This window comes from Neovison vison, chromosome 6 (genome assembly GCF_020171115.1).
Source record: "Neovison vison isolate M4711 chromosome 6, ASM_NN_V1, whole genome shotgun sequence".
Lineage (NCBI taxonomy): Eukaryota > Metazoa > Chordata > Mammalia > Carnivora > Mustelidae > Neogale > Neogale vison.
Genome location: NC_058096.1, coordinates 92,493,940 through 92,638,118, shown reverse-complemented (window position 1 = coordinate 92,638,118; position 144,179 = coordinate 92,493,940). Strand labels below are relative to the sequence as shown.

Genomic DNA, 144,179 nt, shown 5'->3' with positions numbered 1-144,179 from the left:
CCGCTCACAGTCTCTTGCTTATATTTCCTCTCTCACTGCCCCTCTGTCAAATAAATAAATAAAATCTTTATGTAAAAAATCTTCTTAAAAAAATGAACTAATCAGCCAATATTGATACATTCTTATTAACTAAAGCCCATAGTTTTTTCAGATTTCTTAATTTTTGCTTAATACCTTTTCACTGCTCAAGGATCCCATCCAGGATATCCACATTACATAGATTTGTCAAATCTCCTAAGGCTCTTCTTTGCTGCGACAGTTTTTTGGACTTCCCCAGGGAAACCTTTTCAGAAATTTTCAACAGGAAGGTAACTTTTCTAAGAATCACCCAGGGGCACCTGGGTAGCGCATGGGAAATGGTTAAGCACCTACCTTCGGCTCAGGTCATGATCTCCAGGTTCTGGAGCCCATGGCTGGCTCCCAGCTCAAGGGAGAGTCTGCTTCTTCCTTGCCTCTTCCCCTACTTGTGCTCTCTCTGTCGTCTCTCTCTCTCTCTCTCAAATGAATAAATAGAATCTTTTTTAAAAAGTCACCTAATACATGTAGTTTCTTTTTATTTTGTTGACTGTATCATAATTCTAATGGAGAAAACCAGATAAGAAGTTCACATGGTACATCAGATTGCCGTTTATTACCCTACAGACTCATTCCCTAAAACACATGAGGGCAAAAAGAACTGGTGCATTGAAACTTACTTCCAGACATGTCTCTTCCAGGCACAGACTTGGCCCTTCCTTCCACTCTCCACTTCCACACTCAAGGTCACCACACGTGGTTGGACAAGCCTGTTTGCTGCACAGAGGCACCCAGACAAAGGAGAGGATCAAATCTAAACCCCACTATTCTTCTAAACTATCAACCCAACCCATGCCTTGCCCTTCCTGAGGAAATGCTTTGGTCTAGAAGTTTGGGGTTTCTAAGTATAGTAGGTTCTACCACCTGTTGTCTCTTGAATTGACCTGTTTTTTAAATTGTCCAGAAAAACTCCAGTGGTCAAGTCAGTATCTTTTCATCTCCTACCCAAACTCCTAAAATAGCCTTCTTTTTAATTTTTTTTAATTTTTAATTAACATATAATGTATTATTAGCCCCAGGGGTACAGGTCTGAGACTAAAATAACCTTCTGATTGCAATGCCTTTATACAAATTCTTTAGCATAACAGATAAAATCTTTACTATCTGATCTCAGTTTACCCTACTGGTCCTATCTGCCTTTGCTATTCAACATGCTGGCTGTGATTTAGCCTCACAGGGGTATTTGAACATAACCAGCTCTCCCATGCTTCTAGAAAATAAAGACAAAAGAAGCCCTAGGAAGATCTAGAGAATATGACGTCAAAGGGACCTATGAACCACTTCCTAGATAAAACCAAGGCAAGCATCAAGACACTGGCACAAAAATGAATGTTCGATGTGCCTAATCATATATGGCAGTCCATGTCCTTCCAGGAACAGCATGATGTCTGGGAAGGCAACGGAATAGCTGAGAGAGAGGCAGACATGAAGAAATCCTGTGCATGGAAATAAGAGCAGATTCAGCAGTGACTTGTGGGAGCCAAAGTCCAAAAAACTGACAGAAACAAAATCATGTCAGCATATGACTGGGGAAGAACAACAACTGGGAACGCCGGATAGGGATGGCTCTTACCAGCTAAACCCTAGAGCTCAGACCTAACCAAGGCACGCGGCGCAGGGGCACTAAAGTGACTGAGATCAAGTCTTCATCACCAAACGAAACGGAGGTTTAATGTAGATAGTAATTATGTTATAGGAAAGTAAGGTTAGAATTCTTGGATATCTCGGTTTATAGTCTCAACTAAAAATAATTCTTAACTAACCTAGAACTTATTAATGTTCTCCGCGTGTAGCAAGTTCTCAGTGAGTGTTTATTACTAGAGTAAATAAAACTCATAATAATTATTTTAAGCCATCCCCAAGTTCTTAAATTCTTTCAACTTTTTCCCCAAAATGCTCCAGTTACCCACTAGGTGGCGTCCATTATCTGGAGATCCTTACTTCCTGGATTGTTAACAGGATGTTTCTTCCCTGCTGGACGCAGGGTTCCCTGTTTGCAGCTGGCAGAGATGTTTCAGAGTACCTTACTAGAGACTTAAACTTTTTCTTTTAATGCAAAACTGCTTGGATTTCCCCCTATAATATTTCCTAGGCCGTCTCTGTAACTGCTGAGAAAAAAACTGAAGAATCTAACTACAGCTCATGTAAATACGAGAGCAGCTGTGGAAAACACGTCCATTTCGCTATCTTAAACGTGTTCTTTGGACACAGACTTTGCAGCATTGTCCCCCCCCCCCTTCTGCACATATATCTCAGGCCCATCTCATTTTTATGTCCCCCACCCCTCTTTCTCCATGAGAAGTAATACTCTATTTTAACTTAAATATATTTGTTAAAGCTTTCTATTTAAAACTGTCTGAATTTTGGACAAGAACATGAGAAAACAGCTATGAGAAATGCCAAAACAGCTTAGGAAAACTTACTGAGAAAACAAGCTTCTCAAAAAGTAACTTTAAATTTTTGAACATTGACAGTTTCACCCTCTGAAAAATAAAGAAAAATCTCAGTTACTTGAAGGTAAATAAGTGAGGGACTAGAAAGAGGTGTGAAAGACCCTGGAAAAGGAAGAGTGAAAAACGAAAGCTTAAATATGTTTAATTTTCCTGACCTGGACTTGGGAGAACACTAAATCGTCATCCACAAGCTTTGGGGAATTGTGTTGTTTTGCGGGGGGAGGGTGCATCTTGTCCTCTTTCTGGGCTACTTTAGTACAGTGAGGCACCAGCCCAGGCAGATTTATTATCACCCACAGATTCCAGGATGGGAAGGCTGTGCCTTGCTGACTCCCAGCCATCTCACCAGACCAGCACTCACTCCCCAGCTACAAGACAACCTAGCGTGTACCTCCACCTCCCGGGGAGCCGTAATTCCGTAAGTCCAAAGCTTGCCTCTACCACCACCACCACTGCCCCCTTGTAGGCCTTAATGGGACAATGACATCACCATCCATTCAAGACAGACATGGGAATTCCCCTCCAGTCTGCCCTCTCCCAGCCTCCTGATTCATCAATCACGTGGTCCCGTCATTTGGATCTACTCTGCAATTTCCTGTTTCCGTCCTTTCCACTCAGTTCCTAATATCCTTCTCTTGGTTTAGTCCTGGTCAGCTCTACTCGGAGTAATGCTGCGAACTCTTAGCACATTTCCCTGCCTTGCCATGCGCCTCAGCTCCTCACTCACCATGCCCAGATTGGTCTTTCCCCAACACAAGTGTGACCATGCAACTAACTCCTGTTTAAACCCTGTTCTGTCTCTAGAATACAAGTCCAAACTCACTGGAAAGCCCTTCCTCCTCATATGGGCAGCCCTCGCCTCCTGTAATATCATCCACCACTCCTGCTGACCTGAACCCTGCATTCCAATCTTCTAAACCACTGACGTCCACAAAGGGATCCTCCTCCTCCATGCCCCATGCTTTAATTAGTTCTCAGGCTACATCCCTTCCCTGCAATGTCCTTCTATCTCCTCCCTCATTCATCTAGAAAACTCATCATTCTTCAAGACCCAGATCATCCCCCAAATGGATCTTTTCTCTGTCCTATCTTGGTACCTTGTATATAAATCTATCAGAGGGGCATTGTCCTTTAATGCCAATTAAAGGCATGAGTTCCCTTTACAACAAGGTTCCCTAACACCAGGGATTGCTCCTTAGTTTTGTGTTCTTCAGTGACAAGCCCTGTGCTTAGCCCTACTGAGTACTCAGCATACCTTGAACAATGAATCAATGAAGAGGCAGGATATTAATGATCAAAAATTACTGACTGCATAATGAGATAAGCACTTTGGTAACCTTTATAAACATCATCTCATTTAATTCGGTAGCTCGATGAAGTAACTTCTATAATTATTCTGGTTGGCAGATGATAAGTTTCAGGAAGTCAAGAAATACATGCAAAAACAATATATGCAAAAGCGGGGCTCAGAGTCTTTGTTTAGTTTGCTTCGCCAGTGCTGAATCTCTTCACTCAAATCTATGCTGTTTCCCCAAAAACTGAATATGAGGAAATACTATTCTGACTTTCAAAACATTTTCTTTAAGAAAGGTCATGGATTCTGTAAGCTAATCCCTTGAGAGCTTGAATGATTCCAGAAAAAGGGCAAGGGTGACTTATAAGCCGGGTGTGTGAACACTTAGTGAGGGAGTCTCACTGACACCCCTGGGCATTGCCAGGAAGCAGCATGGTTTCTCTAGGAATAAGGAGTTCCCAACAAGCTTCCTTCCTCTCTGGGAGACAGCATGATGTGAACTTCAATCAGGGAACTGATTGTAGGTGTAGGTATGTGGGTGTGTGTGTGACTCCCCAGCATCCTCCCGGGCCCTGTCCCGCTACAGAGCAGCCATGCCATGTTGGGTGTTGATGGCATGTCCTGGGCGTTCAGGGCTGAGGACCGTTAGGTATAAATGAGTGTTTCTCCAAGCGGTCTGTACAGCTACCATCTGCACACTTGATAACGATCAATTTCTTGCAGCACCCGCCCATCTCAGTTGGAAGAACATATGACTCTTGACCTTGGGATCAGGAGTTCGAGCCACATGTTGGGTGTAGAGATCCCTTGAATAAATGAAACTAAAAAAAAAAAAAAATCTTTATTTCGGTGCTCAGAGATTCTAAATCAGTAGGTCTAGGTGTCCAGGAATCTTCTCCCAGGGGAATCAATACAGGTAGGCCAGAGTCACACTCCAGAACTTCAGAAACATGTCTGAAAACCAAACTTAAGAACCCATCCCCTTGTTGGGAGCTGCGGTTTAAGCCTGTCAGAATCAGATTTTATCCTGGTAATGGTTCCTGGTAAGTGCCAGGGTGACCAGTTGTCCATGCTTGCTCAGGATTTTCTTGGTTTCTTGGTTTTGGTGCTGAAATTGCACATCCCAGGATACCCCTCATTTCCAAGCAAATCAGGGTTATTGGTCATGTTAGAGGCTATCTAGGAGGTTGTCCCAAACTGAAAAAAACAGTCTTCTGTTCACACTTTCTTCCCTTCTCACCCCTGCTCTGGACACAAACAAGGCAGCATGTTGTCCCTACTGCTGTTGGCAGCCATCTTACAACCACAAGGGAAGCTGGCCCGAAGACAACACATGGGAGAAGGTAGAACAAATACAAACAGCAGAATAGAGCCATGGTCCTAGTTGTACATGCCTGGGGCCCTCCCTACCTCTGTGCACTAATAAATGTCCTTATTGTTTACTCCAGGTTGATTTAGAGTTCCACCCTTGCATGCAAAAACATTCTAACCGATGCAGTTTGGCAAAACAGGGTGTTGGGAAGAAATATGACAAAGCCTCTTTCAGACAAAATGAAGATGTGGATTAAGAAATAGGACAGTAGAGTAAATCTGTCACTTTTGAATGTGCCTAAGAAATTCTTCTGGGTTCTGTCTTATTGAAAGTTATGGGGAAGGAAAATCTGAACTCAGATGTGTAGGAAAATCTGAACTAAGATGTAAAGTATTCTAGGAAAGCTGGCATAATGACCTAAATGTAATAAGATGAAATTTAATAACCATAAATGTAAAGCTCTACTTTTAGGCCCAAAACAGTAATTAATTTCACAAGTGCAAGATGGCGGAAACATTGCTTAAGAGCAGCACGTGTGAAAGATTTAGGGATTTTGGTTGACTATAAACTCAATATAAGCCAACGGTGTGATGTGGTTGCCAAAAATGTTAATACTATTGTAGGCTGCCTTACTAGAAGTGTAACAAAGATCTCCCTCGGGCCACGTGAGCCATAATAACCTTTTACAAAACAGGACTTTTCTACTTTTACAACCACCTGTGTTCTCCTGTTTAGCCCATGGGAATTCTACATAACCTCCCCACCAACTCTTTCTGAGAATCCTTTGGAGTCTTATTGTGAGCTTGTCCCTTTACTTTCTTTTTAGAAACTATCTCAACCATGGATTAAGCTAGCTGTCTGCCTTTTTTTTTTCCATTCCATATTCAAGTTACCAAACACTGATAAATGATAGCACTACAAACTCACCATCATTATCCGAAGCTACGGCCCTCCATACTATTCAACAATCTTTCATTATCCCAAGACAGGACTCTGTCCTCTTCCCCATTTACTTTTACTCCTCTTCTTAAGATCCACACTTCATTTCTCTCTGTAGACCTAACCTCTTTTTTCATGAAAATGTAATCTGAATTAACATAGCCCTTGCCTTCATCTCCCTCAGGAGCTCAGCCTCTTGATTTTCTGGACACCCTCAGGAAGTTTCCACCTCAAACTGAGAGATATGTGGAGGCCAACAAACATCTCCAATGGGGCATCCTCAGAGGACCTCCTTGTTTTTCATGAATCCCTTTGGTCCCAAGACCTCTGTCATTGCAGAACAAAAAACCAAAATGCCAGGGTCTGCTAGGTGACAGGTAGAACTGTGTTCCATCCAACACTATTACCTAATGCCAGCTGGTGCCTCCACATGTCAAGAAAAACAGATCCTTCAGCTTTTGCTTGTGGAGTCCTTCAAAGGGGCTGGAAATTAATGTGTCTTCTCTTTTTTATCAAACCTACCTTCATCACCCCAATCCCACACTCACCCTGAACAACCAAAACCTTCTTCTTCATCATTTCACCAAACGATAAAGCTTTCCTGGAAACTGGCATACAAAGCTCACCACACCACAGGGTCTGTTTCTCAAACTATGCATTGTGCCTAGGCATGCCTCAGCCTAGTCAGAAGCACAACCTAGGCCCAAGACAAATCTCTTCTACATGGAAAACTAGAGGTCAATGAATAAGAAGTCAAATTCCAACTGAGCACATCTGAGCTTCTCCTGCCTGCTCTCCCAAGCCCTCAGAAGTGTTCTATCTCTATTTTCACCACTGCTCTGTGCCTGACACCTCACACCTGTTCAGAGCCCATTTCTCTCCAGAATCTTCATTCTCTTGTGGGGAGGGAGGGATTTTTCCCATTGTATATATATATACTTGCCAAACCTCTAAGAAATAATAAAACAAGAAAAAATATTTTCAATCTCTTGACCCAGTGGCATAAACTAATAAAAATGTGCCCTGGAGTAGAATCTGATGTAAATCCTCCTCCATAAATAAGCTCACATCTCTCTTTCTCCTTTGAGTATTAAAAGTAGAATTGACTAAGCAACAGCAGTCTTTTTTTTTTTTTTTTTTAAAGTTTAATGTGAGGAATGTAGTAAAGTGAACAGATAGAAGCCAGCGGCATAGTTTCCACCCTCTCCCTCTCCCTCTACAGTATCAGGGTGGAACTACAACAGAAGAGAATGCAGGGTCAGTTTCCTGAGCCTGAGTGCTTTGGGACTGCAGCACATGGTGGGCTCTGAGTTGGCTGAGACTGACCAGCCCCCTTCTATCTGTTCCAGTGGGGCTTCGCATGGACAGACCTTTGTCCTCTTCAGTTCCAGCTCTCCGTCCTCCCCAGAATGGCCACACCTCCCCAGCAAGTCCCAGATTCACGTTGGCTCTACTGTCACTTTGTTTTGCCAATGTTGCCACAATATGGCCCTCATTAGCTTCCCTATGCCTCCACATCTTCTCTCTTCAGCCAATTTCACATTTCAACTCTTGCCCTCATTTATAAGAACCTCTGTCACTGAGGTCCCCAATGACGACCTTGTTGCAAATTTCACTAACGTTCTCCAATCCCTTTCTTACTTGAATTCTCTACAATATCTGTTGCTGGTTTCTATTGATCTTTTCTTGAATGTTTTCTTCCTTGCCTCCCATGAAATCACTGGTTTTAGTTGTTATTTCTGTCCCCAGGTCATTCAGTCTCAGTGTCCCTAGTTGTCATCTCTTATCTTCTCAAGTATTAGTGTTCCCCAAGATTCTGGTCTTTTTCCTCTCTTCTTTCTCCTTGCCCCACTTTTGAGAAATTGCATCCCCTCACATGGGGTGTCCAACTAGCCTGTACAGACTACCAACTTCCAAAGTCATACCTTTAGCGCCCATCTCTCTTCTGAGTTCCTAGCCAATCCCCTCCCCCAAATATATGTTAGATATCCAGTAAGAGACTTAAAACCCAACATGTTCAAAATTGAACCCCAAATCACACTCCTCCATGCCAACCCCAGGCCTTCTTCCCCTGTGATCTTTACCTCTGTTAATGATGCTATGTTCACACACCTGGGGGCATCAGGAACTTCTCCCATTCCCTTATTCTCTCACATTTCTTCTATGGGTTAAAACCCTATCCCTTCTCTAGAGGCCCAGTGTCTACTGATTTAGTTCAGATTTTTATTGTCCCAGTGATGGCAACATCGCTCTAAAAGGTCTCTTTCACCTGGGTCCCATGTCCCATCCCTCCCCACTGCCTGTCTTTTCTCCTCATTATTACCAGATAACTGTTTTTTCTAATGATATGATCATCCCATTCCCTTGCTTTAATCTTCTTCAGTAGTGCCTTCTGAGAGACTTCATGACAAGTGCCGAATTCTTTACCAAGAACTAAGGCCATTATTATTTGCTCCTGTTTTACCAGCCTCTTACCAGCACTCTCCAACTCAGTCCTCATGTGGTAACCACAGGAGTCACAGTCTCAATCTTGTGAGAATATTCTGCAGCACATAAGACTAAGTATATCAACAAATAGCAGACAGCAATGCCTTTCTTCCCTTAAAAACCATCAGTTTAGTTCCAAACATCATTGCCCATTGTGTACCTGTAGGTTTCTCCCCACACTAGATTGTATGGTCCCTAAAGGCAATAGTGGAATTTTGTTCATATTTTTATCTCTAATGCTTAGCATGGTGCCTGGCCAATTACATCGTTCAATAAATGCTATGGAAGCAAAAACCAAACAGAGAGGGGTGGGAATGAGAAAAAATAAAAGGAAAAGGTGCAAGAGAAAGAAAGAGAAAAGAAAAAGAAACAGAATGAAAATTAAGAAAAGAAAGAAAAGGAAGAGGGGAGGGAGGAACAGAAGTGGGAGGGGAAGAAAGGAGGAAAGATGGAAGGAAGAAGGAAGGAAGGACGGACGGACTGTCCTTAATGGCACTATTTTACAATCTTTTCAAACCACATTCTGCTCTTGGCCTGTCTCAGTGTGTCTGACAAACACATGCAGCACCCAAAGCTTACCACATAATTTTTTAATTAAAAAACCTAATAAAAGAATTTTTATTTGAGACAAGGAAAGAATATTTGTCCTAAAGCATGAGAGAATCTTGTTGGAGAGCAAGCATCTAAGCAACTGCAAACAGCTGAGGATTTTTTGAAGAGAAGGAGAAATGTTAGGAATTGAACAGAATTATTAACTTGGTGTCTCATTAATATTTAACCCTAGGTATATCTTTAGAAAACAGAAAAGAGAATATTAAAGTTCCACTGTCCTCTAATTGGATATTCTAAGTATCCTCAACTCTCAATGTAGACAAAATCAGGAGCCTGGAGTAATAATAACTCTTCCAAGATTAAATAACATTAAATCCCGGTCTTCCTGTTTTCTAATATATAACTGACACCAAGTGCTAGCCCCCTCCCTTCATCTGAAGTGCTCGACCTCTCTCCCAACAAATATGTGAGACCTAGGATGTCCTGGATAACAGTCCCATCAGGTGAGGCTGGACATGGGGAAAGGGGTTTGTGCTAAGGTATCCAGGAACCCCCTCCCCCGCATTGCTAAAAACACTGTCATAACAGGCCCACAGCTCATGCAAAGATCAGAGGGACTGCCCAGGACAAATTCATGGGCTAAGGTGAAAAGCCTTGGAATCGAGACAAAGTGTACTCTCTTTTCCAATAGCAGTCATATAATTTGGGAGCCCATGAGCTGATGTTGAGAGGGAAAATATTACATTTTTGACCTTTAAAGCCTTGGCCAGAAATGCATATTTTCAAGGGATTTGATTTCCTGTGTTCCTTATCTCTAGTCTCTGAGGAAGAAATAGAAAGATGAAATTTCATGAATGGCTCCATGGGCTGTAGTCAGTGTGATGGAAGATGGCTTCAGATTTCATGTCCAAAAGTGAGTGACCGAAGTGGAGGAGGCAAAATGTTGTCAGGAGCCAGGCTGTCTTCCCTGGCTGGCTAGGATTTGGGACTTGACCCTGCAGGAAACAAGAAACCATTCATTGAAAGGTTTTAAGTTCAAAAGTGAAACAAGATCTGGTTTTAGGAAGGAGATGTGGGGGATGCTTGGGTGGCTTAGTTGGTTAAGCATCTACCGTCAGTTTGGGTGATGATCCCGGGGTCCTGGGATGGAGTCCGGCATCAGTCTCCTTGCTCAGTGGGAAGCCTGCTTCTCCCTCTGCCTCTTGCTCCCCCCCCGCTCGTACCTCATCTTGCACTCTCTCTCTCTCTGACAAATAAATAAATAAAATCTTTAAAAAAGAAAAAGGAAGGAGATTTGGGCAGCAGGTAGAAGAGAGAAAATAAAGACCTGGTGAACAGTTGGGACATTTTGGCAAAAATCCAGAGTAGACACAAGACTCCAAATTTAGGCAGCAGGAAGGAAGGGTTTGGTGGTGAAAAGATCAATGAGAGAAAAGAAGAAACTAAGTAAGAGGAATGGTACTGGTGGTCGGAGACCTTTCCTCCCTAGTTCACCTGACTCCAACGAGGTGGTCTAAATTCACTAGCTGCTCCCCAACCTAACAAGCATGCAGGGTAGGACATCTTTAATGTGCTCTACACATCCAACCATTTAAAGGAGAACTTCTCACCAGTGTTGTCTCTCAGCAGCATCTACGGAGCTTTTCAGTGTTAATGCCTCATGGGCACCACGCCACACTCTTCTTGCTGTCAATTCTGTTGGGTACTCTCGGGCAACAAAACCGCTGCTTTCAAATGAAATCACACCATTCAGCAGATGCTCCAGACATTAAAAAGATAAACTTTCCTTAACTCTTCAGAGGCCTCACCACACCATGAATTTCTTATTTCTTTTATTTATTTTTGTTACTATTTTTTAAGATTTTATTTATTTATTTGACAGAGAGAGAGAGAGAGACAGCAAGAGAGGGAACACAGCAGACGGAGTGTGAGAGGGTGAAGGAGGCTTCCTGCAGAGCAGGGAACCCGATGCGGGGCTCAATCCCAGGACACTGGGATGATGACCTGAGCTGAAGGCAGACACATAATGACTGAGCCACCCAGGTACCCCCACACCCTGCTTTTTTAAAAAATGTCCAACATAAAAATGAGCAAGCAACCTATTTTCCTGTCCAAATATTTGAAATGTAATTCTTGTTTTATGACTATTTATAGTGTTCCACTGACTGCTTATGACATGTTTTCTTTGGGATATAATTAAAAGAAGAATTAGCAAAAAGTAATGAAAAACATAAATTTGTCATATTAATAAAATGATTTCAGATAAAATAATATCCTTGTTCAGTCACCCTCCCACCTGATGTCCATCAGAATTACATCTGAATACTGATGTAATACTGATGTAATACTGAATACTCACATTTTGGGGTCTCCCAACATTCTTAGTAAAATTAGAGAAGGAGCTAGAAACTGAATTGTACTTAGCTTCCCCAGGGATTTCATGTAGGTAGCCCAGGAGCCATGCTTTGGGAAACACTCTTTTGTACTTGGTTATTAGTGTATCCAATAAAATATCTCTGACTTTTGCCTCATCTACCAGGATTTTTTCATTCCTTCTTCACTGAATTTAGTTTGGAAATCATGGTCACCAAAACTGTAAAGGAAAATCTTTGGTCGTTTTATTTACTTTGGGGAGAAAATTATGACCTCAAACACTGTGGGTAGAGCTGCAGACTATTAAATTCCAGGAGGTCTTCTGCCCCAGTTGCTTTTGTATAGCTAACTACCCTGATAGGGACTGGCCCTCCCCACCCATGGCCCCCCTCGCATGAAGGGATTTGCAGAAAGAGTACTCCATGCTTACAGAGGTTACAAGAACATGGCATTTTCCATCAGATTTAGTGCAGGTTCTAACAGACAAAAAGATGAGATTAGTGAAAAGAGTGGCTCTCAAGTCTGGGGCAGAAAGCTGGGCTGGGAACCAGAAGAAACCGTCAGAAGATACAGACAGTTAAGAAGGAAACCAGGCAGGCGCAAGAGAACTGGAATGGTCTTGAGTGGACACTAGGATCACCTGCAGGACACAAACATCAACAACAGCAACAACAAAATGATACTAGTGCACAGGTCCCAGGTGAACTATACCAGTAACTCTGGAAGTGAACCCAAGGACCGGCATTCTAAAAGTTCTCCAGGTGATTCTACGCGGAGCCAACGTTGAGAGCTTCTCCTCTAAATACCTCCTTTCTCTGAACAGCTTGTTGCCCTGACTCATGACATTCATACCCTAATTGCAAATGCAAATTATCAAATTCCAGTACCTTTGTTCAGACCTTATTGATCTTTCTAGATACGGCTCCGATATTACATTTGTAATAATGTCTTTCCTGATCCCCACTGAACCTCTTTCATCCTGTATGCTCCGATTCCCTGCACATAAATGGTTTCATCACAGCCCCTGTAAACTCCATGCACTTACCTGTCTCCTTCACGGGGATCCCCAAGGGCATGATTTATATGCCTTCATATCCACATCCCACTTGGCATATTGTCTGGAAAGAACAGACTCTCAATAAAAGTTTATTGAATTCTTAAGGACCCAATAAATATTTATTTATTCTTAAATACATATTTAACCACTATATAATTCATTTCTGCATTTATAAAAAATAAGATTGAACTATATTGTCTCTAAACCTTAATCCCTTTGAGATCCAAAATTCTGTGATTTTTTTTTCTCTTCGTATCACATAAAATATACACGTATGATTCCAGAAACAATGCTTTAGGTCTGTATTTCCAGAGGTAATAGGCACTCTACCTACCTGGGATCTTGTTAAAATGTAACTTATAATTGGACAGGTCTGTGATGAGGCCTGAACTTCTGTACTTTTAATAAGCTCCCGGGTAATGTTGTTGTATCTGGTCGAGGAAGAGACTGCGGAGCATGATCTTAGGGGATGGAGGCAGAATCCTAGCCTTCCCTGAGTTCACATCATACGCCATAAGGCAGATAAGGTACTCTTTAGCACCAGACTGCCTGGGTCAGATCCTGTCGCTGACACTTCTATTAAGACAATGAGTCATCTTAACATATTTGTGCCTCTACTTCCTCAACAGTAACAGAGGGGTAACGATAGGGATTTTCGTGAAATTAACAAGTTAATTTGTGTGCAATCCTTAAATGGTGTTCCACATATAATAAGCACAATACATATTAACACGATACATATATACACTCCTTCTCAGTTGATTTATTTGAGCAGTGACCGGTTCTATTTGTCAGAAGCACTGATTTTTCTTTTTAAATCTTGAAAACAGTAAAGGGAGGATATTTTTCCTTCTTTAGTCTGAAAAGCAAATACTGGATCCATAGACCAAGAAAACATCAGAAGAGAGAAAAAAATTCAGCTTGTCACTCTCCAGTCCTATCATTCTCTGCTTTTTCATCCCAGTGCTGCCCTGTTGCAACATTGAAAATACCTAATGTTACCAAGTCAGAAAGAGTAAATTGCAAGGATTAAAACCCACAATAAAAAGAAACTCTGGCCAGAGTATACAAATTGACAGTGCAGCATAAATATCAGCACAAAATCACACTATTCTTTTAATAATAAGATTCACAGCTTATTTCCTGACATTAAGATACCAGTTCTTTGGCAAACTAATTGTTTTTCACTGAGGTGTATCAAAGTCTTGGGATATAGTCAGAATGCAAGGAAGATCACCCTAATCTGAAATAGTTTCATAGCAAGCACTGGGCTCAGGTTCAAAGAAGGAGGAAGAGAAGCAACAGAGAATAGAAAGAAAACAACAAAAACAAACAAACAAAATGTGACATTATTAGGAGCCTTGTTTACCTTAAATAGGAGAAGGAGACAGGCACCTGGCTGGCTCAGTAGGAAGAGCATGGAACTCTTGATCTTGGGGGTCATGAGTTCAAGCCCCACAATGGGTGTAGAGATTACTTAAATAAACTATTATTTTAACAAAAAAGAAGAAAGGGAGGAGGAGGAAAAAAAAAGAAAGAGGTTAAAAGAAATCATTTTTGAGTCCTTACTATGTGCCAATGGCTTCAAATATATTGGGATCGTAAACACCCCATAACACTCTCTTTGGAAGGGGTTTTGAACCTCACTACAGTTGAGGAACCCCAAAGGGGTGCCGTACTCGCCAGACCCAGGCTTGGCAGAGCTGGGAACTGCATCTCCTGCCAGCGTACACGGTGTAACTCGTTAGTCCCACCCCCTGAAACAAACTTCCAGAGAACCTCCAGATCCGAGCTTTCTCTCAGGTCGTATAATAAATAACAAGCCAGGACAATGAATATATAAAACAGCTGAAGTTGTGCCAAAGACTCATTTCACCTTTTCACAGTTTTCATTGAGAGAGTAAATCCTGGGATGCAAACCAGTTAGTTGGGCTTGTTACTCGTCCTGCAGGCTCGATTCCAGCCAGCGGCTCTACGGTCTGCCGCCTCCCTTCTTTTGTTTTAAGGCATATTTGGAGAAGAATGCCTGTCCTGCTGGATGATATGAAGTGCAAAACTCACCAATAGCTTGGATTCTGCCCCTGGCTTCTTCTGGACTAAACTCGAGGTTGCTTGGGTTGCCGGCACTGCTTTGATTAGTGGGGAAAATGAGTTCAGGGGCTTGAAAGATGGCTGATTCAACAGTCAGAGTTTAGTTAACCTAAAGTTCAACCTATTTACTTACTCATGTCTAAGCAAAACAGAAGAGAAAACCCGGCCTGTTGGTTTAATCTCTATCTCATTATGCTGTGAGGCCCTCTTCATGTCCCGATTTATGTAATTCACTGCTTACATTACCTACTTTTAATGCTGAACCTAACATGTTCTCTCAGTTTGGCTACAATGAAAAAAAAATTTTTTTATCCCTAGTTACAATTTTTAGAAAGTGTATTTTTCACACTTGGAAAAGTCCCACTATTTCTTATTCAGTTATAAATTCCTGTATTAGAAGAAAGAAAATCACTAAGAATGATACTCTTAAGGGGAACAAATAACTTGACAATGTTTCATCATTTTGGGTTTTCCTAAAGAGAAAACTTTTTATTTGAACTTTAGGCTTTCCACAGAATATATGAATAAGAAAAAACTAAAAGTCATATTCTTTAATTAGTATGACAAGAATTTTCAAAATACTGTAAAGAAGTCTGTGAAATGGAAAATGACTGCACATTTCAGGTTTGTTTGTGGTTTAGTTTTTTTTAACATAGTCTAGCAATAAGGTATTCTGATAAATAGGTTATTGTCTATATTATATATAGATTAAATACTTCCAAGGAATTAGAATTTTCTGGACAGTCAAGTGCCTTGGAAAATATAATTTAATCTTCCTTTGATAAATCAGAAGATATGTTAAAATCTTATACATTTTCAGGTTCACCATAATAAATACCAGTTAATCCAACGTAACTTGTTACTGCCAAAACACAAATGTCATTTTTAAGAGCAATGCCAGATGAATAGAGTGACCAATAAACCATATTTCATTGTAATACATAACATTTAGGAAGATAGGTCTACTGTTTGTATTTTTATTTAAGTATTTTATTGAGGAATAACTATGTTAATGTTTGTGAACCTCCACACTCCACAGCTAATCAAAACGCAATTGCATAGGATCTCTTTGCCCCCTGCATACAATCATCACAAAAGTGGGGTTTGGCATGACAAATATTGCCTCATTGGAATCCCATGTGACATTAAGAGCCAAACAGGAGGGGTGCCTGGGTGGCTCAGTGGGTTAAAGCCTTTGCCTTTGGCTCAGGTCATGATCCCAGGGTCCTGGGATTGAGCCCCAGATCAGGCTCTCTGCTCAGGAGGGAGCCTGCTTTCTCCCCTCTCTCTCTGCCTGCCTCTCTGCCTACTTGTGATCTCTGTCTGTCAAATAAATAAATAAAATCTTTAAAAAAAAAAAAAAAGAGAGCCAAACAGGAACAGTGTTTCAAGTATACAAAAGCAAATCTGAGAATTTAATATTTTCTCATAAACTGATTCTCAATCTAAGTAGAGGAAACTTCACATTCAACATAAAATTGGTAAGGAATTAACCAATCATTCCATATAAACTGGAAACAAAAAACATAAACTTTTAAAACTATTTGAAGCCATTTTGAGTCTCGAGAGAAATGTGTTTCTGCAATATTATGAAAGAAAGCTTAACTTTCTCACTTGAAGGATTATGGAGGATTTATCTGGTAACGAATACTGCTATATCGACTACAAATTACAGCTGTTTTTTTAAGTGGACTGCATTGATGCAATTGGTAGCATTCATTAAGTGCATTAAACATCCAAAAAGCTTTAAAACAGAAATATTGACTGAACCATGTGCATTCATTATGTTGATAATAAAAACAGGTATATTCTTAACATTTCAGGCATAGAGCGATTTCTAAAATGTTAAATTCCTTTGTAATTAAAAAAAAATAATTGGATGGGAAACTGATTTGAGGGTGGAGAATAATAAGGGCCGTCTGCCCATGAACTAGGGAAAAACTCAAAAACCCACAACTTTCGGGCCATCTGGCTGGCTCAGGCAGTAGAGTATGGGACTCTTGATCTCAGGGTCCTGAGTTCAAGCCCCACATTGGGCATAGAGATTATTTAAACACACACACACACACACACATCACACAAAAACACCTTTTTAATTGTAGAACAATGATGACAAAAATCAAAATTGCCACAAAATTGTGGAAGAACTTCATGAAACTAGGTTCCTGGGAAGTAGTTTTGTAACTCTGCTTTCAGCAAGTCTTCATAATTTACTTATGTTATTTGTGTACTAGTTATAGACAATTCTCCCTATTGTCACATAAGCTACATATTTCTACCAGAGTTTCTCAAAGCCCGCCTTCAAAATATACTTTTGCTAAAATATGTTTATAATTTCAAAAACATGTTCTAAGAGAATCACAATGATTATATATAATCAACTTGAAGATTGGTTAATCAAAAGTTAAAAACAAAACTTATGAGTATTACCATTTTTCTTTTTTTTGCTCTTCATTTTATTTTTGAATAGGTAATTCATTTACGTAGTATGAAATTCAGAAGCTGGTAACGTTTTACAAACTTCTATATATTACTGAGACACAGGACTATGCTCCAAGCAAGTCCTAAAAATAGCAAACATCCATCAATATCATGTCTTGTCTCTTCCACATCTTGTTAAAATATTTCAGTCCTCTAGTTTTAACTGTGTGTGTAGCTTCGGTATTTTGAGGCATAGCTTTAACCAATATGCAGAATGTCATTATGACATACTTTACAAACTCTGTAGCATTTAAATTTATATTTATAGACTTATGCCATCTCTATTCTAATGTGTCATCGTTTCTAGGCACCAAAATGATGACTAAAATAGGTTGCTTCTGGGGCGCCTGGGTGGCTCAGTGGGTTAAGCCGCTGCCTTCGGCTCAGGTCATGATCTCAGGGTCCTGGGATCGAGTCCCGCATAGGGCTCTCTGCTCAGCAGGGAGCCTGCTTCCCTCTCTCTCTCTCTCTGCCTGCCTCTCTGTCTACTTGTGATCTCTGTCTGTCAAATAAATAAATAAAATCTTTAAAAAAAAAAAGATTAAAAAAAAAATAGGTTGCTTCTCCCTCTCATTTGGAGAACATGGGTAAGGAGTGTGACAGGCATTAGTCGGTGGTGATTTATTGAGAAAAGTGTGATAATATCGAGGAACATGCCCAGTTTTAAATTCTTATGCTAAAAATATGTGTCTTTAAAATCTTATAAACAAAAGCCTTACTTTGAGGAAATAAAGACAAATTTAGAAAGCACTAAATCTAGCATATAGTCTAAACCCACCTTGTTACAGATGAGGAGATTAGGTTCAGAGAAAGGAAGAGGCTTGCTCAGTTTCCCAGAACTAATGGATCTGAGACCAGAACCTAGTGTCTGTACTCCCAATCCTGATCTCATTTTGCTATGACAGTTACCTCATTTCGGGCCCCTGGGTGGCTCAGTTGATTGGGCGACTGCCTTCGGCTCACGTCATGATCCTGGAGTCTCAGGATCAAGTCCCGCATCAGGCTCCCTGCTCAGCGGGGAAGTCTGCTTCTCCCATTCCCTCCCCCATCTCATGCTCTCTCTCTCTCTCTCTCTCTCTCATTCTCTCTCTCTCTCTCTCTCAAATAAATAAAAATCTTAAAAAAATAAAAAGTGGTAATTCCCATACCTTAGGAACTGACAATCTAGTTTTCTATTCATGAAACATAATTAACTTTTCAAACTAGCATATGCCAAATACTGAACAAATCAACAAAGGTGATAAAGCCTGTACTACCTATTATTGTGGGCTTCAGTCATGTTGCTATCGAGCATTTGAAGTGTGGCTAGTCTGAATTGGGATATGCTATAACTATAAATACACCTTGGATTCAAAGGCTTCGGAATGGAAAAAAAAGGGACTGTAGAAACAACTCATTGATCATTTTAATATTTCATCTTTAAATGACAGTTTGGGTATGTTGGGTAAAATAAAATCTAAAATTCTTTTCATCTATTTCCTTTTCCTTTTATAATATGGCTACTACATTTTTTTTTAATTAGGCTCTATGCCCAGCATGAAACCCAGTGTGGGGTTTGAACTCATGGCCCTGAGATCAAGACTTGAGCTGAAATCAAGAGTTGGATGCTCAACTGACTGAGACACCCGGACTCCCCTGACAACTACAATTTTTTAAAATTAGAGATGTGGTTTATATTTGTGACACGTATCATATTTCTATTTGATAACTACTATAGATTTCAAAGAAAGTATTCTTTACAGATAATGCTCTGGTAATTCTGATGGACAATAAAATAAGAAAAAAAATGTGTTCAGTGAAGAGAGTTAGAGAGGACATTCAGAGACTGTGTTAACTAAAACCAAAAGATACCACTACTGGAAGGGTTTGCATACAGGAATGAGTGATCAAACTCCGACAGAAAACAAGCATCATGCATAGAGGTTATTACAAAACATCATCATCAGGGATAAAATAGAAATAGAAGCACGATGCTCCATGGTTATCTACACCCCTCCTATAGCTCACAGACCTGCTCCCATTAAGTTGCAACCAAGGAAGAAAGTAAGGTACTAGCCAAATAATTCTAAAGTTATTAATAATTATAAATATGACAAATAAAGGACATTAAGGAGCCCATAACTGGGAAAAACTCATCTAGCTCACAAATGAAATTCCAAATGAGATCTGAAGGTAATATAGGACAAGAGGGAATAGGGGAAAGAAGCATGTTCTAGGTAAAAAGAACAGCCTGTGCAAAGGCCCTCAGACAGGAGTAAGTTGAAAAAGAACTTTGAGACACTCCCTAGGAACCTAAAGCCTGAGCATGTCTCCTGAACAATACACAGGGCTTTATTTAGAACCTGATGAAGTAAAAAATAATGATGATGTACCCTATGTCTATCAGGGAATTCCTGAGAATGACTAAAAAGTTAGGGGCTGAAGTCTGACAATGCATCCGGATCCCGTCTGAATGAGTTTTCTGGAAGTCTTTTCGATCTCATAATCTTGGGAGATGGGACAGAGATCAAAACTTCCTCATCCCCTCCGTAACAATAGGAATTTAAGAGCCGACATCGGAGGGAGAGTGGTCAGTCCCACCTGATCTATGTCTGAGAAGTCAGACGAGCCATAGCATCGTCTTCTATCATGAGCTGTTCCTCCATTAATTCTCTTGATGTTAAGATAAACAAAACAAACCTGAAGGACAGCTAGTTCTAGACCTCAGAAAGCCACCTACTAAATATGAACAGGAAGCCTAAGAATAGAACAATGGACAAATAAAGCAGCTATGTCAAAGTCTAAAGTTTTCCAAACTTCTAATTAATTAAATGTGACCCAAAAAGTCATGGCAATGCTACCACAATTAGCTATTTGTAATTCGTGTCTCCTATGCTCCCCCACATCAATGGAAAAAATCTCTGACAGCTACAAGTGGGGTCATAGCAAAAAACAGTTTCTATTTTTAAAGCCCTGCTTCCAATTATGCAGGCACACTTGGAATTTTTTTCTCCACGATTTATATATTGGTTGTTGCTTCGTTACTTAGCCAGCATTGTGTGATTCTCACGGAGCGTGGCTGTATCTAAGAGAGAAAGGTCAGCAAACTTTGTAAAGCAAATTTTGTACCAGCATGGATCGAGGCTCTCTGGTTGTTTTTCTGGCCAACTGCAGAATTCTACAGATGTTGGAAATGGAGTCATCATGAAATCAAAGTTCCCAGTAAAATTCTCTTTTTATGATGCCAAATCGATAAGATGCAGTCAGTTAATACTGATTCCCAAAGCAATGAATCAATGGAATATTTTGAAGTTATATATTTAATTCCTTGTTCAGTAGTATTGTGACTTTATCAAAATATTGCATAATCACTCAATTAGCTTACTATTCTGGGTCCAAAACTCCTGGGACACTCTCCAACGTAATTTTCTCTCCCATCAAGACAGTTTATTACTATTAGGTTATGTAAGCTAACAGCCTGTGTGATTACTGAAACAAATGTTTTCTTCATAAAATTTTAAATCTGGCAATATTTAACTTTAAAAAAGAAAAAAGCTTTCTTTTTTTTTAATAAAGACCATAGTCCAGCATAGCCACAAACGCAACACAGTTAACAATGACAATAGTGACAAACTTGTGTTGCACATGATTCAAGACCCTCCTACTCAAAAGCCTTTCTCTCATTCTTTATCAATAAAATTCCATTTTTTGTTTGTTTTTGGCTTGGCAATGAGCCTGAAAGTACACACCTTCTTAGACTCTCTGGCATCTGGGGGAAACCAGGTGACGAGGTTCCAGACAAGAGAATATAGGCTGAAATTTTTCACGTAGTTTCTTGGAAAGCTATTGTTTTCCTGAGTGTTAGAAAGAATGAGAGAGTGAGAGAAAGAAACAAAGAATGAGAGAGACAGGGAAGATGGAAGGAAGGAAAGAAGAAAGGGAGGAAGGAAGGAAGGAAGGGAAAGGGAGAGAGGGGTCCCTGGTTGGTTCAGTCAATGGAGCCTGTGACTCTTGATCTCTGGGTTCTAGTTTCAAGCCCCATGTTGAGTGCAGACATTCCCTAAAAGATAAAATCTTGGGACGCCTGGGTGGCTCAGTTGGTTGAGCAGCTGCCTTCGGCTCGGGTCATGGTCCCAGCGTCCTGGGATCGAGTCCTGCATTGGGCTCCTTGCTCGGCGGGGAGCCTGCTTCTCCCTCTGCCTCTGCCTGCCTCTCTGTCTGCCTGTGCTCGCTCTCTCTCCCTCTCTCTCTGACAAATAAATAAATAAAATCTTTTAAAAAAATAAAAAAATAAAATCTTAAAAAAGAAAAAAAAGGAAAGGAAGGAAGGGAAGGGAAGGAAGGAAGGAAGGAAGGAAGGGAAGGGAAGGAAGGAAGGAAGGAAAGGAGAGGAAGAAGGAAGGAAGGAAGGACGGACGAGAGAAAGAAAAAAACCAACTTCCCCTTCCTGTCTGAGTTCAGAAGTGGTGGCTGGTTGTGAAAGCAGCCATTCTGCAGCATTGAGGTGAAAACCTCCTACTGCAGAAGGTGGGGCAGGAAACCAGATAATCTGGGTCCTTAGGATTCCTTTTGAGCAGCTGTGCATCCTCCTCCCAGATTTCTTATTATGTGAGTAAAAAGCAACCCTTTGTGTTCAAAGAAGAGTTGGCCAGGATCTGTGACATGTGGCTGAAAGTACTCCTAATTGATAAACCACTCTCTGAGTCCAGGGCCGCTGTGCCACACGAGTGCAGGGGTCGTCATTTGCTTGTATCCTGCACAACCACGGGGCCCTACAGCTGCCAGATATGAAGCGAGTTCTGGAGATCCAAATATCTGCAAAGTATGGATTCTGTGTATCAGGAGGGTTCAACCTAATGAGACAAATTGGTAGACAGACAGTTCCAGAGTAATGTTATCCGTGAAGCTAGGGTTTCATAAAGGATGCATCCTAGAATGGCACTCAAGCTAAAAAATGTTCTGCTGTCATGTAAGTTTGGGAAACTTATTCTATTTTCAAATGCATTTCAGCATATTAAAGACTCCAAGGAGCCTTGTAAGAAAAAGACTACTAACTTCCTTTGACCTACTGTGCCTTAAAACTAATAATTAAACCTTTTTTCTCTCCCTAGGCAGTACCTCTTAATAGCCTTCAGACTAGTGTTCAAAAAACACACTTGAGGAAATGCTGTACTAAATGATTTAACAAAGTTATAACCTTAGTACTGGGGCAAATGTTACCCGTGGAAATAATTCAGCTTACTTAAATTATTTATATATGAGTCTCTTAAAAAAAAAAAAAAAAAGACACACATGTCTGTATGGTTTGAATTAGGTCCGCCTAAAAGATATGTAGATGTCCTAATAATAAAGCCTGTGCATGTGCCCTCATTTGGAAATAGGATCTTATTCAGAGATGTAATTAAGATGTAAATTAAGAGAAGGTCATACTAGATTAGGGTGAACTCTTAAACCAAATCCCTAGTGTCCTTATAAGGAGAACAAAGGATACATAGACAAAAAAGGCAGAAAGCCATGAGAAGACAGATAGAGACTGCAGGGCTGCCTTGGCAAAGAAGGAATACCAAGGATGGCCGGCGACCACTATGAGCTCGGAGAAGCCCATAGGGCAGATTTTGCCCTGAATCCAAGAAAGAATCAACCCTGCTGACACCTTGGTTTTTGACTTACAGTCTCCAGAACTCTGAGAGAAAAAAAACAAAAAAAAAACAAAAAAAACTCAACTTTGGTTTTTTGTTTGTTTTTTTCCTTAAGCTTCCTAGTTTGTGGTAATTTGTTATCTGAATCCAAGGAAACTAGCATGCCATCATGCTTCCTACTGGGCTTCCTTCAAGTCTGTTTGTACTTGAAATTTTTCTTCGTACTTTGTCTCTAGCCTAGCAGCTGTGGAATGGAAAAGAAGGGCTCCACATCCAGAAGAGTTTATGCCCTGACTCAGCCTATTTTTAACTCTTTTTAATTTCGGCAGGTCGCTGAGATGTCCTGAGTCTCAATCTCTCACCTATAAAATAAGGACAGAAACTTGTATTCATTCATCAAGCCATCTCTTTGACGAGGCCCAATTGGCCAGTAACTGTGTGCCAAGTACTATGCAAGGCACAGGGACAGATAGCCCATAAGCCATTACTAAATCCTGCAAAGGAGAGGCAGGTGTTAAGAGAAGGCGTAACCTGACTGCATAAGCTTCTGTTGGAGGTGGTGAGAAGTATGTGAATGTACCTTAAGTTCTGTACCTGAAAACACAGACAAAGGTATTATTATAAGTAGGACCAGAGGGATTAATGAGAAAGAATGTCCTTGTTCCCTCTGGTCCAACTGGTAAATATTTGGTAAAAATAAATGAATAAAAGCTCTGCTGGGGTTTCAGAGGACTGCCAAGAGAAACTGTTGGAGGATCCTAAGAGGGAATAGGGAGCTCTAAGACATTTAAGCATTTATTGATCACTTATTCAAAAGCAGATTCTGTCATGCTTCTCTCGGAGCTTAGCCAAAACTCACCTATCATGTATTATAATTAAGTGAGATGGTTGGTAATTATTCCTTTTTTTTTCTCCAAAGGAGGTAAAATGGATATTTGTGTTGACTTATCAACTGGTTCATTTAAGAAATATCAATATATCAGGGGCCCTTGGTGGCTCAGTCAGTTAAGTGACCAACTGATTTCACCCCAGGTTATGATCTCAGGTCTGGGGATCCAGCCCCACATCGGGCTCCACGCTCAGCACAGAGAGTCTCCCTGTCCCTCTCCCTCTGCTTTTCCTCCTCTCTCTCTCAAAAAAATAAATACAATCTTTTTTTTTATAAAGGAAATATCAATATATCAATAACAGAAAGGTAAAGTAGCTATTGGTGTTACACCGGCAAAATGAGTAATAGAACAAGAGAATAAGTTGTCTCAAATATCTCTGAAATCACACAGCTGAATATTTGAAAGTTCAAGCCACTGGTATCTGCATGATGAGATACAAAAAATCCTCCTCTATAAACCTCAGAGGTCATCAACTAATTCCTCTGGAACCACCCAGCCATTTGAAAGACCCCTTCCTTGGCATTCAGAAGACTTGACTTTTCCAGTCTCAAAATGTAAGCAGCCAAGAGTTTTCCATGAAAGGGTAAGCACTTTCCTAGGAAAACTTTACAAAGTGACATAATAGAACCCTCTTCTTTCAGAAACCAATCATGCACTATATGTTAAACCACTCTATATTGAAATTCCCCACACAAAGTTTTATTCTGTAAAAGAACTAAACTGGAGTACAGAAAGGGTTAGAGATGAAGCTCTGGATATGTGCAACGAGAGCTCATTCTCCTGGCCCAAGCCAGGCTTCCCAGTTTCATGGGTCAATAACTTACACTCTCACTTTTTCTTCTCAAAAGCTAAAACAGAACAAAACAAAACAAACAAACAAAAAAACCATAGGAATAAATACAGAAATAATGATAATATGTGTTTTTATAAACAAATATAAAAAAACACATTTCCTTGCTCACTTCAAAAAAAAAAAAAAAAAACCAAAATCGGGTTTGGGGGGTGCCTGAGTGGCTCAGTCAGTTAAGTGTCTGCCTTCCACTCAGGTCACCATCCCATGGGTCCTGGGATCCAGCCCTGCCTGGGGCTCATTGCTTAGCAGGAAGCCTGCTTCTCCCTCTGCCCCTCACCCGGGCTTGTGCACACACACGTGTGCACTCGCTCTCTCTCTCTCTCTTTCTCTCTCTCTCTCGGTGTCAAATAAATAAATAAAATCTCCTAAAAGATATAAAAAAGGATTTGGGGCTACTTTTAAAAATACTGTTATTTTTAAGTATATTAAGTTTTAATATCACATATTAAGGTTTTAATACCACAACTAACATTCTCATGGCATAAATTTCATTTAAAAAACTCTTAAGTTGTATTTCTTAAGTCCATTCAAGATTCAAAGAAAAGTAATCATAGCTCCAAACCTTGCCAGCAGTAATTCAAAATAAACTACCGAATCAGCAAAAAGAGATTAATTTCATGCACTCTGAGGCAATTCTGGCAAACAAGGTTCATATGTTTAATGAGCATCAAAAAATTATGGGGCAAAGATAGTGGCATGAATAATATTTGAGTTATAATTATATTTACCTAAGTCAAGTCAATTATACTCTTTAGTTGTTCTAAGGTCATCTATATTTCTGAAGCTTTTCTGCTGCCATATCCTCATCTCTAGATTCTTTTCTTGAATACCTTCAAGGCAGCTCTCATAGGGTTAACTAGTCCAGCTGAAATTAAAGTGGGCTAATGTGTTTTGAATATGGGAAAGATATGATTGAACAATAAGAGACTATTTTAGGAGCGCGTGGGTGGCTCAGTAGGTTAAACATCTACCTTTGGCTCATGACATGATCCCAGATGCTGGGATCAATCCCTACATCTGGCTCCTTGCTCTAGGGAGCCCGCCTCCTCCTCTGCCTGCTGCTCCCCCTGCTTGTGCTAACTGGCTCGCTTGCTCTCTCAAATAAATAAATAAAATGTTTAAAAATAAATAAATAAATAAGAGACAATTTGAGGGCCAATCCATTCTACTTAGAGATGGAGAGGTATGGAAGAGAATATGGACATTTGGAATCATGAGGAATCACGACAGGATTTAGAAGGATCTAGGGACACACATACACATCATTCAGCTAAGAAGAGATGTAAATATGATGTCTGATCATTTATTTCAAACCTACAATTTCAAATATAAAATGTTAGTGCTGAAAAGGGCAGAGAAGGTTACCACATTTTTCTCATATTTTGCAGTCATCTCCATCATTTGGGGGCGCTATAACAAACTACCATAAATGGAGTGGCTTAAACAGCAAATGTATCTTAGTCCTAGAAGCTGGGATGTCCGAGAGCAAGGTGCTGGCAGATTCATTCCTGATGAGGGCCCACACCTGGTTTGTAGATGGCCATCTCCCGTATCCTCCACGGCAGAAAGAGAGGCCTCTCATGTATCTTCTTCTACTAAGGGCACCAATGCTACCGATTCAGGTCCCCACTCCTAAGACATCATTTAACCTCCTCATCAGCCTTATCTCTAAATACATCCATGGGGTGGGGGCATGGGCACACACATTCAGTTCCTAACAATAGGTATTTAACCAAGGACAGGAGAGGCAAAACTGCTTATTCAGGGTCAGGGAGTGTGCAGACGCCGTTGGAGATGGGCAAGCCAAAACCTGAAGAGCCCAAGGTTAGGACAGGAGCCTAATGGTGGGTAAGCACAGAGAGGAAACTGAGCTGGAAAGACTGAGCCCCCAGGGAACCTCCCCCCTCCCTTTCCTTCTCTCCCCTTGTGAACCAAGGCCTGTCCCTCAGCAAGTCACAGTCCCTTCCTTCCACTCCACAGGGCTCTTATGGACATCCCCAGGGGTCGTGTTTGCTTTTTCACTGGCAACCAGCATGTCAGCTAACAGCAAATCCCAGCAATCCTTCACTCATCTGTGTACATCAACAACTACAAAGACATGCTCATTTTATTTCTTTGATTGCATGGTGAAGAGACTTTTCACTCAGTTTTTCCTCCCCTCCTGTACATTAAAATTCCACATTCTTCAAGGGGAAATGTAATTGAAAAATGTAGATGAGGGGCGCCTGGGTGGCTCGGGTGGTTAAGCATCTGCCTTTAGCTCAATCATGATCCCAGGGTCCTGGAAACCAGTACAGAATCAGGCTCTCTGTTCAGCGGGGAGACTGCACTCTCTCCCACTGCCGCTCTCTCTGTTCATTCTCTCTCTCTCAAATAAATAAAATCTTAGAAAAGGAAAGAAAGAAAATGTAGATAAAATAAATTTTTGATTTTAAGGCCACAATTAAGGTTTTTTCTATCCACTATCCATCTTTTTTTATTTTTTTAAAGGAAGGAATTTTTGACCTTCATATCATTAATATAATAAAATAAAGACACAGGGACAGCGTGTGCTCTTGCTCCCTGGTCTGCGAAGAGCCTTGTCCTCTTGTTCTCCTGAGGCTGGCGCTTTGAAGAGAATAAAGTAGTTCTGGAGTTTTCTCCTCCTTCCCCAGAGTCATTATTATCTGAAGAGCAAAGAAAATACAGCTGAATGTTGCTTCACCCCAGCACTTCTCAATCTTGCGTGCCTGTTTCATCTTGCGGTAGTGATGGCATCCTTCCCGGCTATGGGGAGAATCAGCTTTTACCTGGAGTGCTTAAGCAAAGAGTAATTATTAATACTCTCAGAGGAGTCCATAGGAATGAAAAGAAGTAAACAAAAGGAAGAAGCCCTTTAGGCATGCTCACAACAATAAAGCCACTATTCCCTGTAAGGGCCGCCCAAGGAAACGGCCTGCTGGCTCAGGTCCCTCCCACTCCTGACCACCCCCCCCCCCACCCTCAACTCCACAAGTGTCGCACCTTCTACAGCTTTTTTCACAGTCCCAGTTTCCCCTGGAGTGAACTAGCCTGTCTCTGGTCACTCACACAGAAGATTAGAATCAGTACTATAGGGTACGTCATTTACTAAACTGTAATCAAATATGATGGCTCCCTGGAGATGATCAAATGTGAAACTGGTTGAGATTTTCCGTTTGCAATGTAAACTCAGTACAGAATTGCCTATCTGGTGGTTTGTATCTGGTCACTCACCAAGAAGCTATTTTTTCCTCAGGTCTCAATTATTCTTTCCACATAAAATTTTTTATTTTGACACATTTTAAGTGGAAATCCTTCTAAAGTGAATAACAAGTTTTTCGTGACTCCACCAGTAGGGCAAACAAAATATAATTTAATTCGTTACCAATCTCAGGATTATTAGAGTGTATCCTGGTTTGTGGATCAGGACTTTTCCTCACCGAAGAGCTGCCCTGCCTCTCCGCCTCTCCTGAGTGAATTGTGGCAAGCCCAGCAGCTACTAGGTAGAAAGGACTCCTGAGTCAAAGGCCGTTGGTTGTCAGATTTTTGGCCTTAGGACCTTCAGCTGGGGTCCCGACATAATATGTTCTCAGACGTTCTGGGAAAGAGTTCTATCCAACTCCTCAGGAGCAAAGACTTGGCATGCGCCTGTAGCTACACTCAGAATTACAGATGGGGCTCTCTCGTGATTCTGTGGGAAGTTTGCTACTTAACTTGGCTTGTGCTGCACAGTGTGTCATTTTCTGTCCACAACTTGGTGAAAGAGAACTTTTCTGAGCTCCTCTCCAAGCAAACGTGTGCAATGCAAAGCAAGCTTTGTGTAACTTGATAAAGGACAAAGGAGTAAGATTATCCATTCTCCAAAAATACCTTGAGCAATACAACCCAAAGAATAATATCTTCAAGCCTATGCCTGTTTCAAGTAGATATAATCATCACCACACTTGAATTAAGTGGATAATAGAAGCTTCTAAACATCCTGTTTTAAAGTCTTAAAAAAGAATTCAAACTCAGTCATAGTGATGACTGTTGTATAATTTGGGCAAAGAGTTAATCTTTGAAGACAACAGATACCATAAATAATTAAAATATCTAGAAGAGAGATACTAACTAAACCCATTCACTTACTTGGATATAGTTTGCTAGAAGGATGTTTTGTTGCCAGATGTTGATAATGATATTTAAGAAAACATTATGAACAAAAAGAGATTTACAAAGGTTACAGTTCATACCATCAAACCCTCCTTTGTCAACTTCCTGCATTGCAGATGGACTTCACTTTTCTTTTTTGAATACTAGGTATATTTTACAACACTTTGATTCTGTTCAAAATTCCGTCCAGGATTCTGGCTCTTCCTTTTTCCTAATGAAGCCCATATTCATTGTCTTAGCATTTTTGACTCTTTGACTCTTTGACCCCAATTTGTCTTTCCAGTTTAGTTTCTAATCCTCCTTATACAAACCTATACTCTCACATTATTAGACATTTCATCATTCCTTAAGAAAACCCTGCACTGATCTTGTACTATTTCTAATGTCATCTTCTCTGTGAAGCCTCTGTGATCCCTCCAACTAAGAGATTGGTCCTTTATCTGCACTTCTGTAGTCCTTTGTACTTCCCATGTGGCATCCGTCACATACGGTGTTGTATTGTTATCTGTGTCCATCTTATCTCTCTTACTACATTGTAAAGTACCTTAAAAGCAGAATGGGAGTTAATTTCTCCCAGGACTATCACTCACAATACCTAACATGGTGTTTTACATATACAAAATGCAAGATGATCAAGTGATATTCCCTGTGTATGCAGCAGGTCACTTTTAGTGGCAAAATAACAGAAACCTAATGCACACAGGCTTAGTTTCTAAAAGAGGAATGTACTGACTCATATAAATGGCCAATCCAAGGGATGCAGCTGACTTCATGTATAAAAGGATTGAGGGGCTCAAAGAATGTCATTACTGTTATCTCTCCTCAACTCTCTGCTTTTTTCTATATCTCTTTGTCTTCATTTTTCAAGGAGATATTTTCCACATGGTTTTCAAGAAAGGCACATACAACCTCAGGTCACAAACCCCAGGGAAGAGAACTATTGGCTCTTCTTGGGTTTCAAAAAGTTATACCAGATATAGAATGAAAGCATAGTTTTTAAAGGAACTCAAAGGCAAATGATAAGAAAGCATGCTGGACAGTAAAAAAACTATAAAATTACATTAAAAAATTACAAATCAACTTGCTAAGAGTCTTACAGAGTAATGTAAAGGTTAGCCTTACCATTTTTAAATTTTAGTGGAAATATCAAATCAGCAAGCATATATTATACAACTGTGTATTATGCTCAATAGACACATATGATATAAAAGCCAAACTCAACCACTGAAGAAATGTAGTCTAGTTGGTGGCTAAAAAAATTTGATGCATGACAAATAAATGAATATAAGACATGGTATTAGCCAAATGTTAAAAATTGCAGCACCAGTGGCACCTGGGTGGCTCAGTTGGTTAAACATCTACTTTTGGCTCAGGTCATGATCTCAAGGACCGAGGATCAAGCCCAGCATGCAGCTCTCTGCTCAGAAGGGAGTCTGCTTCTCCCTCACTTTCTCCCTCTGTGTTCTCTCTCTCTCACTCAAATAAATAAATAAAATCTTTTTAAAAAATTGCAGCACAGATGATAATTTTAATAATAACTCAGAGGGGCACCTGGGTGGCTCAGTCGGTTAATTTCCAACTTTGGTTTTGGCTCAGGTCATGATTCTGGGGTTGTGAGATTGAGCCCCTCATGGGGCTCTTCACTGAGTGCGGAGTTGGCTTGAAGATTCTCTCCTTCTATCCCTCCCCCAACTCAAGCACCCACTCTCTCGATCTCTCAAATAAATAAAGTCTTAATGGTAATAATAATAATAGCAACTCTGGAAAGACAGGGCGATTGTTGAATAGAATGCTCTTTGAAGGTTTTACAGAGGTTGGGAAAACTGTTTTGTTCAGTGAAAGATGGATTGTTTTTGAATTGTTGGAAGAGGGTAGGAAGAAATTAGGGTGGAAGGAAAGAAAATTAAATGGTCCAGAGGTAGGCATTCTATTTGTGGAGTCATAATTGTAGACAACAACTCAGATGGAAAATTTGTGTCTAGAATGAGGTGAAATGGTTATAGTGAAGTTAATTTAAAGCAGACTTTGTATAGTGGGACTCTGAGTTTGAATTTGACCTAGTTCTAATTTCCACTATATGCAGGTTCGAAGAAGAGCTTAGAGGGAAATCCAGCTACAGGTCATAATAAAATTGGAGTTTCAGTTTTTGGAATAATATTTCTACTGTGAAATAGGGATCAACATTTCCATTTATGCGGGTTGTGAGCTGCACAGCACTAGTGGGCACCAATCACATTGCAGTCTCTTGGGGTTGTGCAGTGCACAACACTTATAACTGTGTATGGCTATTAAAAATAAACCCACAAGCCCAAGATTGAGTTATTTGACCCCAGAACAGCTAATGAGGACTTAACTGCAATTTCAGCATCTCCAGGAGTAGAATTTTAAGCCAGTCAATTTAGAATTTTGTGGTCAGCACCAATGAGGTAATTCTGTTACCTGGGCCCTCTCTATCCCCCAAAGGAAGATGAGGTAATGCACCTAATAAATCCCCCTGCCCTTCCCTGTAAGGGAAGGTGACCTTTCCTAGAACACTTGCTTCTTTTCTTTTGCTAATAACTTATTGTCCCACCCTCTTTCCTATAAAAACCTTCCATTTTGTACAATTCCCCTGAGTTCCTCTACTTGCTAGGTGGAATGCCTTCTGATAAAAGAATCAATTAATAAAGTCAATTAGATCTTTAATTTTCTCCATTGAATTTTTTTTTTTTTAACTTGGCCAGTCTGGATGACTTTCAAGAAACAAAAGAATATATCAGTTCGACATGGGTGGAACACAGGTAGGTGTTTAGTAGAACTTAAAGAGAAGGAAAAGTGGGGACTAGATTATGGATTGCCTCAAATTCCAGACTAAGAAATATGGACTTTGTTCTATTATTAATGCAGAGGAGGGATTGGGGAAGCCATTGAAGGATTTTGGATGGAATAGTGTTTTAGGTGAATTAAATTTAGGCTACAGGTTGGGGATATATACAAGGAGCAGAAATTAGCAAATAGTGAACAATTAAAAGGTCATTCATGTAGTGCAAAGAAAGTGGACCATGAGATAGAAACCAAAGGAGATATTTGGGAGGTGTTTTGGTTTGGTTTGGTTTGGTTTGGCTTTTAAAGAAAAAGAAGGAAAGGCAAGAAAGAGGGATTTTATAAATCTTTTATGAAAGAAATATGTGCCCTGGAACCTATTATTATTCTTTAAGTAGAGAATGAAGGATAAAAATTACATTTCTTTCAGATCACTCCCAGTGACTTTACTGCTGGCAGTTGTATAGGTTTTTAAAGTAATTTCAGATATATTATTCCATATGGATATAGATACTTCTTGAAATCATAAAATTAAACAATGTCCTAAGCTTATATAAAAAAATCACATCTAAAATATAGAAATTGTGATTCATAACCTACAATAGAGTGCAATGTAGAATTTTAGTGACAACTCTGTTTATTTGGACCAGAAAAGAATGAATGGGCAGTGGCACCAACATGTCAAAAATCAGACTTTTCAAGTGTTTCGGATCCCATTATTTTTCTGGATCCCATTCTTCTTCAGGGACCTTGTTCCCTATCTTTCCTCTTCCCATCACTGAATTTGCTTTTAGCATTTTAGAAAAACATTCTTTAAACATCCTGGGTTATCTCCTCGCTGTCCATCAGTCCATGCTGCAGGCAGAGCAAGGGTACATTTCATGTCTCTGTCTCCTTCCCACTCAGTCACTTCTCGGTCCATCCCACCTCTGCAACTTTGCTCTCTAAAGATAACACAAACCTCCTATTTGTTATTTCTGTTGGACAGTTTTCAGTATTTACCATCTTTGACCTCGCTACAGTAGATAATAGTTTTCCTTTCCATCATTCTTGAAATGGGTTCCTGGTCCCATTCTGTCTGAACTATGTTGCCTCTACACCCTTGACTTTGTCCTATCCCTTCATGTTAGTAATCCTCCAGGGTTCCATCCTTCACACACTACTCTTTCTCATTATACCCACTTTATCTGGGGAATTTCATTCACTCCTTCTAAAGCATATACACTGAGAGCTGTCAATTCTATATCTCTAATCCAGATCTAAAGTCATGTATTTACAACTGGATGTTCCATACACGCTCCACACAACATGCCCAGCACTGAACTTCTTACTAGTACCTCAGATCCATTCTTCCTTCCTTATTCTCTTCCAAATGTATGGAACCACCATTTATGCAAGGAACTATGGTAAAAAACAGCTATCCTTGATTATTTTCTTCTCCAACCTCCATGTGATTGTTAATTTTAGGTGCCAACATGATTGGGCCACAGGGTCCACAGATATTTGATTGAACATTTCTGGTCGTGTCTATGAGGGTGCTTCTGGATGAGAATAACATATAAATTGGTAGATGTAATAAAACATATTGCCCTCCTACTCCCCTTATCTAATACATGAAAGGCCTGAATAGAATAAAAGGCTGAATAAGAAAGAGGTCTTACTTTTTGCCTTAAGGTCTTCAACTTGAAACATCAGTCTTCTACCTTTGGACTCAAAGTTGGGTTGAGACATATATCAGCTGCTCTCCTGGTTCACAGGCCTTTGAACTTCAATTGGAAAATTGCCCTCAGCTCTTCTGGGTCTCCAGCTTGCTGACCACAGATCTTGAATTTCTCAGTCTCCCTAAGCACATGAGACAATTCTTTGTGGTACAACTCTTTCTATAGAAAAGTGTGTGAATACACACACACACACACACACACACACACACACACACATACACACACACACACTTTTGGTTTTCTTTCTCTGGAGAACCCTGACCAGTTCAGATTTTGGTACCAAGAGTGGATCTAGAGGACCACAATTTTAAGGATGAGTTTTCTGAATTAGTTTTGAGGTTTCTGAAATTGGCTCTCTAATCTCATTAGATTGGTAGATGGTAATTACCCTATTTCCAATAGTGAAGAGAGCACTGATAGTCCCCAACAAGATCTGGAATCAGAGATATGCAAAATATCTTCATTAGATATTCTAATCAACCACTTAAAAGAAGTAAGGAACTTGGTGACTACAATTGTGATACTTTCAGACATTTTGGAAATCTAATGAATCTAATGAGGCTGGTTGGTTGATCATGTTGCTGGAAAGTGATGAAAGAAAGGATGAGCTCAGGGAACTGAATTTTCAGTTCAAGTGTCACATAAATGACCTAAACACTTCTGTGTGTGCCCTAAAGGTGACCCTTATCTCCTGCAGCCTCAGGGCTGAGATTCTTGAAAATCAAACACAATTTCATCCTGCAGTTGGCTGAATTACAGCACTAGTTGCACTCCCAGCTCCACAGGGTGTCCACTGTTCAAATGAGGGCATTGATTGGGAAAGAATAGAATCTTGCCAATTGGAATGGGGACCTGTAAGAAGAGCCTGATGAGGCTGGGGACATTGAGCCTCTAAATTCTGGCCAGTCTTCTTTCCCAGTGGAAGTGGACTCCTTACTCCCAGTAGTATTGGCTTCTCCAATTCCCCCTACTTCCCTTTGGAGGGAGTTAATTGTGCATTGCCCAAGGAAACTGTAATGCTATGCAATACAAAGCTGATTTTCCTTAGGACCCACATCTACTGCTCCTCTTTACTTCTAGATATGTAACTAGACTCAAATTCCAGAAGGTCCCAAGGCTGAGATACAAAGCATGACCTATGAGGAGGTGTGCTACACTCAGAATTATGTGAGTTTTCTAATTTATATAGACTAAAATATGGAAAATATGTATGAGAATGAATAATGAGGGTGTGGGATAATGATGGAAGAAGCAGAGTTGGATCTGGCTGATATTATCAATATGGGCTTACTAAGCGGAGATCCTGGATTTAAAATTGTAGCTGAGGGAGTTGGGAAGGGTTTAACAGTTTTAGTTGATTGGGTAAAACAAGGACCAAAATGGCCTACCATGAGGAAACTAGAAACACTTGACATACCTTGCTTAAACGTAGAGGGAGGGATTCGAACTCTTATGAAGTTTGGAATGCAAATTTGTCAAATAGTGGATTTTTCAGTTAAGACTTACCTACTCTGAGAGTCCAGGTGATATACCAGAGTCCAGAAGACACCTTTCACCACAACTCAGAAAAAAAATTGTGAATAGTGCCCTAGCATCCTTAAAGAGCTCTTCTGTAATCACTCTTCTTTGTAGGCCAGTCTTTACAGTGGGGACTACAGTCACTGAATCAGGAAACCTAAATGCAGTGGGAGTAATTAGTGGGTTAGTGGGTTAGCAAGAGCCAAGTGGCAGCACTCAACCTTCAAAGGCAATGGGCATGGTTACCATAATGGATAGCTGTCAAGCGGTAATCAGAATAGTCTGAGTTGCACAAAACTATGGCATTGGATGGTTCACCATGGTGTTCCAAAAAATGGGATAGGTAGGAAGTCTGCTAAATTCTCACTTGATCTAGCACAACAGAAAAGTTTTAGATCAAGTAGCAAAAGTCTAATCTGAATCATAAAAATGGGTCATGGCTTCTCAGCCAATTCCTGCACTTGATCAGTTTTTAGACCTAGACCCCTTGCGTAGAGAAGACACTGAGCCCCCTCGAGACAGAGTCCCTGTACACCACCAAAAATTTATATCTTTCTCCAAGCCTTCACCCAAAGGACCTCCAGGCTTTTACCAGGGAAACTGTGCATTGAGAAAATAATGAAAACTTTTAGAGACTATGAGACACTGACTCTGAACTGACACACTAATTCTAGAAAACCTGAAATATTACTGTGATTCACCAGTTGGAGGAGAGGTTTAGGGAGGTCATGTACTCTGGGGACTTTACCTCAGTTCCCTCTTACAGTGGGTCCGTGGGTCCTTAAACCCATCTGGTGGTTGTTTTTCCAGTTCTGGGATGCATAATTGGAATAGCTATAATTACCAGCAGGCAGACTCCCCACACTGGCTCCTTGACCTGTGGTGTAAGGATTATTATGGTGGGAAAGGCCAAGTGGGAGCCTCTGGAACTGCCTCTAACTAGGAAAATAGTAAACAAAAGCAATATTGCATTCATGAAGGGATTACAGAGATTGTGCCAATATCAAGGATATAGGTATGGCAACCCCATGACATTTCCATTCAACTCACCTATTGGGTCTATGCTGAAGACAGATGGATATTAGAGCATAATGGTTGATTTTGTAACCTTTAACCAGGTGGTGACTAACTGCAGCTGTTATACCAGCTAAGGGTTCAAACTGCTTTGAGCAAATTAACACATCCCCTGATATCAGATATGCAGCTGTTGATTTGCAAATGATTTTTCTCCATATCTGTTAGTAGGAACAAGCAGAAGCTACCCGTCATGAACTGGATATTATCTGACCCACCAAGTCGTAAGGTTAGCATGTAAAACAGCTCTCCACCAACAAAGAGAAATGGTACGTATGTGGTGTGCTTTAAAATGTACTGAGGCTCATTTATATCTCAGAATATGGTCCACTTTGGTAAATGGTCCATAAGCACTTAAAAAGAACGTGATTCTGTTGTTGAGTGGAATGTTCTCTACATGTCAATTAGGTCTTGTTGGTTCATAATGTTGCTCAGGTCTTTCATATGTTTACAGATTTTCTGGCTACCAGGAGAAAAGTATTGAAGGCTCCAACTGTAGTTGTAGATTGGTCTATTTCTCCTTGTTCCATTAGTTTTTGCTTCATGTTTTTAGAAGGTCTACTATTAGGCACATAGTCATTTTGGATTTTTAGGTCTTCTTGATAAATGAACCCCTTTTCATTACGAAATTATCATCTTTCTTCTTGATCATATTTTTTCTCTGAAATTGACTTTCTCTAAAAAATTAGAAAGTAAAATAAAATCTCCTTTCTCTATTATTAACATAGCCACTCCATCTTTATTTTGATTAACATTCTCACGGTCTATATTTTCCCTTTTTGGGATTTTTAACACTTTTTTTTAAATTTTGAAGCAATTTTAGACTAACAGAAAAATTGCAAAAATTGTTCTCGTGTACCCTTAACCAACTTTCCCTAACACAGAATATCTCTTCAGTCTCCCGGGGTCGTCTCCTGTTGGGGACACGGCTGCACTTGCCTGGGTTCTTCCTTCTCTGTGTGGCAGCTTTCTGGCCAGACAGTAGTTAGAGCAGCCATGCCTCTTTTGTTTCCTCTCTCTCTAGAAGCACTCTTTCTGGATGCCTTATGGCTGAGCCATTGTGTCATATATTTTTGTTCAGTTTTTTAGTTACCTCAGGCTCTGGTGTAAATCTGGACCCCTTATATAGTATTTTGTACCCTATTTTTGTTTTTTCATTTAGCATTCATCCTATCATGGTACAAATACCATGATACAAATACCACTTTAGTTACAAATACCACTTTTGTTACTGCCCCAAGCATATAGGCTGGGAAACTTGCCATTTTCCTTCCCCTGGACTTCTGGTGTGTCTCACTGCCATGGTAGCTAGTACCTGGGCCTCTGGCTGCTGTGGCCACTTGGCTGTTACACAGAGGACAGAGAAATTTCTGGGACTTGACACCCTTCAACCAAGCCCTGAATTAATGACTCCATGGAGCAGTAATATGAATATGGCAGCTCTCTTGCTCTGAGTATGATCTACACTTTTTCCAGAGCTCTTCTGAGTGCGCAAAAAAGTTCCTTTGGGATTGCTCATTTGCCATCTTTCCTGCTATCCTGATTTTTCATGAGAATGCTTCCTAATAACCTTCATCCACGTGAAAGCTTTCTTCAGGGTCTCTTTCTGAGGATTCCAAGCTAAACAACTAGCTTTAATGTCTGCTTACTTCTTCTTTTAGAGATTCTGGACCCAATTCCATCATGGGACTGTGTTCTTCCCACCCACGACACCAAGCAATTCTTGGACGCCAGCAGGCAGTCTGAAAATTCAGCTCAAGTCCAGTCCTATCTAGGGGAGCCTGGGTGGCTCAGTCATTTGGGTGTCTGCCTCGGCTCAGGTCATGATCCCAGAGTCCTGAGATCCAGTGCCACAACGGGTTCCTTGCTCAGCGGGGAGCCTGCTTCTCTCTCTGCCTGCCGCTCCCTATGCTTGTGTGCTCTATCTCTCTGACAAACAAATTAAATCTTTAAAAAATATTTTTTAAGCCAATCTTAATGTAAAATTTTTAAAAAAACATTGCTATTGTCACTTGTTATGAGATTATTAGTATTGGTTTCATTTCTTTGATTACTAAGATTGAATACTTCTCACATATTTGCTGGCTGTTCATCTGCTTATGAACTATCCGTTTATGAACACTTTATGAACTATTATCTGTTTATGAACTTTGCAACTTTTTATTATCTTTGTTTTAACAATATACATACAATTATATAAAGTTGTTAGATCTATGTAATTTATGCAGTCTATTTAATCTATGCAAATATTCTCTATGTGTCTGCTTTTAAACTTTTTAGTATTGTTTGAACTATGACTATTTTGAATTTCAAGTTAATCCAATGTATTTATTTCTTTTCATTTGTTTCTCCTAAGGCTTCCCTACTTAGAAATTTCACTACATTTAAAATCAGATAAATTTCGTTCTAACTTTTTCCCCAGATTTTTTTCTTTCTTTTCTATCTCGCTATCTTGTAAATTCCCATTATTTATTTTGGTCTTTGTCAGGGAACAAAAATAGATTTCATCGAGTGTTGTTTATTCACTCACTCAATTAAATTGTGTTCAGTGTTTATTAGGTACTAGATAGAGTGCTAGAGACCTTGTTGATAAAGGCAGATATTGAGAGGGACACTGAAGTCACATCTGAAGTTGATGCAGGCTGGCTGGGTCCGAGGACCCAGAGAGGTACCACAAGACCAGTCAAGAGGGTCCTTGGCTTCTCACACGCAGGACAGAAATCAGACGTGAGCTGAGAGGAAGTGAGAGCAGAATTTATTTAACATATAGAGTGAGTGTAGAGACAGAGCATCTGAGAACCTCGGAAAGGAATGAAGAGTGAATTTTGTCTTTGCTTGGGGCCTGGGATTTTTATTGATGGTTGTGTTCCAATGCACAGTGTCTTCTCAGGCATCTAGAAACTAAGATGAGGGTCTAGATGCTCTCCATAAGTCACTTATGCCCTGCAGCCAATTGTCTTGATGAGTCTGAGGTCTCAGGAAACATTCATGATGACCCAACCTAGTCACCCCTTAGATGTGCTGGAAGACTGCAAAAAAAAAAAAAAAAAAAAAAGAAGACGACGAAGATGAAGATGAAGAAGAAGAAAAAAAGAAAGAAAAAAGAAAAAAGAATAGAAAGGAAAGAAAAAAAAAGAAAAATCATTAAATCCTTGACTTTTACAAAGAGGACACACACCATCTGTTTGGTTTTTTTTTCTTTATATTAAAGATTCTATTTATTTGTCAGAGAGAGGGAGAGCATGCGCCAGCAAGGGGAGCTGCAGGCAGAGGGAGAAGCAGGCTCCCCTCTGAGCAAGGAGCCCAATGTAGGACTGGATCCCAGGTCTCTGGGATCATGACCTGAGCTGAAGGCAGATGCTTAACTGGCTGAGCCACCTAGATGTCTCACACTCTTTTTTATAAGGTACATGTAATGTAAGGGTGAAGGTCCTAGCAAGAAAAGGAGCAAAAACAGTTTTTCATGGGGTTGCTTTAGTTTTCCCTGTCCCAAAGTCACTCAGTGAAACAGTTCACTTAATTCATTGCTGTTAGTGGAAGAGAGAGAGTGGGAAGATGTGTGTGAAATGGCTGCCCCAAGCGAGGTAGTCTACCCTCCTGTTCCATGGTGTGATACCAGCTCACTCTTTATAGAAAAACAGATCTTAGGATCAGGGATATGTTCAACAATGTTAAAACCAACATATGAGTAGAAAGCATCATTATCCTGAAGAGAATAGATTTTCATGAGTTATTGAAAATATCCACCTTTTCCCCCTCTTTATCTAAATTACTTAAAAGTAGCAGTATACAACAAATCATTTTTCTTTAAGCATTTTAACATGATTGCAATAATATCATTTGTGCAATTTCACATTCTCCTTTTTGCATTTAATGTTATGAAACATTTGTAAAAGTCATAAACTGCTTAGTAAGCATATCTAACAGTTATACACAAAATCTTTATATACATAAAATTTATTTATTTATTTTTTTAAATTTTAAATTTAAATTTAATTTAAAATTAAAATTTAAATTTATTTTTTTTAAATTTATTTATTTTTTAAAAAAAGATTTTTATTTATTTATTTGACAGAGATCACAAGTAGGCAGAGAGGCAGGCAGAGAGAGAGGAGAAAGCAGGCTCCCTGCAGAATAGAGAGCCTCATGTGGGGCTCAATCCCAGGACCCTGGGATCATGACCTGAGCTGAAGGCAGAGACTTTAGCCCACTGAGCTACCCAGGCACCCACATAAAAGGTTTTAAATGGGCCAATTACTGTTACTCAAAGCAGAGTCTGTTTCTCTTCTTAAATAAATACATACCGTTTTACAGATTCTCTATTTGGGATATTATCATACAATCGTGTCCATTTTGGAGGGTGTGCACATTTAATCAGAGTGAATTAATACAAGTACACACAACCTTAGGCCTCTCAAACAAATTTCTTTTTCAGTTAGCCAGGTAGTCTTTTCAATTTTCTTCCTCTTAGTGACTCTTAAGACCATTCATTCCATAATTTATTGAGCCTCTAAAATGGAAAATGAACTATAATAGAACATTGCCTTAAGAAGTAACATTCCAGACATTCCAGTGTATTTAATGTGGCCCTTCAAATCTTTAACCTGTCCCTCTCCACGAGCTCCTTGAAGAAATTCTTGTGTGTGCTAATCCAAAAATAAACCCCCCACAGCAAACTTTCCCTCAACCTCATCGCCTTTTCAAGCTCCACTCAATCTATCTTCCTTTGCAGGCAAATTATCAAAAGCAGAGTTAACCCTACTACTGCGCTTCCTTTACTTGTCTGTCGCCCATTTATTCCCCAGCGCACTGTAATCTTCCACTCCACCCCAGTCAGATCCTTCCAGGCCTCCTTGTAGGCTTTATCTCAACTTCCTTTGAGTTCTATCAACAAAGCTCAAAGTTCTCTTAATACTTTCGGTTTCCCTGTTCCTTCTCTTACACACCTTTTCATTATCACCAGTTCCTCCTTTTTTACCTCACTAGTCATTTCTGTGTATGGTAGAATCCCTTAACTCCGCTGAACCAACTCACTGGATGATGGGAGGCTCTCCCCTCTGTCAGTCAGTCCCTTCCCTGTGCACTTCAGGGCTGAGGACTCCTGGCACTTAAACTAATCTCCGCTTGGCTTGTGTCTGCCTACCGAACTGAATGCCTCACAGAAACCAGTGGGTTGTTATAAAAGCCGCTTATGCAATTGCATTTGCTATTTTAATTATGTAATTTAATCAACTGTTATGTAAACTAATGAAATAGGAGAGTGAAAAAAAATAAGAGTTGTTTCTATGAAAATTGAGATAAGTGATTTGGAAAAGCTCCATAATGGCTGGTATCTGAAAGAAAAATTGTGGTCAACTTAGGTGAAAAAACCAAGAAAAGCTCCTCAATCTAGACATATTTGCATTGAATGACCTTACCATATAAATATCCTGAAGATCTTGCCCCACTCAGTGAAGCAGAGACTGGAATCTGAACATGTTCTTTGGCTTCAGCGGCTAAGCTGAGTTCCCACCAACAACAGATCCGCACACAAAACAAAGGCTTTGCCCTGCACCAAAAGAGAATGGAAGCAAAGTGACGTTTCTTTGTTTTGAGGGGTCTATGCATCACTTTTCTTTTTCCCAGCTTGAACTGCCTCTGCTGATTAACCGATCCCATTGCTTGGTCTAACAGGAAATCATGGTTATATCATGAGGCCTCTTTTTCTCTTGCTTTGTTCTCTCCTTGAGTAATTTAATTTCCAGCCAGAGTTTTGATTTGGCCTTTAAATCAACAAGTACCAAATCCACAAGCTCTTCACTGGAAGGGTCCATGGTTCATTCATCATTATATCCTCCACCTTCCATTTCGCTCCCCGCATTAGGCCTCGCACACAATAACTACTTGAGAAAATTGTTGACATAGAAAGCACAATGAAAACCTTAGTCCGTAAATTATAACCGAGGAATTAGAAATCTAGCTTGAATAAGTGGATTACAAAAGTCCCTTGGTTTAAGGTCATAATTCATCCCTTCTCAACTATTAAAGAAGTTCAATTAATAATATGATTGGAAAATTATCATTTTAAACTGGGTAGCTGATTTATTTTTATTTATTTTTAAAGATTTTATTTATTTATTTGACAGACAGAGATCACAAGCAGGCAGAGAGGCAGGCAGAGAGAGAGGGGGAAGCAGGCTTCCTCCTGAGCAGAGAGCCTGATGCGGGGCTCGATCCCAGGACCCTGAGATCATGACCTGAGCCGAAGGCAGTGGCTTAACCCACTGAGCCACCCAGGCGCCCTGATTTTTTTTTTTTAATCAACTGTTAGTTTTCCAGAAAAGTATAAATAAATTTAGGTCGACAATGACAAGTATCACTACAAATTCAATTTTATCTAAATGAAATCCAAAGTTTGTCTTCTCTCTTGAATCCTAAGGGCTCATTCTCTCTGAAATGAGGCAGCACAGATAGGATCATCCCTTGCATTTTACAGATGAGAGAATTAAGGTCCTAACTGTTCCTGACTTACTGTTGACTTCATAGATAGTTCGTAACTTAAACGGGATTTGTTTCCTCACAGTAGGCATCTTGAGTCACCTTTTGAATGTTCCTGAAGCCCTTCACAATTGGGCAAGAGAATCAGGAACAAAGAAGCAAAAAGTGAAATTCTCTGTCCTTTATTATGACTCATCTGCTTACCAGCCTATCTAGGATTATGCCATTAGGGTTCAGTCCTTTGGCTTAACCTATTTTCTCACAAAATTCTTGAGAACAATAATAAGCTAATAATTCATTTGTTAATATCTTCCTGTTAATTAATGGATCTAATTTGCTTTCCTTGGAATAACTGATTACTTGTAGGACAGTAATAGATGTTTTGAGGAAGATTATATTAGATTTTTGTCCTTTGTCTTCAAGAAGGGAAAGACAGTGTGTGTATATGGGTGGGTGATAGGGAGTGAAGGGCAAAGTCCTAGACAAGGATCCTGGGAAACAAAAGATTCCTAGGATGTTGGATGCCAAGATTTAAAGAGCTGCACTAGAGAACAGAATGAGAAGGAGCAGAGCGAGGGAAGACATGTGTTTTTATTTCTTAGTTTTAACATGAGTAGAACTTAATGCTGAGGTAACTTGACTCTTAGGATCTTTTCTTTTTTTTTGAAAGTTTGGTCTATTTTATCTCTAAGTAAAACCATTAATAGTCCCTTTGTTTTGACTCAAAATATTCCTGAAACTAGAGCATAAAAAACATTTATGGAGCAGATTATGATTCCCTTAGGAATAGTTCTGAAATTGAATGTTGAATTTCTGACCAAGGATTTAGCATTGGATACATCATAAGTACGATCAGCCATGTCCCATGACAATTAAGAAATTACTACATGTATCTATCATATAATACTAAAATTCTAATACCGATTCTATAAAATGGTCATGAATAAACCAAGCATGTCTTTTATACAAAGCAATCAACAAACTAGACATTTTGGGGGGGGAACATTAAAAATGTCATATTTCATTGGCTACTGATCTCCCACAGTCTATTTGTCTGAACTCTCTGAAGACAGTGAGCTAGTGAAAAGCTGCCTGAATGAGCCAATGAATGAGCCAATGGAAGATTTTGGGAAGTCTGCCTCACCTGAGTCTCACATACGGTCCTTTCCCATATATTCTAATATTCTATGAAACTAACTCTTTCCTAAAAGTGATATGTTAGCTATAATAAACATTAAGCAACAAATTCAAAGTATTTCTTATGCCACCTTAGAATCTGGAAGAGTTTATGGTATGCTAGACTGTCCTGCTTTAGAAAGATGTTAAAGACATTTGAAATAATAGTTCTTATTTCTTTAGTCTAGCTACACATCTACAGATTTAGGGCCTCCTAAATATTTTTCATTTTTTAATTATGAAACAATTTTCATACTTTGTTAATCTGCTAACAATTACCACCAGGTCATTAGCAAAATTTTGTGGAAAATGAGTTTCAAAACACCTCTTACAGAGTCCTCAAGAAAACAGAATACCTTAACTGTAGCTTTCTTTATTTCCCAAAACAGTACATGTAAGTGGCAAGCAGGAAGCCATGTGTTAATTAGGTGATAGCAAATGGGTGAAGTGGCAAAAAGGCAGAGATGGTAAGTATAGTTTTCTACAGAGGAAAAATGATAGTTGATTTCTGCAAAATTTACATGAAAAGGTTGAAGCTGTGCTTTATTAATACTGAAACACCACTTACAATTTTATTTTTTAATTGCTATATAGTTGACATATAACACATTAGTTTCAGGTATATGACATAATGATTCAATTTAAATATTTATTGCAAAATGATCACCACAATAATTCTAATTAGCATCCATCACCACACAATTACAATTTTTTTTTAAAATTATTTAATATTCATCACCTTTTCTTAGGTAGATGTCTCTTGCAAACTGTTGATTTCAATTTGTAGTAAAGAGATTTAATTCAAAAATTTCACAGACAATGGAAACTACTTAGTCTAGGATGGGTCATCTATTTTTACAAATTATACACCTGCTGTATCCCTCAACTGTATATTTCTTGCTTTTCCCTATTTTAAAAATGAACAAATTTTATTGAAATGACAAATTTAGTAAAACTAGAAAGAATGCTAAGATTTCCAAATATTACCTTAGTCCTTCTCAAATGTAAGGCCTTGAATCTTGAAGTTAATTTCTTCCTCCCTTAGAAATAAAATATTAAACTGGTGAAATACCTCAGGATATATAACTTTTAAAATTATATATAGTTAAAAATATAGCATGTAGAAATGTAATTATATAATACCATTTTAAAAATGATAAATAAAAATAAAATAGAACTAGCAACAGACCTCACAAGACCATTAGAAATAGCTCATCTGTTACAAGTTCTACCCAAAGGCAATGTTATGTAAATTCAATTTATAGACCCTGGATAGTTTCCCCATGTTGGCCTCTCAAAGGCTTTATACTGATATTTTTAAGAAACTAGCAGCATACTTCACCTTGGAAAAGTAATTTTATAAAGACACTGCCATTAGTGATTTTATATACTTCTACATACCCTTCCTGAATTTGAAATAATGGGTAAGTCCAGGTAATAATTTTTGTCCTCTTACAAATTTTATGACTAAAATATTGAGTTGTGTTTTATGGCCTACATTTATTATATTCTGTAGAGTTAGCCAGCAGCTTTAGGCAAAGAATACCTTTGGAGTCTGAAATCAGATGCAAAGGAATCAGGGGTTTCAAATGAGTAATCATGTATTCCAGAAGCATAAGAATGTTCCAAAGATTCTGAAATACAACTAAATACTGCATACTGTGTAATGTGTGAGTAATAATTTCCCAATCCTCTGTACAATTTCTTTCTTCCTTTCTCTGTCTCTTTCCCTTCCTCCTTCCCTTTGTTTTCAGTTAAGATAATTTTGTCTCCTAGTATGGGCCAGGATTATTGCTATAAAACTTCATTTCCTCCAGAATAGTTTTGGTAGTATTTCTGGAGGAAGAGTTTATTTAGCAAATCATACTCTGATAATGGTAAGGACTTTTCATAAGGAATTTTAACAAGGTGGCAGGAATTACCCAGTCTCAATTTTTAAGAGTAAAACTGAAAGAGGGAAATTTAAACAGTGATAGATTGAGTAACAATGAAGACTATGTAGTATCTGTACGACAGAAGAAAATTCTAAAACTTCCTTAAATAATTTTCTTTTTAAACCAGATTCTCATTTTAACGGACCAGACACAGTTTGTTAATATCATTTGTTAAAAAAGAATGAGAACTTGGCTTCCACAGGAGAACAGCAGGATTCTAACCTAGATCCCCTTCTGCTGAACTCCTACATTTCTGCATGTTGTGGGTCCTAGAGCTATCACAGTCCCTTCAATAAACTTTGGTTTCTTTACCAAACTGTGAGGCTGATACTTAATCTGGGTATGATAAGTGAGATAGTGTTAATTGTAAATGAAAGCATTTGAACAATATAATTACTGTTATAACTTATTATTTATTAGGGAAAAGTAGATGCCTGGCAAACTTAGGTTTCATGGTAATATAAATGTCATTAGGCTAGCATTTGTAATGAGGGTTATTTTATGGTTTTAGCATTTCAGAGTCTACCTAAAAAAGTTCTGCACCAGGGACCGACCATCTTTATGTTTAATGTGGCTACGCAGATCTACCCTCATTTTGAGCACTCGTCTATCATTGGTAGTGATAACTAAAGTCTGATTAGAGTATCATAAAAACTATGCAGCATGAAATAAATTCCATGACACTTCTGAGGCATTTGTGAAATAATTTACTTTCTTAGAAGTTAGGTCAAGAGCAGAAACAAAATTATCATTCACGCCTAACCTGTATTCCCCCTCCTCAAGTACATAAAAAGAACAAAAGCACTGTTTTCTTTGAATTTGATTTTCTTTGAAGAGGTTTGTGATTATTACGTTTTACATAGGGAACCTTTGTTAGCCTTCAAAATGTAATTTAGCAAAAGTATGCACTTTTGCAACCAATCAAGCAAATACATATGACAAAATGTATGCATACTTATTTCAGCCTCTGAGATTTGTTTTCAAATTACTCTGTTTGGAGCCCGGGGAAGAGTATGAGATCATTCATTTCCCGTCTGCCAAAGGCAAGCTGATTTCCCCAACCCACATGGACAGTTGAGCAGTAAGTCTATCGTGTTAGCGTGCCTGAGTCTCCCGACTCGTGTCCTGCCATCCGTACACAGGCATTCATGCTAGCACGCGGATGGGGCAAGAGTCCACTGGCAAGACTTCTCCCGTGCGGCTACGCAGATTATGGGGACCGTATAGCCATCCCGTGTATCTGCTGCACCTGCCCACGGGCTGGGGAAAGAAAGAAAGGGTATTCGGTAGAGTCTAAGCAGCGGCTTCCACCCATTCTCTCCCTCTTACATACACGGTACTCTCTCCCCACGTGCATTCCGAGGGCTAGATCACACACATTCACTTGCACTCTCACACACGTGCGCACCATACCTCGCCCAGCCGCAAGCCTGGACACGTCGCCCGGGCACCCCAACCTCCCCGCCCCAGGCTCGGCGGGCTCTCCCCACCCACCCGCGCTCCACGTGGGCGCACCCCGGCGCCAGGCGGCAGCGCTGCCCACGGAGCCCCTCGCGGGCCCTCGCGGTGGGAGGGAAGGCGCGGCCCCGGGGTCGGACGGACAAAGCGGGCGTCCAATCGAGCCCCGCACTGCCTCCCCGAAGGGAGGGAGCGGCGGCTCTGACGGGCCCAATGAGCGGGGAGCCCGAGTGGGACTTCCTCCCGGAATCCCGTTGGCCAGAATAGCGGGGCCGTGGGTGACACGTAAGTTGGGTGGGAGGCGGCGGCGGCCGAGGTTCGGCAGCCCCGTCAGTGACACCGGCCCGCCGTCCCCCACACCCGGCCGGGCCAGCCGGTCCCCGCCCATCCACTACCCCGGCCGGCCGCGCGCGGAGGCGCCGCCTGGAGTCGGGTCTCTTTGTTGGGCGCGCACCCCCTCCTTTTGGTGGCAACAAAGTCGCGCAGTGGGAGCCGCCGCGAGGGGGCGGGGAGCGGCCGGGGCGGGACTCCGAGCGCCGCCGGGGGCAGCCGAGCCAAAAAGTGGGGAGGAGGAAAAGAGGCAGACGGCGTCTGGGGACCGGCGCGGGCACAGCCCGCTCGGAAGTATGCGGAGGGCCCCCTCCCGGGTCCGGGCACTCGCGGAGAGCCAGCCTCGCAAAAGTTTGCCTGCCGCTGCCCAGGCGGCGTCGATGGCTGCGCGCCCCGCGGCGCGCGGGGGCTGAGCGGGCGCCACTTCCCCTCGGGCCCCGCTTTTGTGTCTCGCGTCTCCTCCTCATGCTGCGTCCGGCCACCTCTTGCGGCGGCCGCTGCTGAGGCGCTCGCTCCGGCGGAGGGGAGGAAGGGACGGCGGCGGCGGGGGCGGCCGCGGCGCGGGGTCCAGGCGGGACTATGGGAAACGGGATGTGCTCCCGAAAGCAAAAGCGGATTTTCCAGACGCTGCTGCTGCTGACCGTGGTGTTCGGCTTTCTCTACGGCGCGATGCTCTACTACGAGCTGCAAACGCAGCTGCGGAAAGCCGAGGCGGTGGCGCTCAAGTACCAGCAGCACCAGGAGTCCCTTTCCGCCCAGTTACAAGGTACGGTTAACGGGACGCGCGCGGCCGGTGGCCAACTTCGCCCCGCGCCTGCCGCCCCGACTGGAAAAGTGGCTTTGGTGAAACGTTAGCGCATCGGGTGCCACCTCTGACCATCGCGGACATCAGAGGCGAGCCCTGCTGGGCCGCCGGGTCCCCGAAGTGTCAAGGAAGATGACATCTCCACCTCCCACTTCCTCCGGCGGTTACGTTTGAAATTGGTGGCACCGGCCGCGGGTCCCGCGGGGCGTTGGATGGGCCGGCGCGCACTGAGCCTTTTACCCCAGCACTTGTCAGTGGCCCAGCTCCAGTCTGCGCGGGCCGAACAGTAGCCCTTCCTCGGTTTCTGCCAACCCATCTCGGAGGGCATGGTCTCGGTTGCTGTGTATTCGCTGTGCAGTTGACTTTGTCAGTAACATAAGAAATGGAGAGTTTGGCAGTGATTTCTTAAACCTTGCTGGGTTTTTTTTTCCCCCAAGAGAAATTTAGCCGTGACCTAGCTGCCCAAACTAATGACCCATTAGTTTCTGTTAACTTAATAGGATGACTTTAACGATGTTGGGAGTGTTGGGAAAGTCCACACTGCTACTGTTCACCATCCTGCTGGTATGGTTTGTTTTTTTTTTGGGGGGGGGTACAAAAAAAAGTCTATCTTCCTGAGTAACTTTTAGTTTGTCATAGAGGTGGGAGTGTGTGTGTGTTGTGTACTTTACAGTCAGCCTTGGGAAGCCCAAGAGAAGAAACACAGTTTTTCATTCTATCAGATACAGTGAACACAACTTGAGCCAGGCCTGCAGAAAGATTTAAAGTTCCTATCCTTCTATTTTAGAATCTCGTTTAATGTAAATTTCAGAAACATAAATGATGCATGACTGCAAAGTAAGCACCGTGTGGTCTTAAGAGCATAGTCACCCTATACATATTTTTGAAAGCTTTTACTTGTGTCTAGTTTTCAACACTCATGCAGTCCTCTCCCCAACCAAAAATAAAAAAATAATACTAGAAAGCTGTGAGTAGTGAAATGTTGACAGTCTTTGCTGATAATGCAAATATAGCTTATTTCATATTACTGGGAAGATACAAGCTGGATGGATGTTTGTGTCAGTGTATGTGTATACAAATAGAAAACAGATGCCTTTTCGTTGCTTCAGCTATTTTGAGTGTTTTCTAGTAAAAAAAAAAAAAAAAAAAAAAAGAGAGAAAATGACATGCTGCTGATTGCTTGGTCTTATTTTCTCTTCCCAACTTAGAAGAAAGGGAAGTATTTTTAGCTTACTGAAGCTGCATAGCCACAGGCAGTGAAAATATGTGAACTGGGTTTATTTCTAAAGGAAAACCTGTTTTGATACAGACCTGGGTTAAGAACATTTTTCTTTAAACTTGTTGAAATTTACCCATGGCTTATCGTTGTTATTCAAATTCTGGATATTTATGTATTTATCTATTTACGTAGAAGGCATTAGTGGTTTCCCTATGAAGTTCAGTACAGTTAGACAAAAGGAAAATTTTGTCATCTAATACTGCAAGGGCAGGACTGGATTTTCACACATGTGGCTAGAAGGGGCATGTATGGTGGATTATGTGAGGTTGGTGCCTTAGTGTCTTAGTTTAGGGGAGGCATGCAAACAGACACTGTCAAGTTTACCAATACATCCTCAGCACTGCACAGTGCCTGACACTCATGAGGGAATCAATATATATTTATTCACTCAACAAATGAGCTGTTATCCTGAACTGTGGTGAGAAAATAAATCCTGCAGGCTATTGTCTGCTTTCTCAGGTTTCCCTTTCCTGTCTCTGCTTTTTGAAACAAAACAAAACAAAGTAACAAAATATTTTGCCCAAGAAGAGCTTCTGTCTCAGCAGCCAATGTTGGAACTGTTTGACTGAGGCCCTGATTTCTGAGTCACCGCCTGTATTTGCAGTATGCTTTCTTTCTTTCTTTCAAATTTAATTTTTTCCCAGTGTTCCAATATTTGTGGTATTTCATTTTGAAAATCAATCTCAATTTCTTTTCTCCTTTGGTTTGCCGCCTTTTGGTGGTGATGGTGGGGGGAGAGTGGTGGTAAGTGACAATACAAGGCCTTTAAAATCTTCAACATTTGTTTTGTTGCAGATGAAAAAATGTAGCTAGTTCAAGTGGTTGCTAGTTCAAGGCCTTAATGTCAGTTTCTTAAAGTATTTTGCCATTTCCTCTTGAGTTGTGGTGCTGCAACAATTATAACATGGTTATGCATGAAGAATTATTTCCTAAGCAGGCTGCAGTTTCTTCTTATTTTTTAATGGATTGATGATTGACTTCTGTAGCATTTATTTTGGATTTCACATCTGCATGCCATTTAATGAGGATTTTTCTGACAGTATGCTGCTTTTGCTTCCCTTTCCAATGACAAATGACATTTTACTCAGCAGCACTGTGTTGTACCACCTGCATAGATTTGTTTTGAAGGCATTAGGCTCTCCATTCTTAGGACTTGTTTAGTTAAGTGAGATCTCTTGACCTGGCTTGGATTAAAATCAGAGTTAATTATGAGTGGCCTTCTTTAGAAAAAAAAATACATGTGACTCTTGAAATGTTTACATTTTGGCCCTGTAATCTGAAGGTATACATTTGTTAAGTGAGCATTTTTAGGTCAACTTCAGTTTAAGGATGGGTTGTACTCCAGAGATTATTTTGAAAGTAGGTTATGTCTAACTCCAAGTGCCTTTTGCAGTAGACCTGTGCCATAAATAGGAGATAGTGAGGGGTGACCTGGGGAAAGTTCCAAGACTAAGCAGCCCCCTTTCCAGGAAAAACAAATGTCTATGTCTGCCAGGCAATATATCTGTTTACTTCTCTATCTCCCACTTCTGCCACATGGAAATTACACTGAGCAGTGGGGCAGAGGTTATATATTGGTGGCAGAGTCAGTAGTTACAATCTTTGACCAGCACAGTGTTTCTTAATCTCTTAAATTTTTTAAAAACTGCTTTCAGGTGGGCCATACCCCACTCCTTGTGTCATACACAGTGTTTCTTAGCTCCCACTGCCCATTAGAATCAGTGGGCAGCTCCCAAACCAAATTAGTCACCATCTGGGGGGGTGAAACCCACATGGTGCCCTCCCCAGGTGATTACAACATGCAGCCAAGGTTGAAAAGTGCAACCCTGTAATCTTAAAACTGAGCCACTTGACACATTTACTTTACTTGGCTGCAAAGACATCTGAGGGTTTTGTTGTTGCCTTTCCCCTAGCATGTGATTCAAATTCTAGCCCTGCAACTTTCTGTGTGAACTTGGCCCTCATTTTTCTTCTTTTTAAGATGGAGATTAGAATGATCTATTTCACAGGGATAACGGGAGGGTAAAATAATGAATGTGTAGAAGCTCCTAGCACATCCCTGGCACATAGTAGGTACTGCTCCTTAAAGATGATTTGTTACTATCATCATGGTCCCTGTGTGAGGTAAGGTATTTCACAACTTTCTCTTCCCACGTTTATTATGGGTAAACGTTTTAAAATTGACAAGATTTGTTTTTATAATTAGCTACCTCCTTTTATTTTACCTGATTGGACATCAAATGAAATGGGTAAATGGACATAAATCCAGATACTTTCCTCCAGAGAAGGGACCTTCAGTGACAATTTAAACTTAAAAAATTAAAGTAGGGTTACTGATTAACTCTCTTTGTCATACCAGATAAGAAGAGGGTGTATCTCCTAGTGGTAGGCAATAACCTTGTGTAACAGGATCTGGAATAGAGATGGAACTATTTACATTTTTTAAAAGTAGGGGCGAATAGCCCCTCATTTCTGAAACATTTTTGCAGTGCTTTTCGTCTTCCCAGTGATGGCCAGAAACCATTAAGAAAAGGTTTATTTAATGTTTCCTGTGCTCCTGTTCCAGATCAATATCCTAGAACTATTTAAAGTAAAAAAAAAAAAAAAAAGGTGGGGGGCCCTGGGTGGTTCAGTGGGTTAAGCATCTGCCTTTGGCTCAGGTCATGATCCCAGGATCCTGGGATAAGATTACCCCTTTGGCTTTGAGCTCTTTGCTCCGCAGGGAATCTGTTTCTCCTTTTGCCCCTCCCCCTGCCCATAAGCTTATGTTCTCTTAAAAATTTTTTTTAAAAAGTTTGTTGCTTCTAAGGCTCATACTGTTATTTAAGTTAGTTGGCCCTTACATTGTGTTTTCCTAACACAGGATGGCACACTAGCCTGAGCATGAACATATCACATTGGAACTGGTGGCTTCTTTGTTTTCAGCCTCCCCTGAATCTGCTTAAAAAAGAATAAAAGTCTCCTTCAGCTCAGGGCCAGGCTTTCTTTCATCTCCAGCGCCTGGTGCCTGGCATATAGTCAGTGCTCAGTAGAGAGTAGGTCTATACCTCTGTGGTATAGAGTTTTCTGTCTGCTTATGAATGTACTTCGTACAGTGGGCGGGGAAATGCGGTGGATCCAGGCTGAGGAGTCAGAGCACTTAGGTTTCAAGGCTTTCTGTCTTTTTTTTTTTTTTAAAACCAGCTGTATGATCTTGGGCAAGTCACTTCTCTGGGACCCACTTTTATCGTAGGTTATAATCAGAATAATAATGCTTATAATAGGTTGTCATGAGGATGAAACATGTTAGCTGGCATACAGTGCTTAGAAGTATAAGGCTTACATTTTGGACTGTACAACAGAGTACACAGAACTCAGTGAGTTCACAGAACTCAGTGATTTTAGATCCATGAGCAATGGCTGTGTGTGGTATTAGGTATTCTCATTTTCAAGTGCAAAATTAGGCCTTATAGACATCAATGAGATACGGTTCATTAGATGAACACTTTCATTTAAAAAACAGAACAGAATTTAAGTTCGATAGTTTTATTTGTATATAAATCCCTTGCCCTAAAATGCATTCCTTGAATAAAAGATAAAAGCTTCTAGGTACTTTGTGAAAATCTGACTCATTTAAGCATTCTGTTAAATATATATGATTTGCACATATTTGTATGATTCTACATATTGTGTCTCCCTTAGTCATTCCAGTAAATTGGAATGTGCCCATATTGGTTGATCATATAAGAGAATTTCTCATTATTTGTGAGCCTTTGGTTTAAGTCCCAGATAAATTGGAAGCTTTACTTTGACTTTATTATCTTCTGCCTTTCTAAGGAGAGTTTCTTATAGGGCTGGGGCACCCGACAGGTTTCAGGGACTTAAGGAATGGGTGACTTGGAGTTGGAGAACTGATATGCAACAGGTTGGAGAGAAACTAAAAGAGGGAAGAGAGGAACAGGGGACTGCTACCATTTTATGACTTTTCACAACATTGAGGAATATACTTGCTCACATGTTTATGTCTCAAAAAAGAGAAACAGGGACTAGCGAAGGGAGATTGGTTTTGGCATCAAATACTGTTTGAATACAGCTCTGGTGTTCACGGGTGGAGACCTTGAACAGGCAAGTAATACCTCCGGGCTTGAGTTTCTTTATGTTGAACTGGGGATAACAATGTCTATTTTGCACACTTGTGTAGATTATAAATAATACACCCAAAATGACAAGCATGGATCTTGGAACACATTACTGCATTTATTAAGTGACCAGGATTTTTGGGTTAGCATTGGGCTGCTTTTTATTTTGCTCACTGTTTACTGCATCTAGAAGGTACTAGTGTTATTAGTTGTGGCCTAAATGTGACTCTTTTCAGAGCTAAGTCCCTAACTTGGCTGAAACTTTCATCTAAGACATTCTCACTCTGTCTTTTCTACTGTATTGACCCTTTCTTTTCTTTCTTTCTATTTTTTTTTAAAAGAAAGAAAAGGCCTGCATACACTTAAGTGGTATCAACTAAGAGTTGCTGTTTTTCATTTTGACAAATAAGTGTTTCTATTTTGTTATTGACGACAAAATGTTTTTGCTACTTTTGCCAGTCAGTGCTTTGTGGAGTTTGTAGCTTTGGAAGTAAAAGTTATATATAATACTTTATTATAAGAGAATAGTGGCAAGCTGTTTTTCCTTTCAAGCCACTGTTAGTGAATGTATTTTGATAGAATTTTGAAAATTTATTTGAAGAAACTAAATTATTTTAAATACATAACATTTGTTGAATGTCTGCCAGGTTCAGGGACCCTGTTAAGCACGTTACGTGCATTTTTTTCTTCTAACAGTGACATAAGCTTGTTAATGTGAGTGAAAGATCTGAGACTCAGAGGGGTTAATTAACTTGCTAATGTCAAGGTCAGATCTAATGAAACCGAGCTTAGAACCCTAAAGTAACTTCCCAGCTGTGTTCTTTCCACAGCACTCCATTGCCCTCAAAATTATTTTAGCGTGTCTCAGGACAATATTGACGGTTCTGAGAAAGTAGGTTAGGTGGATTGTATGAAGAGTCAAGATAAAATTTAGAATCATAAGTAACAGGGTGATTATTTGATGAGGCATGTCCAGTGTGTAAGACATTTGCTGCTGTTAAAAAAGGTAATTTTGGTTGATACGGAGTTGATTTTAGGTGGTACGTAGATGCTGCATTAAATAACATTGAATCATATCTAATAAGAACCTTAAGCCCTTTTGAATTCACTTCCAGAGTTTTCTTGACAAGTAGAAACTCTCAGTTTGATGTTAGAATCTCTCTCTTAGCTATAGTTACTCATTTGTTTTCTCGCAGAGAACTGAATAAGGGCAACCAACAGTTTGACAGTTAGAATTTAATCATTGTTGTTTATTGCATTTGAAACTAACAGTCACTATATCCATGAATACCATGTAAGTTACATTTTCCATTTACAAGGTAGTAGTGTACAGAGGTTTTTTAGAAGTTTATTTTAGGGAAAAAAAAGAAATTTGGCAACTCACAGTACCTGTACAGTTCAAGTGTGAGTACCTGCATGTCTGTAGTTCATGAATGCATTAACTGATTGAATCTGCTACAGACAATGAATTTTACAGTTGAAGAAACAGTCCTGAAGCGGAATCATTTACCATGTATCTCAAGTCCACATATCCTGACTTCCAATACAACATAGCATTCCTCTACTGTGCTCTGCTGTCCCTGGAGATCAGCACCCTCTTCTCAGTTCCAGCAGAAACTATTGCTATTTTTAAACAATGCTTTGTATTTTTGAATGGCATATTTGTGTTCTTGTTTTTATTGGCCAGTGAGTGCTTATTCAGGGGACATGCCAGTCATTGCCCTTCACTAATAAACCTCACTAAATAGGCTTTAGCCTGGAGGGATGTAGGCATGAAATAAATTGCTCTTTAAAATAGTATGACATTTAAAAAAATATTGCCTTAACTATTTTTTCATATATAAAATGTCACACTATGATAGATTGTGAATAGAAAAGTAAAAGATGGGCTGTCATTCTGAAAGATAAGGTATCACATTTGAATGACAGTTTCCTTTCTGTTGAGAGTGCATTTAAGAAAAATATATAATCATTTTAGAAGAGTCGAACATTTCCCATTTCACGTATCATTTAAACCCCTTCTTTAAGTGTAATTTTTGTTATAAACAACAACAAAAATTCTGAAATCAGGATATTTTAAGAGAGCTTTGACATTGCTTGTATGATCTCAATAATAGTGATGATGTTGTATAATAGATACTGTGAGCAGATTAAAATTGGGCAGCTGTTAATTACTAATTTACTTAACTTGGTTAGTGTAGGATAGTTTATTAAGTTTTACATTAGTGAGATTTAATCTATAATCTCTCAATCTATTAACACACATTGATTTTAAAAAGGATTTCATATCCTTTTTTAAAGGTTTGATGCTATAAAACATGTTAATTTGCACTGATGTCAAGCATCGCTTTCATGAGAAGATGAAAAATAGCTTGTCTTCACTATGTAGGTGAGCATCAGCTCTAAATCCAGAAGTCATCTAAGTTTGATCGGGGTGTGGGTGAGGCTTCTTGGGTATAGTTCCTCAAGTATAGTTCCTTGTCATCTGTGAAACTAGAGTCAAGATACTGACCTCAAAACAACCAATGTACAGCAATGAAGCCGACATAAGATACCTACATGTTCTTGTTCAAAAAAGGGTAAAATACATAGTATGTAGGAGTCACTGGTCCATAGCTGTTCTGAAATCCAGCTAGGCAGAAATTCCTTGACTAGGTTTCCAGACCTGGGGATAATTCTCCCATGTCTCTTGATTCTTCTCCTTGGGCTATTGGCTCCACTCTCTGAGTCATTTTTCCTTTTTTCATGAAAGGTAGCATGTGTTTTGCAGCTGAGTTTTCTCAGCCGGCTTCCTGATAATAGAATTAGGGGTATGTATGGCCTTTTTTCATTTATTACAGTCTCTGGTCCTTTCATTTTCTAAACTGGAAGGGTTTCTGCTCATAAAATCCTCTCAAAACTTTTGTCAGTCTCCTGTGAAACTTGGGGATTTAGTCTATTAGACAAAAAGCACACCCACATATTTCTCGGAGATAAATTCTTCTCTGACTGGGGCTTCTGCTGAGATAAGGGATAGGGAGTGACCTTTCACTTTCCAAAAGCCTTTTGATAGGATCTCTGTGTCATACCCTTATGTTTTTAGGAGACCTATGGTCTGACTGAATAGCTCTTTAAGAGGCCATATTTTGGGGACCCCTGGGTGGGTCAGTTGGTTATACCTCTGACTCTTAATTTCACGTAGGTCCTGATCTCAGGGTACTGAAATCAAGCCCTGTGTCAGGCTCCCTGCTGGGTGTGGAGTCTGCTTGGAATTCTCTCTCTCCCTTTGTCCCTCCTTCCAACCCCGCTTGCACATGTGTGTGTTCTCTCTCTCAATAAAAGGGGGGGAGTGGGCAACATTTATAAGGTCTTAACAAGGATTTCTGAACAACATCTTTTGTCTCATCTTTAGACTGAGCACTCTCTGATAATTTTCTGGAATTGATCTTTGCATGGAAGCTGTTTCCTAACTTAGCATTGTTTGCTGTCTAGAGACGCTGAGAATTTTCAAAACTATCAAGTCCTTCCTCCTTTTTGTTTAGCAGTCCTTCCCTCAGTTTATCTTCTCACAGTTTACTATAATCAGCAGGAAGAAACCAGGTAGCATCTTCAGCACTTTGCTGGAAGATCTCAGCTGAATTACCCAGTTCATTCAGCACTTTTTTTTTTTTTTTTTTAACTTCTCATGTAACTCCAAGTGACTGCAGGTCATGTAACTGTACATAAATGTGGGTATTGTTAAACATTTTGCCACTACATAATTTCCAGTTTCCAAAAAAATTTCCTCATTTTTATTTATGCCCTTCCTAGCAATCTCTTCGAAGTCCAAAACTCTGTGAACAATATGTTTCAGGCGCTTTGCACATTGACTCACACTCTTCTTCTTCTTCTTTTTTTAAAGATATTATTTATTTATTTGACAGCACAGCAGAGGGAGCAGCAGGCAGAGGGAGAGGGAGAAGCAGGCTCGCAGAGCAGGGAACCTGATGTAGGGCTCGATCCCAGGACCCTGGGATCATGACCTGTGCAGAAGGCAGATGCTTAACAACTGAGGCACCCAGGTGCCCTGACTCACACTCTTCTGAAGGCCCATTACACGGTTCCAAAGCCCTTCACCTTTCAGATTTTTGCGATGGCAGCACCCTACTCCAAAATCTGTATTGGTTATCCTATTGCATAGCAGATTATCCCCAAACAACAAATGTTATCTTACAGTCACTTTGAGAAAGGAATCTGGGCTTAGCTGGGTGATTTATTTTTCACGATCTCTCATGATGTTGTAGTCAGGCTGCTGAACAGGGTAGTACTAATCTGAAAACTTGCCTGGGATTGAATGATCTGCTTCAGAATTCACTGATGTGCTTGTTGGCAGCCTCAGAAGATCTGCTTTTAATCTCACTCATCTGGGCCTTTCCCTAGGATTTTCTACAGTTCTACCATGGAACTTAAAAAATGATAGCTGGCTTCCCTCCGGGCAAGAGATCCAAGGGAGAGCTAAAGAGAGAGTGTGCAAGAACCTAAGATGAAAGTGAAAGTATTTTAATAACCTCAGTTTTGAAAGTGATACCCCATCACTTCTGCCATGTTGTGTTCATTAGAATTGAATCCCTAAGTTCAGTTGATCCTTAAGGGAAGGGGTTTATGAGAGCATGAATAACAGAAGGTGGGGGCATTGGAGTCATCTTAGTAGCTGCCTACCACAAAGTGGTAGGTAATAATGTCATTACTGTCATTGTTGGCAGTATTATTACCAAGGTCGTCATAAACTCACATTCATTGCACTTGCTCTGTAGCAGGCACTGTTCTGAATTATTTTCTTTGATGACCCAACATAATACTTTTGTTATAAAATGCGTTACTACATATTTTAATGTGATTTATTATTTCATTTGAGATATATTAGCAAGAAATGGCATTTGAAATCGTGGCACTTTAGAGAGAAATTATCTGGTATTTAAACCATTTGTTCTCTAAGGATTGAAATTAAGAGTGTCAGGTAATTCTCTGAAATATAAACCCAACTAGTAAGCTGCCAAAGGAAATCCCACAGCAGACAGCATATGTCCTTGAGGAGTTTCAAAATCCATTGGCAATATGTGAAAAGTTCTCACTCATACAGTTGACTGTGTTTCTTTGGCAAATACATAGGAATGCAGTGCACGGTGTTTGTTCATATAATATTTTTACTTCTGATTGTTCCTTCTGATTTTATAGACTGCAGTCCTTGGTAAACACCTTATTTGATGGTCACAAGATAAATTTTGAGGGGAATGAGTTTTACTGGTCTTAGAAAGATAATATCTTTGATTTAAAGAAAGAACATTAATTGCATCCCTGGTGATTTCAACTTGTTCATTGGTCTCTTTGAAAATCAAGTTTAAAACATTGCAATGAAAGAGTACACTTTCATGATATTAATAAAAATAGATTATAAGAGAATATTATGAAAAAGTCATTAAATGTTTTCTAAACAATTATTATTCCAAATTCATAGTATGGCCTCACTCTTCTTAACTCTTCTTAACTATGACCTCACTATTCATATTTTAGTAATTAGAAATACGAGATCAGTATTTCTCACAACCCTGAGATCAAGACCTGAGCTATGATCAAGAGTCAGACGATTAAGCAACCGAGCCAGCCAGATGCCCCAAATTCTATTTTCCATTTGACTTCTGTTATACCTTCCTAAGTGAATTTCTATAAGAGATAGGATTGGGAAGTGGATAAAGAATATCTTGTTAAAATGTGTTTGAGGCCATATTCCACTCAAGAATCAGGCAGTGAACTTGTCAGTGAAAAGTTGCTGTTGAATTTCTGTGAAATTCTGTGAATTGCTTCCTTCTGTGAAGGAGGGTGATTCTCTTCTGCTCCACTGCTACCTGTGTGGGTGCCAGATTGCTGCCATGAATCTCACTAATACTCTGGGTTGCTGTGGACATCTTTTCCTTTGTGATATTCACATGGATACCATTTAGTCCTTTGTGAAACGTTGTCGTTTTACAGGATTTCTTTTCCTTTAGTGCCCACCGTTCTTGGTCATGCCACTTTGAAGAATGAGGAGGTAGACCAGACAGAGTGGTGGGCACCAAAGCTAAGTTTGAGTGATAGTATGATGCTCCCAAAAAGGGAAGGAACCCAAGAGGGTTGCCACTGGAATTTCTAAGTCTAGCAGGTTTTTGTTGTTGTTTTAAGATTTTATTTATTTGAGAGAGAATGAGTGAGAGAACACAAGCAGGGGCAGAGGGAGAGAGGGAGAAGCTGGCTTTCCACTTTCCACTGAGCAGGGAGCCTGATGCTGGGGTGGATTGGGATCATGACCCGTGCCAAAGGCAGATGTTTAACTGAACCACCTAGGTATCCCAGTCTTGGGGCTTTTATAGGCTTGTTGTCGGGCTGTTTTAATCTGATTAACCCTCCAGGATCCTGTTACCAATGAGGTTTTTATCATTTATCTGTCACATGGGAAAGGGTGGATTTCTTCTTCCAGGGTGTTGTAAAATCCTTTTAAGCATGGTTTCCTTTTAGAGTTGTGGTGGGGCTGGGAAGGGCCTTGTTCCTACCTGCCTTTCTTCCATCTGTCCTCGTTAGTCTTCGTTCTATGTCCCCAAAACCGAAATATTAAAAAAAAAAAATTCTCTACATGTTCTACAGTGTAATGTTATCATGTACAGTGTGGTTCTTAGGGAGACTTAATAGGCTGCATAGTTTTTTTCCTCATATATCTTTTGCTCTCTCGGTTGATTATTATTCATTTGGATTAAGGTGAAGGATGTACTGTGTTGTTAAACTGTCTAAGGAAGCAATGGCTCCTAATCCAGTTAGCTAGAATGGTGCTTTTGTGAGTGATTATCAGACTCCTTTAGACCCCAAGAAGTCTTCATCTGAGGGTCCCATGGTAGCAGTACTTTGAGTAGAGGGTGAGTCTTTAAAGAAAGGCTACTTTGTTTTATTGTAGACCTCCAGCTGTTCTCAAAACTGCCTCCTACCCAGCAACAACTAATTCCTAAGGCCATATTGCGCGTCTCATCTGTGACCCTCTCTTCTTTAAGGATGGCATTTTCTACTTGAGATCCATGGGGGTCCATGAACTTCCTGAAAATATATGTCAGTTCCATATATGTGTCTTTTTCCAAGACGGAACCCATAGCTTTTTATCACATTCTCAAAGCATCAGTGACCTAAAAAAGGTTATGGCTTAGGGCAAATTCCTTCTTGTGAGGTCTTTTTAAGTCCATCTTGGAATTTGACCTCCCTTGGTTCTACCCCATGAATCCTCTAGAAAGTGGCTGAATTTGTAATGGGGTAGTCAGTGCTCAGTGCTATTTCCCAAAAGCCCTAACCCACTCCACCCCTTTCAAATTTGAGATTTCTAATTAGGGACTTAAATGGCACTTTATAAATTGCATTCCTAGAATCCACTAGTAATTGCTTAGTAAATAATAAAAAAACACCTTGTAATTACATGAGAAACTTATACCTTCCAAATTTATATTCATGGTATCATTTGGTCCTGGAAGGTAAGATACAGAGAAAAGCAATATGCTATATCATTACAATTTTAAATTTAAGGAAACAGAAGTCACACAGCATGACAGTGACACAGTTGGGATTGATATTCATATTGTTTGAATCCTAACTCAGGGATCTTAGTTATCCTCCGTTTCCAAGGTCCCCTCACCCTGGAAATAAAATGAGGTTTTAACAATATTCACAAAACAGAGTTTCTGACTTCACCTCCTCAGAGGGAACTCTTATCCTTTTTAGATTCTGGCAAGCAGTGAAGAATATTCCCAGATGGTGACTCACCTGGACTTGAGAGCTGGTCTCCTTGGAGTCCACCTGTGACCGTAAATGAACCAAGGAGAGTCTGTCCACCTGATACACAGCAAGCCCGTACAGACGGACTCAGGGCTTCTGCAGTGAAGAAAGGTGTTTATTGGTGTGGCCCCACCCAGGAGAATGGGCAGCTAAGGCTCAAAAGCCTGGAACTCCCTAATTGCTTGTGTGTGAGGGTTTTTGAGGACAAAATTGGGGACAGAGGTCTTCTGAGAAGGTGGATGTTGTTGAGTGAAGGCCCATGGGGTCATGGTAGCAGATGTTACTTGATAACTTATGGCCCCACTTCATGTGGTTCCCCCATGATCTGTTCCATCTCTGGAGACTTGGACTCTGAAAAATACCTTTGTTCTATATGTGAAAGCTTTCATTAGTGCTGATTAATTACATATCCTACAGGTAGGTTCCTTTGAATGATAAGCAAGCATTCCTATCCCTGGAGCCTAGGCCTGTGTGTTTCTTGGTTGTCAGGTCCTTCCTGGGGGTGATATGACCCCCAGTGCTTATGCTTACCTCTGAACTGATAAAGTCTAGCTCCACTCCCTGCCCCTACTTCCCTTTTTGTCCACAGAAGGTACGACTGTCTGCCCAACCTGCTGCTTCCTGCTTCATCACTGCAGCTTTCTGCTGTCTGGCCAGTTTACCTTTTTCCGGTTTGGATCCTACATGCCCTGGAGGATCCAAGCAGGTTCCATAGGGACTGGGCCCCAAGGTGAGAAGAATGATACTCACTGTGATAAACTTGGCTTCATTAGAACCCTTTCCAACCATCTCTGGTACATTGTCCTTGATCCAAAATTAGAGTGTTAGGGGATCCCTTACCTTAATAATAATAATAATAATAGTAGTAACAATAATAATAATTATAAAGTAATTCCTTTTTTAGACTCCTCTGAATCTTGGGCTGTAGACAGAGCTTAAGCTCACACTGGGATCCTGCTGACTTTTACCAAAGGCTGTCACCTCCTGATAGCATCTGTAGCTTCACCTTGACTTCACAGGGGGGCTTTGAATCTCACCACTCAACTGATTCTCCAGCTGTGCTTTTTAGCTTCCAGATGTAGAAGTCAAATCACTGCTAAATAAATCATAGATTAGTAGGGCAGGAAGGAATGTTTATAGAACCCAGGTTGCAAAGAGTAGCATATGGATATGTTTTGGTTTAGCCCACACAGCACTCTGAAAAATTTCACGGTAGTTGTCTACATGAAAAAAGAAAGATATTTTATGTAAACATCCAGATTTCTGACTTTATTTTAAAAGTCCAAAGATTCTTGGACACTGGTCTGCATTCCTGCATGGTGAGTGGCACACATCTTGATTGGGTCATGTGGGCTTCAGTTGGCAGAAATTCTCCCTGGGATTTCTATATCTTAAATAATAACTTTTTAGTTTATCAAGGAAGAAAGTGAAACTTCAAGAGATGGAAAGACTGACACCTGTGCTGTCCAACATGGTAGCCCCTGGTCACAGGTGGCAGAAGCATTAAAATGCAGCTGGTATGACTGAGAAACTGAATTCCAAATTTTAACTAAAATTTGTTCAGAAGTTAAAAGTTCAGAAGTTAAAACTAAAGCATAGTTGGGGTGCCTGGGTGACTCAGTTGGTTAAGCATTGGGCTCTTGATTTCTGCTCAGATCCTGATTATCTCAGTCCTGAGATCAAACGCTGGGTCAGGCTCTACTCTCAGTGTGGAATCAGCCTGAGATTCTGTCTCCTCTGCCTGTCCTCCCTCCCCTGCTTTTGTTTGCTCACGCGCACTCGCTCTCGCTCTGAATAATTTTTAAGAAAATCACAAAACTAAAGCACTGTGAACTATTTTTCTGGAGAACACTGCTTTGTTCTGGTGGCACTACGTTTTGGTGACGTGCTGTGTTGCATTAGATATCATTGGTATATTGCAGTGCACATACACTTCTTTTTAAACTGTGGCTACTAGAAATTTAAAAGTCACAAATGTAATTCACAGTGTGCTTCTGTTGGACAGTGCTGATCTGACTGAGTTCACGTAGCTTGCTGGTGGCAGGGCTGGAATTTGTCAGCAGATATCCACAGCTCTAACCATATTTTTTCTCCATTACTAAGGTAGTGTCCATTTTTTTTTCTAATTCTCAAAACCTTTTTTCATTATAATATATTCTCTCACAAATTTCTATGGGAATTTGTTTTTCCTAATTTTTACATGGTATATAATACAGAAGTAATTTTATTATTTATATATTTATTAAATACTTTATTTGAAAGAGAGAGAGCATGAGAAAGAGAGCATGAGCCTGGGTGGAGAGAGAGGCAGAGGCAGAGGGAGAAGCAGACATGGAGCAACGAGTCCATATGGGACTGAATCCCAGGACCTTGGGATCATGACCTTAGCCAAAGGCAAATGCTTAACTGACTGAGCCACCCAGGTACTCCAGAGGTGATTTTATATAAAAGAAAATTTAGCTCTGTATATTCTCAGCAATTTAATAATAAGCCAACTTTAAATTAAATTAATATAATATATAGGCTATTTTAAATTTTTTTTCTCATTGTTAGTGACACTGACATTTTCTCTGAATTATTTGTGTTAGAAAGCATTTTTAAAAATACGTCTAAAGTAACATTGTATTTAATTTTGGTACAGATGTATATTAAAAAGTAGTCTAAATTAGTTACCTATTTTAACTTTAAAAGTAGGCAAAATTACTTTTAGAGGTTTATCTTTTCTTATATCCAACATGGTAAGAAAGAATCAAATGGTTTGCACATAAAACATTGGACATATAAATAACTCAGTTAAATCTAACACTTTTTTTGACATTTTATTGAACTGTGAATTGTAACTTACATACATAAAAGTGCACAGATTGTAAGCGTGTAGCTTCACAATCATGTTTGTGTCACCAGCGACCAGATCAAAACACATAGCTGTATCAGCAGCCTGTGGTTTTGTCGAGGCCCTTCAAGTTGACAACTGCCCCTCCCTCTGTGGGTAATCACCATGGATTAATTTGCCTATTTTTTTACTGTGCAACATGAACGAAATCAAACAATATATACTCTTTTTTTTTAAAAGATATTATTTATTTATTTGACAGATAGCTCACAAGTATATACTCAAACAGTATATACTCTTGTGTCTGGCTTCTTTTATTTAACATGGCTTGGGAGATTCTCCAAGCTGTTACATGTAGTTACAGATGGTTCATTTCTGTTAGTATGCCATTAGAATTTATTCATTCCTCCACTGATGAACATTTGGGTAGTATCAATTCCGGCTGCTAGGAGTGTTCTGGTTCTTTTGCCTTTTTTAGGACTGTCAGCTTCTTGATGTGCGTGCTGACTATTTTGAATAAGATATGCCACTTAAGGACTATTTTGAGCGTATTTGTAAAATCATTACTGCTGCCCCTCTACTAGTGCTGATTTAATATTCTTATGCATTTTGTCTACAAGTGCTGGCCTCTTATCAGTACACACTTAAAACTATGACCCAAGTAAGAGCTACTATAACTTAATATTCAAGACACAAGCAGTGGTACATTGTTCCGCCAAGTATACACTGCCCATGGGACTGCCTGGAATTGGTTTATCGTTTCTTGTGTTAACCATCATTCATGCTCATTTGGTACCTTTTTCTCCCCATTTGTATTCTGTAAAAGGTCATTTAAATGTAATTAATTTTTTTTTAAAGTAGAAATTATAACAGGCCCAGTTACTGTCTTATGCCAAATTAATTTACTGAAACACAGCGGCAGTCGCACTACTTTGGAAACACTGCCTTTCACTGGAGAGGTCCAGAGTATAACCAAGCATTCCGGAGGGAGTTAACTCAGATATCTGGTGCGTTATTGAACTAGCCTTAAGATTCTGTCTAAGCTAAAATTTTGTGATTTTTAAATCCCGAGATGCTAGCTTAAGTGAGTAATAATGAAAATAAGAATTACCTGTAGTGACTCCTCCTTATCCACTTATTAACACACAGTTTTCACAGTATAGCTTTGCTTTATTACATAGAAGTGGCAGAAAGGGCAATGACATTCTTGGAATTGATCCATGAAAATCGTGTTACTTTTACAGTGTGATAACTGAACTTGTGTTAGGTTATACTTTATCTTCGCTCAAATTATGACAAAAAATTAATAACATAGCCATGTAAACAAAAATCTATCCCATTTTTTAAAACAACAGATTTCTAAATCCTGTAGGAATAGGAAAATATACTCTCTTAATCTAAGAAGTAACAGATGATTGATTCCATCCTAGTTTCAGGAAGGCCCCGAAAGTGTTAGTCCTCAAAAGTAATAAAATTGCACATCTCAAAAACTTCTTCAAGACTTTGGGACGCCTGGGTGGCTCAGTTGGTTAAGCAGCTGCCTTCGGCTCAGGTCATGATCCCAGGGTCCTAGGATCGAGTCCCACGTGGGGCTCCTTGCTCGGCAGGGAGCCTGCTTCTCCCTCTGCCTCTGCCTGCCTCTTTGTCTGTCTGTGCTCGCTTGCTCTCTTTCCCTCTGTCTCTGACAAATAAATAAATAAAATCTTTAAAAAAAAAAAAAAAGACTTTGCTAATTCATACTGGCTTCTCCCAGCATGAGTTAGTTCACACGTGAGGTTTTGATGAGAAGCTATTCAGAAACTGCTCAAACAAAACAAAACAAGAACTAGGCAGAAAACTTTTACAGTATATCAGACATTCAAGGAGGTGCTTTATGTTCAATTCACTTGGAGGACTGCTTGTAAATTATAGAAACATCCGAGGTTCCAAAATTACAACTTGGATGTCTTAAAGTACAGTTTATTTCATATATTATAGTTTATTTCTGGAAATTACACTTCAGTTATAGAACAAATGTCTTTCTGTGATGATCTTTTTCTTAAAAAATTCCTGTATTTAAAAAAAAATCTGATTTTCTGAAATGGAAGATAGCTCGAAAAAAATGACTATTCGTTTAGAGTAGGTCAATCGAGAAGGTCTCGTTCAATGCAGCTGATGTTACGTGAGTTGCCATATAAAGATACTGAGAGTCAGGACACTGGTTTTCGTTTTGTACTGATTTCAAAATCTCAGTGTCTTAGAACAACAAACATACTCATGTTCAAGTTCTGCAATTTGGCTGTGGTTTGGCCATTGGCGACTGGGCTTGGCTGGGCCTGACTTGCCTGAACCTAGGCCTGGGCAACAGGTTTTTGGTTTGTTTCAAGTAGACTCTGAATGTCTCCTTTCTACAACCAGCTGAAAGGATTCCATCTACCTGGGGGTTCCCTTCTCAGTGCATTACAGGAGCACAAGACGGTGAGTGTTAACATACAATGCCTCTTAAAGCTTGGGTTAGGCACTGGCCGGCTGTCAGTTTTGTCTACTTCACATTGGCCAGATAAGTCACATGGTCAATCCCAGCGTGGGTGGTTTGGGATGCAGAAGAATCCTCTCCCTGTGGCAGAAAGCAGTAAGTGCATAGGAGGGTGTGGCTGCAAAGCCAGAGTAAGGGATGATGGATTTAGGCTAATGACTCCATCTACCCCATCCATCAATTTCCAAAATTGATACAAAGTGAGATAAAGGAAGAAAGCTGCTTTTATTTGAAGAATCATTTTTGCAGTGATTTGTTGTAGACTTTTTAAAAGAGTAACATTAAAGGGATATGTTTATAACGAATAAGCACTTAGCAGAAATTCTAAAAATGCAGTAAGTAACTATGTTCTTTAAGCAGCAAACTTTTCCTGAAGCACCTAATGTCCACAGGCTTTCTTGGGAGATATAAATTGGATTATACAGGTACTTCCATCAAGAGATAGAATGTAAATGAAGTATCCAGTAAAGTTAAAGCCTTTTCTATTGGATTTTTATGACTCTGCTCTTTCATTGACATAGAGTAAGTAGAGCTTCTCTACCAAAGCATTTCAACATTTAATATAATGATTTTAGCAGCAAAAGCAGGGATGATAAAACATTGAATTATTTTTATATACTAATTTATGTGGGTTTAAAAACTAAAGCAATTTAGAACATGAGCCCATGAATAGGATTGGGCATTTTAATTCGTTTCATACACTTCTTAAGAACATATATGTAATACTTAAAAAAAAATTTTTTTTTGTTGCATAGTCACTGAGATTCTTTTGTTAAAAAAAAAGAAAAATATTAAGTTAGTATTTATTTAAAGGTTCTAGAACTCACTATGGTAATTATATATGTTTATACCCAAGGCCTTGGGAAAAAAGTATGGAAAATTCATGCATACAGATGTTCTTTTTATCTGTCTGCCTGTCTTTTAAAGAACTTACCTGGTTTTAAACATTTCTTTTAAAAAGTTGCATATTCATGAGGTTCCTGGGTGGCTTAGTCAGTTGTGTCCAATTCCTGCTTCTGGCTTAGGTGGTGATCTCAGGGTCGAGATCAAGCCCTGAGCACTGTGAAGAGCTGTGGGGAGCCCTGTGTCAGGCTCTGTGCTGGGCATCGATCCTGCCTAAGATTCTCTCTCTCCCTTTGCCCCTCCCCCTGCTCTGCTGGCATATGAGCGCTCCAGCTCTCTCTTAAAAAAAAAAAAAAAAAGTTGCACATTCTTTCCATTTAGTGTGAGATTGTGTGTGTGTATATGATTGTATATGTATGTGTGTGCAATTATTATATTGGCCTCTTCAGTAAGCTAATCCTAATAGAAATTTGTTTAGCTTTTAACTTTTTAAAGCTTGATTTTTCATGTCTCAGCTTAAGCATATCAGAACTCTGTACTAAGAAAGGTAAGCTGAAGGTTGGTCCCTAGGTACACAAATGTGGCCTTGATTTGGAAATGGATATTTCCTGTGAGTTGTCCTGACATGCTTTTTGTGTGCATAATAGAAGAAGCAGTAAGAAAAGGCAAGGTTTTTTCTGACAAGTTCATTTATGTACTTTTTGTGAACATCGCCCGCTCAGAAAATTTGCAGAGTAGGAACATGTAGATTCTTGTTAAGCTCTAATAAGTGAAGCTCTTAAGTTCTATGAAACCATTGAATAGTCTCCAAGTTACTAATGTAAGTATTCTCTAACTTAAATACTTTTCGTCATTAACTTTGTTCCTTTGGAACTACATTGATGTGGAAGGAAAATCAGGCTTTATTTTTGGTCTTCATCATCTCTGTTATTACTTTTTTCTTTTTAACCTCACTAGTTGATTGCTTAAACAACATTTTTTTTAACGGTCTGGTTGGTACCAATCAGAATAGACCCTGAAAAGAACATTTCGATTGACTGCTTTATTCTTTCCATTCCTCACTGAATTTTAACTCCCAAGAGATTAGCTTTTAACTACCCCACCTAAAATTATTTCTTGAATTTTCAGTTGTATTTCAAGTGGGTCATATCTCATTTTCCGTCTTTTTGGAGTTATTCTGTTTTATCCATGTCACTCAAAAAACCAGAACCTATTGGCATAGTGTAATCTACATGGAGAAGTTTTTCATATAGTTGTGCGGACTCTTCTTTCAACATATGTATCCTACATTTTGGGCTCCTGGGTGTCTCAGTCAGTTGAGTGTCCATCTCATGGTTTCAGCTCAGGTCATGATCTCAGGGGTTGTGGGTTCGAGCCCAGCATCGGGCTCTGTGCTCAGTGTGGAGTCAGCTTCAGATTCTCTCTCTTCCTCTGCCCCTCCCTCCTTGTGCTCTCTCTCTCTAAAATGAATAAATAAAATCTTTATGTATATATCCTGAATTTTACCAATCTAGAGTATTTCTAGCATCCTAATCTGACCACCATGTCTTGACTGGACTAGTTGTAGTAGGCTTCCACCTGGTTTTCTTTCCCCACCCTTATGTCCCACATAGTGGTCCAGGAGTTTGCAAAGGTTATTCTTTATAAAATATAAATTAGGTATCTTATGGCCATATCATTTTTTAAAATCATCTCATCTTATCCTATATGCTTTAGGCAAGATAGCAATAGTAATTATAACTTTAAAAATCAAATTTGCTGGGTGCCTGGGTGGCTCAGTTACTGAAGCGTCTGGCTTCAGCTCAGGTTATGATCCCTGGGTCCTGGGATCAAGTTCTGCATCAGGCTCCCTGATCAGTGGAAAAGCCTACTTCTCTCTCTCTCTCTTCTGCAACCCCCCACCCCCCGCTTGTGTGCTTGCTCACTCTCTCTGTCAAATAAATAAATACAATCTTAAAAAAATAAAAAAATATATATAAATTAGGTAATGCTATCTTCCATTTCTCTTTAGAGGAAAATTCACATCTTCTTTTACTACTTTATTGTACTTTAGTAATAAAATTCCAGTCACATGGGCCTTTTAGCTGTTTCAGGTGACACTGCAAGCTCACATTCTAATTCTCTGAGTCCTTATATTTGCTGTTTTCTCTGTCTGGATCATTCTTCCCTGAGATCTCCTCCTCACTAACTCCTTTTTAATCAGGCCCCAGCTCAGATTTCAACTACTAGAAGGGTAGCTGTATTATCTGTTGCTACATGACAAATTACCCCCAAATTTAGCACCTTCAAGCAACAAACATACAAATATTAACGATTTCACACAGTTCGCCGAGGCCGTGAATGCAGGACCTGCTTTGCTGGATGGTTCTGGCTCAGAGTCTCTCATGAGCCTGTGACTAGGCTGTTGGCTGGGCTTCAGTCATCTAAGAATCAGCTAGGGGAGGATCTCCTTCCAGGCTCACTCTCGTGGTTGTTGGTAGGTCTCAGTTTCTCCCTATGGAATACCCTTCTGTAGGGAATACCCTTGCACAGGATTGCCTGAGGGATCTTGTGACCCAGCAGCCGGCATCTCACAGGGTGAGGGATCTAAGAGAGGAAGAGCCCAACATGGAAGCCGTGCCCTTTCCTAGCCTAATCTTGGAAGCGCGAGAACACGGCTTGTGCTGGATGCTCTTAGTCACACAGACCGACCCACGACAGTGTTAGAAGGGAGTACACATGGTTTGAGTACCAGGAGGTGGGGAATCACAGGGAACAGTCTGAAAGGCCAGCAACTACTGCAGCCCTGACACCCATTGAGATTTCACTGGTTACTTTCAAGAAGTCTGCACCTTTCTTTCATATTTCTTGCCTCTGAGCAATCTATAGAAGTAGTAACTACATCTCCTCCTTGATTTAAGGTAGTACCCCATATAAGCAGAAAAATGGTAATAGTTCTGCCCAAGTACTCTATCCCATGTTCCTCCGTGATTTTCATATTTATCCTGATGACTATCTGAAATGTTGTATCTCTGAGTTGTCTGTCTTCCTCTGTGAGATCATAGGACCTTGAATTCAGAAAACTGGTATTTCATGTCTGCTGTTTTAATCTTTGAGCTTAGAACAGTGTCTGAAATGTAATATTTGATACATGAAAAATAGTTTTGCCTTTTCAAGCCCTCATAAGTTTTTGGTTTTTTTTTTTTAAGATTTTATTTCTTTATTTGAGAGTGGAAGAGTGAGAGAATGAGCACAAGTGGGGGGAGGGGCAGAAGGATAAGCAGTCTCCCCACTGAACATGGAGCCTGATGTGGGACTTGGTCCCAGGACCTGATCTGAAGTCCGATGCTGAACTGACTGTTCCCCCAGAAGTCCCTGAAGCTCTAGAAGTTGTATGTTAACCATTTTACATGGAATTATTTTTACATGCCTCCTTATATTATAAAATTGAGTATATTGTGCATAAATTTACTTAGTTTAATATTTGCTGTGTTTACTTATGTAGAAGACACTGTGCTAGAAATTCTGAAGTTACAAACACAAGTAGACATGGTCCCTGCCCCTACAAGAGTCACATTAGGAAGGAAGGGCAGACTGTGGTGTGGGTCATATACAGAGGAGAGGGAAGAGTTCTAGGGCCCTGGGAACACAACTTGGAGGAGGCTACAGAGTGGAGTGCCCTCTACAGATCTCAGGGTCAGTACAGTTATTTTACATTGTAATACTGTGGTCCTTTTAGCACGTTCAGAAGGTAGGAAGCAAAGAGACCATATGTTTTAAACAGCAGCAACAATGACAGATCGGGAAAATGGAATACCTAGAAATGGTAGATTTATTTAGTTAAATATTTGTAACAGTCCTCTTGCGGAAATGACTAAATGTTTATGGAATTTTGTTTCATTGTCTGTGGCCGTATGTAGAGCAGTGTGCCAGTGCATCTGGTCGCTCAGGGCCAGGGTGTCTGTGGAATTTTTTCTCTGGGTAATGATTATTTTGACAGTGTTCTTTGCTCTTAGCATGTTCCATTTGTCCTTCTGTCTCCCTCTCCTTAAAGTTGCTCCACCTCATTGCTGTGGATTTGAAAGCCCAGTGACCAAACTTGGTAGAATTATATAGAAGAAGAATAAATAAGGGTCTTAAAGTTTTCTCGTCAAGTAAGTTTTCAGATGGTGTTATTTTTAGTTTAACCATTTGCAGCCCACTTTTACATCTTTCTAGTACTCACCTGAGTGCCACGTCCCCTTATAGACAGGAGGTTATTTTACCTAAGGTTTTTATTAAACTTTTTGTCTCATGCAATATATCAGAATTGGCTTTAAAGTCAGGCTGAATCATAGGTCTGCCAGATTTTAGTTTATGTCCTTAAAAGAGTGTTGGATCTTTCTGAGTCTCATTTAAAAAAAAAGAAAGAAAAAAAAAAGAGAGAGAGAGAGAGAAATAAAAAGAAAAAAAGTCAGATCTTCCTCAGAGGGTGAGTGAGAAGAGTAAAAGAATAGGGCCAGGCCCAGGAATGTGACCTGGCAGTCAGTTTCGTGTTTTCCTCCTTTGCCAGTTACTTCCCAGCAGGTTGAATGGGCTTCGTGCTTGTCACCTAGTGCCTGGTGACAGAGACCTTGGTAAGCAGCTCCATAATGCATGATCCTTTTGACAGGGATGTCCTGGCTTATCTCTGGCAGTGTAGGGCTGGCCCGGAAGACCAGGCCTGCAGGTAGATGCCTTTGTTTCCTAAGATTGGCAGCGTAAGTCAGAGTGACAAGGTTGAGTTTCACTACAGAGTGGTACCAGTGATTTGGCCGTATAGAAAATACAGGCCAAGACTGGCCATAAATGTAAACACACTCTTTAGGTATCCAGCAGAGATTTGATGCCCACAAGCAGGTTTGACTGCGGTGTCATTTTCATTCCCTGTCCTAGGTTTGTAGCAGTGGAACCCAGAGGCAGCTTAGCCTTTGAGAAGGATAAGACTGTGGAAGTTTCATGGGAGAATGAATCACTCCTTGTACCTACTCAAAGTTAACAAAGCTTTCAAGAGCAAGGAATTTTTTAATTAAAGTGAGTTCTACAATATCCTTGTAGTTACTTACATTTTTCTACTCCCTCGCATGTTTTCTCAGCTTACCCACCCTTGTGACTCATACAGTAGCAAAACCAGTGAAATCAGCATTCTCTTCTAGTCATCAAGCAAAAGTGGGTCATCTCCCTGGCCTACTGGATTGTCGGGTATGCCTCAGAGAATCTTCTCTGGGCCTCTCCTTGGTTCCACGTTTCCTTGCTTTCCACTGGGACTGGCTCCCACTGACCGTCATCATGACCAGCTCCTTCACTTCCAGATTGCTCTTGCCTGAGTGTTGCATGTCTTGTATTCACTTACCTCCATGCCCTGAGAAAACTGCTAAGATTTAGCTTTTTTCTTGTTGTAAATTCAGCTGAAGTTCACTGAGTACCTGTTAGGTGCCACACACTGAATTAGGTCCTGATACCTACATTATGGATTAGCAGGATGAGGTTATGTGTCCCGAATGACAAAGGTGATAAATGGTAGAAGGAATCTGAATGCAAATCTGCTGACTCCAAATGCAGGTTTACTTCTGCTTGAGCACAAGCCCCCTTTCCTCCAGGCCAGTGTTGAGAAACACTGATGATGGGAGCTGGAAGCCTTCATTAGGTTGTGCTTCAGTCTGTACCACTGGCCATCCCCTCTTCTCCAACTTGGGTGACGGCTGTGAGCAGCCGGTGTCAGATATCCAGGAGCTAGGTCTGTAGAATGAGGAGAAAGATAACTTCACCACTGATTAAAAAATAATAATAATAAAGATTGGTATTAAAAGTAGATTTATATAGCAGCAATGGCCACGATCGCCAAACTATGGAAAGAACCAAGATGCCCTTCAACGGACGAATGGATAAGGACGATGTGGTCCATATACACTATGGAGTATTATGCCTCCATCAGAAAGGATGAATACCCAACTTTTGTAGCAACATGGACGGGACTGGAAGAGATTATGCTGAGTGAAATAAGTCAAGCAGAGAGAGTCAGTTATCATATGGTTTCACTTAATGGTTTCACTTATTTGTGGGGCATAACAAATAGCATGGAGGACAAGGGTCATTAGAGAGGAGTAGGGAATTGGGGTAAATTGGAAGGGGAGGTGAACCATGAGAGACTATGGACTCTGAAAAACAATCTGAGGGGTTTGAAGTGGCGGGGGGGGGTGGGAGGTTGGGGTACCAGGTGGTGGGTATTATAGAGGGCATGGCTTGCATGGAGCACTGGGTGTGGTGAAAAAATAATGAATACTGTTTTTCTGAAAATAAATAAATTGAAAAAAAAATAGATTTAGTAATTCAAGATAGAAAACCTCCTCTCACTAAGGAGAGTAAACTTACCAGATGTAAAGAAGTTGGGAGAACACCTTGGCTTCAGTTTATTTAGAATATGGATTTAATTTTTAATTAGGAAAGTAGAAAGGTACACTGAGTAAGCATTCCAAATTTTAAAGCTATATGCCTCTGTCTAGACTGGTCACAGAGATTGTTTTTTCTTGTTCTTTTTTTTTGACTTCTTACATAACCTTAATGAAAGTGGTTTCTGTGAGTGGAAAAACAGATAGTTATTGATTAGTTGTATTACTGGAGGGCAGTATTAAAAATAATATATTTTGGGTTTCATAATGTGATTTTAGAGTTTCCTTAGAATCTGTATTTGGTGACATGGAACATTACATCGGAGACTTTAATGAAGCCACAGTGTGAACACCCAACTCAGGAAGATGAGGAAACTGTACACTTCCCCAATATTTGGAATGAATGTAAACCTGGGTGGAAATTTGGACTCCATAATTAAATACTTGGATGACCTTTGGCAAGTTACCTAGCCACTTAGCCTGTTTTATTTACATGTTCAAATAAGAGCTACACTTGACTGCTTTCTGGAGTTAGGGGTCTGATGAAGACATCTGTCTTGTGCCTAGTACATGGTAGACATAGTGCAAAAGTCCACCATTTTGATAAGTTGATAAATTACAGTTACTAGAAAAACAAAGTGTTTGCCTTACTAATGGTGAATTGGTAATTTCATCTTGAAGGAAAGGATTCATAGTTCAAAATTTGCTACATTATATCAAAGGTTTTATATAATACTAACTGAGAAAGTGAAAATAGAGCTGGCCTAAAGCTCTGACACGCCCCCCCCTTTTTTAAAAAGATTTTATTTATTTTATTTGACAGAGAGAGATGACAAGCAGGCAGAGAGGCAGGCAGAGAGAGAGGAGGAAGCAGGCTACCTGCTGAGCAGAGAGCCCAATGTGGGGCTAGATCCCAGGACCCTGAGATCATGATCTGAGCCAAAGGCAGCGGCTTAACCCACTGAGCCACCCAGGCGCGCCTAAAACATGATGTTTTTAACAGGCATTTTTATTTTTCTCAGGATGTGTATTTTGGAATGATCTTTGAAGGGCTTCCATTTCAATCGTTAATTCATTTTACTCAGAGACTTTGAACATCAAAGCAGCAAAACTCAATTAAGTGAAATATTCAGGAAATAGAATATTCTGGTGAATTTAGTTGTCAATGTTAAATAAGAAACTTATTACGTTCTCCACTTATATGGTTTCTAGTCTCTGTATTTCAATCATTCTATTCAATTTGAGTTTATACTGAAAGGACTGTGCCAAATTTGTTTGCTTGTTTGTTTTTCTGGACAAAGGAAGGGAAATCAAACAAAATCATTTTTGCTTAAATTATATTACTGAAAAGCATTCCAAAATGCTTTTTTTGGAAAAGTTTAGTGCTTTACTGCTTTACTTCAGTGGTAAGAAACATCAGTTTTCTTCCAGTGCCAGAAATGTAGGTTAGATATAAAGAAGATTCAACTTAAACCAGCTTAGCAATGAACTGACTTATCAATGGATTTTGAGCTTTCCTTTTCTTCTGGAATGCGAGTGCAAAAAAAAAAGAAAGAGAGAGAGAGAGAAAGAAAAGAAAGAAAGAAAAAGAAAGAAAGAAAGAAAGAAAGAAAGAAAGAAATCCACTCAGTTAAGTTATGGTGAAGTGAGCATCAGCATAATTAACTGGTAGGATTTCAACTTGGAAGAATAGCTTATGTTTGTGTAGGTATTTGGAAAGTGCAGAAAATTTTTAAGAGGCAGAAGAAAGAAGTCATTGATAATCTCAACAACCAGAGCGATCTTGATACACTGCAGTGTTTAGTTGGTTTTGGTTTATTTGTTTTGTTTTGTTTTTAGATTTTATTTATTTACTTGAGAGAGAGAGAGCAATAGAGAGAGAGGACATGAGAACAGCGGAAGGGGCAGAAGGAGAAAGAAAAGCAGACTCTCTCTTGAGAGGGAAAAACAGACTCCCTCTCGAGCCTGATCCTGGGATCATGACCTGAGTCAAAGGCACGTACTTAACAGACTGAGCCACCCACGCACTCCCAGTATTTAGGCTTTATAGAATCAAAGGTAAATGGATATACAGTTTTTTTTTTTTTTAAACAAGTTTAAGTTCTTTTAAGTCAGCTTAAATTGGCGTTTTGCTTTATGTATTCTTATTTCTGAGTTTTAGAGAAATTGTAAGAAAACATGGATGAAAAGAGCAGAAATAAAGCTCTCCTTTTCATGATTTAAACAAACAAACAAACAAACAAACAAACAAAACTTTCCTTAGTCAACACTGCTGTATTTTAGTGGGTATACAGAAAAAGATAAATTACTTTCAAAAATTTTTTGTTCTGGGGCAGCTGAGCAGCTCAGTCGGTTAAGTGCGGGGCTCTCCGTTTCAGCTCAGGTGGTGATCTCAGGATCATGAAATCAAGCCCTGGATCAGCTCTGAGCTCAGCAGGGAGCCTGCTTGAGATTCTCTGTCTCCCTCTTCCTCTTCCCTCCTGCTCATGCGCACTCTCAAATAAATAAATAAATGTAAAAAAAAAAAAAAGGTTTTTTGTTTTACAGAAAGTGGTATGTAAGAAGTAAATCACATGTGCCTTTCAGAATTTAGTACAAAAAAAAGGTTCTAAAAAATAGTAGCATTCAGAACCCAAATTTTGAGTTTGTTTTTCTGGGGTTTTTTTTGTTCGTGTTTTGTTTTTGCCTTATGTTCTTCCTCAGTGTGTTGAATGAGTACTTTCATCATAGCAGTATTTTTTTTGGCTTACTTCCAAGTGTTTTTTTTTAATGATAGTTGGAAATGTAAGCTTAACAGGAAAATGAATCCATGAATTATCAATATATCTTAAGAGATTAATTCCTGATCTTTGGCTTTGTGAGGAAAATTTTGTGAAAGTTATTCTATAATTCTGTAATGCAGTATTATCAGATATGTATTTTCACCAGATACATATATATATATATATATATACATGATATTTTATAAACTGATTAGATTTAGAATAGAAATTAAGCTCATGGCATCCTTTATTTCTTAGTTCTATAGTTAAGAAATTATAAAATTCTTTTTGTATATTCCTAGTGAAATAGCAGGCCAGAAAATAATATGCTCTGTAAGATTTCATCTGTATTCTTTTCAGATTCATGGAACTCTGGAAGACAAGATGATAGAAATACTCACTTTATGCACCTTAGATAAATATCATGTATATTTCCATATTGATATTATAGAATTGTCCTTTCTGCCTTAAAGGGACCCCCCCCCCACATACCCAGTCCTGGCCCTTTTGTTATTTCTCAGATGGCTGTGTTGTATTCTCTGTTGCATTTAGTATGGGGATGATTTACTGAATTCTGTTAATACCTTGGAAACTATGTTTCAGATCTGAGGTTGTTTGGTTTTGGTTTTGCTGTGTCACTGTGAGAATGTGTGTGTGTGTGTGTGTGTGTGTGTGTTTGGCAGCCTTGGAGGAAAATGTAATAACTATTATATTTTTTGTTTGCCTACGTATACTACATATATATATATATATATATATATATATATATATATATTTAGGTAACAGCTTAATGTGTATTCCTAGGTTTATTGCTTTGGATCAAGGGTTAGAATTCTTAATTAATAAATTTGTGGTGCCAAAGGGATAGACTACTTGTAAGTACTGTAGTTCTTACCCTGCCATTGAGTAATAAAGCAGGCACACAGTTACCCTCATTGAAAGTAGCCCTCAGAAGTGGGTTCTTTAAAATGGTAAGCAAAAAATTTACCTAGTGTGTTAACAGAATTCTAAAGCAAAGATGAGAGAACCAAGCATGACTATTAAGTACAAATTGTCCTCATTTTTCTATGGTGATTCATACTCAGCAGTAATTACAATTTTTTTTTCTTTTATCTGTATACTTCTATTTGTACAGCTTGATGGGGGGCTATGTTGTATAAATGATTTTAAGGTAAATTTATAAATAATAGTCCCTTTTCTTTCTCACAGTCTCTTGAATAACACCCACAGAATTACCACAGTAAGTGGATTCTTTTTCTAATGAAGTAACTCTTAAGGAATTCAGAATAATGGAAGAAGACTATACTAAATCACCAAAAAGTTTAGTGCTTTTTAAGTAAATGCATTTTTAAATATTGTGAATGTAAGATGAACTAATGGCTAAAGAAAGGTCACTGTAACTTCTAATGAATAGATGGAAGTAATTTCTAATTAGCACATTGTTCCCTCACAAATTACATGTGAATTGGAAGTAAAAGCTATGTATATAAACTGTAAAGGACTATAAAAACATAATTTATTATGATTGCTGTGCAAGTAGGTTTTATTAAGGGACCTTTTCCCCCCTGAATATACGAACCCTCATCTACCAATATTTTTAACCTCTTAGTAACAGGTTTATTCACAGGATGATAAAGAATAGAACTGAGATCTTCAGTGAAATAACTGCTCTTCCTGAGTAGTTCTGATTTACACTTTGTCAATGGAGAAATAACATAAAAATCAAAGGCAAAGTGTCTAGTATGCTAATGAATCTTATATTAAGGGCTGTGGTTATAATTAGTTTTGTTCTCTGATGCTTGAAAAAAACTATGCAGCATAATAATAAATGTCAGTTACTTAAGTCCAAATTATTATAAATATTGAATTGGATGAATCTGGAACTAGTGAGGTTATTCTGTGCCTGAACTTCCTGTTTCCACCTACCTCCCAATTACTTGCAGCTGTCAAAATAATTTTAATCATTTTCAGATATTTTGTAAAAGAAAAGAGCCTTAAGCCCTTCAGCCAAAAAGGTGTTGCCCCTTGTCTTCTCATCTTCCTTTGTAGCCCTGCTGGGTCTCTCTGTTGTAGTCTGGCCAGCATTCTTTCTGAACATTACCATTATGCTCTAAGATCTTAAACATTTATCCAGGTCATTCCACAATTCTGATTCCATGTCCTTGCCTGCTCAACTACATCAGGGAATCGGAATCTTAGAGCTAGGAGAGGCCTTAGTAATCAGTTGGTAAGCCCTCTCATTTTACCAATGATGGAACATATGACATTAAATAAATACTTCTCAGATTAAAAATTAAACTGAAATCTCTGGACTTCTAGCCTTTGACCCCTTCCCCCATCACACGTTGCTTGCAGATACATGTAAGTAGGCATGAGCAGAGGAACACCTAACACTTGCATTCTCCCAGCGCTGGGTCCAGGCTGTCAACCAGATATGCCTGGTTATGTCCCAGTGTGTAAGAATTATTACGGGGATTTAAAAAACATTATTATGGGGAGAGCACATTGAAGCATATAATGGGCAGGGGGAAAAGGAGCAAGCACACTTTGGGATTAGAGTAGCATTTGTACTTTGCGGCTTTTATTATTCATTCAGTGTCAGAAAAGGGTGACATGTTTGTATTTTTTACAGCCAAACCTGTAGAAAAGGAGAGCCCCACTAGAGGACACCTTAAGTATGGTACAGGGGCTTAGCTTATATATGCGTTTTCAACTTTTTTGAAAATCATGGGAGACAAATCTGCAATCGTATTCTTCTGTCAAGAGTTTTTTCCTGAAAAAAATCAGAGCCTTTCTCAACATACTGCTAAACTGGGTCCTTTCTCACTTGTGTTTAATGCATTGAAAATATGCATTACCAGTTTGAAATGATTTATGTATTGTCATTGTCACCACTCTTGTAGTAATTACTGCAAATACACATGGTTAGAATTTTAGCACTGGAAGGATCTTGGCCACTCAGCTGTTCAACTGCATTTTATTGCTGAGGAAACAGACGTAGAAAGGTGAAACTTCTTGGTTGTGAGCAAAGAACTGGTTAGTGTCAGACAGCATGGCTCTCAGGAATCTTGGCTCAGGCCAGTGGTATTTTCCCTAAATTATTTGAAAAATCCTCTTTAAATTATCTCTTGTCTCCATCTAATTCTGTTTGTCAGCCTGTCTCCTTTTTCTTTGTTGCTTTTTTCTTTCAGTAGAATTCACCTCAGTCCTACTTAAGTTATTTTCAATGGATTTAATCTGAATTCTGACTATGGAATGAGGTTGAGAAGAAAAATCGGAAGTCTGACTCTAATTAGAATGCTGATACCATCAAAGATTTTTTCTTTTTTTTCTTTCAGCATCCATTCCTGCTCCTTTGTACAGATCAGGGCTGTTTATTGATTTTTCTGTGCTTTCAAAAGTCCCTATGTACTTTGTTAATTTAAACAATATAGTTTTATTGTCTCTACCTTTGATAGAGAAACTTTAGAAGTTGCCAGTGTGGGGCGCCTGGGTGGCTCAGTGGGTTGAGCCTCTGCCTTTGGCTCGGGTCATGGTCCCAGGTCCTGGGATCGAGCCCCACATCGGGCTCTCTGCTCCGCGGAGAGCCTGTTTACTACTCTCTCTCTCTGCCTGCCTCTCTGCCCACTTGTGATCTCTATCTGTCAAATAAATAAATAAATAAATATTTAAAAAAAGAAAAAGAAGTTGCGGGTGAATTCCCATGCTTCTTTTGGTGCAAGTTGGCTGTATCAAATTTGAAGTGTCTTAAAAGAGGATCCTTGGAAGTCCACCATGATATGTAACCATTAAGGATTTACATACATACATTTTATGGAACAGTTGATACGCAGAGTCTGTTATTAACATCACGTGCAGACTTTGACCCTGGCATTCATTTGCTTGCATTAGTCCAGTCACTTAATAAACATTTAGCAGTACCCATTTAGTACCAGACCCAGGCTAGTGTGCAAATAGTGAAGAGACCAACTTTCTCATAAGTCATCCACAGCATTATCTGAGTGGCAAACCTGTATATAAAATGCTAATAAGACTATGGGCAGAGCTCTGCCTAGGGCCCTGTGGGAGGGAGAAGGGCGTCCACACTGCTCAGGGAGGCCTCCAGGGGTCCCAGGGAAGGCAGATACTCAAAGAAGGTTGGGTGTCATGTCATGTGTGATCTTATGTACGTGACCCAGGCCCGTATAAGGGAAGTATTCCAAGGACTGCTCACTGGAATATGCTTTCACAAAACCCTCTAGATCCTTCTTGCATCACACCATCATCAAAAATCTCTCACCATCACCCTCAAGCCCACAGCTCCAGGTACATAGTGTGCCCTTTCTTAAAGGATGAAGAAAGGATAACACTTTTGTATTTGACCTTTGAGGGTCTCACCCAGTGGTCCCAGACTTCTTGTTTAAGGAATTCTACATTATATGCCATGATCATTGACTAAAAGGTAACCCCCTGCCCTGAGCTGGACAGTGTCCAACATCTCCGTGCAGGAGATACATCTGATTAGAGCCACATGTGTTCTTCTTAAACCATTAGGAAGGTATTCATTTTCTGTAGCAGAAAGTATAAAGAATATACTTAACTATATTTTATCCCAACGGAAGGCTTAAAAATGAATGGCCTCAAGTGCAAAGAGAATTGAGGCTATAAGTAAGAATTCCAGTGAAACTGGTGAAGTAACTTTTAGACATTCTGTGCTGACTTTATTCCCACAGTCTCTCATTTTATTTTATTATTATTTTTTTAAGTTCCCTTCAGTTGTAACCATAAGTATTCAGGCAGTTTGGTGACGTAGGACGAAGATATGTCAGGAAGAGTACGAATGGCTGTGGGGAATAGGCTGAGGGTCACCTCAGAGGGTCCTTATGTTGGTCTTAGTCCTGGAAGAGGTGGTGAAGGGACCCTTCCCAGCAAGGATCTTCTTGCTGCCAGCAACACAATTGTTTCTTAGATTACTCTTTAAGTTTCTCTGTGCTATCTGGATATCCCTGTCAAACATTAAACATGTCCTACAGGGAACACATGATTTGCCCCACCCCAGGTGTCCTTGATCCTGGATCCGTCTTTCACACGGTAGCCTAGGTCAAAAATATTTGTACCATCCTTGGATCCACTCTCATGGTGCACTTTGAATCAGTCACTCGGGCATTTTGATTTGATTTTCTTAAATGTATTTGGTTTCTGGGCATTCTTCTCCCTGAGTTAATGATTATTGCATATGCTTGAATATTATAATGCAAGGTTCCCTTCATCCTGAAAAATTACTCCTCAGAAAAAGAGGGAGACTTGTATTGGAGGCAACACAAAGTCTCTGCTATTTCTGGGTGCTTTCCCAACTCCTTTATTTTAAACAGCAGAGTTACTGTGTGAGGAAGACACATTAGCCCAAAATGACCTCGTTTGATGTGGTTAGATATTTATGGAAGGCACCTGACCAAAAAAAGTTGTTTTTGTTTTTGTTTTTTTAAGGATGAAATAGCACTTAGAGTAGTGTATTTATTCCCAGGAATGTGTCCTCCAATTGCAAATGCAGAATGTTTTTATAGACTAGCCTTTTTACCACTGGCCCTCCAAAGGAACCCCAGTACGTTCGAGTTAGTGATACACGAAGCATGAATATACATACACCTACAGGACAAATGAAACTGGCAGCTCTCCTGATTTTTACCAGATGTCTGCAGCTTAGGACATTAACACTGATAGCCTCAGACAGAGATTTCGCAAATGCTGCATTTCCAGTGAAGATGGGTACACTTCGGAAAACTCAGAGGACAAAAATTCTGACTTGTGGTACTGTAGACACGGTCGTCAGACACACTGGTAAAGGGTTTGAGTCATGGTGTTTGGAGAGAAGTGGGTTGAAAAAAAAGTGACATATCTAAATGTCTTTTATATTTCACTATGACTTGAACTGAAAACGACAAATATCCTTAACTTTATAAACAAGTATACATTCGGAACGGTAGAGGAGTCCTAAGTGTAGAGCTCAGTGGATTTTTCACAAAGCAGACAGTGTATCCAGCAGTCAGACCAAGAACCGGAGCATTTCCCTCACCCAAAAATGCTGCCTCTTGTTCTCTCCCCGTCACTGGCTGCCCGCCTCCTACTGCCATATGCAAGCTGTGAACAGCATCCCATCTCTGGCGCCACAGCTTCGCTTTGCTTGTGTTTGAACTGCTCATAAGTAGAATTATTTAGTAAGTACCACTTTGCTGTCTGGCTTCTTTCCTCAGCCTTAGGTCTGTGAAATTCATCTGTGTTCTTACAGTTTGTTCACATGGCTGAGCGATACTCAATTTCTTTGAACAACTGCAGCCCATTCGTTCTCCTACGGTAGATGACTGTGTTATTTCCAGTTTGGGACTATTGTTTCCAGTATTGAGACTTGCTCTTAAGACTCTCTTTTGTGACTTCTGGTAACTAAATTAATATATTTGGTTGGGTACATGCCTAGGCGTGGGATTTATTGGTCCCAAGGTCTGCGTTCGTCAGCTCTGGTGGGCACTGCCAAACAGTTTTCTAAAATGGTTGCACTGACTCACACATCCATCAGCAATTCCTGCCAACCTTTGGTATTGTCTGTCTTTTAAAATTTTAGCCATTTTGAGGGGAGAATGGTAGTATCACATTATGATTTTAATTTGATTTCCCTGATGATGAATTTAGTTGATCACTTTTTCATGCATTTAATCACTGTTAGAATATCTTTAAGTGTCTGTTCATCTTCTTTTTCACTTCCTACTCCTGGCTTTAAAATTTTGTATATTCCAGTTGGGAAAGCAATCAACTCTTTAAAATTGGATTGTCTTGTTGGCATAACTGGAGATCATCTTAAATTGGGGCAATATGGAATTTTAACCTTCATGTTCCTTTATTTTAGGTCGTTGCAATGACCTCCTGACTAATCCATCAACCTCTACACTCTCTTTGATTCTCTGTCTTATGCACCACCCATAAATCTTATTTTCTGGCAACCATGCTGATCTGACCAAGTCAGTTGCATCCCTGTCTGACTCTTTCTCTCCCCACCACCCTGCTCACTTTCCTATCATCCCTTTGCTTAACAGTGTTTCCAGAACTCTCTATAAAAGCACATGGTGGGTGGGGAGCAGGTGGGTGCACACTTGCTAAATATTCAGATTCTCAGGTATCTTCCCTGGAAATTCTGATTCAGTAGATGCAGGTTGGGCCCCCATCTGTGCTATTAACGAAGTTAACTCTTACTCAGTTTGAGTAATAGAATAAACAGAATTGTTTTTAAGATTTTATTTATTTGAGAGAGAGAGAAAGCACAAGCCAGGGTAACAGCAGATGGAGAAGATGAAGCAGGCACTCTACTGAGCAGGGAGCCCCGTGTGGGACTCAATCCTAGGACCCTGGGATCATGACCTGAGCCGAAGTCAGAGGCTTAACCAGCTGAGCCACCTAGGCCTAGGTGCCCCCAGATTTTTTGGTTTTGCCTCAGTGCTCTTGCATGTTCTTTCTCCACTGTCTGTATTTTTCTGTGTTGTTTCCTCCATCATCATCTCTCAGCATCCACACAAGATGTTACCTATAGGAGTCTGTCTTGATTCCTGCAGGCTGAGCAGATGACTCGGTCATCACAGAATTATTTATTCCAGATCTTCCTCACAAACCTATTCCACTGGTAGCCTTCCCCATCTCAGCTGATAAACATGCACTGGTTTTATCCTCAGTATAAATGCAGAATCTCCTGTAGCCTGCACCTTGGTCCTATTCTCCTGTACCTCATTCCTGGATTACTGTAGAAACTTGCTAATAACTGCTCACATCTTACACCTCTGCAGGCAGAGTGATCATTACTTTAAGATCTAAGTCATCACTCTGTATTCCTGCTCAAACCCTCCAAAAGGTTTTGGAGTAAAAGCTAGAGTCTTCACTAGGTTTCTGAGGCCCATCCCAATTTGTGGGAAGGTGGCCCTTCCCTACCTTCACCCTCTGATCTTCCAGCTCACTCTATCTCAGCTACACTGACTTCCCTGCTTTTCTTAGAACATTCCAAGTATACTTTCCCCGTAGAGCTTTTGCATTGCCCACTCCTTATATCTGGAACATTCTCCCTAGATGTTGGTAGTAGTAACTCTTGCACTTTTTTCAAGTCTTGGCTCAGATGTCTTCTCCTCAGTGAGTCCTGCCTTGAATAACCAATTTAGAAATGTGACGCATCCTTCCCATACCTCCAGTCTCTTTTACCCTGTCCCCCTGCGCCCTTCTGATACTTGTTAGCTCCCACTCATTTATGTATCTGCCAGAATATGAGCTCCCCAAAGGCTTTTTTTTTTTTTTAACTGTTGTGCTCATAACGTATTCCCAAATATCAGAACCAGTGCCTGGCACCTAGTAAGTGTTCACTGAATACTTGTTTGATTTGTTGAATGAAGCCTTTAGGATATAATACATATGTACCCTTAGATAATATCTCTGTATAAGCCAGATTTTTATGAAACCTTTTCCAGGATATATTGCATGTTTTCACATCTTGAGGTGGAAACATGACAAAGGGCGTTTGGATGAAGATGGGGTTGCTTGTGTCCTGCTGTGTTCATTTGAAAGAGAAGTCACTTGTGGCCTGGCTCATCCTGCCCTTCTTTGGTTACGTTCTGTGATGCAGGTTTATACAAAGTGGACACCTCTTAGTGGTTGGTACTTGAGAACTTGAAGTGGTTTGTTTCCTCTTTGGTGGAAGTGTCCGTGGACACAGGTTCCCATGGTGAAATCAGATCACTTAGGAAAAGGAAATCTCTTTTCTGGTTGGTTCAGGCACATCGGTTTTGAAAAGTATATGCATAAATGCACAGTCCTTTATAAAACCAATGTGCTTTTGCACATTTTGCATATAGCCCATCTGAAGGTCATTCTTTTACATCCTTGCATCAGTTTGGGGTGACCAGAAGCCTCTCTCCCTCTTTCTCTTTCTCTCATGCATTATTTCTTAAAACACCACGATGCTGTTTGCAAACTCTGACTGCTCGATAAGAAGAATATTACTGTACAGGGTCTATTAAATAATTTTGCTTCTATTAACTATGAGTCCTTAAGTTTATAATATATATGCATATGTGTATGTAATTTACATATATAATTTTTGCTTTGTAGAGTACAGCATTTTCATGGGACAGGAGGACATTTTTCTTCTGCTTTTATAAAAAGAGTCTGTTTAAAAATCTGCTGGCTCAGCGAGTCATTATGTCAGCTCACCTAGCCTTTGGTGAGCTCTGATTGTCTTCTTACTATTTTACCTGACTTTGCCTCTTCTCACAGCCCAAATTTATTTATTATAAACTTTTTATAAGAGTCAGTCCTACACTTTTGTGTTTTCCAAGGTGCCTGGAACATTGCTGGGCTATAATATAAGTCTGAGGGGCTAAGAGAAGAATCCTTTCATGAGAAGTGAATAGATTTCATCTAATAATAAGAATGATTATTAGTAGCTCACCACTTGAAAGAAGACTCGTATAAAGAAATATATCTTAAGTCAGCTAATGTAATACTTATTTGAAAAAGCCGGCTCTCCGAGAGTGTCGTGAGGGAAAGCCTGGGGTATAGTTTTATCCAAAATAGAAAAGGCAGTTAAGCACCATTCAAATCACGGTTAAAATTTCCATTTAAACAACTTCATAAACTGTATGCATTAGCAAACTTAAAAATAGACACTTGTGTGAGCTATTAGAGGAACTTTATTGTGCAGCCAAAAAAAGGAAAAACTTTAATTGCCATGCAGTAGAAAAATACCTAATCAGACTGTCCTTTTTTCTCTCAGCATCCTGAAAGCATCTATATTCCAGGGCTATGATTTAACTAATGCTAATCTTATGAGCCTGCACATCAACAGATAAATTTATATTTAATCTCTATTCTGTTACTTCTCTCTTCTCTGCGATATGCAAACCCTAATGAGCCAACAAATGTGGAAATTTAGTTTAAAAGTGCCCGGACATAAAGGATGACAGACAAATGAGCCAAAGTATGAAATACCTTCTAAATGTACTCATTCATTTAACGGCTATGGAATACCACTAGATATTAGGAACTGGGGTATTGAGACGGAAATAGTAATGAAGGTTTGGGATATAGGCGAGGAATATTAAGGAGCTAGCCAATCCCAGACTTCAAGGCACATATAATTCATTCATTCATTCAATTATTCATTTATTACCTATCGAATGTCTGCAATCTAATGTGCCAGAGATACAGGAGTGAAAGAAGGCAAACTGGAAATTCTTGCCCTGACTAAACTTATATTCTAGTGGCATAGAAAGGCAATAAATAAGACAAACAAGTTAAAAATATATATATATATAAAATATATATTAGAGTATTATATAATACATATATAATATATAAAAATATATATAAGTATATAAAATATAATACATATAAAATATATAAAATATACATATATGTTAGAGTGTTACATGCTAAGGAGAAAAATTAAGTAGGAATGGAGACCAAAAGTATTGAGGATGGGGACAAGGTTGCAATTTTCACTGGGTTGTCCAGGGAAGGACTTGGTGAAGAGGCATTTTTTTAGTAAAGATCTGCAGGAGATGAGGGAGTCAGTCATGCAGGTACCTGGAGAGGCAGCAGCAGAGGCCCCAGCAAGAGGCAGTACAAGGTGCCGAGGTGAGAGGGTTCCTGGCCCGTTCAAGGAAGGACAGGCCGGAGCAGGACAAACAGTCGGGTAAAGCCTTGAGGGCGGTTGGGTTTCACTCAGAGCGTGATAGGAAGCCACTGCATGGTTTTGTCCCCCGGACCTGGAATGTGAATATGTAATTTAGTAAAGGGAGCTAACCATAGGAAAAGGTTAATTCATAATTGAATTCAGCTATAAATTGTCAATCAGACTGGAAAGGTTAAATTGTACTGGAAGACGTAAAATTAGGATGAGTGAGAAGTAAAAGTTGGATACAACTGTGAGAGGTCATAGCAGAGTTAGGAAGATGGTGCAGGAGTCAGAGAGACTTTGTTGAAGGAGCTGGGCTGAGACCGAGATGCTGACTACAGCCTTAGGGTGCCCTTGCCTCCCCTGGGGTCTGGAGGGAGGATCCAGGGAGATCCTCAAAATGTCACCACGATTGTGCTTTTACTTAGTTGTTTTATGTGGGTCATTTTCCAAGGAGATCTCCTCTGTTCTTTCTCAGACTCCTTATGAGGTAAAATTATGAAGGAAGGAAAGGTAATTGGGAAACTGTATCTATGATGTTGTCTTTGTATTAATTACCAAGTTCTTGTTTTATGGTAGAGGGGGTGGCTGTCCTCCACCCCACAGCTGGGGAGTTAGAACCACAACAGAAAACTGTTCTTAAGACCATAATAAATATCTGCTATTTTAGGCCTAAAAACAAAGACAAAACAAATCTTTGAAAGTATTCTGTTCTGGGAACTAAAGTGATTTCAATATATCTTCCTTTTTGTCATCCCTTTTGCTATTCTACTTAATCTTTAACCACAGGGGCACCTGGGTGGGTCAGTCAGTTAAGTGGATGAGTCTTGATTTTCTGATCAATATGATCATGATCTTGGTGTTGTGAGATCAAGCCCCACGTCCAGCCCCTCATTCAGCACGAAGTCTGAGTTTCCCTCTCCCTTTCCCTCTTCCCTTCATTCTCTCTGTCTCTGTCTCTCTCTCTCTCAGATAAATAAATAAAACCTTAAAAAAAAAGACCTTCAACCACAATTGTCAAAAGCACAGATTTGTTCATTTTAATCTTTATAATCTGTAAAGTGATAACGGTACTTGCAATTCTCAATGTTTTCACAAGTTGAATTGTGTGACTTTCATACAATTGTTTGTTTTTTTATAAAGTTAAAACCTTATGTTATTGTCAAGACTGAAAGCAAAATTTTATGGGCTGTTGCTTCTGCCGAAGAAACATTGCCCTCCCTTGGTTTAAGGTGTTAAAACACTTAGCAGTGTTTTCTGTCTAATTTTGGAGTGTTGTTTTTTAATTCTGCATTGGAGCAGTCTGCCCTGTCATGGATATGTATTTTGCCCATAAGTGGATGTATACAGCTAATTTCTTTTGTGACTTTCAGAGGAAGTCAGAGTTAAAATGGAAAATTGCTGTAGGAAGTTGGCATGATTTTAAACTCTGGAGTGCTTGAAGGAGGAGTAAAACCTCTTTCCATTTTCCACTGCATGGAAAATATTAAACTCCTTTTCAGAAAGCAGGGGAGATGATGAGTATTATGCATTCTCATCTTTTTCTCATGGGTTCTTGTGATTCAAATCCTATCTCCATTGCAGTGTTATTCTGCATTTAAAATCTTGAATGCCAAGATTAAATCATTATTTCTGTCCTTATTTTTCCTTAAACTTGTCTGGTGCTTTGAGAATATTCATTATGTACCTTTTTTGTTGTAGAGGTTCTAGCAGTATTAGTTCATCTTGACTGATGCCCTTGACTTCAGAGTATAAATAGAAAAATAGAGATAGGTGACAAGGATTGATTAGCGATCTTCCTTCTAAGTGAAACAGTAAACCTATCTAGATAAATCACTAGCTCAAAAGCCTGGAGAATGCATGGTAAAAGAATTAAGGGTTGTGTGGGTGTATGTATGTGTGTATTTAGTTGATAGGGAAATTTTCTAGAAGAGCTATAGGGATACAAAAATTCTATCTGGTCCGTTTTACTGTCTTTCAGTTTTTATTTAAAAAAAAAAAGGCTTATGAGTGTCGGAGCTGTGGGACTGATTATTTACTTCTTTTTTTTTTCTTTTTTTTTTTTTTAAGGAAAATTTATTTTAAGTAAAAGGGAAGCGGATTAATGTTTTATTACTTTTTCGAGTCCCCTACCCTCTCTCCATATATAACTGTGTGTGTGTCTGTGTGTATCCATCTATCTATCTATAATATATATAATTACTTCATTATTATTAGGCTTTAATTGTAGAGTTGAAAGGGCTCTGGGAATCCTCTGATTCCTTCTCTGACAATTTTAAGCCACCACAGATAGGAGAAAACAATATTTTCGGACTTTCGTGCATTTACTCCGTGCCAGCACTTGGCACATATTAACTCATTTAACCCTGACATCCATCCAGAGAGAAAGATACTGTCATTATTCCCACATACTATGTCAAGAGACTGAGGTACAGAGACGTTCAGCAGCGTACCCCATACGGAATAGATCTGGAATTTGAATCCAGACGCCAGAGTCTGTGCTCTCAAGCATTGTTACTGCCTGCCTCTTTCCCTCTCCCTTTCTTTCTTGAATTTGCAATTCCAAGGGTGAATGTTCACTCTCACCTTCCCTGATGTGGTGTCCTCAGCTTATCTTCTAAGGCTCCTTTTGGCTTCATTTTCCTTTTTCTGTACTTGAGGAAGGAACGGCACTTCTCCCACTTCCCGCCTCTGTCAGTCCCTGCCACTCCCTTTTCTCACCTCCCCCTTGCTCATGTTCTTCCACCCTGAAACTCCATTCCTGCATTCTTCAGTTATTTTACGTCAGGACCAGGAACTGGTGCTATAATAATGGCTTGATCATTTCTGAGGAAGAGAACATTCATAGTACAGTTACCTCATGGTGTGTATGTATAACCTCTATTCCCGTTTACCACATCTTTTTTCACTGCCTTTGCAAAACCAGATTCTTCATGCCTTAGATCTTGCTATTAGTGATGCCTTCTTATTCATCTGTGACTATCTCAGATTTCTCAAGAACGTTGAATTTTGACTGTAATCCACGAACGTGTCTGTCTTTTTGTAGATACCGTGTAGCATCTGTTTAGGTTACTTATGAAAGTTTATAACTGTGTATCCTAGGATTTTCTGGCTCTTGAGACAACACTGCTATTAATGTGTTGAGTGTGTAAATTCCCAAGGAGCATAAAACTGTCAAAGACAGTTGCGTGATTCAGTGTGATAAATGGGTACTTTGGACTGGCACATTATTTACCTGACTGCATTGCAGGGAAGAGACTAGAGAATGGAGCACTGTCTCCCACCCTCTCATCCCATCCCCTGTAGTCTCTCTCTGCTTGGTGTAATCAAGTGGACCCTCCACTTTTACTGAAGATGAAAGAATACTGATGAGTTTTCTGCTTCCTGGTGCAAAGACAATCATTACCTGATTACCATGTCCCATACACGACTGACTTTGCAACAGCAAGTTTGCAGTGATTGCTGCTGTATATTAAGTAAAGAATTTCACCAGATTGTAATGTGCAAACGTAGCATTCCCCCTCTGTTATTTCCCATCTGTCATTACCATTCCATAATAAGGTTTAACCGCTCGGAGTCTGAGGTGGCTGGCAATAGTTGGTGAGCAGCCCTGTCCTGTTTGTCTTGTTGACTGTGCTGCTGTCTTTTAAAATCATGGATGTTTCTAGGCTGGAATCATTTCTCTAGAGGTCCTGACTTCCTTGGGAGCTGCTAAACTTGGGCCCACCCCACCCCCACTGCCACTTCAGTTCCATTGGAAAAAAGATGTTGACTGTTCTTCCTGTTCCTTTCTTTGAATGATGATGTACGTGCTTGCTGAAATCATCTGTGGTGTATCCACTTTGTGCACCAAAATTCCATTTTAACTGGCCTATTTATGTTTCCATGACCCTCCACCCAGACCTGGGAACTTTGGTCAGTGGATTAAAGGACAGGGAGTGTATTTCCTCCCAAAGGGAGGGCTCAGGTGTCCCTGTGGCATCCTGTTGTTGCCTCTGGAATATCAGGATGGCATTGTAATATACCTGTTTCCCTGTACATTTTTTCCCACCCGACTGAATTTTCAGAGACTGTGAGCATCAAGTTTTGAGCTTGGCTTAGTGAGATCCTTATAGTGCTAATCTTTCTTTTCCTCCACCTTGTTCCAAACATCATTCCAGATGATACTGTTAGTACCAATTCAAGGAACTCCTTGGTTTTAATAGGCTTTTAGAAATTGGCAGAGGAACTTATATACCATATAGATTTATTTAGAAAAAAGTGTAATTTCTCATCAGTGGACTTACAACTTTTTGGAGTTCGGCTACCTTCAGCCCAATTTCAGACCTCTGTGCCTTTGCCCTGTGATGTCTTCCAAAAATGCCTTTCTCCCGTGGCACCCTTTTCTATCAAATTGCTCTTCATTCTCTGGCTAAAATTAACAAGTCAGTAAATGACAGATGCTGGCGAGGATGTGGAGAAAGGGGAACCATTCCTCCTACACTGTTGGTGGGAATGCAAGCTGGTGCAGCCACTCTGGAAAACAGCATGGAGGTTCCTCAAAAAGTTGAAAATAGAGCTACCCTATGACCCAGCAATTGCACTACTGGGTATTTACCCTAAAGATACAAATGTAGTGATCCAAAGGGACACATGCACCTGAATGTTTATAGCAGCAGTGTCCACAATAGCCAAACTATGGAAAGAACCTAGATGTCCATCAACAGATGAATGGATAAACAAGATGTAGTATATATACACAATGGAATACTATGCAGCCATCAAAAGAAATGAAATCTTGCCATTTGCGACAACGTGGATAGAACTAGAGAGTATCATCTTAGCGAAATAAGTCAATCGGAGAAAGACAACTATCATATGATCTCCCTGATATGAGGAAGTGGAGATGCAACGTGGGGGGCATGGGGGGTAGGAAAAGAATAAATGAAACAAGATGGTATTGGGAGGGAGAGAAACCATAAGAGACACTTAATCTCACAAAACAAACTGAGGGTTGCCAGAGGGAACAGGAAAGGAGAGGGTGGTGGGGTTATGGACATTGGGGAGGGTATGTGCTATGATGAGTGCTGTGAAGTGTGTAAATCTGCGATTCACAGACCTGTACCCCTGGGGCTAATGATACATTATATGTTTATTAAAAAAAAAGTATTAAAAAATTTGCTCTTCATTCTCAAAGCCAGCCAAGATATGATTACCTCTGATGTTTACCTCACTGCTCTCCCACCCAGAGCTCATCCTTGTCTTTCCTTGGGCTTAAATATACTTTTATTATTCTAAATGTATTCAGCTCTAATTATACAAAAAAATTACCTTACCTGTCTACTGTGTTAAACTTGATCTGCTTGTGGCCAAGGCCCGCGTCTCGTTTTTCCATTTCGGCTCATAATGTGGTTCCAGATACCTAGTAGGGGCTCAATAAATGCAGAGTTGCATTGGATCCTTTATAGTAACAGCACTGGCAGGGGAAGAGGTCATCTGGCAAAGAAAATAGAACCCAGGTGGACAAGGGACTGGGGCAGGGATTGTTGGGTTCCCTAGTGGGAAGCTAGGGCTGGTGGGGAAGCCGAGACAGGCACACACGCTGCCGGCGGATGACACCGTGCCAGTCTGGGTGGTGGCCGCATTCTGAGGGGTGTGCACAGAGGTGTTAGCAGAAGTGTGAGTAGAGGTCGGGGCTGTGGTAGCTGTAGAGGGAACCCGGGAAACAGAAGGTTTCTGTGGCTTGACAAGATGAGACATGAAGCGTGGGGAAAAGGTGGAGGACGCAGGAGATGCTGGAAGGAGGACAGCAGTAGCTGGTCACTGGCAGCTGTGACCCTGGAGAAAGGGCCAGAGGGACAGGGCATCCCTTCGAGCAGCAAGGGGTTATAGCAGGTGTGAGGGAGGGGGATGGCTATGACCATGGCCCTTTGGGAAGGCCAGTAGTGTTAGGCAATTGGGTGTGTTGTACCTGGTGAGTGAGTGATTGATGTTTGAATTTTGTCTTAGGTAGCTAAAGGCAGCTGAAGACTGGTAGGAGAACCAAATGACAGCTTTGGCTTTGTTTGGCCAGGAATGAGATCATATGTGACCATAATGCTGCACAAACAGGACTCAAAGCACACCTCAGAAATTCAGGTTTTTCCCCCCTTCTTCGCCTTTTACAAACCACTCTGTGAGGCTGGGTTTTCTGTCCTGGAATGAAATATTTACAGTCTTGGATTCTTCTCGACTTCTTTCAGATTAGGAAAAAAAAAAGTATTAATAACTTTTATCCATAAACACAGTCTCGATCTAGTAAGTATTACATCTGGTTTAGTCCATATGCATACATTTTATTATATAAATAAAATACCCATATTATTAATTTATTCTTTCAAAGGCAGAACTTTTCCTACTCTTCCAGCTCCTGTTTGCTGTAGATGTGCAGCCTGAGGTGGGAAGGAGAGATCTGATAAGCTTCTCCTCCTCCCTGTTTTCCCCCATGACATCCATACTTCCTCTCTGCTCACCAGGCAACACTGGCTTCTTCAGTATAGACAGGGCAGGTGAGGATAACCGAGGACAGGGAGGTCTGACAGCATGGCATCAGTTTGCCACTGGCATCTTGCCATGGCAGATGTGAACCTGACCTTCATAGGTTCTCTTTGAGTCCCTCCCCACTTCATTCTGTGGCTCTCGCATGGCCCTCCCCACTTCATTCTGTGGCTCTCGCATGGTGTTTTCCTTCATGTGGAATGCACCATCTCTTTCATGCCAGTAGGGTTGCTGAGGTTTACTCACGGGTCCAGCAGCCTTAGTTCCGGCTCAGATCATGTGGACTTGGCAGTACTCATGGGATAAGTAGGTGGAAAAACCCCAGAGTCTTTAGGAAATGCTGTTCTAATACCTAAGAGAGAGGTGGGAGTTAGAAATATGGATGTGGGGCTGACTGCGGTGCAATCGGTGGTAGAAGTCAAGAAAATGGATACATTTGCCCAACAAAAGACAGGGAACCTCACAGAGAAGGTTTTGAGAAGGAGCCGGCAAAGAAGGTGGAAGGAGGGAGCATTCTTTCAGAGTATTGCTTCTATGAAGGAGCGGACTGTGCAGAAGTCAGCTCAGACTTGTCATTGTGGCTATTTTTACCCAGAATATGGAACTTACAAATGCTCACATTTTTATTTTATTTGTGAAGACTCTCAAGTGTTGTGCCCCCTCCCCGTGTTGAAAATTGATACTAGTTTTACTTTGGAATTTCTAATTATTTGCAGACAAATTTTAACTTTTTTCTTTCAGTTGTGTATGAACACAGATCAAGATTAGAGAAATCCTTGCAAAAGGAAAGACTTGAACATAAGAAAGCAAAGGAAGGTAAATATAAATGCAGTTTGTGTTCTTTGTTTTTTTTATCATACTCCCCTTTGAAACATTGTGTGCTAGCTTTACTGTTTTGTTGTTGTTGTTAACAAATTTCTCAAATCAACTCTAAGTCACTTTTATAGGTAGACAGAGAAAGTCAAGCACTATGTTATGCATCATACAGCACAGTAATTTCTGCTCAAGACTGGATTCCGAATCTTTCATTCAGTGTGCCGCCTTGAGCTAGTCACGTTACTGGTTACACATATTGTATCAGAAGTAAACAGCTTTTCATCTGAATATTACACACATATGTTACTCATGCCTGAAAGTTCTGTCCATAAAGAACCAGGAAGTAACAGCATGTGTTTCTGGAATAGGACAGATTTTATATGTTCATGTACACACACATGTAGATACATACATACATACAGATATGTGCATTTACAACATAATAAATTGATCACATTGTATGGTGTCTCTCTCTCTCTCTCTCTCTTTTTTTGCTGTTGGTATGGTATCTTTTAAGTTACGCACTTGTTTTCATCTTGTGAAGGCTTTTATTGGCATAGCTGATTGGTTCCATGTGAAAAATTAGTATCTAGCATAGGCTTTATGCAGCATGTGATTTGAAATGATCCACATTCTTATTTTTATTTATTTGCTCATGTTTTGTGAAATCATGTGAGGAAATATTAATTGGGTATTCTGTTTAATTATGTTGGTGTGGGGTAGAGGGAGGGAAAAAGGGAGGGCAGTATGGGTTAGGATGTTTTACTGACCCTTGGATTAAACCTGTATGAAGAATAGGAGTTTAACATCATTAAAATACTTTGATAGGATTTGGATTTTCCTTGTCTTTAAATGCAGAATGATTTTATAGAGCCATCTAGTGGATAATAAAGCTTTAAGAGCATTAAGATGGTTTTCATGGTTTGAGGTCTCTTTTCAAGTCCTGAGTGATTTTAGCGTGCCATCTAGTGGAGAGCAATAAATCATCTCTGTCTTTAGATGTGCCTTTTTTTCCTCCCCTCAATTTCAAGGAGAGTTAATCACAGAGTGCACGTTCTAAATTCATTTTTAATTATTTTGTTAAAATGCGTATTTTCTTTATTCAAGATATGAATGAGTTAATTACACTCAATTTTCTCCACTTTTTATTTTCAGATTTTCTTGTTTATAAGTTAGAAGCCCAAGAAACACTAAATAAAGGAAGGGTAAGTTTTGGATTTTTTCCTCAATTATTTTATGAATAGGAGAGGGAAGTAATAGTTGTAAAATCTTTTTGTTGTTAAAAAAAACTATGTTGATCATTGGGGCTGTAGGGCTGAAATACACACACATACATACACACACACATATGTATTTATTGCTGCCCCAAAATCCTGCAGTGTTACTCTCACAGTCCAAATTAACTGGATAAAAGCAAATTTTTCTCTTACTCTAAGAAAATATATAACCATTAGTTCAATGAAACACTGACATCAAAATGTTTAATACCCCAAAGGGGTATTAAAACTGAGAAGGGTCAGTTCCTCTGAGAGCTGGGAGGCTGTCAGCTTTCAGCCCTTCCCTCCTCCAAAAGCCCCAGCTAAAACTGTATGCTTTCTGTTTGCATTTCATAATGTAGCTTCTTTGTAATAGCAATAAAACAAAGCAACAGAGCAAAAATGCAGTTCATTTTAGAAATTGTAAAAAAATGGAAGAAACAACTGGTTGTGGGTGTGCTTCTGTTGGAGCCAAAGCGGGGGTTATGGCACATCAGGTAGATGACCCAGCGAGGGGAGAAGATGGTTGGGTGTCTTGTGCACAGACTACTTACAGCTTGCCCAGGACTATGGATGTGTGTGGGGTCCGTGGGTTCCACATGTCCGGATGTTCAGCTGGGACTCACACCTATACCACCGGAGCATGGCTTAGGCTCGCTTCAGCCCTGGCTCTGCTACTAAAGGAAAGTTTGCCCTTGGCTTATTCTTCATCCTTTCTCCATCTCTTCATTCTGTGAAATGGGAATCTCATTTGGGTAAAGTAATATATGGAGAATTCCTTATCCACTGAAGCACAGGGAAGAGAAAGCACCTTTTCTCTCCACTTTCTTAAGGTTTGCAAAGCTTACGGGGCCTGGACCTAGTCAGTTTACCCCCATGTCCCCTTGGAGCACTGGGCACAGTGTATCAGCCATGCACAGTGACTGTCTCGGGACAAGTTCCTTGTGCAAAGAACCTTAGCTCTGCTCAGGAGGGGAAGTAAATCATTTCCAGGTCCCCTGCTACAGTGCTGTTTTATGATCCCATGTCTTGCTTTTTCTTTATTAAACTCTAGCAAGCTTACAGGAATGTTAAGGCTTCATTCCTGCCATTAAATAAAGAGATGGCCCCAGAGACATCGTGGTTCAAGCATAGAGTTCATTGTAGCTTATATAAGTGAAATAAATGGAATTCTTCTGTTAAGTGCTTTAAGATATGTTTAGCAAGAGAGCTAGACTCATTATCTTTATGTTAACTATTTTCTTTTCCATTTACAGCAAGATTCCAATAGTAGATACAGTGCGTTGAATGTGCAACATCAGATGTTGAAAGTGAGTAATTAATTTAAAGTTGTTCTTTATGAATGAATGAATGAATGAAAGAGTTAAGTAACTCAGGTGATTAAGGAAAGCTTACAGAAAATTGATTTATGTGGTAGGATGGTACATTAAAGTTATATTTCACTAAAAAATGACGTAGAATTGTAATGTTCCTTCATCTTACCACCCAATTTCAACAATTTTAGTTAGCTTGTTTTACATTTTCTTGCAAATCAGTCTCTCTGGTCACAGAATTTTTAATTTTATTCTTCTCTTTATCCTTTAAGGCTTTTTGGTTCGTGTTTGCTTGCTCAGTTTCTCACAGTGGTTTTCCTTAGATGTTTCTTTTATCTTAGGCACACTGGAGGCAGTAGAACGATTAAACGCCTCCTTCACATTACTAATATTGAATGTGTCCTTTTACCTACCAAAGGAACACGATTTATATTTAAAGATTCTCCTTCTTTGGTTCTTGGGTAAAACTCATTATTGTGTGTCAAGACGACTTAGAAAGAGAGGGAGAGTGGAAGGGAGAGATTCATGATTTCCGTCAAGATAGCAGAGGGGAGTGGATGCCATCAAGTGTGTTGCACAGCAGGCCAACCCTGCCATGATCTCTAGGCCTCCAGCCTCCCTCCCTTACCCGCCTCGCTTTTTGTCTGGTGGTGTCTTTCCTCCTGTATCAGGAGAGCGAATGCTCTTTATTGAAGCCAGAAGTTTTCGTGGTATCAAGAAAGCAGTGCATGGATTAAAACAGACCATCCTTTAACATTAGCATTTGGGGACTGTGGGATATACCTGGATTGTGATTTCAGTGTCATATTGTGACTAGGAGTAAGGTAAATAAGAATCATTCCATAAACAATGTGTATTACTTGCCCCAAAGGGAAAGAAATCCTTTTATTTTTTTTTAAACTAGATTACCAGGAAAATTAAAGAAAGGAAATAAAAAGTGTTGCTGGGAAAACATCAGATTGAAAGAGGAAGTCTGGAATAGCTGTGGAGGGGTAATTTTTCTGTTAGCTTTACCTTGTCTCCACAGCAATTTGAGCTGCAGGGAGTCTCCCCAATCCTTCCCCTTTCCATCTCCCATGGCTAAGTTCTAACTTCTTGTTGTTTTTGCCGACAGTCAAAATGAAGGGGAAAATTGTTTTTGGCCATGATCCCAAACCCTTGATTTGAAATGTAAGGGAAATGGAGGGGAGGTGCCCCAATTAAAAGCAACCCAAGGAAAACAGGGCCTCCTGCTTCATCTCTTCTTTCTTGAGAGAGATTGGCTATAGATTCTGTGGTATAATTTAGAGAATGTACATCTCTGCTCAGGTTCTCATCTTTGCAGAGTCAGCACGAGGAGCTGAAGAAGCAGCACAGCGACTTGGAGGAGGAACATCGCAAACAAGGAGAAGACTTCAGTAGGACGTTTAATGAACATAAGCAGAAGTACCTGCAGCTACAGCAAGAGAAAGAACAAGAGCTTTCTAAGCTAAAAGGTACTTGGAAGTCTGATTAGCTAGTTTATATGGAAATAACTACTCAGTTTAATGTTTCAGTAAAGCAGTAGAATTGGGTTTGTTTGCATGGCGATGGATTCACATTTCCAAGGTGGTGCTTTACCCCCCACTTACTTCTTTGTAACATTTCACAATTATCCTTATCCCTTGGGGTTTGTTTAGGAAACAGAATAGAATGGGGCACATTGGCCACACCGGGCAAGACAGCTCTCATTTTACATGTGTTGTAAGATATTTAGATCTCTGACCCCAACTCGCAAAATGCCCTCAGTGCTCCACATTCAGTGTGATGAGTGATCAAGGTCACCCCATGCATTTCCTGATCTCCAAGGGGCCAAAGAAACTAGTAGTAGCTCTGAAAAGCTCAGGATCCAGAGTCAGAGCCTGGTGACCCCTGGCCTCTTCAGTTACTAGTTATATGACATGGACAAATGGTATGATCACCACAGGTAATCATCTGTAGAACTGGGATACTCATAAAAAGTTATCAACTCCATGGTGAGTTCTGTGAAGTGTGTAAACCTGGCGATTCACAGACATGTACCTCTGGAGCTAATAATACATTATATGTTAATAAAAAAATTAAAAATTATTTTAAAAATAAATAAATAACCCCCGCCAAAAGTTATCAACTTCATAGGATTGGTGCGAGGATTAAATAATTTATGTAAAGCAGCTAGGACAGTTACTGACATATGATCAGTGTAAGCTTGAGGTATTTTCATAGTATTTTTTTAATAAAGATTTTTATTTATTTATTTGACAGAGGTCATAAGTAGGCAGAGAGTCAGGCAGAGAGAGAGGGGGAAGCAGGCTCCCTGCTGAGCAGAGAGCCCAATTGGGGCTCGATCCCAGGACCCTGGGATCATGACCTGAGCCAAAGGCAGAGGCTTTAACCCACTGAGCCACCCAGGTGCCCCGAGGTGTTTTCATAGTAGTAGGAAACAAATTGTATCATTCTGAGTGTATGCAAATTCTGAAAAAGAAAAATATTGTGCAGTCACCTATTCAGGTGCTAAATAGGTTTGAAGTGTGAGAATTGGTTTAAAAAGTCACATGGTGCTTGTGAAAGCAACGGTGAAATCCAGGGAAGGTCTGTGGTCCAGTTAATTCTACTGCGCCAAACAATATTTTGATTTTATATAAGATATCATCATGGAAGGAAGCTGAGTGACAAGTACTTTGATCTTCTCTGTACTTTCATGTGCAGTTTTGTCTATAAGTATTTTCAAATAATAAGTTATAACAAAAAGGCACACAAGAGTTGAATAGCCATTGAGGCAGATTACGAAGGGTTAAGGTGGTCTTGAGTGAGTTGGGCCATGTCTACGCAAGAGCTGTAGACATGCAGGGATGGTGGTTGGCTGTTGGTGATCTGGCAGACGGTGGGGGTCATTAAGATAACAAACAGAGAAATGTTGTTACAAAGGAAGTATAAAGCATGTTTTCTAATGTCTACTCTATAGTCCTTTCTTTGAAGCCAAGTGCATTTAGAGTAAAATTTTAACAAATTATATGTAGAAGTTATAAATCAGAACCATGGAAAATAGGAGGACACAAGTATGTGAGTTCTGCATACTAAAATAATTTAAGCCTCATAACCTGGTCTGAACTTTCTGGCCGCCAGGACAGAAAGGGAAAGGCAGTAAGTTATGGGGCTCTTATCATCAGAAAGGGAACATACCTACCCTGTGTGGGGGGCACGGGAGGGAGAAACAAAGGGGAAGAAAGAGAAGAGGCGAGAGAGAAGAGTATTTCTGGTCTCAGTTGATTTTTGGAGGAAATTTCTCAGAGGCCTTAACAGGGTGTGACAGTGCTTTTGATGACAATTTTATGAGTAGTTTCTCCGTCGGCACTTTTGCTTGATTCTGATCTTTGATGAAAGCTTCAGACGGTAAGTTAAACGTATGGTGATGGATGCAGGTCAGTGGTGGCAACTCAGACATATAATCCAGGTAGTCTCTGGTCAAGTTTAATGTGTTACCAGGGGAGAACTTAGAATTCCTGGGAGAGAAACTGGTCGCATGGAAGCTTAGATAATTATTCTTTTCATTTCTGTTATAATAATAGCTGACACTCAACAAATGTTTACCATGTGCTAGTATCAGGTGAAACTCTTCATGTAGTTACTTTATTTTAATTCTCACAACAACCTGTAAGCTAGGCATTGTGCTTAGTCTAATTTAACAAAGGGAGAAACTGAGGCTTTATAAACTTAAATAACTTACTCAAGGCAATACAGTTAAGGCACAGAAGCAACTGCCATTAGGTTTATGGTCTGAAACTCTTTTAGAAGCTAGCAGTTTGGGTATTTGTGTGTACGTACATGTGTATGTGTGTGTGTGTATGCGTGTGTGGTGTGTGTGTGCGCGTGTGTGTGTGAGAAGCCCCATCTGGTCAACAGTACACTGACAGTCCCCTTGGATTGCCAGTGGTGTCCTATTTTGACCTTTGAGTTAGAACGTTCCCCACCTTATTCTTGACCTCTCCCCTACACCCAGTTAGCCATCCAGAGCTCAGGGGTGAGGCAGGGACGATAAAGGCATAAAAATGGACAGAAAATGTGATGAGAGACGGCAACGGGCACTTCGCTTCAGTGCTGAGTGCCACACTGGAGAGCTAGTGTTTTGTCTGCAGTTAGTGACTTCCACTCAGGGACAGCTTGCCCAGCACAGCGCAGACTCAGACCTGCTGTCTCAGCATTATTAACAGCCTCCCCTTTCACTTTCAAAGGGGTCTCCCACTGAAAAATGAATTATGTTATCACCTGCCACCATTCACCTTCTGCTGAGTCTTGTCACCTGAGAATAGCCTCATGTTGCCAGGTCTTAGTAAACCCAGATTTTTGATTTTTAAGTGATGCCAACTCTTCATATGTGGAAAACCCCTCATAGGCCAACACTGCAGAGCTCGGGGGCGGGGGGAAATGTGAGTTGGATTCAGCCCCGGGACTGTCAGTTTATAACATCTAATGTCCAGATACAGCAGAAGTAAGAAATTCACCAAGAGGGTAGGAGAGGGGGGCCTGGAATCTTTAAGTCACTGAGGCTGTTCCCTGAACAGTAGGCTTGAGATTAAAGAGATTATAGGACTTTTCTCAGACCGCTACAACCTCACATTGCTGCCCTGGAAGGAACTGTCCTATTGCTTTTGGGAGGGGAATTTGTATCAGGCAAGAACTCACTGGTAGGAGAAGGAAAATATACTGAGAATTTTTAAGCAGGTAAATGAGGTTTCTCTCTGTCTCTTTGTTTCTTGAGTTATCTTTGTAATTAAAATACTTTTGGGGTCTCTGGAAATTATTCATGCTATGAGAAATAGGATTTGTACTTTTTGTTAACTTTCTTTGTAATTTGTGGAGAGACTCAAATCTTACTCCATCCTCGCCCGTTACATTTTATTCCTGAAGACTTGCTTACAGAAATACTTCATTTTTAACTCCTGAGTAACTAGAAATCCTTACTTCTGCACTGTGTGTAGCTTCCTTAAAAGTATTTAAACTGCCGAACCAGATTGCATTAGAACGGCAAGCTGAATCCATGTCACATCCCAAAATAATAGAATTTTTCTTGATTTGGCATACAATACTGTCAGAGTTAAAAACAAATCCTAAAAATAGTTGTGTGAAGGTTTAGATATGAAAATAATGGAATCAGAAGCCAGAAAAATCTCAAGGCTTTATGCATGATTTTTTTCCCCCCACAAATAGAAACCGTGTACAATTTGAGAGAAGAGAACAGACAGCTCCGAAAGGCACACCAGGACATCCATACACAGCTCCAAGACGTCAAGGTAAAACAAAACCTGGCATCTGACTGCTTAGTATTGCCCTGCTTTACCTTGTAGAACAGCTTTACGAGTCATTTCCTAATTGACCTCCATTACAAACCCACGTTGTTATTTTGGGCTTTGCGTAAACCTGGAGTGTGCCCGCTACTTTTACCGTATCTGCATTAGAAGCTAAAAGATGGTCTGAAAATCCAAACATTTTCATTAGTACCAAAGTGATTCTTTGGCTAGATGGTCGGATTTTAATAAGCTTTTTATTTACAAAAGTTTATTAATAATGAAGTATTTTTTCCTTTAGTTTTGATTTCATTGTAAGGGATTATGATACTTAGAAAGCTGTTTTAGATTTCAGAATACTACCTTACTGTATTCTCTCTACAATGATTTTTACACTTAGCAAGTGCTTCAAGAACAGCGAACAAGCAGGCAAGCAAACTATGTTTGGGTGCTCATACCACTGTCAGCCAAAGAAGAATCTGTCTTAGAATGTTAAATCTCAACATGTAAAATTCTTTTTTGTGTAGCAACAGCATAAGAATTTACTCTCCGAGCATGAACAACTTGTAGTGACTTTGGAAGACCACAAGAGTGCGCTAGCTGCTGCACAGGTTAGAAGGGTAGCAGCCTCTGTCGGTTCTCATTACAATCTGCTTAACACTTCCGAATTTCTTTATGCATGTAGTCTCTTACAAGCCAGTCTGCAATGAGTTCTTAGGACAGAGCTCTCCTGATCCTGAGGATCATGCATGCTTTCAAAATTCAATCAAGAGACTATAAAATAAGGTTTTGATTATATTTTTGCACTGGTTGTGTGGTACCCATGACGGTCTATACCCTCCACCAGCCCCTACATGCCATGGTCAAATGCTTGTTTAAATCACAGATATCAATCCATATGTATGATCTTCTGCCCCTCTCTGACCTGTGGTGATGCTTACGGGATCTATAGGATTTTATGATGCTAGCTACCAAACAAATTATTGTCAGACTTTTTCTTCCATCCCTCTCTCCCTTGCTTCCGTATCCCAACCTACACAGACTCTTTTTAGGACTAGCCTTATGTGTTCTTGGCCAAATTACAGAAAATAAGAGATCTCATGTCAGTGGAGAAGGGGAAATGAGTCGTAAATTCCGTTTTTCAAAGCCTAGAACACTCCCTGGCACAGAGCAGGCCCTCAGGAGTTATTTATTGAATGTACAAATGAACGATACCATACTGTGTTTTACAGCTTTCTAGAAGAAGTAAACAAACAGGAATGGCTAGCTTAGTCACTAGGTTTGTACTTTTTTTCAGTTGGAGGAATTAAGAGGAAAACCAGCTATCTGTCTTATCGGAAGACTATGTGTAATTTTTTTGTCTTTGTAAAATTATAAAAAGTAGAACATGCTGGGCCCTGACCCATCTCACAAACTGTAGAATCTTTGTTCGTGGGACTCCTTTTCAAGGTAGCCATTGAGTATCCCTATGAAACTGTAGCTGTGTGGTAATTTTTTACAGGTGTACAAATTAAATTGTCTTTAAGAGATAATTTCATTTAAAACCTTCTTTATTAAAAGAATAAATAAATAAAACTTTCTTTATAAAATTTTTACCAAATATTATTTTATTTGAGGCTGTTTTTCATGCTGAAAAATGCAACAAACCAATTTGAATATTCTGTGTGCTGTCATGGCCTCAAATATTAGACTAAACAACAGTGTGAAAACCAGAGAAATGTAAGTAAAATAGTGCATTAATGACCAAAACCAAATTCTGTAGTAAGCACATTGGCAGTTTTATAGACAAGATTTTGTAATAGAAAAAGATTTTATTAATGTAACTGATGTCTAGTATTCTATTTCTTTAAAAATATTTTCTGCTTCTTTGAGAAGGGGCTCAAGTTGGTCTGACCACCACCCCCTTTAAATCATTCTGCCAGAACTAGGTGTAGTACTTAATAGTCCCACCTCAGATCCCCATATTAATACTTTCCCCTGGATCTTCTTAGAAAAGAAATGCTGCTTCAAGTGTCTACCTTTCTTATGTAAATCATCTTATGAGACTGTGACGTGACATCCTGATTTTTTTTTTTAAAGATTTATTTATTTATTTGAGAGAGAGTGAGAGAGTGCAGGTGCATGGCGGAAGGGGCAGAAGGAGAGGGAGAGAGACAATCTCTAGCAGACTCTGAGCTGAACACGGAGCCTGACGTGGGGCACAACCTCTCGACCCCGAGAGCGTGACCTGAGCCGAAACCAAGAGTTGGATATTCAACTGACTGAGCCACCCAGGTGCCTGACACCCCAGTTGAGAGAGGGGACGGCAGGTACAGAATAGAGGGACGCCTGGGTGGCTCAGTCGGTTAAGTATCTGCCTTCAACTTAGGTCATGATCCCAAGGTTCTCAGATGGAGTGCTACATCTGGATCCTTGCTCCTGGGGAGCCTGCTTCTCCCTCTGCCTGCCCCTTGCCTTGCTTGTGCTCTCTCTCTGACAAATAAATAAAATCTTAAAGAAGAAGAAGAAAAAAAAAGAACAGAATACAATTTGAGTTTATAGTGTGCCAGGGATCATCATAAGAACTTTTTATACAGAATCTTATTTAATGTTCACAGTCTACTGAGTTATATTACATTGTGTCCTTTTTATAACTAAATAAAAGGAGGTCGAGGGGAAATAAAATAGCTGGCCCAAGATCAGCGACCAGAACGGAGCTTAGAGTTTAAGTCCTCTTGACATCATGGTCATGTGTACCTCTTCAGCTGGTGTTTTTGGAGACTTTCCTGCTTCACCGTTACCTGTGTAACTGTGTGGCCTTGCCCCACATCTACTGAGTGATCACTTCTGGGGTGGGGGCCCAGGAGATTGCACTTTGAACACAATCCTTCTGGGATTCTCAGGGCACACTAATATTTGAGTACTGCAGCATAACTGCTTTCAAATATATATCTAGGAGGAGGAGAAAGAAGAAATATTCCTTAAAAGTATCACTATGTGGATGTCTTTTTAAAAAAATTTTCTTTGACCACCAAAGTTGGTTTGCAGATGTTTTGATAGATTTCTGGGATAAGGGCCATTATTAGCCGTATGACATACCTTTATACAGATTGCAAGGATGAACGCCTCTGAGACAGATTGAGCAAGAAAACTACTGCACCCTTGTGTGAATTGGATAACAAAGTGCCCCCCCTTTGCTGGGGTGGAACAGCGCAGGACTGGGGCGCTGGGAGTACCAGCTGGATTTTAGCCTCCACTCACCGCTCTGCGGTGCCCACTGGCTGGGAAACTTGTCCAGAAGAGATTTTTGTGTTTTTCATATGCATTTATGTAGGTGTGTCTTTACACACACAGCATTTCTGTTTTAGGATTACAGTGTTGGTGCATATGATGAGCTAAGTATGAGCAGTGTCAATTGATTTTCTTAGTTAAGGTATTTGATTTTTTTTTTCTGTCTTTCTAGCTCCTTGTATTAAAGATACCGTGTATGCACACACACATACATACCACCACCGCACAGACACAACTGGATGAGTTAATTGTACTTCAATACTGACCTCGGTGGCTTTATCACCTGAGAAGAAAGGAGGTTCACAATGGAGGAATAAAAATCTAGGCTTGTTGCATACCAATGCTGTTGCTTTCCTAAATCTGCAGAACACAATACCAGAAGGGTTCTGGAAAGTTAGGGAACCCTATTCGAGCACAGATTGATGGGGGTTAGGGGCATGGCCAAAGTGGTTTTATAAATAAATAACTAAATATACATAAAGATTTACTTAGTTGCTTATTTTAAACTTGTGATTCCTTTTCACTGAAAAACGTTACTCAGACCATATTGGGAAAAGATACCTGCACTTGTATTTATATAATTATGTGAATTTTTAAACAGATTTTTTTAATGCTATAAAACTGATGGCAAACTATCTTTTAATAATGATATTTATACCAGAAAGTTATTTATGAAAAAATTCTGACTGTTTAACATAGCATGAGAAACTAACATCTGTCTTAGATCTTTTTTTTCCCTCCGTTCCCTTTATATCTAATTCTCATTTGCATGTGCTTAAAAATGGTTAAGCGTGTCCAAGTGAGAATAGCTAATGCATGGAAATAATCTGCATCTTTTTCCTAACTTGTACTCGGGTATAATATTTTAGACTTGTCTTTCAGTGAACCCAAATGTCCATCCATGAATGATATCTCTTTCCCTCCTCAAATTGTACAATTTGCGTCCAATTGTGCAATTTACACACAGACACAAGTTGCAGAATATAAACAGTTGAGAGAGACTCTGAATAGGATCCCAAGCCTCCGAAACCCAGAGCAAGCAGAGCAGCAGAATGTTACCCAGGTGACACATTCTCCACAAGGTGACAACGCAGCAAGGGAGAACACAGCCGGGGAGCCATGGGAGGTAAGAGGCGTGAACCAGTGTTCTGTGATGGGGTCACTTTCCCTGTCAAGCTGTCATCAGGTGAACTGCTCTAAATATTGCCAACTCTTCCTTCAGAACAGTGGTTCTCAAATTTCGGCGTATATCAGAGTCCCCAGCAGAGCTGTTAGAACGCAGAGAGTTGGGCCCTAGCCCAGAATTTCCAGTTCAGTTATTTTGGGATGAAGCCTGAAGATTTGCATTTCTAACTGATTCAGCTGGTCTGGGGAGGACAATCAGAGCTACTGCTACAGTATTTTCTGGGAAAGACTTCACTGGCTTTATTTGTTCATGTGGGTTTATTTATTTATTTTTTTTTTGGAAGGGGCTGTTGTGTCTGAATTTTTAAAGTTTCTTTTTGTTCCTATTGTTTGTTTTTTTGGGGGGTAGAGTAAGAAGATTAAATGATCATGAGGCTGTGCTATAAAAGCCCACTTAAGAATTAAAGTTGGTAGTATAGTTGAACTTGGTGCAGTGCTGGGTCCGCACAGAACAAGCCAAAAATTGTATTTAAGAGGACTTTATAAAACTGTCCAAAGATATGAGTGCTAGTCTCTTAATCCACTTTTGTTTGTTTGTTTGTTATTCCTGCTTTCATAAAAGTTGAGCCTTGCTTAAGAGTGTCTTCTAAGTGGGACATCAAAAGGAGGGTCACCCCTGTCCTCAATTCTAAAGAAGTTGTTTTAATCACATGCGTAATACAAATGACAAATATGGCTATCTTTCTCCCGGACAAAGTTGTTTTTAACAATGAATGTTTGAGAAGCTGTGTCCTGAGTTACCATCTTATGGGAATAATTAAGTCTCCACAAGTGGACTTCATAGAAGTCTTCAGTCTGGCAGAGCACTCCTTCACAGGCAAGACCGTCTCTGTCCTCATGGATCTTTCTTTGTTACTATTAGGAAAACATGACCAGATCCCTGGCCTGGGAATTGGTTCTATTCCCTGTCTGAGTCTAACTACCCATTTACTGAATTAATTAATCTTTTAATGACTTAGACCTTTAGTTTTTCATCTGTGAGGTGGAGATAGTAGTTATCTTCTATAACCTTTCTCACGGTAATGCTGTGGAGATAAATGGCAGGTATTTGAAAGCACTTAAGGCCCTTTGGAGAAATATTTCATATAAAGCCAGAGCAGTATTATGTCAAACCTGACAGGTGTGTGAGGATGTTGGTAAGACATACATCTCCAGAAGTTGTCCTCAGATGTCTGAGAGAGGACTTTTCTTCCTCCATTTATTTTTCATTCATTCTTTCATTCATTTATTCATTCCAATTTCTCAGTTATAGTTCTGCTAATTTAAGAGGGCTTCACATTTATTTCAATTTGGAGGAACAATCTGACCAAAAACTTTTTTCCAGTGAATAAGGTTGCAGTGGGGGAAAGAGTGATAAACTTTCTTATGATATTATGTCATCTTTTTTTTTTTTTAACCCCTCTTTTCTAATCAATGAAGGTCACATGGTAATCTCTGAAACTTTAAATCCAGGAAAACCAGTTTAAACCAGTCAGTTTAGAAGAGGAGTTCTCTGTAAAAAGACATGTCTTATGTTGAATTTTATGTGTTAACAATACAGAATATTTACCAAGGATTTCCTCTAATTTGAAGAAATACGACTCTAATACGTTTTTTAAAATATTTTATTGTATCTGGCTTAATGGGCACTATTTTTAGCTAACATGGATGCCTGTTAGTAATGGCATTCTTTTCTCTGGGTCAGTAGGAAATAAACCCAACTCATCATCAATTTGATCTTATCCTTCTCTTTTCAAATCATATTTTTTTCAAGTTCCATTCATTTAAGCTCTCCACCCCTCCTGCACCTGTGGGGCTTGAACTCATAACCTGGAGATGAAGTCGCATACTTTGTGACTTGAGCCAGCCCAGGGTCCCCTTTTCCAAATCCTTGTTGAAAACAAAATTTACATTGAAGAAAATTTCATAAACTCTTCATCACTTGAAGGTTGAGGGGTTTTTCCTTTTTGTCTTAAGGGAAAACAGAAGTTCGATGGCTTTCCCTACTGAGATGTGGTCACATACAGGCTTTACTCTTGGGTTACATAGTGTGTTCTTCCCGGGACGAAATCGTGCTTGTGTTATCTCTGTTTTATAGGTGAGATACAGAGTGACAAGAGTTAAGTGACTCCACTGCAGCCATACTTTTCAGTCAGGACTGTATTTCTAGACTCCAGGATTTTGCATTTATGTTATAACCCCTAGACGTGGTAATAAAGAGCTTTTATCACTGCTTTGAAAATTGAAGAGTGTCATTTCCCGTGATGTGCTTGGCCTAGGTGTCTCGAAATAGTGACGGGTGGCAGACGCATGAAGCAGTTCCTCGAAGAACGGAAGAAACAAAACTTGACCCTCCCACCCAGAAGGAGGCAGAGTTTCAGGCTCCAGCAGAACTGAAGCCCCGCGGAGCCGAAGCCAGAGAGCCAGAGGAGCGGCAGGTGGAAGAGGAGCACAGGAGGGCCCTGGAGGAGGAAGCGATGGAGCAGGTCGGGCAGGCCGAGCGTCTGGAGGAGGAGCATGACCCGTCCCCTGAGGAACAGGATCAGGAGTGGAGGAAACAGCATGAGCCTGGAGAGGAAGCCAACCTTCTGGGAGGGCACGCTCCCGCCCAGGTACAAGGTCATCTGCTTCCCGTCCACCAGGGTTATATTTTGGTGGCTGGGACAGGGAGCATGGCTTTGCTTTTAAATATTGAGAAAGCCTCCCCAGAGCTGACAGCCTCTCAGACAAAATCTGAGTGAGTTCACTAAATGTTACATGCTCCTAGCATAGCCAGTCAGGTAGCTCAGAAAGATGCCTGGGGGAAGAGAGGGCAGTTGGTGAGTGTATTTTCTTTGTCAGTAGCCTCACATGGGGGGAGCTCCGTGCTGCCCTCCCTTGAGCAGTGAGAGGAAAGAAGAGTTCCTGACTGGGCACTTCCGGGCGCTCAAGTCCCATGGGCGTCGTGAGGCTGAGAAAGGTCTCATTTTCTATGATCAAAAGTCTACTTATCCCCGTTCATTTACTATCAAATGGTAGGTTGGCTTTTGCACATTCATCTTCAAGGTGGTTATTAAGTTGTCACAAGGCTGATCTTATCACTTAAGGATGCCCCACTGGGGGAGGATGTTTACCCAGTCTCTGCTCAGGCTCCCCCTGCAGAGCACTTCCTTCTCACAGAAATATGTTTTTTTTTCCCTTTAAAAAATCCATTATATTAGAAATCATTCTTGAAAAGGACTTGAAGCAGCACTGAACGAAGAGAGGTATCTTTCTTCCGCTGTCTGTCCACAGATACCTGACAGCGGGCTACTTGGCCTTTACACAAATGCTGATCCCCTTTTACTTACGACTCTGAAGTTGTGTTTGCCCTCAGACTTTCTAAGACTTCAAGCTGGCTGAGGCTTTGGGCTGAGTAGATGCAAAGGCCTCGACTGCTTTTCTGTATTGTTGCTAACTTAGCATGGAGAAGCCTCTCCCTTTCTTGTGTTCCTCATAGCTTTCTTCAAAAGCAGTCCCCACTGTGGGTTTGATTTTCCTTACCCATGTACCTTCTTTCTGTTGGTGAAAGTCGTGTGTGCTTATATTGGTTGGGACAGGGGTTGGTGGAGGAGAGAGTGACGGGTAGCTCGGTGGGCAGCAGAGTTTAAGAATTCCTGTATCTGTTTTTCCTTTCATTGAAAGGTCTTATGTTCTCACCTATTCTCTTTTTCTTTGAAGAAATCAGTTCTCTGCCTCTCGATCTTTGCCTGAAATTTGGCTGGCTTGCTTGCTTCTCCCTCCACCCCCCGCTATGGTTAACCTGAGACTGGTTGTGCATTCCTAGAATTAATTGGCATCCCTGCATCTTAAACTCTTCGTGGAAAAGCCTTAGCCACAGCTTCAGCTCACAAATGCCCCAGTTACTGTGAGGTCTCCCAATGCCAGAGCCTTTGGAACCTAACATTTAATGAAGGTCCAAAACTGGTTTTGTCTGTGATGCCCTCTTCCACGTGAGAGAGAGCACATGGAAAATCTGCCAGAATGCCAGCAAATCAGGGAGATCGGATGCTAAAAGAAGCCAAGGGTGCCTCAGAGGGTTGGGAAGTAGGCATTCTGGCTCTGGGGGACCTTGGGGTCAGGGTGTAATCACGGTGCACCTGACAGACAGGGATTAATTCAACAAGCCAGCCCTGCCCCCTGACTTTGTCGCGAAGAACAGAGGACGAGAGAATCCAGAGGTCCCGACTGTTCTTGCTCAGCACCTGCTTGTTGTGGCTCAGGTCTATCCGTCGGCCAAGCCGGTCAGCAGAATCCAGTCACCGTATGAGGAGCAGCTGGAACAGCAGCAAGTGGAGGTGCGGCGCGTGGAGGAGGCGCAGCCGCCGAGGGAGCACCAGGAGGCGCTGCACCAGCCACGGCTGCAGGGGCCCTTGTGGAGGCAGCGGCAACGGCAGCAGCAGCAGCAGCAGCAGCAACTTCTGCCCGGAGAGGGGGCCCAGCAGAGGCCGCCCAGCCCCGAGGAGGAGGGGCGGCCGCAGCCCCCCGAACAGCTCCGGTAGCCTCCTCCTGATGGGTCGCAGAGCCCCTCTTCTTGTTCTCCTTATTTTCATTTGTTTATTTATTTTTAAAGATTTTATTTATTTATTGGAGAGAAAGAGCACGAGTGAGAGAGGAGGGCCTGAGCCGGGGAAGGGCGGGCGGAGGGAGAAGCAGACTCCGCGCTGAGACGGGAGCCCGTGGCGGGACTTGACTCCAGCACCCCCGGACCATGGCCTCCACTGAAGGCATACGCTTAACTGAGCCACCCAGGGGCCCTGCACCTCTTGTTCTTGTTCGTATAAGCTGATGCCAAACAGCTTTGTTACCTGTGAGCTTGCGTGTCTCCTATGGCCGGGGCAGAACAGCCGCTTGAGAATTAAATTTCTAAATACTTAATTTTTAAGATAATCAACATTTTTAACCACTAACTGAAATGTTAGGGCTCCAAGCTTAGTTTAGGCCTCAAAATAACCTGGCGGTTTGGGGGCTAACTTTATTTTACTTTATCACTTGAAAGGTGTTTTCTCTCTTTTAAAGTATTCTTTGAAATTGTGTCTGAAATCTTTATGAAACCTAATAGCACAAAGTTTACAAAAAATTTGTTTATGACGTTTTAAAAAATGTTGAGAACTTTGTTTATTGCAAACTTTAAATATAAATGAGGTATGGCCAGTTGTGCCACTTAATCTGTCACTGAACTGATGCCGTTTGTGTCCCTTCCAGGCAGCAAGCTCGTTATGATGCGGTGGATCATGACATTGTTCAGGGAGCCGAGGACCAGGGCATCCAAGAAGAGGAAGGAGGTGGTGAGACTTCTTAGATGATGGATATGTTAATGACATTACTTGGTAACATGTGATATCCACTCAGAGTCCTGTGCACATCTGAGTACACACGGAGGACGTCTGTGTACCGTGCATCTTCTGCTGCTGTTGCTGTTATGTTTTCGGTAGTCCTCCCAGACCGTGCGTGCTGGGGGTCCAGACAGCTCAAGATCATCTCTTTCCTTTCTGTTTTTCCCGTCGCTTGAGCTTCTTGTATATTGAAATATTATTTTTGATACATTATCATAGGGCTGTTACACTCTGGGAAATGACTCCATTTTCACCTTACCTTGGAAGCCTTTGGATCATTGCCTTTAAAACTTTTTCAGATTAAGGCAATAGTAGCTTCCACTTGTGGTGAGCATCTCCTATGTAATTTATCAAATATCACTTACTATATAATAGAACTAGAAAGTAACAGCCTCTCTAGCAACTTTAACACTCAGATATGTATCCTTTCTTTAAAGAGTCTAAAAAAGAAGGTGATTACCCAAACTCCCTCTATACCCTGTTCTGAAATTTTATAGCCCTTCTAGTCATGAAATTGTTTTCCTTATGTCCCCCTGTACAGCACTTTAAGCTTTTTTGTTCCATTATCAGTAAGAGGAGAGAACAGTTTGTTCTCTTATTTATTTAATGAATCCCTTGGTGCACTTGAAACCTGATGGTAAGTTACCTTGCATCCCTATTTCCTATAAGCTAAATACTCTCCATGTACTTAACCTTTCCTCTTACATCTTACTTAAAAAGTTGTTTGTTCTTCTCTTTGTATGCTCTTATCTAAATTCCCTTTATGGAAATAATTTTTTCCAAAAGCAGTGAGGAAATGTCTATGCGAGCTGAAATGTGAGCTGTGTCTGTGGGGCGGCAGCCCTCAGCACTGCCATATCAGACGACACGGGGTGGGCGGGCTTTGATCTGAGCTCTGCAGATGGGGCTATTCTTTCTTTCATTTCCTGAGACGTTATCAGTTTCTTCCTTTGGTACCTTGCTGTTTCCTCTGATATTACCGAAACTTAGCTGATAATTTTGACAGTGTCCAGTTGACTGGGCTTTCTTTTATTGTGAAAGTTTTGGTTATTGTTTTCTGCATAATAAGGGAGAGAGTGCAGCTTATGTTACAAACACTGGTTTGAGAGTAAGAATGGTGTCACTCACCCACGCTGTGTCCTTAGACACATGGTCTGGGAAAGGGACCTGGATTTAATCAGAAAAGCTGAGATGTATGCCATATGGTGAATTAATCTCTCTGGAGGAGAGATTGGGTGAAATGGTCTGGAGGAAAGCCCACCAGTGGCTTTTCTTTGAGGGAAAGGGCAAGATCCTGTCTGGTGCATCTGCACTGATGTTAGTTCCTTCAATTTGCTAGCCTATGAGAGAGACAACCAGCACCAAGATGAGGCAGAAGAAGACCCAGAGAATGGACATGAGCCTCAAGATCAGGGGCCCCACGAAACCGACCCGGAATCTGAGGCAGATGTAAGTGTCCTTTCTGTTGGTCATGACACTTGGAAACCCCCAGGGTTGTGAGGGGCAGAGGAAACTTGAAGGTTTGCCTGACACCATGCCTCTGGCTTGAGCCCTGGCTCCAGATGTGTCTTGTCATTTCGTCAGTGCAGAAGGAAGGGGACTTGGGTAATGGCATCAGCAGAACCGTTAACTGTAAACTGGGGTACGTGTGGGTGATGAGACTAGTTCAGAAGTTCCGGGAAGACATAGAAGGACTTTCCCTCTGTGAACTTCTACATTAATAAAATTAAAAGTGAGAAAAATGATATTGAGAGGTATTGAAATATGTAGTCATTTTGAAAGATGGCGGGGAGGGGGACAAGTGCGGGAGACAGAGAATGAGAGAAGGGAAATGGACCATCGTGGATCCTGTTGAATAGTCCAATAGAGTGTTCTGTATGTCTTGTGACTCTCATTTCCCAGCAGTCAGGGGCCATTTTCATCAGTACATGGGTGGATAAGGATGTGTGGCTTGAGAAGTAAAAGAAAAATCTGCTCAGGTGCCAAGGTGCTATAGAAAAATTAGAATATAAATTGGTAGAGACCTACTAACTGGGAGTGTTCTTTGTGTTTACCAAGAAAGGACCCAGCCTCTCAGTCATAGCTGTGTGGCCCAGAGCCCGAGGCAAGGAAGGCTCCATGGGGCATGTCCTTGTGCAGACGTGTAAATGAATTCTACGACTTACTTTAGCTCTCTTGTCATCTTGCTAGTAAATCAACCACCATGTTTATGAAATTCAGTCTGTGCTTTCATATGGGTCCTGTTTGTATGGGAAGGAGGATCCATATCCTTCCTTGAGAATCATAAAGGAAGGCTTCCTGATAGCTACCTGAAGTCCCTTGGATGGAAATGGCTTTTCTGCTTGTGCAGGGATGTGACAGATACATTTGCCTGTGGCCCCTAGATCAGCACTTGGGAGAGGATGCTCAGGAAAGAGCAGGAGCTCCAGACAGAGGGAGAGCAAGGAGGAGCTAGAGACTGTGAAAGGGCAAAGAGCTTCTTGCAAGAGGAGCAAAGAAGCAGGTGTGTGCCTGACAAGGATGGAGGGACAGCAGAAGGATGCCTGTTCCAGTCACCCCCCTCTGGGAGGTGCTGTGTACATTGAGTACTTGATTGTGTAACCCTTTACTCTCCCATTAGTGGTTTTCATGTTCTGGATGACATACTGGTGGCTTTCCTCCCCTTCCTTCTTTCAGTGAAAATTGTTAGCCTACTTGCTCTCTCTTTGTCTCATCTATTTTTTTTACTTAAAAAATTTTTGTCCAGCTTCATAGAATCATAACTGATTCATAACTGATCGTCTGTTTTGTTTGAATGTAACAACTGTTCTTGTTAAACTTGCTACTTGGTTAGAGTTGGACCTAGGGTGTACATTTTGTGGGTTTTTGCAAAAGCTTTCCATACTTTTTTTCTGAAGAGAATGTGTTACATAATGTCCACACAAATTTGTTGGTAATGCACAGAAAGAAATCTGTCTAACGAGAGTGTGGGGTAATTGGCATTGTGCGAAGCTGTTGACTTGTCACTCTGGATTCCCAAGAAGAGCGTCATCTGCACTGGCGTGAAGTGTACAAGCAGGGTTGTGCACATCGTAGATCAGCTGAGACAGCGGTGTGAACCCTTGACTGCGTTCAAAGCCCTGGAGTAAATTGGAGTCGAGTCCTGTTGTCTGGAGAACAGGGATAGGGACCAAATGTCACTCGGAGGCCTCATCTATTAGAAGCCTTTGCTGCTTCCCTTAAGTGTTCTGTTGGTGACCCTGGAGGCATCGGGAAGCTCCTGCAAGCATTACCGTCTGCCCAGCGTGGGCTTTAAACTCTGAATCTTTATGAGGACATGGATTATTTTGAAAGGTGTTTTGGGAGTTTGAGTGGAAAATATAGATAAATCTCAAGTTGATCATGTGAAGGGCATTTGTTGAACATGGTCACTGAGAGCTGCCAGAGAAGGAGTTGGGGGAGAGGTTTTTCATGATACACTGCCAGAGACTGGGTTAGCCCGTTCTTGTCTCCTTTAGAGCCCATTTCTTACGTCCTTTCTGGTGGCGCCTTCTTGCTCTTTGAGGGCTGTCCACCCACTTACTGTGAAAAATCCCTGGCAGAGGAAAGTTTGCCTGTATAAAAATCAGCATACTCATGGAAGAAGTTACAATTTGCCTATCTAAATCTCTCATTTTAATGATCTCTCCTAGTTGGTCTTTAGCTTTTTTTTTTCTTTATTTTAGATTTTATTTATTTATTTGACAGAGAGACAGTGAGGTGGGCACGAGCGTGTGAGCTCTTACAAGCACATAGCAGGGGGTGTGGAAGAGGGAGAAGCAGGCTCCCCACTGAGGAGAGGGCCTGATGCGGGGCTCCATCCGAGGACCCCACGATTATGACCTGAGCCAGAGGCAGTCATTTAACCACCTGAGCCAACCAGGTGCCCTGTCTTGTACCTTTTATTAACTGTTTTTCTTGTTGTCTGTTTAGTTATTCTCACATTTCTAGATTTTTTTTTTTAAAGATTTTATTTATTTGTCAGAGAGAGAGAGAGGGAGAGAGAGCGAGCACAGGCAGACAGAGAGGCAGGCAGAGGCAGAGGGAGAAGCAGGTTCCCCGCCAAGCAAGGAGCCCGATGTGGGACTCGATCCCAGGACGCTGGGATCATGACCTGAGCTGAAGGCAGCTGCCCAACCAACTGAGCCACCCAGGCGTCCCATATGCCCACCTTTCTTGTGATAGAATTTGGAGGACTGTGTTGGAATCGCTTGCAGAAAACAAGTGTTGTTTGTACAGCATTCTCATTCATTCAGCCTCTGACGAATAATGCAAGGAGTTTTCTCTTGACAGTGGGATGTGTACTTGTGAGTCTTGGCAAGGATAGATCTGAACATGCTGGTGGAGGAAGATTTCATTTTCTGCCAGTGTGTGGCCTTTCAAATAAAATTAAATTTGATCCTGGATTTTGAAGTAGTGGTTGCTTTTTATTCAAATTTTGCAGAGGGCTGCTGTAGAGGATATAAACCCAGCAGATGACCCTAATAATCAAGGCGAAGATGAATTTGAGGAAGCCGAGCAAGTGAGGGAAGAAAATTTGCCAGATGAAAATGAAGAGCCAAAACAAAGTAATCAAAAGCAGGAGAATGCCGAGATGGAGGAACATTTGGTGGTAAGCAGATGCTAGTACAGATGTGGTTCTAACCTGGATGTCTTATTAACTTCCTAGGTCTTGCAAAAGGTTAGTCTAATGCACCCTGATGGAAGGTTTGCCTCTTTGGTTGGGTTTTAGGCCATTATGTGAAACAATATATCCATACTCAGAGAGAGAGAGTAACACGCCTCCTAGGTTTTGTTTTCGGAAGGGTTATTCATCATTTTCTGACCACTGATGCATTGAAAGTACATTTTTTATGGCAGCAAGCTTGCTCTTTGTCCCAGCGTACTGTGAAACGCATCTCCAATGTTCAGTAACCTGAGCTTCCCCTTTTGTTTCAACAGATGGCAGGAAACCCAGACCAGCAGGAGGATAATGTTGACGAGCAGTACCAGGAAGAGGGAGAGGAGGAGGTAGGGAGGCGGAATGCAGGAAACTGGTCAGGATGCTTGGTGTATCGCACTCCCCTTACGTCACGGCATGGGTTTTGAAACACCTTCTGTAGACACCTTCAGAAAGACAGAGGTGGGAGGAGAAAAGGTGCTTTCAAGAAGAAATGGACCATGGAAGTAGAGTTGTTTGGTTAGGAGGCAACCAAAACAGGGTCATAAATCCTTCCTCCTGGTTCTCACTAGAAATTTTGAAATGAAAGAAGACATGTGGCCTTCTGGGAATGGTGGACCTAAGTCTGTCTGTTTTTTGTAAGAAATACTTTTCCTGTTTCTTTCCCCCATAAAAGAGAGAACAACAAAGCTTTGCCTGTTGAGGGGTTCTGGAGTGACCCCTGTAACTTGTAGACATTGTCACAGTTCTGCCTCAAGAGGGTACCTCCCAGTATCTGTCAGAATACAGTTAACACCCTCCAAAAGAGTTTTAAGTGTCTACTTTTTGCCTCTTCCGTCCTAGGAATTTAGTGTCATAATGAAATTTAATGATAAAGGAAGGGAAAAATATGTAAGAAGCTCAGCTGCATAAAAAGCATTTGGGTAGAATTTTTTTTTTTTTTGAAGATTTATTTTAGGGAGAGAGAGAGAGTGAGCATGGGGTGGGGAGGAGCAGAGGGACAGAGAGAGGGAATTTCAAACAGACTCATGTGAGCACATAGCCTGACACAGGGCTCGATCGTACAACCTGAGATCATGACCCGAACTGAAATCTAAGAGATGCTTTAACCAACTGCACCACCTAGGCGCCCCATGGGTGGAATTTCTTTCTTTCTTCTTTTTTAAAATATTTTATTTATTTATTTGTCAAAGAGAGAGAGAGAGAGCGCACAAGCAGCAGGAGAGCCAGGCAGAGGGAGAAGCAGACTCTCGCTGAGCAATGGGCCCAGTGTGAGACTCGATCCCGGAACCCTGGGATCATGACCTGAGCCGAAGGCAGACACTTAACCAACTGAGACACTCAGGTGTTCCTCCATGGGTGGAATTTCTTAAATTTCATTTTAGTTTCCTTTTTATTGTAAGCTTCTGGCAGATGACTGCTGACTAGGTTCAGGGAGCACCCATCGTGACGGCACGCCTATGTAAGTGAGGGACAAGCACGTCTGGTTGGGGCTGGTTAGTCACAGTGCTCTACTGTATGGGACCCCTGAAGCTCCACACCTGGGTACATGCTATGAATGAGGCAGAGGCCTCGGCAAGTCCCATGTTGAGTCTCTCTGGCCCAGGAAAGCTCTGGTTCAGAGGGGTTTCTCAGCCAGGTTTCTTGCCGACATGAGGCTTTAGCCCTAAGGGGAACTGCATGAATGGATGGACAAATGTCAGCCCAGACAGATCCATCCGCCACTGGGGCTCCTGCTCAGAATCCACGTGCTGCTGTACTCGTGTGCATAGTTTCCTCAACTAGCCCTGCTTTTTCATTTTTGTAGCGTTTGTTGTCCACTTCTCAGAGCTAATGTTAATAAAATTTGTGCTTATACCTGAAAAACAGAAAGGGATGTTGCTCTTTATAGCCATTGGCAACATACAGCTCTACTCATGTGCACTCTGGCTTGATCTTTTTATTCCTTCTCTGTTCTCATCCTGCTGTTCATTCTGATCAAGATCCTGAGCTATGGTATCACAGGAGAGCATTAGAAAAACTAGCAGCCTTGAATATTAAGACATTTGGCAAGAAAAAGGTATTCATCTGGACTTCTCTTGTAACAGGATGTCTAGACAAATATTATTCTGTCTCATTATGCCCGATATCTTTGAGGGATTAAAAGAGAGGAGGTTCACCTTGACTTTTTTTTTTAAATGCAGAAGGGTAAACATAAAATTTTAATCCGTATTTACTGATTTTTTTTTTTAACCTTCATGTTATGTCAGTTAAGGTGGAGAGAGCACTCCAGGGACCCAAGCAGGTTCAAGGATAGGGAAAAAAGAACGAGACATGAGGGGAAGAGAGTGTGACAGGCCAGGGTGAGGACTGCTGCTCTTTGTCCCTTGGGTGCGCTGAGCCCACTGGAGCCCTTTTCTCTCCCTGCAGTGGGCCCCGGGTCCTGCTCCTCTTTCTCTGGTTTCCTGCTCTGAATTTCTCTCTGGAGTCTCTGCCCCTCTTGCTGACCCCCTCTTGCATAGGCCTGAGGTCTGAGGTCGTGCACCCTCCCATGGAGGAATGCTTTCAGCCTGCCTTTCTCCTTCCCTGGGTGACTCCTCTTTCTGTCCCTGAGGGGCCTTTGCACAGACTGTGGTGCCTTCCTGAGATGGTTAGATCCTCCCACCTTTTCTCATTGTTCCCAGCTCTTTCCTGGAGGAGGGAGAAGAGTGTTTCCCAAATACCATTTAAGGCTAGTAATAGTTGAAGATGAAGTTCTCACCAGACTGCAGCAAAATGGGAAGGAGAGGAATGCAATATGTGAGAGCCATTTCATGTTTCTAAGTGATGCTTGTGAGATATTTGTGGGATGCTCCAAAAGCCATGAAGTGACGTGTTATCTGTGTCCTTCTTCTCTGCATTGAGCCTCAGAGTACACTGACTAGAGGGATGTATGGCCCATAGCTTTCGTTGCTTCCCCTCCCACATCACCTGACTTCCGTCAGCATTTGCTCCTAGGAATGAAGTCCATCTCCATCTTGCCAGGGCCCTCCCTGCTTAGAGGTTCAGCCCATCAGAATTGTGACTTGAGCTCAGAGAGTGGAACCCAAGACAAGTGTGCTTTTTGGAAATCTGCATTATCCCTGCCTTCTTTTAGTGCAATAGTGTTATCCTTCTATGATATACAAAAGATGGTTATGAACAAGTATTCATGGATTATTGTTTGGGACACTCATGTGGGGATCCCATCCCTGTGTTGCTTACTTTCCAGACTTTTTATCTACTGATGAGCAAACAAGACAAAGTATGGCATTGCCAAAAGGTGCTATGGTGCTTAAAAGTGATTTAAATGCTCAAAAAAATATGTAAGTTAAATGACTGCTTGAAAACACTCTCAGTGCTCATTTTGTCCAAATATAATCGAACATAGATGGATCTGTGCACTCGTGGGAGAGCACGCACAGGGTTACTTGGCTGCCTTTAGTGGGCCTGCCAGCCGGGAGTCACCCTAGCACGGAGCTGGCCAGGCAGCACCACTCCCCTGTTCACCATGACCCCAAGAGCTGCTGGTGCTGAAGGCCTTTCCTTTGTCACATTCCATCCACATCTTTGGATCTTAGCATTCTGATCTACTTCAAGTTCAGCCTTCTTGTTCCTGTCTCATCCCATGACATCTTTGATGTGTAAAGCCAAAGCTGATTTCGGACTCAGTAGATCTGTCTTATTTTGGTGATTAAACTTTGCTACATCACATAGGGACCATTTCTAAAATGCCTAAGACATTAGATTTTAGTGAATAAAAATGAGTAGTGAGGAGCAGTGTTGGGAAATCTCTGACAGAATGTTTGCATCAGCTTTATCAGTGTACTAAAGAGGGTCGAATGTGGAAGACGTAATTGGTGTGTCTCCATTATAGAAGAGTAAGATTTGGCTTCCGTTATTAATCTAAGCATATTTGAAAATTAGAAACTCTATGTATCATTTTGTTCCTTTTCAGTAATGCCTTTTTTTTAATAGTCAGTGTTTTTTTTTTAAGATTTTATTTATTTATTTGACAGACAGAGATCCCAAGTAGGCAGAGAGGCAGGCAGAGAGAGAGGGGAAAAAGCAGGCTCCCTGCTGAGCAGAGAGCCCGATGTGGGGCTCAATCTCAGGACCTTGGGATCATGACCTGAACTGAATGCAAAGGCTTAACCCACTGAGCCACCCAGGCGCCCTATCAGTAATGCCTTTTAAAACAAGTTTGCATTACTCTTGTTCCAAACACAAAGAAGATATTACCAGAATAAAAATGTCTATCTCTAAGTTTGAAAATTACAAAATTTGCATTTGTGGGGTCCATAAATTAAAGAGTAATTTACGTCAGGGCTTCTTCCCTCAGATTCTATTGACAACTGATAAACAACCCAGATTTTCTGTAGTAGATCTCCAGGGAAGAGAAGAAAGTATGTATGCAAGGGCATTTATTTCTCTAGTCAGAGACATTCTTAACCCTACATTGCCTGTCACTCAGACTAGTAGTGCTCAGTTTTTACCATGGCTAAGAATCCCTTTGGAGAGAGTGTATGAAAGGTACAAACTCCTGGATCGGATTTTACCCTCGGAGATTTTGATCTTAACCTATGGTGGGGCCTAGGAATCCGAGTTCCAGGAACATGCCGTTTGGAGAAGCATTCCTGGAACAGGTGGCCACAGGTGGACTCAGAGAAGTCTGAACCTCCTGAAACTTCTGTGTCAAATGAATTGTATCTGTGCCTATTTGCATACATTTGCATTTATTCCCAAAATCTTAAAAGGGTTCATGACCCCCCCACACACAGAAAATTAAAAATCACTGATTTTTATCAAACCCTTTTATATGACAGATATGAAATTTGACCCTTAGAGAGGTTAGCCAAGTTTCTGAAGATCACATAGCTGGTTATTGTTGGAACCATGATTAGAGCCCATGCAGATCTGATTTTATTTTTATTTTTTATCTTTTTATTTTTTTAAAGATTCGTATTTATTTATTTGACAGACAGAGATCACAATCAGGCAGAGAGGCAGGCAGAGAGAAAAGGAGGGTAAGCAGACTCCCTGCTGAGCAGAGAGCCAGATTGGGGGCGTGATCCCAGGACCCTGGGATCATGACCTGAGCTGAAGGCAGAGGCTTTAACCCACTGAGCCACCCAGGCACCCCCAGATCGGATTTTCGGCCTATCATAATTAAGTATACCAAGGACAGTAACTAAATAATTGATATGGGCAAGTTCTTCCTGATAGAAGTTAGTGAACACAGAAGGAATGATGGAATTAGAAAGTCATCATTTTTGTAGCCCCTAATTAAAACAAGCGACTTAAGAGCCAGTGATCAGTGGATGACATCACTAGATGAATGGAGGTCAGGGAATTTTATCATGGAGGGTTCAGGCAGTTACCTTCTGAGCTCACAACCAACTTCAGCCTCACAAAAAATGGGGCAAGTGTTATGTGCTTCCTAATGTGATGAAAATTCAAAAATCTGCAGCATCACCTTTGAAAAACTCTTGCTTTGCAAATTGAATCTGAATTCACATAAATCTTTAACTTCCTTTTTTAAGAAATGTGAGGGCTGGAGAAATGAATTAAGTGAGATGTTAAGGAAGCCAATGAATCCAAAATATGGGTCATTCTACAGGAAAACAAGTCAATAGCATTAAGGAAAAAAGGGGAGCAGAACCGCTGTTAGGTATGGTCTTTGGATGATGATTAGACCAAACCAACTATAAGTGGACAGTTTGGGGTTTTTTTGTTTTGTTTTGTTTTTGTCTTTTGATTTTTGATTTTTATTTATTTGACAGAGAGAGAGAGAGCATGAGTGGGGGAGTAGGAGGAGAGGGTAAAGCAGGCTGCCTACCGGGCAGGGATCTCAGGACCTGGGATCATGACCTGAGCCAAGGGCAGATACTTAACCAACTGAGCCGCCCAGGTGCCTGACATTTTGAAGATGATTAGGAAAATGTTAAGTCAGAACTAGACATTAGATAATACCTTGGAATTATTTATCAGGTGTGATAATGGTGTTGTGGTTATATAAGAAAAATCCATTGTTTTTAGAGATACATACTGAGTTGGGTAAGAATGAAATTACATGAGATCTAGAATTTTTAAAAATAGATCATCAAAATAAAGAAAGAAGAAGAATGAATGAATGAATGAATGAACGAACGAACAGTGATAGGTGATGCAAGGGTGGCAGCATTGAGCTAACTTTTGAACCTTGCTTATGGCTATAAGGAGTTCCCTGAATTATTTACTTTATTTTTATGTGCTGGCAAATGTTCGGAATAGAAACAGGTGACCTTATTTTTATACAGCCAGCATTTTAGAGCCACAGTTTAAATCCAGGTCTGTCCGAATCTACAGCCTGTGTTAGGATTTGGCACACTACAGGCCTCAGTCCATTTTGTAAGTCAGGTCTCTTCCGAACATGCCTTTTTGTTTACCTATTGTCCAAGGCTGCTTCTGCACCCCAGCAGTAGAGTTGAGTAGCTGCTCCAGAGACTTTATGGCTGAGCAAGGCCTGAATATTTACTAAATCTGGCCTTTTACAAAAAAATTTTGTGGACCCTGATTTATATATACCTTCCCACCACCTTGCAGTTTCAAGGCAGTTCCTTCCCCCAGCTAAACCAAGTTTGGTGTTTGCTAGTATATTTTTATTATTAAGGCTGCAGAAGACATACCTTTGTTCACTGAAATTGATGGGGATACTTTAGTAATTTAATGATGTTTCAGTTAGTGAGACTTTAAGTATATAGGTAGTCTGAAATTTAGTAATTCAGTGTTTTCAACTCAAGTGTTACTATGAGATTGTGTGACAAAGGGCAGAAGAGGGGTTATGGACAACTGTTAAGGAACCTGTAGGTGAGACTAGGGTGTCTTCTCTTTAGCTCTCACCACTGGAACATGTGAGTACAAAGAAAGCCCTATGCCACTGTCCCCAGAATGTATTTATTTAGTTGCACTGTAGTTTAGGGACTGTGCTTCTGGCTGGCATTGGGCTGATTAGAAGAGGTTCAGGAAAGCTGGGCTCCTTGTAGGCCTCTTTGAAGGGTCATCTTTGTTAGCTCTTAACAAGTCAGGTTCCTGCTGGTAGGTTGTGGTTCTTTCCTGTCACACCTGGACTGGACACTGTGAGGCAGCCCTTAATCTGTTCCTCTTTAAGTGTAGCATCTGTTTGCTTTCCTACCTTGCCCATTTCTGGGACTTCTAACACCCTCTTCCCTGTCTCTGCCCCCAATCTGGTAATTCTGTGTGTTATTCAGGAAGACCTACTCTTATACCAGTGTCCTAGGACAGCTCAGCTTTTCTTTTAGTCCAGGATACTACATAATGCTTAATGGATGGGCAGCAAAGTTTTTTTGAAACTCAAGTGACTTCAATCTTTGGCATACATACACGTTTTGAAAGTAGTTAGAAAGTATTTTACCTTGTATTTTTGTGGAATGGAATCAATAAAGAGATGATTTGGGGCAAATAATCTCTGTTTTGGGGTACTTTCTTTGATTTACATTTTGAAAAACATAATTGGGATCAGTGACATATAATTGTAATAGTGCACATAAAAGAAAACTTGAAACCGAAGTGTCATAGTAGAACACTGGAGAGATGTAGGGATGTGGGGCAGCTTAGTAACTATCTCATGAAGAAATTGAAATGATTGTGTTTTATGTTCTAGGTATTTTAGCCAGAGAACCTTACTCTTTAGCCAGAGAACCTTACTCTTACTCTTAATTACAGGATTATATATACACATTTTCTCTGTTTTCCGCTACCTCATGTATAGGTAATGGTGTCTGTTTTCTGTGCCTTCACAGAGCAGGTGCTTTTTGCATTGATTCACTTATTCATTCATTGACTGATGCATTTCACCAGTATATATTAAGCAATTGCCATGTGCCAGGGACACACCTAGGTACTGAAGACAGTTGGGTAAGACATGTGGTTCCTGTCTTCCTACAACTTACATTCCATCAGAGCTTTCATACATCAGCAGTTGTCCCATTTTGAAATGGGGAGTTTTTAATTTTATAAGCTGAATTTCTGCAGGTGTTATACTTGCAGGGTTAATGCTTATTCAGAGAAAGAAACTCGAACAGAAAAGTCCTAGGCTCCAAATCGATGGCATTGATTTTTTTGTAGGAGGTGTATTGTACATCTCTTCCTAGCTAATAGACAAGTTAAATCTTTGACTCAAAAAGACTTTTGTCTTTTTTCAAATTTAGTTTTAATTTTACTTTGTTTCTGCTATTTTTAATGAACTATTTGGAAATCAAAATCTGTTGTTGCAAGTGTTTAAATGATATAAAAGGTCATCTGGTATCTCTGGTTTCTTTCAGGTTCAGGAAGATTTGACTGAAGAGAAAAAAAGGGAATTGGAGCATAATGCCGAGGAGACATATGGTGAAAATGAGGAAAACGTAGGTATAGGACAGATGGCTACTGCGCGTGTGCGCATGCGTAGGAGACACGTCTGGCTGGTTGGGTAGAGGTACCGGCGGGTCCCACTCGGGCGCCCAGCAGTTTTCACGGGCCAGCCTAGAATTAGGAAACCCTGGGACACCGTGAAGGTCAGGGAAGACCAGCACTGTTGCCTGTCGAACATATTCCTCCACTCGTTTCCTTCCTCTAAAAATGAGTAACTTCACACTAATTCTTTAAGGCGGGAATTATTTATATCACTAACCCTGTGCCCTATGTGTTCGTTTTCCCCTTTTCCTTTTCCTTTTCAGGCTGATGAAAAAAACAATGATGGCGAAGAACAAGAAGCTCGGGATGACCACCGCCCTAAACGCCGAGAGGAACCCTATGAGGAGGAGGAAGAGGAGGAAGAAGACGGGGCTGCGGTGGCGGAGAAATCCCAGCGAAGAGCGGAAATGTAGCGGCGCCGACCGCGTGGACAGGGCTCAGCCGACGGGTTCCTTTCAAGCTGCTCAGAAGTAAATCTGCCTACTGAACTCTAGGATATTTAATTACAAAAATTAAAATTTAGACTTTTTTTTAACTTTTATATTAGAAATGCTCATACATTTATATGAATATATTTTGATAACCTAGGTTAGAGCTTCTTTTATATTCAAGCTAAACACGAACCAGAAGAAAAACAATAAAGCAAACCTTAGCCTTTGAATCTCATTTTTCATAGATTGTGTGATGTTGAAAAGAGCACCGATTTTGTATATTTCAGCTTGTTACTTTTCTGTCTCCTAGTTTCCAGGTGTTCTGTTGTTTGCCTTTAACAAAATACAGGATTTCAAGTAGGGAATACTACAAAATGCTGTATAGTCTTTAAGAACAATGGCCAGTTTATTAACTGCTGCCTTTCTAAGGTTCTTGTGTATAGTTGGGATGGAATTTTCACCCCTCTCTCTCTGGAATGAGATCTGTGTACAGACTGACATATGATTGGAAAAGCATTTTGTTTATAAAGACATTGTTTTTCAGGCTTTTCGTGTCAGAAAAATGTTTGGCTCTACTTCAAATTACAGCTGTTCATGAAAGGAATTAGATTTTAAAATGAGACGGTACTCAAACTTACGCCACAGTATTCTGGACTTTGATAGTCCAGTATTCAAACAAGGTAGGATGCATCAGTGTATTAACCTTCTTGAAGGACTGAAACCTTGTTTAATAACTAATTTAGTGTGTGTGGGTGGCATTTTCTATGTGAGCACCCATTCAGTTCTTTTTTTTTCCAAATCATCTAGTAATATCCTTGTTTCAATATCTAGTTCTCTACCATAATATATATATTTCCCCCATAAACTCTGATCCTCAATATGTAATCACTTTGATGACAAGTATGAATATGAAGGCATTCCAAATTACACAATTGAATAGGGTAATTCCTTGTAAACTATACAGTTAAATACCCATGGTGATAACGATAGACCCTCATGATCTTTCTGTTTGCTAGGATTGGAGCTTGTGTTATGCCCATGTATGGCATTTTAATGACTACAAAAGTCCCCTAAAATAAAAAAATTAAAAATCAAAAATTCTTCTGGGATCAAGACATATTTGTCTCTCTACATAAAGATTTTTAAATATATAGAATTAGGTTATATAATTCATATGTGTGTGGTTTTATAATAATACTCAAGTTAATAAAGACATTTAATTTCTACCATTGTTATATGAATGTAAAGTTAGTTTTTAATAACCACACTCATGTATGGTTTTGATTATTATCCCAGTGGAGTGATTATATGTATGCATAGGAATGTTTTGTTCAAATATACTTTGGATTTTCAATAATCATAAATCAAATTTTACCTTTATGTATAAAAACCCTTTATGTAATGTAAAATGTATAATATTGTACATAATATTCAGAATACAATTATTTTGGTAAATTAGTTTGTATTTTTAATGTCCCGGTTGCAGTATTTAATTATTTGAACCATATTAAAACTTGGTAATAGTCAATAAAGCTATAAAAAGCAACTGGTAAATCTTGTAAAGTCTGTGATATCTTATTAGTTTCTGATCTTATTCTTCTGTTCTTTTTTATGAAAGGAAAAATTTTAGGAGGTACCAGTATAGATTAATGAATTATAAAATGCCTTTCCAACCTTTTCCTACTTTCCTTATCTCTCTCTCTCTCTAGTTGGATTGGTACTTTATTTTCTTTACCCCTTTGCTAAAGAAAGAGCTAAGAATTATTTTACTTGAGCTAGTTCCTGGGGAAGAAAATAGAAATAGGTACAGAAATGTAAGAGACTGTCATGTGAGCACACACGAAACAAAGAAATACATTTTAAAGCCCCCTTAGGAAAGCAACCAGCACAAACCATTCTACTCTATGGTGCCAAGTTCTAGTCCCATCCTAGCTACTGTTTGGAAGAGAACTAATCAATCAGAGTTGAGATACATTAATGAGATGCGCAAAAATAAAATGTCACTTGTATTTATCTTGCCAATTAATCTGTGATTTTTGGTGCAGCCAATAAATCAAAGGATTTGGTCCCAGTGACATATTCAGAAGGGGGGAAAAGGCACATTTATTAGGGACAATACAGTGAACACACCAAAAAACTACATTAGTACAATGTAATGTCTAGGTATTTGTAAGCGTGACTTTAAAAGGTCCTGGAGTAAGGGTATAGTCTGAACCACAGGTAAGTCACAGCAACTCACTTTCATAAAGGAAAATTATTGACATTGAATGTCTTCATGATGCATGCAGTGTGTGAATAGGACCCACTTGATCCCCAAAGCAATCCTCTTTAAGGTTGATGAAATCCCCCTTCTCATAGCTGAAGAATTTTGCCCTCTTGGAGCATTTGACATTATTTAACTGCTCTGAGTTCTGTTTTGTCTCATGACATTGTGGTGCATCCACACTGTGGCACGTTGCACAGCCATTAAAAAAAAAAAAAGGTTCTGTTTCTATTTCTGTTCTAAAATCCTCTGTTGTCTTATATTGTAGTATCTCTTCCTACTTTTTTCCTTACCATCCTGGCTACTTCTTCTCAATCTCTCTCTCTTTCTTTTTTTTTTTTTCCAGAATTTTCTTCATATACATGCGTGTAAATATTAGTATTCTTCAGCTCTTGCCCCAGAGCTATTTTCCTTACAACCCTCTCCCCATCCATGTCTTAAAACAAGTGTCTCCCAATCCATTTCTTAAACCTAGCTTGTTATGACCAGTTCCACCTCAAATTTATAATTTTCAAAGCTGAATTCCGCCCCCCCACCTAAAACCTGCTTTTAGGTTCAGTATCTCAGTTCACTAAGCTTCCCAAAACAAAGTTTGTCCTTGATTCTGTCTTCATTCTCTATGGATGCTGCTAAAATATCTTTAAACTTGCCCATTTTTTTTCCTATCCCTAGTATCCTGGTTCAGGCTACTGTTACCTTTTACCTGTGTGATGAGGGAACAGAAGGCAAGCTGAGGACAAAACCGAAACTGACACCCACAACCACCAACACCCCCCTCCCACCCCAGGATACATGTAACATAGCTCACACACTCCTGGCTGCCCTAAAGCTAAGGAAAGGAAAAACAAATCATTAAACTTACATAAAGATCACAATCCTGTAAGACCTGAGTCTCCCTCAGTTCACAAGTATCTTAGCAATTTACAAGAACAAAGCATTTCTACCAATAACCTAGCTGCCAGGAGGAAGTGCAGGTACCGTTAAATGCCCTTCTAACCTGCAGCCCATTGACAGATACTTGAAGTGGGCACAATGTAATGTTCCTCCAGGAAGTTCCCAACTATATTCATGTTACTTCCTTGCTAGAGGAGTAAACAACCATAACTTGACCATGGCAAGGCCTCTGGTATCTTGTAGGTCGCCCCCCCTAAAACTTCATCTCCTGGACTATTACAACAGTCCCTTAACTTCTCTCACTTGCTATTTTCTACCAATCCCTAAAATCTGTGCCAGTGTGATCTTTCTAAAGATAGCAATAACAGTCCTCCATTATAAAATTATTTAATAAATAGCTATTCCACATAGGGAAAATTATAAACTTTTTAATATAACCTACACAATCATGATCTGGCCCCATCTTACCCCTTCAACCTTTTGATTTACATTCTAATACTGCATCATAATAAATCTGGCTTCTTTTTGTGAGGCACATTCCTCTCAATATTTTAGTAAGGAACCCTGACCAAGGTGGTGTTAATTTAGGATAGCTGGTGTCCATTTTCTCAGTTGTGTAGAGAAAACAGTCTACAGAAGTAGAGAACAAAGGTAACCCACAAAGAGAAAACAAAAGCACAGAGTCATGGCATTTTTTCAGTCCCTATATCTTGCCATCCTTGATGCCAGCCAAGTCTACCCATAGCTTGATTAATGAGTAAATAAATCCTACTTTTTCATTTGAGCTACTTCGAAATGGATTTGTCACTTGCCATCTGAATATTCCTGACTAATAATTAATATTCAGTTCCTTTAAATCATCGTACTCTCTTATATTATGGTAAATTTACTACCTACTCTCTCCAGAAACATTGTTCAATCCCTATTCACTCTCTTCTTTGTCTGACTCATTGCTTAGGTCCCCCTGTAAATACCATTTCCTCTGGGAAGGGGATACCTCTCACTCACCCACCCCAACTTAGGTTGCATACCTTTTCTTTGTCCCTCTGTAACATCCTGTATTTCATACTTACCACAGTGTATGGAAACAGTCTATAACATATCTATACTCTTCTTGACATACATGTTCAGTGAGAGTGGAGACCTTATTTCTCTTGATAATTGTTGCAACCCAAACACCAATACCTTCAAATATTCAATATTCACTGGATAAGTTTCTTACAGTCCTATCTAAGAATATTGATAATTTCAAGATTGTACAATGAACAAATGGCAGAGCTGGGATTCCTTCCCAGGTGAATCTGATTCCAATGTTAACTCCAAATACAGCCAGGGTTGAATGGATCACTATCTCATATTCTGAGTTTCATTTATTAAGAAGGTGTGCTTTAAATCTGCAAAAACAAATCTCATGGGAGTCAAAAATTTTAAAAATGAGCAAAATCTAAGCTCTAGGGTCTTGAGGAACCAAGAAATTGGAATTATTTGATCAGAGAAAGATACATGGTCAAAGGAAAATGTAACATTGTATGTCTAAGAAGCATTGACTATAGCATGAGGAATAAAGAATTTTTCGTGAAAACAGGTTGGTGGAGTTATCAAATCTAAAGAGGTTTTCAAATTAGAATACATTAACCAATTAAGACTTACAAGAGCTCCACCTAAGCCAAGGAATAGATGCACTCTTCTCTTGGAATGTTTTTGGGTCTTGTGACTGCCTGCTGTAAGGTGGGATTGGGGGGGGCAGTTGATATGGTGGAGTAGGTTATGTGTTCTTCCACTGGTTGTCCTTTTGTCTGCATACCATTCCCCTTCTGTTCTTCATTTGTGGAAAGGCCTAGTCCTGTAACCACAGAATTGGACCCCAAACTCCTAACCACCCCACATTCTCTTCTTAATCAAGCTCTATATACTTTAAATTTTTAAAATCTCTCTGCTGATGGTAACCTCCACAGCTGACCGTTTGTGTTCTCTGCCTAGAAAATATTATGCTGAGGCGGTTGGAAGGATCCTTCAACAAATCAATGGTCTGGTCTGTTTTTAATTTGGGGACAAGGGCATGTGTACTTTTCCTAGGAACGCTGATGGACCATCTGGCTCCCCAAGGGCCTCCTACCTACCTGCAATGGATCACACTCCAGAGGAACTTCTGGATTCATCTCAAACACCTCATCCCACCATTCCGGAAGCTTAGGATTACACCCCTAACGCCTGCGTCTCCACGTTGGCCACCTCGTGTGAAAACAACCCACCAAACGACGATCCCAACTTGGGGACAACTGAAGACCCTTACAGTGCAGGCGCGGGAATTGTTGGAAGGCCGGAAAGTTAAGAATGAACCCAAAAGGCTTTTCTAGCCATGACAGAAAGGGACTTACTTCCCCCAAGGGACTTACTTAAAAACAAGTCCCGGAAACCAGTCCCAGGTAAAAAAGCCCAAATACAAGGTCAGGCCAGGTGGAGACATCTGCTCAGTTGGGGGGTCGCGTACTTTCTCCTTAGCTACCAAGGAGTGTGGGCCCCACCTTTTGGGCGCCAATTCTGACCAAGGTGATAGGCTAGTTCAAATATCTACTAGGGTAAATTGTAATTCAATTGGTCACTTATGTGTGATCTAACATGACTGTGCAGCTTTCTCTGTGTGTTACAATTTCATTGGCCACTTATGTGTGGCCAGACCCAACCACATGGCCTTTGCCCTTAAAAGCTAGTCTGCGAAGCAGAGAGAGGTTGCCCTCTCTGTAAGAGGCACGGCCCCAAATGTTCGGTTTGATTCTTGATGCTTGGCAGCAAAATAAAGCTTTGCTTGACCTCCGCTTTGTATCAGTCTCACTCCTTTAATCACGGACGCATTATTGGGGGACCTAACAATACTCCTCATGACCTGGAGAACACCCAGTTGCAGCAGGAAGAAAGGAAGTTAATATAGAATGGGTAAGGATTGGGATATCAGGGAGGAAGAAGAAAGTGGGAAGGGGAGAGAGACAGAGACAAAATGATAAAGGGAATGGTATTCAAACTCCCAGGTTCTGACTTCCTGCGGTTTCCCTCCCTTTTTTTCTTTAGTAAGTGTGAGATTCTTTTCAATCACATACAATCTAAAGGACATTGATTACTTCATCTTCTATATAAATTACAGTATTCTGTTTTAGCTTCATTTCTTTCTGCTCTTACTGGCTATTCTCCAGGTCACAATCAGGAAGACTCCTAGAAGCTCCAGATGTATATTAGGTGATAGGTAGATAGATAGATAAAGAACAGGATTAGGATGAGAGGAAATTCTTGGCATTAACTTTTAGTCACCTTGCCCTAAAGGTAGCAAGTTTTAATAAACAATAACATATTTTTTGCCAATCCCTTGATCTTCATGCTTTCTCTTGAATCTGTCTTTAAGGCCAAGAGAATCTGTGTTGAAAGCTTTGGGGTTATTTTAATGAAGTTAAGAATACTCATATATCCTCCTTCTTTAGTCGACACCAAAGATTGTAAACTTTTTCTGTAAGGGGTTAGACAGTAAATCTTTAAGTCACCATGGACCCAGAGAGCCTCTTTTGAAACTACTCACCTCTGCCATTGTACTGAAAAAGTAGCCAGAGACAATACATAAAGGAATGAGTATAGCTGTATTCCAATAAAACCTTGTTTACATAAACAGAAAGCATGCCAGATTTGGCCTGCAGATTGTAGACACCTGTTATATATGATCTGAATGCTTGCTGTAAAAATAATAATTTCAAAAGAAAGTAGAGCATTTGGGGATTTCAGGTATCATAAGGCTTTCTATTTCTTTCCTCTAATCCCTTCTATTTTGAGTTGGCAAGCACTCAGTATTATCTCAGCTGCTGCATTTGTACACTATTTTAAGTAATTGGAATGAAATACTTTTGTCCTTCACTATCTTGGCTGACCTTGTTCTTACCATTCCCTATATGTTACTAATGGAGCTTGAAATTAAATGTCATTTCTGTTTGTCTGTTAACACTTACACAGAATTCCGTATAAGGTACATGCCTTTAAAAGAACTGATCCACTGGAAAACATGGGTTTGAGCAAGATGAGATGACTGCTTTTGGTCTGTGTGTTCATTCTCATTTCAAGACTTAAGGAATGAGAACCACTTACCACAACTGCCCATTAATACATTAATGATAATCAAATTATGATCTTTTTTGGGGGGAGGTGGGTTCTGTAGGTATTCCAATTCTTGTTACATTTTTTCATTCTAGTGGAATTAGACTGCTTTTTTCCATAAGGGCAGTTCAGACCCTTTACATGCCCTTAGCCATGGCCAATTACATCCTGTGGTGGTTTTAAGGTCTATCTACAAAATCTTTAATAGTCATCCCTTTAAGAGATGGAATCTAGGGGCACCTCGGTGGCTCAGTGGGTTAAGCCTCTGCCTTTGGGTCCTGGGTCCTGGGATCGAGCCCCGCATCGGGCTCTCTGCTCAGCAGGGAGCCTGCCTCCCCCTCCCCCGCCTGCCTCTCTGCCTACTTGTGATCTCTCTCTTTCTGTCAAATAAATAAATAATCTAAAAAAGAGAAAAGAAGAAGAGGTGGAATCTAGTTCCCATTCCCCTGAGCATGGACTGGACATCTAACAAATAAAGTTGAAGGGAAGTGATGGTGTGTGCCTCAGAGATTAGGTCACAAAGACAATGCGGCACCCTCCACATTCTCTCTTAGAAGCCAGCTACCGAGTCATGAGGATACTTGAACAGCCTTATGTTGAGACCTACATTTGTGTGGCAAGAAACTGAGACCTCTAGTTAGCCAACAGCTAGTGAGAAACTGAGGCTTCTGTCCACAGCCACCTGAGTGAGTTTGGAGCAGACCCTCCAGCCCCAGGCTAGCGAGCAGACTACAAGCTGAATGTAACCTCATTGGAAACCCAGAACGAGAACCACCGAGACAAGTTGTTCCCAGGTTTGTAGCCCACACAAACTTGAGACCATAAATGTTTATTCTTTTAGGGTGTGGAGTCACTGGTTACACAGCAGTAGATAATACTACGTCTTCTAAGGGGTGGTTATAACTCCAAGTGGAGAGGCCGTCGGTGAAGATGATGTGAAGATGATGCAGCCGCATGGTGGGACTGGGCAGCTAGCCAGTTGCTTCCCTGGAAGCCAAGTCAAGATGCAGTGGTGACACAAGATGAAGTTCAACTTAATGAGTTAAATACCTCTAACCCAATTTATTTGTTCAAATTATTAAGATCATTTTGGGCAGATGTTAGTAGCTTCCAACATGGTGTCACTCAACTTGGATTCACACCTGAAGAATTTCTGAGCTAGTGATACCTGGGCTCTACTTCCAGGGACCCTGAATTACCGGCCCTGTGGTATAGTCTGGGCATCAGGATTTTAAATTTCCTCAGGTGTTTTTAAAGTATAGCTAAGATTAAAATTAAGTTAAAAGTAGGAAAGGGTAATGTTCCCTCCCCCAAGTCTCCCTACCAGATGATAAACTATGATTTAAATTCTGGGATTTCTATATGAGGCTTGATAAGAGAAATGCTCTCTGGCTGCTCTGATGATTAAAACAAGTCTCAGACCAAATCTGCAAAGCAAATAAATAGGCAAGCAGACACAGACATTAAGCTTTCCTGAAGTCTGCATGAAGCACAGATCCCCATCCTTTTAGGCATTCCAGATAGGCAAAGGTGTGAAAGAGTTGCTCAGGACAGATCCTTCAATACCGCAGGTACAGAATTCATCTAGATTTCTGGCCAGATCTTGGCCCTGACAGTCTTCCTTAAGAGGCCCAAGTCCTCTTGCCGTGGGTGGGCCTCCAGGTGTTCAGATCTCTCTTGGAGTGGGGGGTAGGGGCCAGGCCAGTACCTGTACAAAACTTCCTTCAGCTCACCACCGATTTTGAATACAATTCATTCATTTCTAGAATTTTTAAAAAAAATCTTTAATACTGATGGTACTATCTAACAAAACAGAGCTGATTTAAGTGAAGAGAGTAAAAGATCTTGTGACAGTGGCCTCAGGAGTGTAGGCCCTGATGAGACCATCGGTTTCTCAGCCCTGGATGCACATCAGAGCCACAAAAGACACTTTTAAAAAAGAGTCTTGTCCTGACCCCAGTGTAATTAAATCAGAAACTCTGAGGGCAGAACCTGGGCATTGGTCTTTTTAAAAGGTCTCTAGGTAAGTCACGACCACAAGGGGTTAAGGGTGGCAGGGAGGTGTATCCCTAAAGGAGTAGTACACAATGGAGTGTTCTGGGTGGTGAAACTCTTCTCTATTCTGACTATGAGAGTGTTATGCAAATCTATACAGGCACAAGGACTCTCAGAACTGTACAGCAAAAGAGAAGCTCAAGCTTATGTTACGATTTTAAAGATAAAATGCAACTCTTAAATTCTTTTTTAAATCTTTTCTTTTAAAAAATTTTGTTTATTTATTTGAGAAAGAGGCATGAGCAAGAGAGCACAAACAGCAGAACAGCAGAAGGAAAGGGAGAAGCACATTCCTCACTGAGCAGGGAGCCCTTGTGGGGATCCATCCCAGGACTTTGAGATCATGACTGGGGCCAAAGGCAGTTGCTTAACCAACTGAGCCACCTCGGCATTGCACTATTAAATTCTTTCTAAAAGCCTCAGATGATTCTAATGTACAGCCAGCCTTGGGGGCTCACTGGATTAGATTCCTTCCAGGGATGACCCACCATCTTTGGGACATGTCTTCATAGTTTGGGCACCAGCAACATGAACATCCTGCATTAACGAGCTGCCCCATCCCACATATGCGCATATCCATGTAGCTGAGCACACCATACTGTCTGTGCTGAAGTATTCTAAAGTAAATTAAAAATGCTATAGTTCTGAGATACAGCTGTCTTTCCCACATTCACGCTCGGGAATGTGAAAACACTGCAGTGGAGAATTGCGCAAGTCAGTCGTTCTATTAATCTCTGCTCTTGGAGAAAAAAATTCACAATGCAATTGCTTTGCCTCAAAAAACACTGTTTCTCAAACCCATAAACTGTGGTTTTTAATAGAATAACAAAGAATCCCCAAAAAGAGAGTAGTTTAGCGGTTTAATTTGCTTCAGTTTTGAGTATCATCATAGGCAGAAATAAATACATTTTATATCACAAAATAGTGTGCATGTATATGTGTGTGTATATCAGTGAAATAAAAGTTTCAAGAAACAGCTCATGCCTTTTCTATTTTATTCTATTTCATGGCAGTGTCAGTCATGACTCAGTATCTTGATATCATGATGAACTAATGGTGAGAAAATCACAACTAAAATACTCTGGGAGAAAATAACCCTGTGTCTGTGCTTCTTCCTGCCACGTGACAGAGAAACAGATAGGAAGCTGACCCCTGGCTGCACCATTCTCTAGCTTTCTGAAGTGAGGCAAGTTTCTTGATCTTTGTGCACCTCCACTTGCTCACACATGAAATGGAACAATTGCAGCAGCCTTGGGGAGTGGTTGGGACCACTGATTCTTCATCTGAAGCACTCAACTCTGAAGTTTCTCTTCCCTTCTTTACATTTAGGACTCACTGAGAAAGAGGACATGAAAGTCCTGAATTGTTTCTTTAGCTTAGAGACCAGAAGACTAAACCTAACCTTTTTAAAAATTTTTTTTAAAGATTTTATTTGTTTATTTGAGAGATAGAGCAAGCACAAGCAGGGACGAGGAACAGAGGGAAAGGGAGAAGCAGATTCCCCGTTTAGTAAGGAGACCGATGTGGAGCTCAATCCCAGGATCCTGGGATCGTGACTTGAGCCAAAGGCAGACGTTCAGCCAACTGAGCCACTAGGCTCCCCTGAAACGAAACCTAAACTTATTGTCATTTGTTTTATGTTGAAAATCAATTTTTGTTTTTTTAAAATTTTTAAAAATTATTTTTATTTTAGTTCCAGTGTAGTTCATGTACAGTGTTATATTAGTTTCAGGTGTACAATATAGTGATTCAAGAATTCTATACATTACTCAGTGCTCATCATGATACATGCACTCTTAATCCTCCCCACCTATCTCACCCCTCCCCCCACCTACCTCCCCTCTAGCAATCATCAGTTTGTTCTCAAGAGTCTATTTTTTGGTTTGCCTCTTTTTTTCTCTGTTTTGTTTAACTTCTACACACAAGTGAAGTCACACATTATTTGACTTTCTTGGACTGTATTGCTGTTATTCTTTTTTTTTTTTTTCAAGATTATTTATTTGAGAGAGAGAGAGAGAAAGAGACAGAGAGAGCACAGGAACTCTGAAGAGCAGAGGGAGAGAATCTCAAGCAAAATCCCTGCTGAGCACTGAGCACAGAGCCCTACACAGCGCTTGACCTCACCACCTAGAGATCATGATCTGAGCCAAAACCAGGAGCTGGCCGCCTAACCCACCGAGCCGCACAAGTGCCCCTTACTGTTTTTCTTTACTGATGGTATGCGGTAACTAGGTCTTATCAGAGCTTTCAATGTATGAAATATTCAAATATCTTAAAAACAGTATACATTCTTCAGTCTCCAATGATTCAGGACACTCTGGCTGGAGTCAGAAAAGTAAGTTAAGCAGTTGTTCTGGCTAAAGAGAATTGAGCAGTTAATACAAACTGATCAGCCCCACTCTTCTCCTTACTCTAACCAGGAAAGTTTCACTTTTATGGGTTTGTCTGAAGGAAAACTAGTAGTATACGAGGGAAAATAAGATGATCATCCTAGTTAAGGAATAAGGTGGGCCAAGAGTCTCAGTAGAAGTTCTGGGAACACAAACAGCCCCCCTGAACTCCTCACGGTTAACTCACCACCTCCACAGCATCCCAGGGCATTTGAGGATCTAGCAAACTAAGCAAAGTATACTCAAATATTCGCAAAGGCACTTCCTAAAACTTTAGAGATTGGAAGCATATGCTATATGTACAGAAATATCAGTCACACAAAATGCATTAGTACCATGAAGTAAATCACAAGACAAAGCAGCAACTTGGTTCAGCCTCTAGCTTTTGTTGAGGCACAGATGGGGCAAGGTAGGGGAGGGGCAGGGTAGGGGCGGGGCGGGGCAGGGGCTATTTATTCACAGTGTGGACAGCAGTTGTAACTCATGACTGTGCGCTGTTTAGTGACTGTTGAAGCCAAGCCAACTTTCCTGAGAAAGGAAGAAAGCTCAAATTTTGTGGTACACTTCAGGTATGTCTATAGACTTCGATCACCAAGCTGGCTTTTGGATACCAAAAGCTGTTGAAAAGGTGCTGATCCTGAGAGAAAAGCAGGTGTTGGTTCGAGACCTCAGGAGTTCTCCCACTAAACTCTGAAACGCCCCTCCGCGGGGAGATCAGGGAGGGCGGGAAGAAAGAGGCGGGCCATGCTGGTAGGTGGCCGCTTTACTTCCACAGGAGGCTTGTCTTAGGCGCTGCAAGAGGAGAAAACGTCCACACCTGCCCACCAAGTCTTAAAGGTGTATCCAGAGGCCTTGACTGGTTTCAGTCACGTATACGGTCCACGTGATCTCAACAACACATCACTCTGCGCTGCATCCTCGCGAATGGCTCGGGCGGTGGGAACCGCGGGCAGAAGGAACATTTGCAGGGCAGGGGCGGGGCGAGGAGCCTCCTACTGCCTGCGTCCAGCTTGACGGTCAACCGTGGTCACAGCCTCTCTCTGACTTCCTCCAACAGCAGGTGAAATACGTTATCTGAAGTGCAACAAAATCACTGGAGTGCCTAAAGAGCCCAATAAATGCTTAATAAGAATGAAACTGGGTTGGGAGGAAAATCAACCATTACCAGATATTTGGAAAGGGAAGCATCCTGCAACCTAGGTTTAATCTGCTTGGAGGCAAGCAGGAGGGGACTGCAAAATGAAAGCCCAGCTTCTGACTTTGAAAATGCATTTCCATTTCATGTGCACCTACACACTTAAGTTTTGATTTTCTCATACTACCAGTTGGTCACACCGCAGGACAGCGTGCGGCCACAGCGCGCGGCAGGGCAGCCTGCGTCAGGAGCATCCGCGTGAATGCCCTGGGAACCTCTTTCTGGCCTGAGTCTCACCCATACAGTGTCCCACAGGAGTGCTCTAACTTTAGTGAACCACACCAGGTACTCCCTTGTCATTTTTCTTCCTTCTGATAGTTGTTTTCCTCTTCTTTTTGTGCTAATGAGCTTACTCATATTTGAAATGCCTTAACACTAGGGCTTGAAGACTTGAAGATCTCAAGGAGGAATGAACAACTTGGCTCCCGGTTCTGGATGAAGTCGTTTACCCACCTGTGGAGGATCTCAAGGTAACTAAAATGAGTATCACATGTGTATGTGAATCTTGGTGGTGTGGGGTTGGAATGCTACTGGAGAATATGCCAAGAGTCTGCAGGCTGCCTTGAGGCTGGGGAAAGAAAAAAGAGCACTGCAGAGCACCCATTTGCCTAGAGCCTGCCTGCCTTGTTTGTCTTTAGCGGTGAGGAAAGTAATGAAAATATTTTGCATTACAGTTCAAAGATTACGACCCTTTGCAAACTCTAGGAGTAGTTCCTTTCATCCCATCAGATTGTAGACTTTGACTCCTTCAGTAGCTTAGTAATTCTGTTCTGTACCTCTCTTTGGAATGAGTTTTAAGAGCCCCTGGGAGCTCTTCTGTCTTCCCTTTTCATAGCGTCTTGGCTTCCAGTACCTCAGAGCTGCAGGAAGGCACACAGGTACGATCAAGGCTAACAGAATGGAAACCAAGATTCCAATTCCTTTCCTCTGCTTTTCTTTCCTTCAGCTCCACATCTATAAATATTTTTGGTTTTTGAGGACCGACAGCTGAATTAATAAACAGTGCGCTAGTGCAGATAGCACAACAAGGACATATCTGGGCTTTCATCCTTCTAGCATTTCCCAGTGGTCTAGTCTCAGCTCTTGAATTCATGAGTGCTCCCTGTTTAGAGGCAACCTTGGCTGTGGCCCCCCATCCTCTCTATCCTGTTTTCCAGTCTTTCACTAGCAGTCTGGTGAAGTATAGATTTTGTGAGTCAAGATTCACTGCAAAGGACCATCTGGCCTCTGGCCAACATCCCATGGCTTCCTGGCCTACATTTTTGTTTTATTTGCTATCATAAGAGTAACAAATAAGACAAGGTTTGCACTAAGCCAGGAACTGGCTTCTGGCTTCTGGAAGGAATCTTAATATTATACTTTTTCTTTTTAGATCGCTTAGAAAAGCAAATATTCTATGGCTGGATATCAATATTTTTTTTTTTTTTTAAGATTGATTTATTTGAGAGAGGGAGTGTGTGCCCTCACACACATGCATGCAGGGTGACAGGGGTGGAGGGGAAAGGAAGAGAAGCAGGCTTCCTGCTGAGCAGGGAGGCCAAAGAAGCAGGGGTCTCCATCAGAGGACCCGGAGATTGTATCCTGAGCCGAAATCAAGAGCTTGACACTTAATAGACTGAGCACCCTGGTGCCCCTCAGTACTAATTTTTATATAATGTCTATTTTAATAGGAGTGTCCTCCTATTATATAAAACTCTCAGTCATTTAAGATAGCCATAGAAGATGGTAAGTATATTCTATGAATACTTCAAAATATAGCATTAATTTTATGGATCTCTGAGCGCCTGATATGTGTATGATCTCTTTTAATGAAGAGGTAACTCAGCAACCTCATCCATATGTAGAACTATTGAATTAAGAGGGAATACAATATTGTGTATATTCCTTAGCCACAATTTTAAGGGAAATCATCCAATTAAACTGTCTCTCTGATATTTTTTCTGCTTTAGAAATTATAATTATGCCTTTACCTTACATATGAAAAATTAATGAGCTCTCATTTCTATTTTGATGGCTCAGATAAAAAACAGCACCTTCATCTCCTATTCTCTTATAGCTTTCTGTTATTTCCCCAGGGGTAAAACTCCAGTATATCTTTAAATCTATAGGTGATGCCAACAACAAGTAAGCTTTTCTGGTGATTCAAACACACTTAAGTCCCAAATGTAAAATTTGAAAAGAATTCTAGCTGTAAATATTACTTTTGGGCCAACTGAAAATCATATATTTCTCCTTGTTGCTTAGAAATATACTTAGCCTCTTAAGCGATATTTCTTAGAAAGTGCAGAAATTACTAAAATTTTTTAAAAATTGGTAGTCCGGTTCTAATTAATATTGTCATTATTTTCAAGTATATTTGAGTTATGTTTTCAAAATTTAATGTACTTACCAAGTGACAATCAGAAGCAAAGTCCAAATGAATAATTTTTTTGTCTTTCTTTTTTCAAACTGAAAATATTCTTGGAATAAAAGGGAGGGAAGGCTCATGTGTTTTTGTATAATCACAAATGGCTTCATATAGTTAGAACTGACTTTAGCAATTTTTTTCTTTTGTCAACTTAGTAAAATAATTGCCAAATTCATTATTCAACAATTTAACATTTGATGTTATGAATGAATTAACTGTAGCTTTTGAAATTATTTCCAAAGCTGTTGAATATTTTTATGAACAACCCAGAAGGAAAGGTCATCATTTGAAAAGATAATAGGAGAAGGTCTGACTTGTCTTTCACTAAAGGTTCTATCAAATTAATTGTACAATATGAGAAATCTAAAGTATCATCTGTCAGGCAGGAATATAATGGCCTATTGTTAATGGAGAAAATATAGTATTAATTTCACATCACCATCTAGCAACAAATAATTAACTGGCAGAGGTAGTTTATTCAAAAACTTAAATAAAATATTTATATACTGTTTTGAAAAGTGATATTTTAGATAAATGAAGAACATGTACGTTTATAGTAGAAAAGAGTGATATTGTTTTAAAAAAAAAAGGTTTTTTCTGATTAGTGTCAAAACAATTGAGACATCAGCAAATTTCTACCTAAAAATGAACCCATACCAAAATTTGACATTAGTGTCTCCATTAGCTTCCTAGGGCTGCCAAAACAGATTAGCACAAACTGGGTGCCTTAGAACAACAGAAATATATTCTCTCACAGTGTAGAGGCTAGAAGTCCAAAGTCAGCGTGTCTGCAACATTCCTTCCTTTTGTTCTGAGGGAGGTTTTGAAGGAGAATCTGTTCCAGGCCTCTCTCCTGCCTTCTGGTGGTCACCAGACTCCTTGATGTTCCTTAGTTTGTATGGGCATCACCTTCACATCTGTTTCTGCCCTCATGTGGTGTTTTCCTTGTAAGTGTCTGTGTTGTCACATAACCTTCTTATAAGGGCATGCGCTGTTGGATTTGGGTCTGATCTAGTACAATTTTGTCTTAACTTATTACTTCTCAAAGACCCTATTTCCAAATAAGGTTATATTCTGAGGATCTGGGTAGACAGGAATTTTGGAGGGACAATCCTGTAAAGAGTCTTAACTGTTGGAAAGAAAAAATGAACAGTTAAAAAAAGTGGCTCAGAATATGTTTTTGGTATTCATGGGCTTAAACTGACAGTTAAGTAATTTTATTTGGGAAATATATTATTAAATTATTATTCAATTTTATCAGACTGAAGAACTAGGAAATACCTTAATAATACTATTTGTAGAAAATGTTGGCATAGTCTCTGTACACATTATCAGAAAGAATCAATAAATATTTATTGAACATTTACTATCCCGCGGGCACATCTTTGTAGAATATTGGTCTTTCATCTCTCTGAAACATAACTACTATTGATTAAAATATTTATTATATACATTCTTGATTGCTTGTAATACATAAAGTAGGGCATGAATTGTTGGAGAAAGGAAAACAAGAAAGACCTAGTACTTGTCCTCAAAAGCTTTCAAATAAAGACCTATTCTATTGTAAAGAAGCGTGCAGTTTGGTAAGGGGGGGAATGACAGGCTGTTACCTACTAGCCAGGTAATCATAGGTATGTTAGTAGACTTCTCTGCATCACACTTTCTTTGTCTGTAAATAGGGATGGTGATATTTTTATCTCAGAAGATTGTTAGGAGGGTTAAATGAGCACATGCATCAGAAGTGTTCAGAACCATGAGTAGACACAGGAAGCTTTGTAAAGATGTTAGCTACTATTTCAAAAGGAGAAAAAAAAATCTAGTGCATATCAACATTTAAGGATGATGTGGGACAATACTGTAAAGTTTTGGGGGACCCAAAAAGTCTCCAGAAAATGGTTTCAGGAGACCACTGGTTATTTTGGTAGTTCTAAATAATTTATTTGAGATGGCAATTGACTTTCTTATTGGCAGGAGTCGTTTGTCTGTTTTAATGTAATGAGTGGGTTTTCCTTGGGTAATGTAATGATTTATTCTGGAGTTGAACTTGCTGTTAAAAGTGAATCAGGTAGAAAACTTAAAATACTTGAAGAATTTGAGTCTGTGGGTGTGTTTTTGATATCTGTGGGTTTGAATGTTTCCTGCTGAGATGTTTTGGGACAATGGTTGTGACAGAAATCTGTGCTTTCCCCACAAAAAGAAACACTGGCCCAAGCAAAATAGGACAGTCATCTTGAGAGCACCCTTGTCATGGGTTCCTGTCTCCAAAGAGGAGCCTTCTGCTGACCAACTACACTTCCTGGGACATGGATTGCCACAGACAAAAACACACCACCCTAGAGCAGTTAAATTACTCTGATTCTGATGTTTTCCTCTGCCAGCCCAGCTAAGGCTAGTAGGGGAATGAATGGAGACCTGGTGACCACAAAGCTTTTATGAGTTCAGTCCTACCATTGAGTTCTAGGCAGTGGTTTTTGTTTTTTTGTTTTGTTTTCTGGCATTGACCAGCAATATTCAAGGAGGATTATAGGTGGTAAGTAGTGGGAAGAAGTGAATTTAGGTGCTTAAGATAGTAGCATGCAAAATCAGCTATAATCTACCCAGTGCATTCATGAATGTGCAACTGAGTTGAGAAATCAATGGTAGACCTAGTTCCACAAGCCCCTGAAGGATGGTAGACCAGATGCTCCATAGCTACAATTTCACAATGTCCATAACCTGAAAAAGAGGCTGCACACTTCATCTTTCTCCTATATTTCAATGTGCCTGCAGTTTCTTCTATTATGACTACTTCCTGCAAGTGATTTTTATGGTTCCTATGAAAGAAAAGGGTAAGACTAAATTTTTACAAAATTAAACTCATGGCAGAGACTGTCTAAAGTATTTAATTAGGAAAGCTGCAAAATATCATTTCTTAGGGGGTTGATACATGTTCTAGGTTAAATGTATTCCATGGTAAAATAAGTTTGTGGAACAGGTTAAACTGTGTTAAACTAAAATTGTTAGGGTGCCCCTATATTTTGTTGTCCAAACTATGATACTTCTGAGACAGAAAGGGAACATTGTTGATAATTATGCCAGAACAAAGACATAAACTGGGATTGTCCCAGACAAAAATTGATGTGTGGTCACCCAACTTATTGTACATCATATTAGAACATTTAGAATACTAGTAAA

At 40.3% G+C, this 144,179-nt stretch overlaps 1 protein-coding gene and 2 long non-coding RNA genes across 6 annotated transcripts; 2 read left to right on the top strand and 1 right to left on the bottom strand.

Moving 5' to 3' along the window:
• Window positions 1-26,834: 26,834 nt before the first annotated feature.
• LOC122908676 lies at window positions 26,835-46,781 on the bottom strand. Its single transcript, XR_006385008.1, has 6 exons — window positions 46,743-46,781; window positions 44,383-44,435; window positions 41,160-41,290; window positions 34,657-34,825; window positions 33,091-33,271; window positions 26,835-27,272 (listed from the first exon to the last, which is right to left on the bottom strand). It is a non-coding gene; the product is annotated as an uncharacterized LOC122908676 (long non-coding RNA).
• On the top strand, window positions 34,236-37,524 carry LOC122908677. Its single transcript, XR_006385009.1, has 3 exons — window positions 34,236-34,317; window positions 35,911-36,011; window positions 37,404-37,524. It is a non-coding gene; the product is annotated as an uncharacterized LOC122908677 (long non-coding RNA).
• Window positions 46,782-47,633: 852 nt separating the features above from the next.
• On the top strand, window positions 47,634-127,224 carry GOLIM4 (golgi integral membrane protein 4). Of its 4 annotated transcripts, none has more exons than XM_044251736.1 (16): window positions 47,634-47,883; window positions 94,397-94,471; window positions 95,627-95,676; window positions 96,984-97,037; window positions 98,365-98,515; window positions 102,246-102,328; window positions 102,850-102,933; window positions 106,560-106,718; window positions 109,036-109,368; window positions 110,998-111,272; window positions 111,980-112,059; window positions 113,450-113,559; window positions 116,573-116,740; window positions 117,070-117,138; window positions 125,110-125,190; window positions 125,503-127,224. In XM_044251736.1, the coding sequence occupies exons 1-16, from the start codon at window positions 47,697-47,699 to the stop codon at window positions 125,650-125,652; spliced, it is 2,109 nt and encodes a 702-aa protein (XP_044107671.1). In that variant the 5' UTR covers window positions 47,634-47,696; the 3' UTR covers window positions 125,653-127,224. The 4 variants fall into 4 exon arrangements, with proteins under 4 accessions (XP_044107671.1, XP_044107670.1, XP_044107673.1 ...); XM_044251735.1 differs by having other exon boundaries at window positions 111,980-112,062; XM_044251738.1 differs by lacking the exon at window positions 102,850-102,933.
• The last annotated feature ends 16,955 nt before the right edge of the window (window positions 127,225-144,179 follow it).

Coding starts and splice junctions, on each gene's coding strand:
- GOLIM4 (XM_044251735.1), top strand. CDS start 47,697: ATGGGAAACGGGATGTGCTCCCGAAAGCAAAAGCGGATTTTCCAGACG. Junction 113,560..116,572: donor ACCCGGAATCTGAGGCAGAT/GTAAGTGTCCTT, acceptor CAAATTTTGCAG/AGGGCTGCTGTAGAGGATAT. Junction 116,741..117,069: donor AGATGGAGGAACATTTGGTG/GTAAGCAGATGC, acceptor TTGTTTCAACAG/ATGGCAGGAAACCCAGACCA.